General features: G+C 44.1%; 1 protein-coding gene across 1 annotated transcript; it reads left to right on the top strand.

Annotated features, from left to right (window-relative positions):
- The first annotated feature begins 30464 nt into the window (after nt 1-30464).
- BICD2 (BICD cargo adaptor 2) lies at nt 30465-126583 on the top strand. Its single transcript, XM_086619333.1, has 7 exons — nt 30465-30704; nt 82155-82367; nt 106823-106975; nt 109414-109866; nt 111154-112173; nt 113251-113402; nt 126277-126583. Exons 1-7 carry the CDS (start codon nt 30465-30467, stop codon nt 126581-126583), a joined length of 2538 nt encoding a protein of 845 aa, XP_086475459.1.
- The last annotated feature ends 17233 nt before the right edge of the window (nt 126584-143816 follow it).

Raw genomic sequence — 143816 nt, 5'->3', positions numbered from 1 at the left:
GGGAGTCTCCGCTCCACTGTTGTGGTTTTTGGACTGAGGGTTGAGACAAGAACCGAGAGGGAGCACCCACCAACCATGGTCCCGGGCAAAACATGACTCAGGCTTTCTTCATAAAACAAAACAATTTATTAACAGTTACTGAACAAGAGACACAAGGGAACGAAACCGGTTACTTGAGAGGAGAAAGAGAAAACAAGGCCAGATCTTAAAACAACACCTCCCCACCCCGTTTCCTTTCGTTCCTGGCTCTGCCTCCCCCCCGGTGGCGCAGGGGGACAGGGAATGGGGAGTGCAGGTCAGTTCATCCATGTTGTTAACTGCCGCTCCTTTCTCAAAGGAGGAGGAGTCCTTACACCATTTTCCCCTTGCTTCAGTGGATCCCCTACTCACGAGGAAAAATCCCCAAACTTTTCCAGCGTAAGCCCTGCCCGCAGGATTGCCATCCTTCCCCATGGATCGCACCAGTTCGGGCTTTAGCAGTCTCGGCCCCTTAGGGAGCTGCTGCCACTCGCGTCGGCGTGGGGTGTCCCACGGACTCCAGATGCCTCCATGACCCCGTCGTGCATCCCATGCCCATTATTAACAGCACCTGGTCGCGCATCCCCTGCTCCACGACCTCTCCTGGGCTCAGGCATCTCTTCCCCGACGTGGGTTTCTCCACGGACCGCGAGTGGGTCTCTGCCCCGCCGAGTGCACCCTGGCTGCAGGGGGGCCGCCTGCCATCTCACACCGATTGCAAGGGAAACCTCAGCTCCAGTACACCTCCTCCTGCTCCATCCTGACTGACCCGGTCGCTGTGGTTGTTTTCTCTTAGATATTAATCCTCTCCGGGGGAGCTCGGCCCGGCGGGCACCCCGGGAGCGGGGCGCTTCCCGAGCCCCCCACGCGGCTCCCCCGGCGCCATCTTGAGCACATGGCGCCGGCCCGGCCCGAGCGGCCGCCCGGCCGGGAGCCGGGAGCGAGGGCAGCGCCCCCCGCCCCTCTCCTCGCTCCTGGGCAAAAGCCCCTTTCCCGCCCCGTTGTCCCAACTTAAATAGGGCCATTCGCAGAGGCGCCGGTTTGGCTCAACCCCCCGGGGGGGATGGGACTCAGATCTGGTGGCACAGGGAGCAAATCCCCTCCCCTGCCGCCAGAGCACCCCCCCCCGACATCAAACTATCACGTTCCACCAAGACGCACACCCGCCGTGGCAGTTTTTCTTGTATTTATACAAACACACTCATAGCCCTCCTTTTGGGGGGGAGGTGTCAGTCTCTCCCAGGAAATCATTTCCATAGTCCCTGCCTCAGGATCCGCCTCAGGCTCCTCCTTCACACGCCTTCTGGTGGTCGTGGGCAGGGGTCTTCAGGATGAAGGCCGGAGGTCTTCCTCACTGTGCACTTTTCACCTCTTCCCTAAAATTCCTGATTTGGTTGTGTTCGCAGAGCCAAACCGGTCCCAGCCTGGCCTGTCCTTCGGTGGACATCTGGTTGTCTCCTACCTATCACTGTCTGAAGACAAATGTTAGTTCTTGTTAGACCTTATCTTGCCCACATAGGCTAGTTTTTGTCTCCCTTCAGATGTGTGGGTCATGAGTTACAACTTTGCTGGTATTTGCCTTATCTCTCTCACCAGCCTCCTCCTTGGGCAGCCAGCAGGGACTGGCACTTCACAACTTAATAAAGGCAAGCAATGATTCATACAGCAGTTAATGTAGCAGTTAGTATTTAATATTTAAACAATAACTTGTTAGTATTTAATATTTAAACAATAACTAATATATACCCTCTTATGTGATTTCCTATATTCCCTCTATCAATCCCCCTTTTTATTAAATCAAGTAAATTCTTTTACTTGTGTAAGTTTCCTGATGTAACACTTTGTGCATTGAAGATACCCTCTTAAACATGCACCAAACCCATATGTACAGCAGTGTTAGTGGCAATATTAAAGCAGCTGTAGCTATTAACAGTATTATCACAGGATGTTTTAAATGACTGAAAAATCCTGAAATGGAAGGTGACCATCTAAAGAGTGCTTCCCAGCATCTATGCTCTCCATCCTTTTCTACTTTTCACCATTTCCTTTTATCTCGTTTTGCATCGTGATGAACTGTCACCAGAGCTCTCTGCTCTGCAGTGCCAGAGCATCCTGTGTGTCACTCTGGTGGTCGGCAGCATCACGAGGCATTTCGCAGGTTCACGTTTTTGCATTTCCCAGAGATCTTGAACTAAGACAATCACTTATCTTGAATAGGCACACCCTGCTCCTCGCCACCTATTTGTACATCAATTGTCCCATATTGACACGAATCAAATGAACATTTTTCACAATAGGGACTGTCGAAAGCTATTTTTGCTTCACCACAGACTTCAATTTTTTTCAACTGCTATAATGCAAATCAGTGTGACTTAATATAGGAGCCCAAGTAATCTGTATCTTGTTGTTTCCCTAAGTGTCTGATTTCTAGTTACATTTTGTGCACCACTGCATCTTAAGGCTGGAAAAGGTCAAAGTGATCAGATTTCAGCTGAGTCGTGAGAAACACGACACACTCGTGGGGCTGGAGTTGGGTTCTGATGTGCTTCGTCTGCAATAATTTCATACCAAAGACAGAAACCTAAATCAGTATATGCAAGAGCTCACCTCTTATTTGCTGTCATTATTTAAAGGCGGAAAGGCAAGCAAATGATGCAGCGCAGACCCTGCAGTGGAGATCTGCAGCAGAGAAGTAGCTTGTTCTTCACCTCCTTATGCTTCAGGAGAAAAATCCAAGACACGCAAGGGGAAAGAGTAACGTTGTGTGCAGTACATGAGAACTGAAATAAGGGTCACAGTTCAAGTGTGCCATTGGGTAGGCACTAGCCATTTTTCGTCAAAACTGTTTTTGTCAGATAGATGATGCTAGGCATATCTGCTAGATGTTTCAGTTCCTTGCTTACTTGTCCTTGATAAGATGATCTCTCTTAAAATATCAAATCGCTAATAAAACTCCAGGAAATTTAATAGATAGGTATTTTGATGATCCATGAAAGGGGTTAGTCACCCCTGGTGATACCCCTTTAGTATCCACGTTTATGCATGTGTGTCTTTGAACAGAACCTATGGCCACCTAGGTAAAGGTGCATGCCACATGATAATTAAAGAGAGAATCTTCTGCACTATGTAGTTAAATCACTGATGCTTCCCTTAGACCTTAGTTCCTCGATTACTAATCTCAACGAAATTTAGTTAGAACAACACAATAGCTGCAGAATAACCTTGTCAAAGGGCATGTGAGCTTTATAAAGTGCTGTTCCCATTTGTGAGTCACAGACCCTATAAAACTTGCAAATAACCTTGCAAAGGAAGGTGCTTAAAGATCAGCTTTGCATACCCTAAAGAAAAGGAACATTTTATATTATTCATACACAAGCTTTTTTGGCTAATGATTTTAATTTAAACAACAGTTAAGGGCCATTGAGTTAATAATGATGAGTCACCTGCAATTATGATCTTGAATATTCCTGCTTAGAAAGACCTCAAGTCTGCTCAACTTCAGAATAACTAGCTAAACAAAGATGTAATCAAGGCTTGAATTGCTTCACTCTATGCCCTTTTATAGCAGCACATCTTCTCTGTAACTAGTGCTGTGACATTTAGCATTAGTCTAGTCCTTCTCCCATTTACTCCAGCCAGCCGTATGAGCAAATGCAAGTTGTCCTATGTTTCGATGGCTGTGCCTACAGGTAGGTGCTTTGACCACAAACACGGAGCAAGGACTGAATAGGAAGAAAAGAAGGAGTTGCTTACTATTCTTATTTATATTACAATAACACAAGTTCTTTTAATATTATTTGAATGTGCTCAATGAAAAGAAATAAAATAAATAAGCTCCAGAACATGAAAGTTTTTTTCACTTTGAGCAACTGCATTTGCCACAAATAAATTTGATGCTTTGCATATCCTAAATCAAATAAATTTGATTGCCTTAAACATCCTGTCGGTGCAATTTAGGATGTTATATGCAAACTGTGCTCTCTGGAAAGCATGTAGGCTGGCAGGGATGACCAAAATCTTGACATAGTAGACAAGATATAAAGAGACAAAGTATAAAATCTTTTCCTGCCAGGATCCAAGAAATATGTGTTTGCTATGTTAGCTTATGTTCTTAAAACAAATCTATTTCTTGATTATTTTTTTTTTAAGATAGAATGAAATTTGATATCAGGCATTCAAAAAGAGTCAGAACTTGCTGCAATTTTCTACGCTTCGTTGAGTAGTTACAATTTGATTCAGCCCATAAAAACTAAGGCTGGAAAAGTGTCTACTTGAAACAACGGGAATTTTTGATATTTGTTTCACTGGGGCCGGGATGCCTCCCTGAGGAGGAGGGATGGGGACATGTTTTGGTTATTTGTATTGCTGTTTGCCCTTTCCCCTCCTTTCTATTTTTACTTCTAAAGACCTTTAGCAAACAATCAAAATAAAAATGAGAAAACTTTGAAGTTCTATAATATTGAAAATAATGGTGTATTTGGTTTAACAGATTTATGACTGATAATGCAACAATGCTATTTCTGCTCAGCAGCCTCATGGAGAAATGGAGCACAAGCATGAAGGGGTCTGGTTAAGCCTTTAAGGGTTTTAGGACATACACTACTTGTTAAAGGAGACAATACTTAAATGGACATATGCCAAACACTCAGATTATCTGATAACAAAAACTTGTTACCAGCAAAAGATGCTGGTCCCCACCCCCTGAGCACAGCCTGCCCACGCGTGGCCTTATCAGACACTGGGAATTACTCTGCAGAAGACAGTTGTGTTCAACAGCAGTGTTAGTAGCCAGGATATTCTGAATGATTGCGGGTTTTAAACACTTCAAGTCATGTATTTTCGCTAAGTAATCACAAAAGAAATATTTTTCAATGCTGTTGAGCAAGGGAAGAGCTGAAGTGAATAATGATGGAGCAGGATGCTGGATGAATGCACCGCTTGGGCTTAAAGGCCGGACTTGTCTGTACCTCAAGGTTGAAGGTAAATAATGGACAAATACACACTTTGCTAAGGTCTGGAGCTATTTAAAACTCGATCGATTATTTCTACTGGGGGAAAAAAAAAATAAATTTAGGGTATTTGCTTTTGATGTGATCCATTATCATCTCTCAAGCAACTACTGCTTCTGATCAAGCAGAAACTGTCAAGTTTCTTACCCCCGGTTCATGACTTTTTACTGGTTCAGGGCTCCACTGTACAGTGTGGATGGCAGTGTCCAATAGTGGCCTTGCCTGTGGGGAGGGCAAGGTTAAACACTTCTGAAAGAAAATTCTGAAAGACAAAATAGAAGATAAAGGGCAAAGGAATAAAAATATATATATATTTTGATTAAAAACAAAACAAAACAAAAAAACACAAAAAACCCCACGAAAAATTGCCTGACTCAAAGCAATTGAGGGACATAAAGTAGTCAAGTAAAAAAGCAATTTCAGGTCGTTTCTGGAGAGTCCTGCTGGGATCAACTAATCTGGTGTCTCAGTTAATGCAGCAGGCGATTGTCACCCAGTGGGGGTGAAGAGGAGAAAAATGTAACAAAAGGCTCAAGGGTGAGATAAGGACAGGGAGGGATCACTCACCAATTATGATCATGGGCAAAACAGACTCTACTTGGGGAAAAACGAAATTTAATTTGTTAGCAACCACATCAGAGAAGATAATGAGAAACAAAGACAGATCTTAAAAACACCTTCCCTCTGCCTCTCCGTTCTTCCCGGCTCTACCGCCTCCCCTCCAGCAGCACAGGGGGATGGGGAATGGCGGTTGCGGTCAGTTTGTCACGTGTTGTTTCTACTTCTCTTTCCTCTTCAGAGGACTCCTTACGCTCTTCCCCTGCTCCAACTTGGGGCCCCTTCCTACAGGAGAACTTATCCACAAACTTCTCTGACGTGAATCCTTCCTGAAGGATGCAATCTTTACCCATCAGGTTGCTCCAGCGCAGGTTTTCCCATGGAGTTATGGCTTCTTCAGGTGCAGCTCTGGTGCGGGGTTCTCCACGGACTGCAGATGCATCTACGCTCCACTGTTAATCTCCAGCAGTGTCAGGTCCTTTCCCACAGGAGACGGGTCTCCACGAACCCCTTTGGGTGCAGCCTCTTGCTCCAGGGTGGGGTCCTCCATGGGCTGCAGGTGGGTCTCTGCTTCCATGTTTCTCTCACGGTGGCAGGGGGCCCACCTGCCAGCTCACCACGGGCTGCAGGGGAATCTCAGTTCCAGCACATCTCCTCCTGCTCCATCTTCACTGATCTGGTGTCCGCGTAGCCATGTCCTCTCTCTGCTGCAGCTGCGCCAGGCCTGACCAGCCCAATGAAGTTTGGAGGTCCCAGCAGGACAAATTCAGCCCAGCAGGCGCCCAGGAGCCGGGTGCCCAGAAGCTCTCCAAGCCATGCCACCATGGTTGCTATCAGCTGGGAGGTGGCGGCCCAGCACAGGCAGCTGCCCGCGCAGGGGGCCAGAAGACAGACCTCCCCCCGCTGCCTTCCCACTCTCTTAGCTGTAGGTCCCACATGACATGGGTTTCTTTGTCCCTTCTTAAATATGTCATTCACAGAGGCACTGATTGGCTTGGCCTTGGCCAGAGATGGGTCCAGTGGAGCTGAGGAAGCTTCTTGCAGCTCCTTACAGGGGCTATACCTATAGCCCCTCCCCACCACCAAGCGCCCACCCCCCCTCCACGCATACCCAGCACAGCCACGAACAGGGGCAGCTGAAAAGGCAGAGCGTGTTCCTTCCAGCTAATTCTGTTACAGAAAGCGGAACAAGAGGCCTAATCTCCAGCGGGACAGGAAGGGCAGCTGAGGGAACCCACCTGCCCCCATAAGTGCCTCCTGAACTTTTTTGGGGAACACTAATGAAGCGGAGGAGCTCAGGACCAGAGGGAAACACCAGCAGCTTTGTACCACACATGTATGCCAGAGCAGAGGTCCTCTGAAACAGGTCAGTCAAGAACTGAGGACGGAGACACAAAATGACATAAATCTGAGATTAGTTAAGAATGGAAGAGATACAGAGCTATATTAATTGGCACTTGGTGGCAGATGACTTCCATCTGGTGAATAGTTCTTAGTGTAGGTTAGAAGGACAATACTGACACGCACATGTAAGGAGTTTCTATGCCAACAGGCACATGGGGAAAGACCTAGGTCTCAGCTTACATAGCCCCATGAAACCTTTTGCTTCCTGCTGCTAAACGTATAGAAGACTTCCAGAGATGGAGAGGCAAAATGATTTATAGGTGGGCTTAGAAATACATGCATGAAAGAAAGAAGTAACACTAACTTCAGAGAGGAATTGGTGGAATTTTGTTTTCCTTGACTCAGCTTTCAAGATAAGACAAGGAAACAGGAAGAAAATGTTTGTAATTATCAAGCCTGTTTGAAAACACAGAGCCAAGCTGAATCACCTGTCGTGGGAAGTCGAGCAACCTGATAACATAATCCAACCATTTTGTAAAGTACGGAATGATCGGACTTCTGTGGACCTCATCATCATCATCACGTCATTTCTCTCTTCCTCTCTCTTTCTCTATGCATACATGTATGTGTAGCTATATAAAGTGTGTATATTAAAAATATTGAAAAGGTAAAACCTTCCAATTTCATACCAAAGCAAGGAAGTCTCCCCATTTGGGTGGATTGCCCTGCAATTGTCATTATTTTTGTGAAACATCTCTTGCTGGCGGGTCCAGCAGACAGAGCTCTGAGACACCATGGCACTGGTGCGTTTGGGGACTGCCACCAGCAAAATAGCTGCTTATGAGCTCGAGGGAAAACTCTTTATTACAAAACAAATTAACTGATGGATATTATAAACTGAAAAGCTTAAAATGTACCTGACCTGTGAACTTTTTACCCCTTGTGCAAACAGTGGTTTCTGAGTGCTTTCAGAACCTCACCAGCACCAGTTCATCAGCAGCTGGCTGCAAGCCGCAGAGCCAGGCACAAACCCTCGGGGGTCGGTGGGGCCTTTGAATAGGCATTTGGACTCTGATCCAGCCATACCCTGCAGCAGTACTAATGACTTTGAGAAAGAACAAGCCCTAAACACTAATAATCAGGGTTTCCTAGGCCTTGGGTTTTTCCCAGATGGTCATTAATCCCCAGAAAACGTGTGCTGTGCCTCAGTTGTTAATGCCTAATTAACCCCATAAAGGCAGCACCTCTGCCATAGCTACAGGCTCTCTGTTCCCCCTTAAATGTATAGAAGACCCTGATAATTCTCCATCAAGGCATATGCTTTCCAAGAGGCACAACACGCTGTAGCCTATCAATTACATTCCAGTTACTGGGAAAAAAGATCCCTGAGGAGTATAGATATGTCTGATGACACTTTGTATAGCTGCAGGAAATGCATTAGCCATTAAAAACCTGCTGATCCCAGGACTGTATATGCATTCCAGATCCCTGTATACAATGTTCCCTTGGAAGTTATAATGCAGAGGAGAGCTGTCAGCTTTAGTAATTTCAGCTGTTGCACATCATGTGACTTTCCAGGATTCCTGAGAATGGTGGCTGTCATTGAACCAATCCGAGCAGCAATGAGCAACCATGACTAAGGAGGTAATAATTTATTAGCTCTTCACTAGCAGTGGGTGACTCAAGCCCTACCTCTTGCATCCACGACAAATTGAGAATTACCAAATCCTGGCTACACAAAATCTTATTTTTGGCCCTGTGGAGGCAGGGGATATTTTGACCCCTATGTTGGAGAGAAGGAGCTAAAGCGAAGAGGGAGATTTTAATCCTCCTTCATTTTGAATGCCCAGGTCAAATAATCTCTGACCAGATTTTTCAGAACACGTGATAGGATGTAGGTGACACTGGCACGGCTCCTCAAGGGAGACACCCCATGCACCTCTGCCAGCAAAGTGTTAAGTTTTTCACCTGATGCCAGCTCCTACAAATCCTCTTGTTAAACTTTTCTGTCTTAGACAATTCTTCCAGCATCTCTTCAGCAATGCCTGCCTTATTTCTGGTCTGCAAAAACGAGTCATCACCTTCCCTCCCATGCCTACCGTGGTTGTTCATCAGAGTGGGAAGTGCTGTTTGCCACCACAGTTTATGACAGAGACACATAAATTGTGTATCTCCAACCTACTTTCTGTTTGGAGCAAACATATTTAGAGAAGGAGGGAGAGTTATCTTCACGTCATTTGATTCCTGCAAATCACCTGAACTTGGTTAGTCCTGGCCTGGATTTTGGAAGCTCATCCATGCTGGCCAAATGACACATCTCTTTATTGCCTTCTCTATTTCATTATTTTCATAGTTCTCTTGAAATCTCTCTGAGAGAGCTGCCGAGCTGATGCTCCTTGCTTGCATGGGCTGTCTGCAGCGCAGTCCGGGAGCTGAAGGGCTGGGGAAAGATGGAGGAGCTGTTTCAATCATGCTTTAAAATGACTTGTTCCACATTTTTTGCTTTTGTAAACTGCCTTCAAATTTTAGTAATCAACTCAGAATTTGATAAGAGACAATTTCTCTCTTAAAGATAGAGATGTGCTAAATACACACTGTCTCTAATTCTCTCACCAGGATAGAAATTGGGGTAAACATGCTGAAAACAGCTAGTGAGTTACTCCAGCCAGCATGGTCCCCAGTTGTCCTCTCAAGCTTTCCTGGCTTATTTTGAAAGTAGAATAAGAAGCTCACAAACTCTGTGTTCAAGCCCACGCAACTTCCAGGACAATCTTGATACATACCAGAGAAAGAAGGGTCAGGAATCCATGTGGAACCTGTTAATCCTTTGCCATCGCTATTTACCTCAGTTTAACCCTTTTTTGTTTTAATGCCCAGATGGTACCAGCCCACCAGCCTGAAACACTGTTATGTTTATTTTAGCTTGTACCAGTCTGGCAGCTGGAATCACTCAGCCCCATGCACCACATCACCTGCCACCAGCTCAGACCCACAAAAACAGCTCGCTCAGGACGTTTCCCTGTTTACAGGTTATTTCAGCTTCACCTTTGCTGCCCACTCACCACTGCCCTTACTAGCACTGCAGTTCCTGTGCTTTTGCAAGTGGGGGGTGTGTGCTATTTAAAGGTTTGCTTCCCCAGGCCTAAAGGTAGCATTGTGTGGACCATGTGGAACAACAGCACAAGGCAGAGCAATGGAAGGTGGAAGCTCTGCTGTGGGAGCCTGGCACAGAGGTCTCTTTTCACTGGAGGTGGCAGCTTCCCACCTGGAAGTTGCTTTTCCTTTGCCCTAGCACTTTCTGGCTTTCACATACTGCTGGAAAGAGCAATGGTTGCCTGTAAAGGAAAGAGCAGCATTGAAAATGGCAGTGGTCAAAACGAAACCCCCCTCTAGCACCTGTGATTTTGAGGGCTACACAGATGGATTGGAGTAATGGAGTAAAGCTGAAATCTGAAGAGAGATATCTCTCTCTCCCCCTTCAAGCCAGAGTAATTTAAGCATTTGTGCTAATTAATCAGGTGATTCAGCTCTTTGTTTGGGAATCTTTCCTTGCAGATGATGGAGGTCACCTTAAGTCACCTGTCAGATTCAGGCTGATAAAAGGCTGTTTGGAAAGCAGAAGACAGAGATGTTAGCTCTCTTCAGGGACTGGGGTATTTTTTCTTTTCTGCTTCTTTTGAAACAGAAGAGGACTTCAAAAATACATATTGTACCTAACAATAGCATGTTAATTTTTAATCCTCACAGCTGTGATAAACAGGGAAAGCGCATCCAACTCAGCCTTGCAATCTGCATTAAGTGTGTTAATGGTGACGCACTGTTTCTCTGGGATTTACTGTGGTTGTTGTATAGGAGAGATGGAAGAAAGTTATCTTCTCCTAAAACCCTCTTTGGGTATTTCCAAGGTGATCAGACAGTTCCTTTTTTCTCCGGAATGACTTTTAACACTTTGAAAAATAGTGTGTTTTTTTCTCTGACATAGGCTATGCATGCTGAATAGCCTAGAAGATTTTAAATTCATTTTTACCTAGCCTGTAGGTCATGAATTTTCCCTAATCTACTTGTTCATTTAAGCTTCGAATTAGGTTTGATGGAACTGGAATTAGCTTTGGAAACAATCTGTCTTAAATTTAAAACCTATTCAAGCCCATCAGCCCTATCTAAACCTCACCTTAGCACTCCTGGATGAAATATCTGTGTTCCAAGGTGACCTACGCTATCAAATCAAGCTTGTTGAATTTGGATACTCAGGTAGAAACCTGAGAGCTTTTCTCCTAGATGAGCTGACCCCACCAGACTGAAGCAGAAGAATTGGATACCACAGTTTTAAGGAACTTTTTATAAAATGGTGAGAAGTTAATGACAGCCTGTGGGCTGGACCTTGGCACAAAATATCATAGAGCTGCCAGACTGTCCACTAGATGGAAGTGTTATCTAGTCCCTGCGTGGGGGATGTACAAGATCACCCCTTGCGAGGTCAGAAACATCACATGGACTTGAGAGGCCACAAAAATCCATCTTGAAGTGCCTTGTTGTCCACCTTCCCCTGCCAACAGCACACTCAGCTCCAGTTTGCACAAAGCGCAGCAAGAGGGACCTGCAACTGTGTTTAAGGAACTCGTTTGCCCACAGCTGGCACGCGGAGGGACATTTTGTCCTGGTATTATATGAGACCTGCACAGAGACTCGTAGTGCTGTGCGAATGGTGAGGGCAGGGAACGACAATAGTGAAAATCAAACAGAAGACAATACAGAAAGTCAACTGTATTCTGAGCTGCATCCAAAGCAGCATGGGCAGCAGGTCAAGGCAGGGGATTCTGCCCCTCTGCTCTCGTGATACCTCCCCTGCAGTGCTGCGTTCAGCTCTGGGGTCCTCAACATCAGAAGGACATGGGCCTGTTGAAGCCTCCAGAGGAGGGCATCGAAGATGATCCGAGGGCTGGAGCACCTCTGCTCTGGAGACAGGCTGAGAGAGTTGGGGCTGTTCAGCCTGGAGAAGAGAAGGCTCCAGGGAGACCTTCTAGCAGCCTTCCAGTACCTAAAGGGGCTACAAGAAAGCTGGAGAGGGGCTTTGGACAAGGGTGTGTAGTGACAGGACACGGGGCAATGGCTTTGAACTGAAAGAGAGCATATTTAGATTAGATCGAAGGAAGAAATTCTTCCCTCTGAGGGTGCTGAGGCACTGGACCAGGTTGCCCAGAGAAGCTGTGGCTGCCCCATCCCTGGAAGTGTTCAAGGCCAGGTTGGATGAGGCTTTGGGCAACCTGGTGTAGTGGAGTTTGTCCCTGCCCAAGGCAGAGGGGTTGGAACTAGATGATCTTTAAAGTCCATTCCAACCCAAACCGTTCTATGATTCTATGAAAAAGAAAGAAAAGGCAACAATTTTTGTGCAAATTTGGTGGCCCAAGAATTTGAGCAGTAGTTAGGAAATCTACAAAATGCAGCAGCTGGTGGTGGGATCTCACCTATTTCCCTTTATAACTAGGCACCTTGCACATGCCTCTATAAGCCTTTTGCTGTCGTTAACATTCTTGCTGTCAGTGCCACAGCTTCTTCGTTTCGCTGTTGTTCCAGCTAAACCCCACTTATCCACTATCCTGCATTTGTTACGGTATCTGTTTGGAGATATGCATAAAGCAAAGGCAGTTCCTGTCTCGCTGACACCAGCCAGCCCCAGCTCCAAGGACATGTCTCCCTCAAGCTGATGGGTAATCCAAAAAAACTACTGGAAGGTGGGAAAGCAAACATCGGAGAGGACAAAGCCTTGTGTTGCACACTCAGAGAGGGAAGCTGCAGCTCCCTGGGGAGACCTGTCGTCACAGAGGGAACACAGGTGAAAAGACAGGGCTTGGCAGAGCAGCATGGAAGTGGGAGGACCTGATCCGTGAGCAACAGCTGTATTGGAACCGAGATGCCTCCACACCTACTTTGCTGAAAGCCAGTAGGTCTTGCATCACTATAAATGGGTTTAATCATATGGCCAAGTGCCAAATGATTCCTCCAAATATTCAGTTATTAAAAAAATATTCAAAGAAAAATATTTGTGGGTGCAAGGTACTTCAGAGCAAAGTCACTGAAGTTAATCCTCACCAACTGTGATGAGGACAAGCCTTTTTTACCAGTACGTTGTGAGCCTTCAAAATGTTTTGCTGACATTTTTGACCTATTGTTTAATGCTCCTCTCTGAGAGTTGCAACTGTCCTGCCAATAAGTAAGGAAATAGTAGCTATTACAAGAAGGCTGTCTTAGATTGATGATGATATCAATTGTACGTGGGTACAACTCTTGATCCTATTTTTTTTTTTTCCAATCATGACACTTAAATTTTATTGTTTCAAGCACAATTTTAGCAGCACACGGTGTTCTTCTGTAGTAAAAAATCCAACACAGCACCATGTAACAAGCAGACATTTTTTTTCCCCTCCTAGAATAAAGACAGCATAAGATTAGAAGGGATTTATCCAGGTTTTGGACAAAAATAAGCTTTATTTGAGAGTGATTTTATAAAGGCAAAAATGTCATGTATTAATTCTTCCCCCTCCCTACAGCATCATTGATTCAATACACATTTGCCTGGCTTTTTAAGAACATTATTAACTGTCATTTCTTCAGGGTAATGAGATTTAATCATCCCTTTCATAATTACACATACTCCCTAGCCTCAGGGTGTTTCCAAGGTAAGCATGATCAGACCTGAGACAAAAGTGCAGGAAAAAGAGGGTGTGGAGACTATTAGTAAGGAGACAAAGGTAACAGCACCTGCTGAGAGAGCCAAGCTTTTCTGGAAGGATTATCAAAAAGGAAAAATTAATTTAAGTATGGGAACACACAATGTGCCAGGAGAGCGCAGAGCAGTTATGACAGAAGGAGCAACTGCGCAGTTCCCAGAGGTGGCTGTAATAATGATGACAACGTTTATACAGTACTTGATCTTTTGAAAGACAAGAAAAAAAGAGGGCAGGAATAAAGAAATAATTGGGGAGAAGATGGCAGAAACTGACAAAAAGGAAAAAAAACCTGTCTTCTTGGTGAAGACTGTGGCAGGAAAGGATAAAAAACAATCATCATAGAATGGTTTGGGTTGTAAGGGACGTTAAAAGTCACCTATTTCCAACCCCCCTGCCATGGGTAGGGACACCCTCCACTACACCAGGTGGAGTAGTGCCATTTGCTTTGCCCAAAGCCCCATCCAACCTCTCCATAGCAGAGGTGCTCCAGCCCTTGAATCATCTTCATGCCCTCCTCTGGACTCGCTACAGCAGCTCCATGTCCTTCTTGTGTTGGGGACTCCAGAGCTGAACGCAGCACTGCAGGGGGGTGTCTCACCAGAGCAGAGCAGAGGGGCAGAATCCCCTCCCTCAACCTGCTGGCCACGCTGCTTTGATGCAGCCCAGGACACGGTTGGCTTTCTGGGCTGCCAGTGCACATTGGCGGCTCATGTTGAGCTTCTCATCCACCAGCACTCCCAAGTCCTTCCCCTCAGGGCTGCTCTCAATCCATTCTCCACCCAGCCTGTACTTGTGCTTGGGATTGCCCTGACCCATGTGCAGGACCTTGCACTTGGCCTTGTTGAACTTCATGAGGTTCTCACAGACCCACCTCTCCAGCCTGTCAGGGTCTCTCTGGATGGCATCCCTTCCCTCCAGCGTGTCCACAACACGACACAGCTTGGTGTCATCTGCAAACTTGCTGAGGGTGCACTCGATCCCACTGTCAGTCGCCAACAAAGATGTTCAACAGCACTGGGCCCAATACTGACCCCTGAGGAACACCACTCGTCACTGACCTCCACTTGGAGACTGAGACATTGAGTGCAGCTCTGAATGCAACCATCCAGTCCAGTTCCTTTTCGACCAACTGTTCCATCCATCAAATTCATGTCTCTCCAGTTTAAAGACAAGGATGTTATGTGGGACAGTGTCTAATGCTCTGGACAAGTCCAGGCAGATGATGTCAGTTACTCTTCCCCTATCCATCAATGCTGTAACCCCATCATAGAAGGCCAACAAATTTGTCAGGCACTATTTGCCCTTAGTGAAGCCATGTTGGCTGTCACCAATCAACACCTTTTTTCCCATGTGCCTTAGCATAGTTTCCAAGAGGATCTGCTCCATGATCTTGCCAGGCACAGAGGTGAGACTGACTGGCCTGTAGTTCCCTGGGTCTTTTTTTTTTCCCTCCTCCATATCTTGGGTAACCAGGTCTCTCATTTCCTTCCGGTGAGAGCCCACATTTTCCCTATTCCTCCTTTTATCTCTGACATACCTGTAGAAGCTTTCTTGTTGCCCATGATGTCCCTGGCCAGATTTAATCCTATCAGGGCTTTAGCTTTCCTAACCTGGTCCCTGGTTGCTTGGACAATTTCTCTGTATTCTTCCCAGACCACCTGTCCTTGTTTCCACCCTCTGTAGGCTTCCTTTTTGTGTTTGAGTTGGTCCAGGAGCTCCTTGTTCATCCATGCAGCCTCCTGGTGTTCCTGCCTGACTTCCTCTTTGTTGGGATGCACCGCTCCTGAGCTTGAAGGAGGTGATCCTTAAATATCAACCAGGTTTCTTGTGCCCCTCTTCCCTTCAGGGCTTCATCCCATTGTACTCTACCAAGGAGATCCCTGAAGAGGCCGAAGTCTGCTCTCCTGAAATCCAGGGTAGTGAGCCTGCTGTGCACCTTCCTTGCTTCCTTAAGTATCTTGAATTCTACCACTTCATGGTCACTGCAGCCAAGGCTGTCCTTCAGCTTCATGTTCCCTACCAGCCCCTCCTTGTTGGGAGAACAAGGTTCAGCAAAGCACCTCTCCTTGCTGGTTCTTCTATCACTTGGAGAAGGAAGTTATCATCCATGCATTCCAGGAACCTCCTGGATTGCCTATGCCCTGCTGTGTTGTCCCTCCAACAGATATCAGAGTGGCTGAAGTCCTCCATGAGGACCAGGGCTGGTGAACGTGAGGCTGCTCCTATCTGTCTGCAGAGGGCCTCATTCTCTCGATCTTCCTGGTCAGGTGGTCTGTAGCAGACCCCCACTGCAGTGTCAGCTGTCCCTGCCCTCCCTTTAATCCTGACCTATAAGCTCTCGGTTGGCTCCTCATCCCTCCAAAGGTGCAGCTCCATGCACTGCAGCTGGTCTTTGACATGGAGAGCAGCACCCTCTCCTCATCTCCCCTGACTGTCCTTCCAAAAGAGCCTGTACCCTTCCATTCCAACACTCCAGTCATAGGATTCATCCCACCATGTCTCCGTGCTGCCAATAAGATCATACCCCCACAGGCACCCCCCCCCTTTCCAACTCCTCGTGCTTATTCCCCACCCCACGTGTGTCTGCCCAGAGGCGTTTCAGATGGGCCCCCGATGAGTCTGACTCCCTGGCTGGAGCCGCTGCAATTCCTCTCTGCTGCTTTTCAGGTGCTCTCAGCTTGTCTTGATGAAGCCTGATATTAACCCCCTCCCCTTTCAAATCTAGTTTACAGCTCTGTCAATGAGCCCCACCAGCTGTTGCGCACAGACCCTCGTTCCCCTTTGAGAAAGGCAAATCCCATCCGGTGCCAGCAAGCCTGGTGCCGTGTGGCCCGTCCCATTGTCAAAAACCCCCAAATTGTGGTGACACCAGCAACAGAACTACATATTACTAGACTGGGTACATCTGTTGCTTCCAGTGCTACTGCTTGCAACTGCAACTTTTCTTTTTTTTCTGTAAGATCAGAGCAATGAGAAAAGGGGAAGGAGAATGGAGTGGGAAATGGCTACCATGTCACATGGAGAGATGATCTAGCTCCCAGGAGCACAGGAGCTTTGAAAACATCGCTTTGTCCACATGCATAAGTCTGAAAGGTCTGACTGCACATAGCACAAGGCAAGAATTGCCCCTGTGCTGCCCAAGCAAAGTGCTGAAGACATATTTCAAAATGTCACCGTGCTGCGCGGCTGCGGTGATCCAGCAGAAAAGCAAGATGGGGCGAGTGAGCAGCTCCTGCTGACCCAGTGACAGGGAGAGAGAAAACCTGCAAAAAATAAGCATGCCCTGAGATATTTGCATAGCCTAGGTATGGCAACAATGCAGGGGCCATGCAGGGAAGTGTTCGAAGTGGGAATATGAGGAACGTAACCATGCAGGAGAAAGAATAATGGCAGGGGTTGAACTAAAGGCTTTGATTACAAAGCTCTAGTAAATAAGGTTGTGCTCAGCTGGACGTATTTAATCTAAAGGTGGGCTTGGGCCTTTTAAAGGTTTACTGGACAGGCAATCAGCATGAGGGAATGGTAGAAAAAATCCTCAATAGAAGAGAAATTCGACCTCAACCAATCTCACTGGAAACATCGTCTATCTGCCAGGAGTGGAGAAGGAGGAAAGGGCAACCTCAGCATCTGTTTCTCAAAACGCTCTGGTTCTACTCATTCTTAGTTTACGTAGAAAGTAAATAGTTCAGTAAGAGTACAGATTCTTGATGTAGGGGAACAAGGAGGCCACGGTATAAAGTCTGATTGAGATGTCTCCAAGGGTCTCTCACAAATCTCAGTTTTCTAATTGACTTTCTTAGTTCTCACTCTCACCTCAGTTCTCAATGGGAAATCGTGCTGTAACTAGAGCCTGCTGCAGAACTAGGCGGAAAAGCTGGGGAAAATCATCCCTTTCTTTTGCTGTTTATTTTCTCAGTATTTGGGGAAATGTGAAAGTTTCAGTTCTGTCCAAGCTGAATCACTGGCGTAGAAAAATCACTAACACAATGTGCAGGCATAGCTGTCTATAGCCAGCACATGTATTCTAGGGAGCTTGGAGCTGACAATGTATTTACTTGTTTACAGAAGCAGCAAAAACAAACAGATTCTTCATTTCGTCCCACGAATGTTTTATTTGCATGAAGAATTTTTGCGCATTTTAAGTGTTTGGACCATGTAACAAATACAGCTTATGTTCCCATTTTAATATTTTATTCTAACCTTACATATAAAAGACATGGGGTATTTTTTTCAGTCAGTTTGTCCCCTACCTCATCCTTCAGTATTTCCTTCAGTGCGATATTGGTTCCCAGGCTGAAGGTGTTCGTGATCCTTCCTACGCTGCCACTTCAGTATTTCCTTTCTATTTGCTTGTGCCACAGCATCAGAATAACAGCTGCGTGAGTAACTCAGTTAGGTGATGGTCTGGCTTTATTCTCCTGGAAAGAATCACAGAATGGTTTGGGTTGGAAGGGACCTTAAAGGTTGTCTAGTTCCAACCTCCCTGCCATGGGCAGGGACACCCTCCACTACACCAGGTTGCCCAAAGCCTCATCCTGCCTGGCCTTGAACACTGCCAGGGATGGGGCAGCCACAGCTTCTCTGGGCAACCTGCTCCAGTGCCTCACCACCCTCAGAGGGAAGAATTTCTTCCTTCGATCTAATCAAAATCTCCCCTCTTTCAGTTTAAAGCCATTGCCCCTTGTCCTATCACTACATGCCCTTGTCCAAAGCCCCTCTCCAGCTTTCTTGTAGCCCCTTTAGGTACTGGAAGGCTGCTAGAAGGTCTCCCCGGAGCCTTCTCTTCTCCAGACTGAACAGCCCCAACTCTCTCAGCCTGTCTCCATAGCAGAGGTGCTCCAGCCCTCAGATCATCTTTGCATCCCTCCTCTGGAGGCTTCACAAAGAAGCTGTGAAGAACAAGATATAGCAATTATATGTGGCAGGCTCAGGATAACGTTCTCTTTGCTCTGTTTACTCTTTCCTGCTAGGTCAACAGGCAGTAGAGTTGGCTGGCAAGAGCCGTTGAAGCAAGACTACTTGTGAGCCTCCAGCCTGACGTGCCCCTTTACTAATGGCCAGAGCTCAGCTGTTGTGCAAGGGGGCAGATTTGCCTTTCTTAGGGGCCACTTTGGGGCAGTGAGGCAGCAGGTTTCTATCCAATGCAAGATGAAGAAATGAAATGTGCTGCCTGAGCGTGCCCAGAGAGGCTGAGAGTAGCTGAACCATGGGAGCTATGGGAGACTTGATCTTCCAGTGGGATGATGGACTGAATTCCCCCAGGTGCATTCTTCTAACCTGCCCTTGCGTCACCCGGGGCTGGGCGCAGGACTTGTGCCCACAAGAGAGGCCGAAGGGGCAGCCTGCACCCCAGAGACCCTCTATCTGTCAAAGTCCTCTATCCCTGGGCCAGTAAGTCTCCTCCAGCCTGTTCAGATATCTTTGTGTACAGCCCTTCGCTGTGAGTGTTTCAGCCAATGTTACTCAGAGAGGAATAGTCCTTCTCCCAGGGCAGAGCATCTGCACTGGTACAGTGTGTACTTTGTACATGGTACAGATGTACTTTGTACATCTCACGTACAAAGCTCTGTGAGAAGCTGTAAAACTGATGTGGTGCCTGGGGAACTGCAGCAGCAGCTAGCCCCTGTAGGTAGTGCCTGTGCTGGCCATTTTCTTCTTTCTTTTGTACTTATGGAAGAGAAGAAAACAAATTTAGTTCCTGCTTCTGCTACTGCAATCCATTAACTGCCTTCCATTTCACAGCTGGTGCTATTTTCCTCAGGGGAAAGTGATGCCATAAGCTTGCTTTGAATAACGAAAGCTCGCCACCCCATTAATGGCTTTTTGAGTTATGCCTTTGAGGAGAGATTTTCAAAGGTACTGCATGAGATCCAATTTCTCTCTCTACTTGAGAAATCTTTCTCTCTTACTGTACAGGATCCAGGGGTGTCTGGGTCACCCGACACAGATAACAGCAGGGTCATGGCTTTGGCCAGGTTCCTCTCAGATAACTGGGCTGCGATGCCCCAGTAGGTGAGGTATTGGTGACCACCACCTTGAGTTACTGATTGACTGTTTACACCAGACCAAAAATGTGGTAGGTAAAAAATCTTTTTGTGTGGGAAATGTGTTGTGATGTAGAGAAGGGAAAGGAGGTATTTCTCCTTCTTCAGAAAGCAGCGTAGTAGTATCCAACTACTAGAGAGGATAGAGGATTTATTATTCGAAGGGTTCAACGAAATTAAATTTTAGTCTTGCCTTTGAAACAAGTTACATTTTTTTAAAAAAATACATTTATTGCTGAGAAGAGTAATCTAGATATTAGAATAGGAAATTGTGATTTTCTTGGATCTCCTCCTAGCTGAGTGTGTTGTGACTACCTGCCAAAAAGCAGTTTCAAAGCACATTCTCTGTACCTGGCTTATGGATGCATGTCCCTACATTCGCTGGATTTATTGTATATCTGCAGCTCCCACTGGCTTTAGCACTACTGAACATCCAGAACTGGAGTGGAAATTCAAAACACCAAAGCACCCAGAATCCAGAGCCACTCCCAGAAATGAATATATGCCTCTATGTGAAAGGTGTTATACTTCGTAGTTGTTACACGGCCGTCCATATAGATATCGAGCTGTATAAATACCAGTTATCTATATCAAACATTCAGATAATCATTATGTAATTTTGTGAACTTTATCTGAAGACTGTCATACAAATGTGAAGCATACCTTTCAGCAGCCCATTTTTCTTCAGGGCTTTTTTACCTGCAGTTTATATTTCATGGGTCTGACTCACCGTTTCCACAAAAGACAAAAAGTACTTACTGACCACTCTCAAACCCAAATTTCCTATATGGTAACAAGGACTCTTTCATGCTCTTAAAGAAAAACAATCCCTTCCCTGTATAGGCACCTTATACGAAAACAGAACGTACAGGGCATGCTGTGCAGAGCATCGTCCAAACAATAAAAAGTCAGTCCTGCAGTGACATTTCAGTTGAGCATGTGATGTCATAAAAGAAAGTACACTGAGTTACACAACTTCCTTTAGGCTGGTTTAGTTTTATGCTAAATTCCATGACACGTGACAAGTTAACGTGCTTTTATCTGGTTATGTCGAACTGGGAGACGGTATCCCCTTCCTCACTGGACTAACAATAGTTAAGGAGCAAAATAAAATACTTCTCCAGCCAAACTGGCTCCTGCATGATCATGTAGATGCTTAGGTAAGGAATTTTACTCATGTCAATAAGATCTTTGAAGTTGTTCAGACACAGAATTGTTTGCAGAAATTGGCCTGTGGTTTGCCTAATCAGTGTTGCAGTTTGAGACAGATACTTCTGGTCAAAACTCTGCTTTCTTTGGTCCTAGCTTGGGCCTCATTTCTGACCTCTCCTTGTTCCTAAATGCATGTTCAAAGCCCAACTTGATGATTCCAGTTGGTTTATTTAATTTTTCTTAATGTTTATTTCTTTGTACTGAATTATACTGTCAAGCACTGGAACAGGCTGCCCAGGGAAGTGGTGGAGTCACCATCCCTGGAGGTATTTAAAAGATGTGTAGACATGCCACTTGGGGACATGGTTTAGTGGCGGACTTGGCAGTGTTATGGTTTATGGTTGAACTCAATGATGTTGAGGCTCTTTTCCAACCTAAATTATTCTACGATTCTACACTTAGAATAAATTGCCATTTTAAAGATGTTACATAGAAGTACATAATCAGCTGGCCAAGTGGAACATTTGGTTTACTCTTCTCTCCATAAGAACGTCTTCAGGAAGCAATATGACATTACTTGCCCATCTGCAAAAGGTCTACAGCATTAGGAGTTTAATATTCAGTGCTAACAGATAATGACAAGGCTGATGGATTTAGAAATGCGGTGAGTGGCACTGCACTGTGCCAGGGACTATGCACCTTTGGGACAAAGAGGAGCTTTCCAGGAGACCAAAACCTGGTCACTTGTGCTGAGCTGAGCAGGGGAAGATGGGAAGCAAGAAGAGCCTGGGAAGATGGGAAAGAAACCAAGTTTGCAAGAGTAAAACATATGGGTGAAATACCGATAAATGCTGTACTCTTAAAAACTAATAAACACAATGACATAAAAAATACAGCTAGTTTCAGTGAAGTGATGAATATGTGGACCATCTTTTTCAAGTGTGTTATGGATCTGGGATATATATGGGATATTTGCATGGAAGGTATGTTTAGATAGAAACAGGAGAATGCTGATTATGTTCTCAGCATCACATGTAATGTGGGTTTTCATTAATGGTAGTGCATTGTCAGTAGACCTCATTGTAATGATGGGCTATAATTACCATATAATTTGCATTCATTACTGCTTATAAGAATTGCAAGTATTCCAGTCAAGAATAGGGTCATTAACATTTATTTCATTTGTGCTACGTGTTGAATGATGCTACCTGTACATTAGTGAGTATTTCTTCACGACAGTGCGGCAGAGGGTAGTGGTTCTCGGATGTGGTTTCACATCAGGCTATCTCTGGCTTCCAAGCTCTTCCCCTCCAATTACAAGTCTTTTTCCAAATACAGTGATGAAAGATGTAGCTTATGCTTTGGCCAGCCTGTAGGAGTTCTTGACAGAAGAAGAAAGCAAAAGTCTCATTCTGTTTTTGCTCGTATTTTTGCCAACAGTTTTCTTTTTTTCTGTGTTATCAACAGCCCATTATTATAGGGGAAGCCCTCATCAGCTACCAAAAGAAAAGGGGCATGTGCTAAGAAGAAAGTGCACCTCTTCCCTTGCACGGATCTAGAGGCCAGTCTGGTGGGCTGACACTATGGATGGAGGCACCTAGTCCCACAGACATTGCTTAGGAAAAGCTGTGGCATGTCTGCTTTTATCTTTCTATGGAATTAATTATGTTTCTAGCAGCAAAGAACTTGACTGCTGGGGACAAGCGTGTGCTTCTTAAGCACTGCACCTCTGGTTTTTTATCAGTGTAAATGTAGGCTCCTTCTTGCTTTTTAAGCAAATCTCTCTGCAGAAGGGACCTGACTCTTGCTGTTCACCAGTAGTATCTCCAGTGAAGGCAGTACAGCCATGTTTGTCTATAACTAGTGCAAATAGGCACCTGCTACACAGCTGGTGAGTGCACCCCCTGCACCAACACACTCCTGCGTCTGCTTTGCAGATATGCAAAAGCGGCTTTGGAAAACAATTCAGACCTACAAAACTGCAGCAGCTACAGAAAGTACCCCATTAAGGTCTGGTTTAACTGCTTATTTAACAAGGTGCAATTAACTTGGCGCTGGCTTTCCTTGTTTTGCTGAACCCTCCCATGAGGGCCCTGAACTGAGCAGTGAGCCATTTTATTATATTGTATTTGTGGATTTTATCCAGTGAAAATGCTGCCCATACCAACACGTTAGAGTTATCCCTTTTCGCACATCTGATTTTTTTTAATTGCCTGGAGTTGCCTTCTGTTGGATTTTGGTTGGGTGGGGTTTTTTTGACAGCAGGTGTTTTTAGTCAGTTCTGGAAAGGCAGCATTATCTGATGGCCAGAGCAGAGGGATAGACATCAAAGGACAAAGACTAAGGTATAAGTCTATTTATTTCTAACCACATGTTAGAATCTTAAATCTGCTACAATCTTAAATCCACACAGTAGTATTTCCAAGCACTAAAGTTGAGCCCTGCCTCAGTTACCAGCTGCTGACATTAACCACAATGATATATGTTGCTTTCATAAAACATTTCCATTAGGAATAACAGGAATTTAATAGGAGTTGACGTTATTAGTAATTAATACAGGAATTATAGCAGATGTCAGTGAAATCTGTGAATTCCCAAAATGTGCAAGTGGAAATAACATTCTCCAAAAACCAGTAATTTTCTGTTTCTGAAGTCACTCATTCAGTGCTAAAAGCACAGAACAACTCAGCTGGGTTCTGGATCACACCCTGTTTCCTTTACAATACTGCTATCAGTGAGCTCCCTGCCTGGCAGCTTTGATCCTGCACCCTGTGACCTCTCCGTGTGCTTCTCCCTCTTTCCAAAATGCAGTAACTTTGCTTTGCTACCAGCCTGTGCAGCTTCACCAGCCTTCTGATTTTTCTGTTTAAACCTGATGCTCTTCTATTTATATTACAGAGGAAAATAACGATGAACTCAGACCTACTGTGAATTATTTAGTTGATTAGCTTTTAAATTAATGAAATGAACACCACAGTTAGGTTTTGGTTTGGTTTTTTTTTTCTTTTTTTTTTTAAAAAAAAAAGTTTTTCCTTAATCTAATCTTGAAAATTGGCACTGAGGAATACTATGTTTAGAACAGGGCAAAGTGAGCAGAGAAGGACTAACAGCCATTTCTCACTTTGCTGAGCTACTTAGCAGTGCAATGGGCATGTGAACACACCAGCGGGAGCTGTAATTTACGGTTTGGCTTCCCTGATGTGGGGGAAATGCTCTATTTTAAACTTATGTGTCATCTATTGAGTGACATTAAGTCATTCAAAATAGATCAAATTCTGGTCCAGCTGTGAGGTGCCACAGAAGTGCATTGCTTGGAAGCAGAAAGAAACTTTTGAAAGTGACTTCTACACCACGAGCCTTGTCGTGAATTGAAAGCCAATCTGATCCTCTTCCCAGAGGCTTGCTTTATATTAGGAAAACTGGCATTGCCAGGAAGATATTCTAGCAGTGAGAAAATCATCTGACTGCAGAAATGCTGCCTCGCTGTTTTTCCCAGATTAGCTCTTCAGCAAAAATGATGGAGGAGGAGGAGGAGGTGTCAGCAGCATCCTGGGCCTCCAACACGTTGCAGGGGCTGCAGAGACACTCTTCAAAGGCACCAAAGCTGCTATGTCCCACTGGTATTAAAAGAGCATCCTCTCCGGGGCTAAAACTCTGACCCACTGATTTTACCCCCGTTACATCAATTGGGAGTAATTCAACTGACTTCAGTGAAATTCCTGCTGTACAGGAACAGTGCAGCAAAAGCAGGCTCTGGCCATGCCTGTCTCACTTCAGAGTTTACGAGAAGAGGGAAAATATACAAACTTCTCGCACTGGTGGAAGTAGAAATGTTTTTCCTTGTGCAGAGGGAAGCAAAATATGTCCTGCCAAAGTACATGCTGCATTTCTGCGTGTCTGCATAACCGTGTTACTCCCGTGAAGGGGACCTTTGGCACCTGGGACCCCTCTGAGTTATAATAGGAAAATGAAGATGGAAAAAAAAAAAGAGAGACAGAGAGACATAAAGGAATAACATTGCAATGATCCGCTTGGTTATATTGGTGCACCCCACTGTGCGGGCTCCTGTTTTGCTTCACTTTAAACATGTGCCTAAATGATTTATCTAAAAGGAAAGAGGCTTGGTTCAAATCCAAACAAAGGTGTGTGTACCTCCTCAAAAGAGAGTGAGTAATGGCAACTCATTTACTGCTCGTCAATCAGATTTGCAAAGATGATTTAAAGGCAAACATTTTCAGCAGCGTGAAGCATAAACATGGTCCTTTACTGCAGCTCAGTCGAGAAGAGGTTGACTCGGGATGACCTGGCCCTTTCTGCAGACCTACAGGAGAGGCTTTCTCAGGTGAATGAGACCATGAAAGAAAAATGCAGAAAAGCAAGAAGGCAGGGCACGGTCTAGAGAAGCTGTCGGTGGCTCCGAGGGAGGTGCCGGGCTTGCAGTGCAGGGGGCAGAAGGAGAAAACAGGGAGATGTTTGAGGAGGGGAAAAATCCTCCCTTCCTCACTGGCTTGTTCTGTCCTGGCAGAGTAAGGAAGTATCCTGAGCATCTGCTCCCTGCTACGCCTAGCAGATGGTGTGCCAGACACGCCGTTATTTGGATCCTCCAGCCATTCCTCCTTCGCCACTCCTGGCAGTGGGCCAAGTGTCCATCAGACTGGGTATCTGACCACTCAGGTCAAAGAACAAACCCTGTGGCTGTTGTGCAGTCCCAAATCCAGCCCAGGCATTCCATCGAATGTCCAAAGTTAAGTCATCTCTTCATCCTGATGCTTAGACATCTTAAGAATTTGGTTTCCTGACAAACATCTCTTAATTCCTCTGCTCATTTCTTGCATGCAGATGTTACCTCCAGCAGCTTTCTGCCAGGAACTCATCAAACTCTTGAAAATAAATATTTTCAAGCCACTCGAGCCTTTCAGGTTCTTCTTTTGAAGCACATTTTGTTTAAGAACAGTCATTGCCATACCTTACCCAAACATATAGCCAGCCCCAAACTGTTCTTACGGCTAAAGTTGTTGTTTTTTTTTTTTCTTAAATAGGAAACAAGAATAGGAATTGGGGACTGCTCACCAGGGTTTTTTAGGACTGTTTCAGGGCCAGTTTAAAGATTTTTTTCTTCTGATGTTTGCTATAGCTGAGCTGTACACAAATGCAGTGGATAAAAGGAGAAAGAAACAATGATGTGCTGTACTACCTTATTTTGGTACACTCGAACTAATCCAAAGTAAGATATGAAAAGAAAGGTGTTTTTAAGGGTTCTTATGTCTGCAGTTATCCCAGTTTCAGGCACAGGTTAGGTTGGCTTTCCACATTCGTTCAGCAGGGATTGTCAGAAAATTCAGCTGTTTGACACAGATCATGCCTACAGATACCTGAACATTTTGCAGCATTGGATCAGAATGCCTACATGCTTTGCGGTTTGGACTCAGGTTAAAGAAAAGTAGCATTGTAGGGCTTTGCCTTTGCTGTGATTTTTTCACTGGGGAGAAAGTCTTCTGTGGGTTAACTCCCACAAGAAGAAACATTATCCAACTTTATTTTAGTATTCAGGATGGTGCCTGTGTGATTCTACCATCTTGTGCTCGGTGGTTAGCTTTAAGATATCAGCAGGAAAAAAAGGCCAACGGTCTACCTTCTCTGCCTATTGTGTAAGGCTTATAGCATCTAAACGCACCACGACACCTTGAATCAGTGGGGTAACAGCTAAGCCTTTGCATTATTGAAGTTTGGGGACAGTGAACAGTGCCCGAAACAGGCAGTGGCCTCTGGCTGTGCGCAGGAGGAAGCGATGGGCCAGGCTCATTACAAGCTTTTATTACGTATCATCATTACCTTGAACAATGATGGAAACCTTAACTTTGACAAGCCACTCCAATTTTCCAAAACTGTGCAGAAATGCTTTTGAAATAGATATTGCTATATTTGTAATTGCTGCTGGATATTTGCCTTTACATCTTGGGCAGTTTATCAAAATAACAAAGTGTGAAACCTAGTAATAGATCTTCATTTTAAGAATGACCTAAAAAAGAAATAATTACTCAGTGAAGTCAATTGCGCTATGATGAGTTGATCAGCTCATCTCTATTAATCCCCAAAACTGGACAAGTCTCACAATTTACTTGTAAGCCCAGCAAGATTCAGGATGTGAACTGAAGCTCTGTGTCCTGAATGCAAGTTACTACATGTAGATTTGGGTTTCGGAAAGGGAGGAGCAGTGAAGGTTAGCTAATTTGTTCGAGTCCAGAGTTGCAGAGAAAAACCTGCGCATAATTAATGCTCAGAAAGTATGAGGTGAAAGAAAAGAAGCCAGTATTTATTATTAAAAATATCTTATTGATGAATCAGTTGTGAATGGGTGGGATTAGCAATGTTACCTAGCAGAGGCAGACAAAAGAAAAACATAGAAGGCAACAGATTTGAGAAGAAATCCTAATACTTAAAAACATAGTGTGGAGAAGTATCTGAGAGACAATGTTTTTATTTTCTTCACTTGGGTTTAAAAAACAATCAGGAGGTTTAAACCCCCTAAAAACATTCTAGGTTGCACAGTCATGGTCATGGTGATATAGCAGCATAAATCCAGTGCAAGAGAGTGAAGATGCCTTTACTTGAGAATTCAGCTTAATGGAAATAGTTCTAAACTTTTATTTTCACATTAATTTCATCTGGAAGTGGTGAGTTGCAACTGCTGCCAATTTAATGTGGGCATTTCTCAGTAAATCCATGGGGGAGGCATTGTTTTGAAGGCCATCAGAGCTTGAGCAGACCAGGAGCAGGAGATGGCTCCGCCAGCTCAACTGAATGTGCCTGGGGCAGGATTTTAGGTCATGAGGTCCAACGGAGGTCCTCTCCCAGGCCACGGCTGCCTCCACATAACCCACTCCCCAGTGAGTTTCAAGGTATTCTAAACTCATGCAAGATTCCCACCACAGACCTGTAGGATGGTTTGATTTGGAAAAAGAAGATTTTGTTAATTTACATCTCATTTACAATATATCTTTCTGCCTTCCTAGCGTGTTGGCTACGGCATTTGAACTCCCAGGGTCACCTGAGTTGAGGGATTGAAAGCAACTCCGAGGAGTTTAAGTGTCCCTTGAGTAACACTCTATCATTTTACTCTGTTCTTCATCAGATGCACCTTCTCCCACTGAGGACACCTGGTAGAGGCACCTCTCAGTATCCAAATCCAAATCCGCACAATTTGTGATGAAGTAACAACCTGGATTTTAACAATCCCTTTGGGGTGTAATACTGGAATTTGCCAACACAACACATTCCTTGAAAAAAAAAAAAAACAACAAACAGCTAAAGTCTCAGGTTTCGGGTAGGAGTTCGAAACGGGAAGGGAAAGCCAACACAGCGACTGTGCTCACCAGGCGTCTGTCTTCTCCGTCAGTCCATGGCTGGGCCAGTGTGAAGCAGAGATGCTCTCCTCTGTGTCCTGAGCTGCTGCCAGCCCACCAGCTCTCTTAGGGGGTAGTGGAGGAGAAGTGTATTTCAACCGTTTCACATGAAATGGAGTTGCCTGGAGGTTTCACAGTCCTGAGGCTGTATGGTCCAGATTTACTGAAGACAGTGGTGTGTTTTGCACCAGTTGAAAATGATGCAGGATGACAGGCAGCCCTAGGTAGTGCCTAAAAGTAACAGATGCAGGTTTTAAATGAACTTGGGCGACACGGCTTCAGAGGAACATAAAAACCTGACACAGTACTGATGCTGACATATTGATTACAGAGCAGGTCTGTGAGTATTTTCTGGCTTAGGCCAAGCAGATATTTTTTTGCCATTAACAAAAGAACTTCCCTGAGGAATTCTGAAAATAGAAAGCTAAAGGAATTTCACATACACACCACAGGCTGAGGGCATCGACTTGCTACTTCTTAGATCCAGGTGACTAAGCGTCACATCAGTGCTCACGGGACAAATACATCCCTACACGTGAGGCACGGGGAGCTCCAGGCAGTGTCAGGGCCCCAAAGAAAAATTGGCAGAGGCAGTTTCATGACTAAGAGGCAATACTCAGCCATTATATAGTTTATTAAAGAGATAAGGGTTTACACGTACCAGCACAGAGCATGATGAACATAGTCAGAAGCTGAAAGTATCTTGAAAAAAACCTGCAGCCGCGAGCAAGTATGTTGCTTTATGTTCTAGACCTTGTGGAGTGCTCAAGCGTGTAATTGTTTTTATTATGTTTGGCATTTGTTTACCAGTTTGTTACCAGTTGGTTTTGACACTGGAGGGAACTCCGAGATGCATTTGCTGCACTAAAGGTGGGTGGAGCTGCAGGGGAGCCAGGCGAGCTCTCCTGCTGTTGGAGGGGCGTCACAGTCATCTCCCCAACTCGGGTGTAAAGCAGGAATATATTCACACCACCTTTATGGAGCTGCTTAGGAATTACCATGGTCCAACGAAAAGAGGTGTTTGGTTCTGTTCAGCTTCTGTTATGTTTTAGAAATTAACTCTACCTGTGGCAGAGAAGTAAGTATTCCAATTTCTGTGCCTTTGCCACCATACTTGCCCAATGGTGTAACTTGTAGCAACAGCTGACGACACTTTCCTACCAGATTGGCAACTCCTTTTTCAAGCCGCATGGTAAAGTTGCCCCAGTATTACCGTCTCACAGCTACTTATGCCAGTTGAACTTGCTGTGAAATTTCCCTCCTTCTGTTGGACGGTCGGGCAGTACCCGAGCATCTTGTCCTGTGGATGTGCTTATCCTCAGGATGGCACTGGGGAATGCCGGTTTTGTTCCCTCTCGGTGAACGGAGAACTACTTCAAGCAGGAACCGCGCTGTAGCTGTGCAGCACCGGAAACAAACGAGATCCTCCCAGCTCTTCGGTGCGGCCGGGGCTGACAGCAGCACTCCGTGTGTTAACCTTTTGTTCTCCCCATGCGGATACAGCCTGCGACACCCTCCATTCTGGCAACGGGAACCGTCCCGCCATATCCGCGGTTCCGTCCTTGCACGGGAGTCATCTTTTTGTACTCGACGGCTTCTGACACCGCTTGCCTCCCACCCGTCCGGAAAGCGCTCGTTAGGCGGGCGCGAGCCGCCGGGATGCGAGCGCGGGGCTTCATTCCCTGCTGCACTCCCGCTTGGCCGGCGTTAGGGTTAATTTTCGACGCGCGGCTGGCAGGCCGGGCTGTTAAACCTCGCACCGCGCCCTTCACAGCGGGATGGCTCCCGCCGCCGCCCCGCGCGCACGGCCGCCGCCCGGCAGGGGGCGCGCTCCCCCCCGCCGCCGCCACCGCCCCTCGCGGTGCATGCTGGGAGTCGCAGTCCGCCGGGCGGAGCGCCCCGCGGGGCGGCGGCGGGCGCGAACTACCGGCCCCGGCGTGCCGCGCGGCGCCGGCCCGGCCGTTCCTTTTGAATGATTTCACCGCAGTCGGCGCTCGGGGGGAGTCTCGCAGCAGCAGCGGCGGCGGCGCGGGAGGGTACGCGGCGCAGCGCAGCGGGCGCCGCGCCCGGTGGTGGCAGCCCGAGCGGGCTCTGCCATGGCCGCCCGCGGGCCGCGGCGCTGTTAGGAGCGGCAGACGGGCTGCGCGTTCGCCCTTTCTTCCTCCCGCCCGCCTCGGCGGCTGGGAGCCGGCGGCCGCCCCCGCCGACATGTCGCTGGCCATGGAGGAGGAGGAGTACGCCAGGCTGGTGATGGAGTCGGAGCCCGAGTGGCTGCGGAGCGAGATCAAGCGGCTCTTCCAGGAGCTGGGCGAGACCACGCGGGAGAAGATCCAGGCGGCGGAGTACGGGCTGGCCGTGCTGGAGGAGAAGCAGCAGCTGAAGCAGCAGTACGAGGAGCTGGAGCTGGAGTACGAGACCATCCGCACCGAGATGGAGCAGCTGAAGGAGGTAAGGCGGCGGCAGGTGCCGGCGCTGCGGGGCGCTCGGGCCCGGCCGCTGCGAGCTGGGGGGCGGAGGCGGTTCGGGGCGGTGGAAGCGGCGCAGACGCCGCCTGCAGACCCGGGGGTGGCGGTCGGAGGGTCAGCGCGCCCCCCGGCAGAATTTGGAGGGGGCGGCCGGGGCCTGTCTGCTCCAGGCTGCGCCCTTCGCCCCTTCCTGCTCCAAGATGACAGCTCTCGGCGCTGTCCTTGCCTGTGCCTTTCCGACCAGGAAAGGGAGAAAAAAAAAAAAGGCTTTTCTGTCCCTTAGCCCCCGTGTGCCACGGGGACGTGGGAGGGAAGCGGGTGGCTGGTTTTCCTCGTCTTCCCGGGCCCCGGGGCCCGGCACGGAGCGGGGCCGCGGTCACCGCGAGCCCGGGCGGGCGGCGCGGCGGAGGCGCGGGCCGGGCCGGGGGCGCAGGGGGCGGCTGTCACAGGCCCGGTGTGTGCGGAGGGAGAAAGCTTTGGTTGGTGCGAATGACTCCCTAAACGCGGACCACCACGACAATGACGTCGCGGGCTTTAGTTCACGCAGCTTTGTTTTGGCGCAGTTGCCTGTTATTGGCGCTTTTTTAAAAAAAAAAAAAAAAAAAAAAAAAAGAGGAAACTTCAGCTCTAATCTGTCCGGCACAGGAAGGTTTATCAGAAGAAATGCTGTTTTCTTAGGTCAACCAGCACATGAGTTTTTCTCGTACAAGATCTTCTCTAGATGTAGACCACAGGAAAAGTGCTGGCTCAGGAAGAGCCGGTGCAGAGAGTGGCACTGACGTGCCAGAATGGGTAGACACATGGTTAGCTCTCCTTATGGGAGCAGAGCTGGTTCCGTGCCAGTCTACTACACGCTGTGTCCCACGGGAGCTTGTTTGTCTGCCTGTACCCTTGGTCATTTCCGTGACTGTTTCCGTGCAGGCAAACCCTGTGCTGCTTTTCGACTGATCGAGGACTTACCTTGATTGCAAAAGATCTAATACAGCCTAAGAAGTGAATATATGTGGATTTATGTGACCAGTGCAGACTGTATCCCATGGGTCTTTGGTTTAGCTCGTTTGGTTGGAAACGAATTTAAAGTAACATCAAAATAAGCCATTTCAAAGGGAAAGTAGATACTTGTAAATGGACTGGTACAAGATCAGCGGAATCTGTGAACGCCCTCACTTCCTGCATCCTCTATATCTTTTAGTCTTGTAAACAAAGCTTTGTTCTGCTTTTATGATGTTAAACAAGCATAAGCAAAAGAGGTTAATTACTTTGAATTACATGGCTGTAAATTTGTTAGCTAAATCTGCAAGCTGAATTGATGTACCGTTATAGCTAAAGCCACTTGAGACCAACCTGGTTACAGCAGCAGAGGTGCTACATGAAAGTCGAGGGTGGAGGCAGTCTTGAAAGGAAGGTGAGAGCAATAGAGTTGTGCTAAAGGGAAAGAAAAGCCAGTAAACCCGTTTGGTAGGTGGGATGGGAAACATGGCATCGAGAGGTGAAGGGACTGGCCCAGCGGGTGGAAGCCAGGTCACCTCCGTCACAGGTCGCACTTTATTCTCTGGGCTGTGCTCTGTGCGCTTGGGCACTGCATGTTTTGACTTTCAGAGAGAAAAAGGCTTGGAGACAACTTCTTTTCATTCTTTTAGGGCTGCTGCTGCAGAAGCTTGTAAAAAGAGATTTTTTTAAAAATATGAAAATGGCAGGATCAGCAATGATTCACTCCTTTTTGCTTTTAACATTCTGATAGATTTGCTTTGTGTGTGCATGTCCCGTTGTAATTAAGTCAAAACCTGGGAGGCAAACAATTCTGGGAACAGCTTCAAGACTGTGCTAGTTAGCCTAAACAGGGAAAAAGCATTGCTCTTCTGGCTTTCTTGTGATGCTGTGGAGGAATCTGGTCTGCATTAGGTCTTTTAAACCTTTAGCAGATGCATGAAGCATGCTCTCAGAGGAGGAGTTTATCTTCTTTGCTGTTTATGAAACTTCTTGCTTTTCCCAGGCACATAGACGATTTGCTACATGTTAATCTCCAACCTAAAGGAGCTCCACCTTGGGTTACCTGAGGTTGTTCTTGGGGAAGGCAGAGGATTGATGGTGACCAGAACAGGAGTGCTTTCCATCTCTTGCTTTTTAACTGTGACTTCATGCAGCCTTGTAAAATACAGCAATTCTAGTCTCTACAAATCTTATTTTATTCTTCTTTACTACACCTGGAGACCTTAGGAGCAGAAGCTGTGGTCTTACTCTGGCCAGCAACTCAGCCCCACCTAGCCGCTTGCTCCTTCGCCCTGGGTGGGATGGGGGAGAGAATCAGAAGAGTAAAAGTGAGAAAACTCGTGGGTTGAGATGAAGACAGTTTAATAAGTAAAGCAAAAGCTGCACGTGCAACCAGAGCAAAAGCTGCATGTGCAAACAAAGCAAAACAAGGCATTCATTCGCTACTTCTCATCATCAGGCAGGGGTTCAGCCACGTCCAGGAAAGCAGGGATTCATCACATGGAACGGGTACACAGAAAGACAAATGCCATCACTCCAAACGTCCCTGCCTTCCTTCTTCCTCACCCAGCTTTATATGCTGAGCATGACATCATATGGTGTGGAATATCCCTTTGGTCAGCTGGGGTCAGCTGTCCTGGCTGTGTCCACTCCCAACTCCTTGTGCATTCCCAGCCTGCTCAGTGGTGTGGTGGTGTGAGAAGCAGAAAAAGTCTTGACTGTGCAAGCACTCCTCAGTGGTAACTAAAACATCCCTGTGTTATCAACACTATTTTCAGCACAAATCTGAAACATAGCCCCATACTAGCTGTGAAGAAAATTAACTCTACCTTAGCCAAAGCCAGCGCACCATGTTACGCTGAGTGCTGTGCAGGCACACAGCAAAGTTTCCTGTCTTGCCAGGTGGTGTAGATTTGGATGCACTTTAATTTGCTTAATGTTATGAAGCACCCCATATCATGGCCCTGTTTATACCGTAGGTAAATGAGATCCAAGCGTGGGAACTCGGTAATAAAGTTTGTTGAAAGTACAGGCTTTTCTGCTGCAGTCGTCAGATCTTCCATAGCTTTCTGGCCAGGTTCTCCTACCTGCCCCTCATTCCTCATTGTGACAGAATTTCATAGCCTTAACCTCCACAGTTTTATCCCTTGGGTAAGTGCAGTATTTGCAATTCAAGTCCTCCTGGTGAAGCTGGGGAGCTGTTCTGTCCTTGCTTTGAGGCTTCACACCAACCTGTCCTTAGTCAGGGTCCTTGATAAATTGTCGATTCTTCCCTGAATTTGTCCTTTTACCTGCTTGGGTGCTGACTTGATCTCATATCTTTTATGGTAATTTGTCTGCATTGCTTCTCTCATTTTTGTTTGGGAGAACTAAATTTAAATACAAACTGTCTCCCCAGTAAACTCATTGGTTATCTTGAGTTCCACCTTTGCTTTTTTAAAAGGGAATTGATTTCAAACTTTTGTGAAATATTATAGATAAATAACATGGGTTTCCCTAGTTTGGAGAAATAAGATATTGGCCTTCTTGTGGTGAAATACTACATCACACTGTATGTAATTTTTATTGTTTTTTTCCGTTCTAAGAGAGAGTAATAAAGAGTTGATTCTGTAGGCTGTGTTCAACTAGTAAGTCCTCCTGCAAGCCTTTGTCTGCGATGATGCTAATTGTGTAAATTATAGGGCTGCCTGAGCTGGGATTTCTGTACTTGCCGGGAAGATACGTAGGACCAGCTCTTTGTGCGCTTCAGCTCACAAAAGTGATTGTCTGGGGATTCAGTTATGGGTGTCCCTGATGATTTTAAGGGAATGCGGTGTGGCCGGTTGGCTTGGAGAAGGGGTTATCTGCTTTGCTCAGTACCTTCGAGTTGCTTTTGAGACGTCAGGTAGATTTATAACTAACTATTAGCTCAGTTATGAAACTGGCTGGTGTCCAAAGCTCCTTTCTGATTAGGTGGTTATGTTGTATTGGTGGTGGTAGACTTGTGTTTAAGTCCCTCAGAAAACATGGGCATTATATTATGAATTATTTAATTCTATAATAATGTGAAAATATGCAAGTAGACTGTTGGCTGTCCTTGAAGTCTAAAAGCATGTGTCAGTACATCACAGTTAATGTGATGTATATGTTCGTATATGGTTTTTAAGGGGGAGCGGGGAAAAAGATAAAGCTTACAGGAAGAATGTCAGTGAGTCTTCATTTCTTTGCAGGGTGGCAGTGGCTCTTGTTTCTGTTTTTTGCTTTTAAGGATCGCGTATTGACTTTATGCCACGACATGAGTTCTCTGTAGAGGATTCCTGGGTAGACTTGGAAGCTGTCTTTGAAGAAAAAAAACCAATGTTCAAATAGCATCTTGCTTCTTCATTTCCCAGTAAGCTTAAGAGGGGTGTATGATGCAACTGAGGTGCTACGTCCCAGGTGGTAATATTTGTGCTGTTTATTTGAATGTGCTGCTCAATTAGAGTGTACAGTATCCGTGATCACTGAAGGAAGTTTTGCTTTGCTTAATTCACTTATGTACGGAACAGTTAATTGGATGTGGGATACTTCATCCAGACTGGTTTAGCTGTGCGCCTTCAAAAATGAAGGAGAAATTGTTCCCTTTCCTGTACGCCTTATATAATGCTGTATACCTTATAGACAGACATATAAGCTGGTTACTGAAGTAGCAGCAATTTTCCTCGCTGGATTTATCTACTTTCAAAGCATTTTACCAGTTGTGCTGCTGTACTGCTGCGCGTGTTTTGTGTGCAGGAGCATAAGGGCAAAGAGGGAAGAAGTGGCTGGGGTAAAGCCACCTAACAAGCCAGTGGCAGACTGAGATTAAATCCTCTGTGCTCGTAGTTCAGTGCTGGATTGACCAGGTCTTTCCATTTAATGATGGTAAATAACAATGTTCAGTAGTAGTACCTCTAAGGCCTCGGGTACACCTCTGCAGCCTCCTCCTGACAAATGTTCCAGCGTAGTACTGATTTCTGCTGAAAGGGAAGGACCTTGGTGATGTTTGAGTTTAACAGTGCTGGAAGGTTAGAGGTAAAATCGAAGGGTTTAGTGTATGAAATAAAGGAAACGTTTTTTAAATAGACTAGCTTAGGTGAAATTCAATTCTGGTTATACATACGTAAATCTAGAATATGAAAAGTACAACTACAAATTGATGTTGGGGAACTGGTACCAGTTTTACACATACTAAGGGAAAATAGTTATACTTCTGTGAACTTGTGGTGATGGTTGCTTGGACTCCATCACCTACCACACTTGAAATGTAAGAAGAGAAAAGATTTGCTGTCTCTACTGTGAAATCAGACTGAAAACCCTGGGTGGGGTGAACAAAATATTCCTGTGTAAACTAAGCTTCTTGCATTTTGATAAGTCATAGTTGGGTTATGTTAAGAGTAGAGCCATCTGTAATTTTACTCTGATCTCTGCAGTGGTATAGACACTTAGTCCTGTGTTTTGGAAAAGCTACTTTTCTTGCACATCCTTATTTTGGAAAAAGCAAAGCCTGAGAAGTTAAACATTCCAGTTTTTCCTGCTGTACTAGAAATAGTAACCTGTAGAGCTTCATGTTGCTAACTTAATTTTCTTTGTCAGTGTTCCTTGTACTGCCTTTCTTAAGAATCAGAAATAATAATGTTCTTAAAGTGATGATTTCGGATTATTTTCTTGTGAAATTGCCAAATTTGCTTCTTGGGCTTTTTCTGATAAAATTCACTATACTTTATGTAGTAGAACAACCATAAATACGTGGGTGAACAGTAAGGACCTTTGAGTGGAATTAAATTACAAAAACCACTTGGTGTTTCCAGAGGAGTGGTTTTCCCAAGGCTGCTGTAGTCTCAGCTGAAAGCTGAGTCTTTGCGAAACGTGATTTTTATTTTTGTTTTGTAATAATTGTCTGTGCCTTGGCCTAGAGTGAGGGCTGTCCCTGACCCTCTAGCAAACACTAGATAATTTGTTTCTAATTTTCTACATTAATTAAACCCGAGGTTTCGTGAAACAAAAGTTTGGCAGCAGTAGTGCCATTGACTATGTGTTTTTTTCCTGGAAGTGCGGCAGTGCTGGGTGTTTGCTGTCCTGGTGGAGGAGATACAGTCAACTGCACTGTGGAACTAAGCCAAATTCTCCTTTTTATTGTTTTTTTCTCTCTCTTTTTTTTTTTTTTTTTTTTGTTAGCAAATGCACAGCGTGTGCGGGCCTGTCCTGTCTGCCTGCTGGGAATTGCAGTCTGGGGGATGCTGCAGTGGCAGCAGCATTGTTGTCAGGCTGGCGGGTATGGACAGGGTCTGTACTGGGACGCAGTCTCTGTTGCAAACACTTTTTGTCTTTGCCCAGATACACTGTTCCCATTAGAAACTCCCATTTGGCATCCCTCCTTCAGCGCGCAGTCCCGGGTGAGGGCACCTGGGAGCTGAGGCTCCGCGTTTGGGCCGGAGGGCTGCCTGGTGCTCGGAGCACAGCGACGGGATCAGCAGCCGCCGTCTCAGCAGGAGAAACACCGAATCGGCTGCTGCGCGCTGGCAGCCTCTCTGCAGGTGCTGCAGGGGGGGATTCCTTCAAAGCCATGTTGCCGAGGGCTTGGGAGAACCTGGGGGCTTCTGATGGGCGCTGCTGTGTGGGTGGCGGCGGTGTGTTCCTAGTCCCTGAAGCAGAAGTTTGTGCAGCCCCTGGTGTGACACAGATCCTGCCTGGAAACGGGAAGTCTCAAACCTACAGTCATCGATGTTTTGTCGCATGGGGTTTTCGAGCAGCTCTGCTATGGTGATACTCATGGTTTACTCGTTTCAAATCACAATTCTTGCTTGCCATTTCGATATCTGCTGGAACAAATCAGGTGTGGCAATACCTAATTTATCCTGTTGAATTTAGGACTGTTTTTCTTCTAATTCGAAAGAAAATTGGAATGATTTGGAAAATTGCCTGGTTTCCCTAGGAGAGGGGCGAGTGGGTGGGAATAGCAGTTTGCAGGTCTGTGTGCCGCCCTGGAGTTAAGGGATTCACCATTTCCTCTTTTGCTCTTCTGTATGTGCGGTTGTGACTAATCTGTAGCAGTGTGGGGCCATAAGATGACTTCCAGAGGGTGATGCATCCTCCAGGCATTCATTTTCTTGCTTTCTCTGCTTTTGGCAGACTGCAGAGAATTGTTTGTTCAGATCTGGTAACCCAGCAACAGAGGAATATAATGGGGGTTTGAAATATGATCCACAAAACCTTAGCAGAGGGAAGTGACATAAATAAACTTTGCTATCCAAATGAACACAGGAGCCTCCATTTCAGAGAACAGCTGAAGTTTTAAGTGTAATAGCTGCAGAACTGTGACTTTTTTCTTATTTTCCCCTTCCTCCAGCTTGTCTTCCTTCTTTCCACCTCCTGCTTTCCTTCTCCACATCTCTCACCAGCTGTTTTCCCTACTCTGGCTGAAATACACACCAGGCAGTGGAATCACAGAATCACGGAATGGTTTGGGTTGGAAGGGACCTCACAGATCATCCAGTTCCAACCCCCCTGCCATGGGCAGGGACACCCTCCACTAAACCAGGTTGCTCAAAGCTTCATCCAACCTGGCCTTGAACACTTCCAGGGATGGGGCAGCCACAGCTTCTCTGGGCAACCTGTTCCAGTGCCTCAACACCCTGAGAGGGAAGAATTTCTTCCTTATATCTAAACTAAATCTCCTCTCCTTCAGTTTAAATCCATTGCCCCTTGTCTTATCACTACACACCCTTGTAAAAAGTCCCTCTCCAGCTTTCCTGTAGGTCCCCTTTAAGTACTGGCAGGCTGCAATAAGATCACCCCGGAGCCTTCTCTTCTTCAGGCTGAACAGCCCCAACTCTCTCAGCCTGTCTCCATAGGAGAGATGGGTTTGCCACCTGGACTCTGGGCAAGCAAGGATCCATGTGGTGTCCAGAGGGTCCTTTACATAGAAGACTGCTTGGCTCTGGGGTCCATCTGCCTGGAATGTTTGGCACAAACATGGCTGAAGCACTGTGTGGGAATGGATGTGATTTCTCTGCAGTCCTGTGGCTGCGTTGGGCGCTTGGGTCGGGGAGCAGCTGTGCCATATGAGGACCTACACAGCTCTCCTGAAACGAATGGCGTGTCTGGTGGTGTGCTGCACTCCTGCTGTACAGCCCCGGCCTCTGCCCTGTGTCGCAGTCCTTTATCTCCTTAAATCTTTTGTTTTCACCCCTTGATTGCTGCCAACGTGCAGTCTGGCTCGTAGCACCGTTGCGGCGTGGTGCTGAGCGCTGTGCTGTAGGACACCAGGCAGTAATACGGTGAATTTGTTAGGAAGTCTGTCCGCATGTCCTGTCTGTCAGTGCTGGACAGAACTGGTCCCGTAGCTGAGCTCTGGCTCCGAGGCAGAGAAGAATACACTTCCTAAAGGATGGATAAAGTTATTTCTTCGGTATCACTACAAACTAAACAGATGTTTGAACTGCCACCTAACCTGCCAAAACGAAACACGTTTCATTTCTTCCTGTGCACAGTTTGTTACATCTGATTTTAGTCTCTTTCCAGGGTCAGAATCCTTTTTGTTTTCAAATGATCAATGGATGATGTTTGTTTGGAGCTTGTTCTGTTGCATGAACAGATGAATCTAAAGTAGAAGGGATTTTCTTGCACTCCCTGCACACGAGGCTGTGTGTGTTTCAAGGGGGATTTGGTTGTGATGCCCAGTGGGGCTGAGCATCACGACATGTCTGTAGTCCAGCCCTTGCCGGAGCTCGGCGGTGGGTCCCTGCTAGTGGCTGTGAAGGAAACTTTTTGACAGTAAGATGTTAGGAAGGAAACAGAGAGAATGCATTTTCAAGCAGTCAGTATATAATTATGTTGTGGGTTTCTCTGATGTCATATGGAGGGGGCATTCCGCCTTTGAAATGGGAATCGGCTGTTGTGGGATGAATGCGACTGTCCCCAAGAGGCAATGAGCAGAAAAAAGCAGCGTGTGTAGCGTGTGCCCTCAGCTTTGGTACATGCTATCAAAAGAAGAAAGTATTTTGCCAAAACATACTTCCCTAAATAAATTTTGGTCTCTGATTTATCTGGAATCATTTGGCAGTGGTCCTGATTTAAACTTTTCTCTGGCACAGTTTAATCCAGTGGCTTTCTGAGACTTGTATCAATGTGCATAAAGGCTCCAGTCTGACTTGTATCTTTGTTCACTGTGTTCAGCAGCTGTGCAAGCAATTCCACTTGGCTCCCTTTTGGTGATGCTTTCATAAAGTGTTTTTAACCACTTCTTGGTTAAAAACAAATATTCTCAGCTGTTAAAATCAGATAATTGTTTTTCACATAAATAATGTCTCTTGAAGTGGGGACCAGGGATTGATCTATTCATTTCCAGCTCAAATTTTCTTCTGTCCCCTTCAAATTTTATGTAAATGTACATAATTTTGTGACTTCAATCTCTGCCATTTCTCATTGCAAAAGTCCATTTTACACGTTTGTTAATGGTTTTCATTCTGTCACTCAGCAGTACTGGGATGTTCTCCCACATCTTACAGCTGTGGTGGTAGGCAGAGGATTTTAAAGAAGCATTTGCATTTTGAATACATCAACATATTTAGTGTGACAAAACGTATAAGAAAATGCAAACCTTTGTGCACCCTCTGAAGCGTCAGTACCCTTAAGAAGGCTTTGTCTTGGCCTTGTCGTCTAGAAAAACACGTGGATTTTCTTTTCTTCCAGTTATAATGGAACGATAAGCTTTGTGATCTTAAATAAATCCAACTGCTCTAGCTTTTGTCAGCCAGCTTTCTGGTCTTTCATAACAGTATGATGCTTGTTTTTAAATTTGAATGGCTGGATGGTTTTTGAGATGAATGAGATGTTGTTGTGTAAAAAGCTGTCTTATGTGTACACACACAAGTGAGTCTAATGTAAAAGTGGGATTTTTAGCATACTGTATGGCTACATGAAATCTGCATTTAAATAGTGTGAATGAGTCAAATTCAAGTGGATGAAAACCAGAACGTTTTGTTAAGTTGAAAATCCTCTTGCTATGGCAGGTTTATTGGGCATTGCTTGTGTGTGTGGAGGTCTGCCTTTCCTGGTGGAAGGAAGAGATGCGTACAGTAGATTGCAATTTCAAGTATTACGCTGGCCTTAGTCTTGCCTCACAATTTCTTTCGTTGTGTATCTTTAATAAGAATTCTACTTTTAATCCAAACTCCTTTCCTTTTTTTGTGTCATTGGTTTTGGCAAACGTTTTTGAATTTTTTTGGTTTGCTCATGATAGGATATAATGGTCTTTTTGTCCTGGCATTTTTGTGATCGAAACCATTTCAGGTGGGCAGGAAGGCACTTCCTTGTGCAGCAAACCTGTTCAGAGGAGACAAATGTCTGCCCCTCTAGCCTCAAATGCAGTTTTTCGTAGACAAAATCTTGGCTTTGTGCACTGCCTATTTATTGGCAGTGTTGCCAGTCTTAAATGCCAAGATAGCAGGAATCGTGCCTCTTAAAAAAAAAAAAAAAAAAAAAAAAAAAAAAAGTAAATCATGCCTACAGTTTTTTGAAGTGAGGATAGAGGAAGGAGGAATCGAGAGTTATGTTGACTTCTTTCTTTTGTGTTCCCACAGAGGCTAGGAAGTACCTGAACTGCCCTTGCATTTTCCTCTCCTCTCCTGAAGAGGACAAATTCCATGACTCCCCAGTAGTTGTGTTTTAAATATCAAATATTTTGAGACCTCTGATACTCATGAGACGGTTTTGTATTTGCAGATCTCTAGTGTTACCTGAGCATCTAACCTTGTACAGATGTTTGGGCTCCTAAACCCCTAATGTAAACAACTGCATGCACAAAATCATGCCCTTAACTCTGTAGCTGATTGGGGTTTAATATGAGTTCAGGCTTGCACGCTCAGAGAGCTTTTGTTGCAACTTTTCTAAAAACAGCAGAAGAGCAGCCTCTGTTGTGCTCTAATGACTTATAAAATGGGAGATTTAATAGGAATGCAGATGGACCTGGAAACTTAATGACCAGGATTGCAATGACCTTTCTTCCCTGACAACAGGAAAATTATGTGCTAGCATTTCCTTGGAGCTCTTCCCCAGCATTTGGTGGGACAGCAGGCGTGCTGCAGCATGGATGTTCAGTGAGACACTCTCGTAAATACTTGGATTTTGTTCTGCAGTTACAGCACCAGATTTTTGTCTTGTTTTTCTCTCCCCTTTATTTTAAATGGATTGGGAATGTTTTATGGGCAGGAAATGGGAATGGCTGTTTTGTGAGCACAGCTGTTTTAAATAAACTTAAACCAGTGGAAGGGTGTTGAACTCTCTCCTTTAGGAAATGGCCAAAAACCTCATGGAATTGGAATAGCTCATTTGCTTTTTGAAACAGCAGTCTTAGTTTTCAAACTGTCCCTTCGCATCCTTAGTTTACAGCATCACAAGTTTCCTTACTGAGGCTGTTAAGGATGTTTCCCTCATTAAATTTGTGAGACAGTAAATTGAAGGAAAGGGATTTTGGATTTTACACTTTACTACTGGAGGTTAATCTTAAATCAACATTCATTCCTCCTTTAATTATGTTTGAGGTTTGAATTTCTAATTCTTGTTACCCTTGTTGAGAAAGGAAATACATCCTGAAATTCGAAAAATCTGTTTTCAAGGAACGCTTAAGGTACTTAAGCAATTCTTGATAAAACTCCCTTAAATACAGTCCATGAGATTAGCGCTTTCTCTCACATTTGCACTAGAGTACAGGCATTTAAATACTGAATGGATGGACTTGGCTGATTTATTGTGACTTTGGTGCACTGCATTAGGAAATCTCTGAACACATCAAACCTAATTGTGAACACAAATTTTGCCATGACACGCAACTAACACAATGTAGATTTCTGTATTACATTGGAAGTTAATAAAGCATAGATGTGTATTGAATATCTTGCAGCAGGACACAGCTACTTGTGTTTTTATTCCTTACTTTCCGTGTGTACATATGCACGTCTGGCAAATTCTAGCGTTACGAGAAGACTGAAAAAGCTCAAGTCTGTCTTTTTTTCATACAGTGGCTAAATGCAAGAAGAAAAGACCTTCAGTCTGCTGCTTTTTTTAAGCATGTGTTTTGAAAGATGTTTATGATCATTCACTTTTTAATATATATAAGGAAAGGATGTGTAAATCATTCTGTTATGTAGATCTTGGCAGCTGCCAGTTGAGTGGGGGAAGGGGCAAGGAGAGCAACAACGAGATAGGAGCTACTGACTGAGCTGGTACCTTTAAATCCTTCTTTATGCTGAGCATTATCAAAACATTCCCCATGACTGCCCAAGGTTCAACACAAACCTCCTTTGGATGTGCAGCCTTGTTTGATACCTTTCACTGCTTCACCCCCCCACCTCCTTTTTTCCTTTTTTTTTTTCTTTTCTGGTCTTCTACAGTTTTGAAAAGGGTCTTATGTCAGCTTTCCAAATAAACTTTGCTGGAGAGTTTCGTTGGATCTGTGAAAGGATTTTTCAAGGCATCCTTCCCAAAAGTGAATTGGGTAGTTTCTTGTTTTCTGGCTGCTAGTCATTCCATGCTTGCCATTGCATGAAAGTTTTGTTCACATCCCTTCTGGTTGCAGTTGGCTGAATTCAATCTCCTAATTTAATATGTGTCTTTTTGGCAATCTGGTTTGGTTTTAAAATTCCTTTGTGTTCAGGAGATAAAAGGGAATACGTGGACAAGACAACAAATCTCTTTTTGTAGTTGTTTTTTTTCGAAGGGTGCTGTTTCTCTCGCCCTCCTGCCTGTCGCCGTATGTGTTGTGCACTCAAGAGCCGCAGTCTTCGTGGATCGAAAGGGAATCTCTGAGGCTCGGGGTGACCGAAGCCGGACAGGCTGCACGGGGAGGGGGGTGGCAGGGAGGTCTGTCTGAGCTCCCCGCTCCCCACGAGAACAAGGAGAAACCCCAGTTGCTCGGTTGGACAGACATCAGCCAGCTCCAGCCTCTGTCCTGCCCTCCGTCATGTGTTCCTCTGCAAACCCACAGGGCTTGGGGTTTGTGTGTTACTGCTGCTGTTGTGAAAGCCCCGCAGCTGGAGGCAGAGTGCTTTGCATAACCTTTACAGGGCTTCTCCTTTTTCTGTTCATGAAGGGTTTTTACCAAAAGGCCTTCAAAAGTGAAAGCTTAGAGTAAAATAAGAAATATTAGTTTTACTTGAAATGTAACATTACTTATCTGTTACAAGCCTGTCATATTTTTCTTAAAATGTTAGCAGTTACTGTGTGTAGCTGTTGCTTTCAGTTGTAGGTGTGCTGTGTTTTGCCTTGCATGGGTTTATTTATATAATAAAAGTTGCATTGGGAATTTCTGTATTCCATATATGAGTTTTATAGCAATGCCAGGTGTATGAGCATATGCACAATTGACTTAAAAATAAACTGGTAAGCCTTGGCCCAGTCTGCTTTGTCTAAAGCATAGTTAGCAGGAAGGAATGTTGTTCTGCCTCTGGACAAGCAATGTCCAGACAATGGAGCTGTCTTACTCTTTGGGACTATTTCTAAATACTGGCCAACTTCAAATGAGAGTTTGTCTTTGCAGGACAGGTGAGTTTGTCAGTGGTGGAGAGCTGTTGATGGTCTTGTAGCGTGTTAATAGCTTGTGTGTCCCTTCTTGATCAAGGGGTGGTTTATCTGGGGGAGCATGCTGGGTGCCATGGTGGTGAGCAGTGCCAGAGGGGATGTTCCACTGGGAAGGTGCCACCCAACAGCACGTAGCCGACTCATCAACTGCGATGAGAGACTGTGCTTTCGGTGTGAGAATAAGTGAGATTCACCTTGCGATGGTTTGGGGCTGGGATGGATGGGAAGAGCTCAGGACATGCTGATTAGCACACTGGGCTCCTCTGGCTCCAGGGTAGGATTTGAAGGTTTGAATATAACATCTGCTAGATGCCTCCGGCAGCGCCTTCATTCCAGCCGTGTGTGACTCGGATGCAATAGGTGAAATATAAGGCAGCTATTTTTGTAAGTTTCTTCTTTTAGGGGCAATTAGTACTTTTTTTTTTCTGCATGAGTGCAGCCCATGTTTTCTACTGTGAGTCCCATTTGGGAAGCTATTTAAAGGTGGGCTGAAGCCAAAATATCCAAACTAATCCCTGGAAAATGAGACCGACTGCACTTAACTGGCTAAATCAGAGCAGTGTTTGGGGACTAGGGGTGTTTTAAAACATTTCCCCCCTCCCCCACTGGTTACAATGGAGTCTTGTTCTCAGATTCTTCAGTAATCGTAAAAATATTTTAAGAGCACATTTGAGTCACTTGGAACAAATCCAGCTGTGGAGTTGTTTAGCTCCAGCTTCGAGTGTATTTGTGTTGCTACTGAATAGTTCACAAAAACTGAAGACTGAACCATAGCACATACATAATTAGCCACAAACATCATGTGTCATATTTAACTTATTTTCCCCTTTTCTATTTTTTACCCATAGGTTATGGAGCCTCCATCTTTGGAGGCTTTCAAAACCCAACTGGACCATGTCCTGAGCAACCTGCTGTAGGTGGCCCTGCATTAAGCAGGGGAGTTGGACTAGGTGATCTCCAGAGGTCCCTTCCAGTCTCAACTCTTCTGTGATTCTGTTATCCTGCTGCTTATATGTGTGTGTTTTTTACAGACTGTTCTGTATAATATGCCCCATAGTTTGGGATACAGTCCTAAAGTTTGAACTCGTTTTTATGATTCCCCCCCAGCTATATTTAGGCAGTGAATACTCGCTGAATGATTGAGTAGCTGAATCTAGATTTTTAGCAAGTGGAGCATGTGAGGCATGTTAGTTGTTTGACTGGATTTCGGGAGGGCCGAAGGAGTGCTGGCTGCTGGGACACTTGCAGCATTACCTCTTGGGAAAGGAATGTGGAGAAGGGTCGTCTTCTGTCAGTGTCAGGCCTTTCACAGGCTTTATAGCTTTGTTCCTGCATTTAGGTTTTTGCAGTGATCCCACTCATCGCTCTCATGTTGACGAGTTTTGAAGCCCTTCTCTCATCCCTGCATGTATTCTGCATCATTCTACCCTCTGTCTTGCAAACTGCTGTTTAACTCCTAGAATGGTGTGCTTGAATTATGGTCACCTTTAATTTCAGTGAGGTTCTGGGGTGGGAAGAATCCTATATTCTAGGATTAATTTTGACTCAAGTGAGCCATGATTGATTATACTTTCCTGTCCTCCTGGGTCCCCAGTGGAGGTAAGCACAGTGGTGAATTGGAGGGAAACTGTACCTAGCTCTGTCCATGGCTAGTAGAATCAGACTTGAAGTATGTATCTTAGCTTGTGACTCCTCCTTTCTGAATTTTGGGAGGTTTTTAGGAAGGTGTGTTTGTTTTTTTTTTTTTAGGTTTTTTCCCCACTGAGGGCTGGGATGTAGGTTTTGTGTCAGGGCTGCTGGGACTGCAGACTTGAACATCGGGCTGGCCTGGAAGTTTGGAGGAAAACTTTCCCATTGTAAGGCTCTGTAATTCAGTCTTTCGTGCATATGTGCTAGGGTAGGGTGAGCATATCTTCTCTGGCAGTTTCATGTTTGAGACACTCCCCCACCCAAGGATTTACTAATAAATCAGCTTGACCTTATCCTCTCCGTGGAAGGAGAGAAGGAAGAGAAATGTCTCTAAAGATTCCTTGTTGCCTACTTGTTTGACTTGGGAAACAAGCAGACAGCAGGAGTACAGTAAGAAATGTGGTGACAGAGCTGCCAATATCTGCAGGTACATCTGCATGGAATGAAAGCTGCGTGGACTTACATTAGCTGCTATACTGGTTTGTAGCTGGTGGTTCTACTCTAGCCTATGTGGCCAAGCACCCTAAAACATAAATGAGTTATTGGGACTGAAGCAAATGGACCCTTTTAACGTGACACAAAGCCCGTTAACATCAAATTTGGTCTGGTGTTCCCTCTGACCTCCTCATTGTTAGGGTTTGCGGGGAGCGTAGTAGGGCATTCATTCCTTTCATGCTCCTCAGCGTGTGAGACTGCAGCTGGGGAACGTCTCTTGGAATTTGGCTCATCCGGGGAGGCTTTCAGGGCTGGCAAAGCCCCTGCAAGACGTCTGCTCACTTTAAGGTTCTTGGCTCTGGGAATTGTGAGAACCGGCCTTAAAGAGCGTTTATCGACCCCGTGATCTACCCTGCCTCTTCTTGATCAGCGTGGTTGTGTATGCCCTTATTTTCATGACAGACCTGTCCTGTACTCCCTCACAATAGACCTGCAATAGCATTAAGGTTGACACTGTATGTCTATGTGTGCTTCACAAGGAGTGTATTTTCTCGTCTTATTATCATTGTACTCTGTGGCAGGGTCATCTCCATAGAAAGTGATTAATTTGATGAAAGTATTTCTCTTGCCCTGGGCTCCTCTTTTTGCTGCCTAGTACCATGCTGTGTTAGTCATGTGTTAGCTTTGTCCTACTGCACATAATGTTCGGCTTTGTATGAAGAATGTGGCCTTAATCTTCAGTGGGCATCGCTGTACAAGGCAGTGGAGCCTCCACGAGATGTGAAGTTTATGCAGCTCTGAGTTTTGTTTTATTCCTCTTGGTTCAGTGAGGCTCTAAAGCTAGGTTTTATTTGTAAAAGATTGACAGAGCTATGAAGAACAGCCCAGTACTTGGTGTCTGTGTGCACATGAATGCTCTCCAATGCACAGGCTTGGATTGTTTAAGTCTTCCTCTTGTGTTTTAAGATAAGTTTTAATGCTGCCTTTGGAACTGGTGTTGCAGCAGAGCATAGAGTGTTTCTTAGTGTCTTGAAATTTCAGGACTGTAGATAATGTGTATATTTCTATTTCTCTTTCTTCTCGGAGTGCAGAAAACCACTGTAATAGTGGAGAAATTACATTCGAGGAATTTGAATAACATCTGTGAGGACAGCTAGAACTCCTCTTACTCCATTTCTTTAGTTTTTCTTTAACTTTGAGGCCTTCATGTACCTGAAAACAGTGTTTGTTTATAATGCAACAAATCAGCTTGCTCAAATTCCAGCTCTAAATGTGAAATGAGCTCTTAGAGAGACAGAGGATTCTTCCTTGTAGTCTTAAAAAATAAAATTCATCTGCTTCAGAATGTCACTGAGTGCAAAGTGGGTCTCTGTGCTTCTCTCAGTTCTGCATCGGGATCGTAGTTTGGTTTTGAGTTAATCATGCTTTAGACGTTAGTCCTGTATAGACGTACCTGATGTTTCTTTGGAGAAGGAACAGCAAGGGCACCAGTGACAGTGAATGCATGAAGTGTAATAATATCCAAGGCAATGGAAAGGTGGGTAGCATGCTGTTAAGCGTGCCCTTAAGAACAGCCATATGTTTGATTCTAAAAGGCTGAAGAATGTAGCTTTAAAACTTACTTCAGTCCTGGCTTTGCTCTTTACTACAGTCTTACACTTGCACTTCTAAACCCGGGAAAATGTGCTTTCGATCACAGCTCTTGGTGATTAGGGCAAACACGAGTGGAGATGTGCTACAGCAGCTCGTGAAGCGGAGCACAGAGGTGTAGCTTAACGCATTCCGTGGCACTGTAACCATCCCAGTTTATCTGCTGCATCCCTGCTGTGTGGCTGCAGTGAATACGTATTGCGCATCTGGGGTCTGGTTTCTTGCCAGGCCCAGCCTCTGTCTACAGGTAATGCATGTCTCTTAGCACATGACATCTTAAATGTAGTTGGATGCTTTCAGTCGTCTGTTGGCGGATATCTTCAGCGTCCGTGCAATTGCATCGGAGCATGCGGAATTGATACACACTTGATCCTGGGGAGAGTGGCAGAACAATGAACTTCTTTTATCAGCATGCCAAGAACATGGTACTTTGCAGTGGTTTGTTCAGGTAGGTAATATTACACAAGCACTCTGAATATTTAACTGCAAAAACTTATTCATCATTAAAAACCAAAACCAAGCAAGTCGAAATCCCGCTACTGTTTGTTCCTCTAAAGTGGCTTCCAAGGCATTTTTGAGTGCAATACCAGGCTACTTGATGTTGAAGGGAACTTAAATGTTTTGAGAAGATTGCCCTGGGCAAATGACACCGTTGTTCAAGTCAGGTATTTTCTCAAATAATGTGCAGTATTTCAAACCAGTGTGTGCTTACTTGCCAAAACTGAAGTTTGGTCATCTGCTTGCTTGTCTGCTTGCATGTGTGAAAACTAAACAAAAAGTGTAGTTCTCTCATACTGGTAAGTTTAAACCAGCACTGTTCCTTGCCCAGGCTAGGGTGATTTCCCTGTCCTACGTGAAGACTTAGCGGGAAATGACGTCTTGCGTAGACTTGTGTCTCTGACGGTTACTGGTTAGCTGGATTTGGTTAAGGTGGGATGTTTCTAAGGACTCTTACACAGCTCTGTAGGAGGCCATGCTTTTTGATCTTTACTTTGGAGACCAGCATGGGAGGCAAACTTTGGCCTTCGGCTGAGGTGTCGGAAGCAGTTACTGCACAAAGGGAATGGGGGCAGTTGGCTGCCCATTCACATCTGAACAGCAATGTGGTCCAGCAGCCAGAGGCTTGCAACTGATATTCCCACTCCTACTTTCTCCTGCCCTTGATTTTGTTCCTCTTCCTCAGTTTTCTCCTGAACTCCATTGCAGTCTCTGCCGTGCAGGTTCCTGTGAGGCTGTCAGAAATACCAGGCACTGCCAAGCATGAGTAAGAAGTGGAGGGGGAGGAGGTTTCACCCTAGCCTTGACTATGTGTAGAAATTACTGCTTTTCATTGAACTTTTAAAAATAAAGCTGGCTCGAGTTAAATTGTGCAGTAGGCTCCAGGATGTTCTATGGCAGCCTAAACTGGGATTATTCCAGTTTATTTTTCAAGCACAGATGTAAGACAGGTGTTACTACTGCATCAAAATCAGTTTGAACAGGAATTAAATTTTCCTGCGCTCGCTTCTGGAACAGCTTTAAGATTGCTCCAAAAGACATTTGTAGTGGACTCCTGAGTGGCTATGAGCTGCTGGATCTTGGCAGGGATCTGGAACCCTACACCTGAGGCATGTCACACATCTGCTCCGGCAGAGCTCTTGCTGCCAAAAATAGCTCCCGATGCCTCTCTCGCCGGCACCAGGAATGGCAGAGTGGCACAGTGAGCCACAGTCTGTGCAGAGGTGCCTCTGCTGACCCGGCCAGGCTGACACCGGAACAGAAGGAATTGGCATCTCCTCTGAGACAGGATCTGTGCCTGAACTAGGCGGGCCCCGAGCTGAGCCAGTCTGGGCTCTGTGATTTCCTTCCCTTTCTGAGGAAAGGGAAAGCTGCCGGGCACCTCCTGCCTGCCCTCCTCTCCCTCGCCCCGCTGGGTGCTGGTGGCCAGGGCAGCCGTTCTGCCCAGCCCCGTGCCTGGCCAGTGACAGCCCGGGATGGCTCTCTGCTCCTGGCCGTGGAGCTGCTGCCGGCTAGTTGGAAGCTTTGCAGGATAAAGGCTTTTCATTGCTGCCCATGTCTGCCAACTCCTATTGCAATTAAAGGGTAATCTTTTCTAAATGGTGCTAAATTAAGGGTAAATCCCTCCCTCATGCCACATAAGAGGATGAATCCCTGGTTTTCTAAAAACAGCTTATTGTTTGGGCCACTGTCCAACCGACCCATACAACAATGGTCTGGATAATTTGATTGTTGAGAGGGCTCAAACTTTTTGCTCTGTTTGTGTAGATCCTACTTGAAAGTTCCCTATGGAGGATATGGAGAAGTAGAGGAGTTATTTACCACTTCCTTATGTTGTGTTCAGTCTGAAACCTGGGCGAAGTTTTTGCTGGCTGAACCCCTTCCCCTGGCTGCCGCGGTGTTGGGGAGGTGACTTTCCCCGTGACCGTGTGTGCCGGGTCCGTGCTGGCAGCGCGGCAGCCGCTGGCCCTGCGTGGCGTGAGCCTTGCGTAGAGGGAAATGGTCCTGGCAGCGTGCGTCGGTTTGTTTTAATCAGGGCAACTGTGTGCATGAAAGTGTTTATTTGCTTATAAATATGTGGTTTTGTTTTTAAAAGGGTTCTTAAATAAATGCAGTTGAGGAGTAGGGAGGGAAGGGGCAAGAACAGGAACACAAATTGGTGCCAAACTCATCAGTGAATGTGCTATTGTAAAACGTATCTAGAAGCTTGTGTTTATTCCATGTTTTAACACAAGTTCCCTGGGGGAGAATAATCATTTGGGGAATTTCAGTGGCATGATTCCAGCAATAGGATCTGAAATCCTGTGATATTATAAAGTCGTATTATATAAAATCCTCTATTGTTATATAAGTTTTTTTTTCCTTCTCATTCACTTATGACCAGATATATAAATGTCTGTAACGTTCCTACAAAGATCAGACCTGGTTTTGGTTTTCTTAAAGGGTATGCAGGCTCCAGGACTAGATGACTTCTGAAATGGTCTGGCATCACCAAAGTGTAAGAGTCGGTGGTTTTTGCTGGGATGCTGGCAGGTGGGTTCAAATGCATAACCTCCTTGGGCAGCTGAATCTTCATAGAGGTGTTTGGATTATAATTAATGGCAACAAAACCTGCATTATGTTCATACCAAATGTGAGTTCAGAACTTGAGTCAAGATGAGTTTACTTGGTTAAAGATGGATTTTCAATTAGCAGCTACCATCTGTAGCAAGTGTTCAGAAAGCAGCTGCACCCATGTGAAGGGCCTCTGGCTGGAGATATGGTAAAAATCTTTAAAAGACATCCCCTGTCTTGGAAGACAAAACCAAGCAAAATTCAAGAGCTGGCCCAACAGCTGCGCTGATGGGAAGTGGCCTTTGAATTAGTCCTTGCAGCAGTTAAAAAGTGAAGTTCCCTCACACGTCCAAAATCCTAAGTGAAGTTTCCTGTATGCCTTTTTTTTTTTTGAAGTTGATTGACATTTGTTTCTTTTTAGTGGGTATGGAAGTCAGTGAGAACACTGCTGAGGAATGTAAGCATTCCTCTCTGCTTCCTGCTGCTCTGCTGCAGTCTCCTGCCCTGCCGGGATGTGATGAACTTGTGAGCACAAGAAGATAAAATTAGATCCATTCAGAGGAGAAAGAACACATCATTTTTATTTTTAAGCACTACCATGCCATCGCTTCATTAGCACTATTTAAAAAGAGACAGTCTGAGCTTGGCCCTTACCTATTTTGATTATGTTTCTGTGTATGTGGTTCTGTCTCGTGGTGTTTGTCACACGGCTGCGTGTGCCGTCTGCCGTGCAAACCAGAGCTCTGCACACCTTTGCGTAGTGGCTGTACCATCGTACCGGTTCTGCATCAGCAGCTCTTCGTACCTAAGTTTGCAGTTGGAAACAATTACCCATGGAGCAAGGCCGTGAAAATGAGATTCTTGTCTCCTGAAATCATGAAGCACGTGTCAATATTTTTAAATTTGTCTGGAGGAGGGGAGAAAATCAGTTCGCTAGATGTATGTGCGAAGTCTCAGTCATCTTGGTCGGAAATTAATTCTTTGAGATACAAGATGCGTTTATGTCTTGACTTAGCTATAAACAGCTGTATTCCACCAGCTATTTTAGGAGCCCTAACCTAACTCTGATCTGCTTTCAAAGACTCCAGAATTCACGGACTTAATTTACTGCCTTTTATTTCTGCATGTCCGGGGCTTTGGAATAAAGTAACAATGTAGATTTTTCAGGTTTCTTGTCTTTGATAATTTTGAGCAGATTGCTAAAGCTTGATCCACTCCTTTCCTTTGTAATGTTTTTTTTTGCAGTTTCTCCCTGCGTGTAAATCCATCATGCTGTTTGAACATCTTTATTGCTCTTCATTGGATCCTCTGTAGCACTAGTGTCATTTCAGGCTTCAGACCTTGGCTTTGGACTCCAAAGACAGAGATTTTCAAGATAGTCTTCTGGAACTTGTTGTAGCGATCTATATTTTTGTTGATTTCTAACTGTAGTTAAACCACTTTTCTGCGTGCTCTGCTGAGCAATCCTCTGAAGAGTTTGGTAATGCTGTCTTTTCTGTATTGAATCTTGAAAGTTTTGATGCATCATTTCACTTTGAAGAATTTTTGGGGTTTTTTCATGGTTTCCTTTTCTGTTGAGATGCTTTACAGTTAAAAATCTACATGAGTTTTCTTTTCTTCATAGTCTTAATTAACAAAAAAAAAATCCTTTGGCATTACCGAAAGTAATCAGCCTCTTGTCCTGTTGTAATTCAGTCATTTATTTTACCTAATTCTAGTCTGTCTCTGAAGACAACATTTTTCCTTACTCTTTCCTATTGCTCGCTTGCTGCTGCATTGCTGACAAGGACAGGCTGCTGACTGTTGGGTTGGTTTTGCTGTTTTTTTGTTTTTGTTTTTTTTTTTTCTGAAGACCTATTTTATTTTCTGGTGTGACTTTTATTTTTTTTTAAATGACAATTCCTCTGAAATTTTTTGAAGTTGGGAGTAGACCACTTTCACCCATTTTTGGGTTTCTCAGATTACATCTGATTTGGAGAATTCTGACTTTATGCTGATTTTTGGACACTGGGCCTTCGTGTGATAAGGTAGCTAGACAAGGAGTCTCCTGTTGCACTTAGCAGCTCGATCTTTGCAAGTGATGAGACTCATTCCCTTCCTCTCCTCCCCTAGGCAAAGCTTAAGCTTGTCGTGGTGAAACTGAGAAGCTTCTGTATGAGAAAAAGTCTTGTGTTTTAAATTGCTCTTTTTGAAAATCTTGAAATACATGACAGGCTTTCAATTTTCTTAAGAGCTGTAGTTTCTCTCGGGTAGAAGCTTAGACCGTGCCTCACTTGTTATAAAAGTAAATTACCATTTGGTCCTTTTCCTGTCCTTCCATAATCTGCTTGAGACCTGGCTGTGGTTCGGGGCATCCACAAATGTGCATGTGAACATGTAGGTCCTTGTCAGTGTCTGTCCTTAAATCACATTCTCCTAGTTAGCCATGGCAATGGAAGTGACACTGTTGTGAGAGGAGAGGAAGCTGCAATGTCCTCATTGTGAATCCCAATGGCATGTGTTTGCCGTAGGAGGCCATCAGATGAAAGGTGTGCACTCGCTTACTCTACAAAAAAGATGTGTCTTGCTGTACAAAAAAGATGTGGACAGGGTCCAGAGAAGACACAAAGATGATGAAAGGACTGGGAAGGCTGTCATATGAGGAAAGGCTGAGAGAACTGAGTTTGTTCAGCCTTGAGCAAAGAAGGCTTAGGGGAGACCTTATCACCACGTCCTAGTGTTTAAAAGGTGGCTACGAAGACGGAGACTTCCTTTTTACAAGGAGTCCTTTTTACATGGGAAAGATGAGGGGTAATGGGTACAGCTTACTGCTGGGAAGATTCTGATTGGGCACAAGAGGAAAATTTTGCACCATGAGAACAGTCGGCAGTGGAATAAGCTCCCCAGGGAAGTGGTGGATTCCCTGACATTGGGCACTTTTAAGACTCGGCTAGATAGGATGCTGGGCCATCTTGTCTAGACTGTGCTCTTGCCAAGAAAGGCTGGACCAGGTTATCCTTGAGATCCCTTCCAGCCTGGTATTCTATGATGGTCTGGCATTTACTTGCATGAGGGCAAATCTGCAATGTGTCTGGTGTGATAAGTGGAGTCATCCATATAAACGATCTGTGTGGAGTAAACTCTGGAACTTGAACTTTCAATGCAGGGATCGTGCTGACTGGTCTGTCTTTTATTTTTAAAAATAAATAAATAAAGGGAATTTGGAAAGCTTTTGAGAACATGGATTTTTTTCCACTGACATCTTTTGGTGAAAGGAGGAAGTATCTAAATGAATTAATTCTGCCACGCAACCCATGTGGACACACTGTAATTCCTATTTGACTCAGAAATGTGCCAGTTTTGAGGAAGGATATCTGCTTTTTTTCTCATCGGTTTCAGTTGTGGTGTTTAGTGCAATTTGAGCAAAGACCGTTATTGCCAGCTAAAGTGGCAGACGTCACTTCTGCTGTTTGCTGGTTTTATTTATGGGGCTGAACTTCAGGAAGACCTGCCCTGCTTTGTGTACATGGGGAAGAGCAGCTCTGAGAAGTAGCTGCCAGGTGTAATCATAGCTCTAGGGACCTTTGTGCTGACATGCACTGTTTAATTCCTCCTGAAATCGAGACTGTGTGGCCTCTTTCATGGAATTTCTATGAGTCTGTTGATTTTAATTTACCTTCTCCTTGTTTCCATGCTAACTTGTCTGTCACCATTTTTCCTTCTTGCTTAACAGGGGCTTAAGACTGCGGGATGTTGAAGGGCTTTGTGCTTTTGATGATTGCCAACTGATTGCTGTCATACAAGGTTATTCCTGGTGTAGCTGTATTTCATAAATAGAAATCCAATACCTACTACTAAACTTTACTGTTTCGTGCACCCTGCACCTGGCTGCATGTTTTGTTTCTAGCTTGTAGCTTCTGTGGCTGTTCGCCTGTATTCTTCTTACTCTAACCCGTTTGCTGCACTTCAGGCAGGATACATAAAGTCACATAATGTCTTACTGCAATCCAGTTGGATCAAAGCCGTTCTGCTGGGCTCTCAGGGAGGAGGACCTACAACAGTAGCCTCTGGGCTGTGTTTGGCTGCTGATGTCGGTGCGGTCCGCGTGGACGCCGGTCACAGGCATCCTGTGTGCAGAGCACAAGCTGGACGTTGCCTGTAGTGGGTGACTTCGCATCGCTTCAGCTTTGCTTTCGTGGCAGCTCTGTGCTGGTGAAGATGCCCCTGTTAACAATGGCAATTTTTTTGTGTGTGAGCGTGTTAGACTAAAGCCTGGTGAGGAGAGCTCTATGCTTTAGGGGGATGGATAAATTGAAATTTGTAAGACTGTCTGTGTTAAATTTAAATCTAATTGAAGAAAAATTAATTGGCCAAAGGGGCTGCAAGATTCTATAAAGCAAGATGGTTTCAGTCCTTTGGAGAGTCCTAAGTTAAGGAATGTGCAAGGTTTTAAACACAAGGGCTTGGGTAGTTGGAAGAGTGCAGGCACTAAGGGATGGATGCTTTTAACGGGGATTTCTAATTCATAGCAGCAGGAGCTCTGCATTCACAGCCTGGGAGTGGTGATTTTTTTGTAATTCTAAACAACACATGATCCTTATTAAAATCATTAAGAGCTGAAGAATGAAGACTTTGTTTTAGTAAATTTGTTTTTAGCACAGACAGTGGAAAAAATTAGCATCTGCATTGAATGAGGCTTCCTGGGTGTGTTTAAGTTGTCTCACTAAAACCAGCGATGGTACAAAAAAGTGGGGAGAAATCACAACCAGAACGGCATATTTGCAAATCTGCAAAAGATTTCAAGTATTCTGTGTGCTTTTTTCTTTCTGTGATACAAACAGAACCTAACTGTGTAGCGTGGATGAAGACTTAGTTATCTCTTCTGATGTGGTCTATTTTCTGTACTTGTTTTTATCAGTCTAAATCTTTACTAATCTTCCGCTTACATTCCTGCAAACGAAAGCAGAAACTTCAGCACCGGGTGTAAAATTTAGGGGAAGGTAGTGGAAGCAGGAAAGACTTTGTTCTAAAGCTTCGTCTTTGAGCCAGCAATTATTGCTGGGAATGGCAAGAATGGTATTTGTCAATAGTTAACTACAAAGGTCCTTAAATTGTTCCTGTGAGCTTTGGGGTTTGTAGGCAGAGGAAAAATGCCTTTCTCTCATATGGTGGCACGTCTAGTTAATGTGTGGCTCTGACATCCATTAGGAATTCACAAAGTGTGAAAGCTTTAAAGAAAGACCGTAGGTTTTGTTTGGGAATGTCAAAGTGGTTGATGTTATGGATGCCTTTTGTTCTGGCTTTGGGTGGAATTTTGTGGCTCGTATTGATGCTGCTACAGGTCAAGGTGCTGAAGCCTTCATGTCCAGGCAATAAAAGAATGGGCTTGTATTAATGTTGATTTCATCAATGTATTTAAGCATCTCGATATTCCTAAACAATTCTTTAAAATTCTACAGAATTGCAGTTGTTATTCGTAATTGAAGAACTCAACGTTAGTGAGCAAAGCCCAGTGCCGGAAGGTTGGATTCTTTGTGGTTGCCTGTGGGATAACAGGAATTAAGCCACCTCTCGTTATTTGGTGCCAGATGAGAACATCTTTATTGTTCAGGTGAAGTCTTTGATAAAGTCTGAGATCTGTACACAGGGTAGGTGGGTACCTGATTATCACTCCTCAGGTAGTTGGTAAATGAGTATCTGGAAATACAGTGATCACATATCTACAAAACAGATGAAAATGAATGTGAAACTGATATAATGATTTTTTTTTTTTGATTTATGGTATAGAATAAGTATTTAGCTTCTAGCTATTCCAAAGAATGGCCCAGAGGCATAAAAAGCAAGCAGGAATCTTTGTTGATAGTAATTGCTGATGTTGTCTAATTATTAAAACAATATGGTACTCTATGGAAGAGGTGCTGAAGCAGCCTGTGGTATTGTCAGGTGTGGGCTCTGGAGGCTGTGGGTTTGCTCATAAGTTGGAAAACAAAACCAAAAATAAATCATGAGAAGTATGAGAAATATTTAAATGTTTAGAGAGAAAGAGGCGCTTGCTTTGCTGCTGGTGTGGTGTCACGAGAATTTGGCGATTAAGGACCCCTCAGATGGCCACAGAGCAGTAGCACATCCCAGGATAACTGGGCCTGGGTGCAGTCTCTTTGGGTACCGTGGATGTTGCTTAGAGTGGGCTCGAACAAAGGAGTAGGATCCATAATTGCTTCAGCACGTATGTGGTTGTGTGCGGGTCCGTCTCTTGTGCTGTCCGTTTTGGCAAAACCTCTTGCTCTTTCCATCTGCCCATGAGAACAGTCATACATCGTTTTGGCAGGCATTCTGCTCCAAAACAAGCAGCAACTGCTGTAACCCTGACAGGGCTGTGTGAAAACAGCTACCAGCGTGTTTGGGCTGCCTTGGGATGGGGCTGTGTCGTGCTCACCTGCGTGATACGCTGGTGGGACCGGTGGGGAGGGACGTGATGTGGAGGAAGCCTTCGCTTCCTGCGCGCCAGTCTTTAGCTACTGCACCAGAACTTCGTTTTCTCCTGTATTTGGTAGTTCTCTCTTCCCTAATCCTTCCCTTTCCTCCAGAAAGTGTCTCGTGGAGTTGTGTAGACTGAAATGCATTTGTCCTTTTTTTTTTTAATGGAAAGAGCCTGTCCTTGAATCGTTTCTGACCGTGATGTCCCTAGCAGCCAGACATCTGAGCGTGACGACGGGTACCCCAGCTGCACGGAGCATCGATTCAGCTCTGTGCTCTGCATTCAGTGGTGCACACCAGTGACTTGGCCATCTGTGCTAGCGCAGCCGGCAGTTTCTCTCTGCTCTCTGGTTGTAAAAGCCGTGTTCTGAGGAGAAGGCTGAGGTTTTTTTCACTCTCCCTACTTGCTTTTGAACTCAAACCTTATAATAAAGGCCCGGCTGTGTCTGTGTCTAATGTTTATTTTTTAAACAATATAAAATCATAGTGGGCAATGGTAAGTAACTACAATGCTGTAGTTCAGTGCGAAACCTGGCTGTAGACTGCAAGCAAAAAATGTGAGATGGAATCGAGACTCATCTAGAGTTTGCTGTAAATACTGTCCTAGCTGGACAAAATGATGATGCAGTTGTAGTTGGAATAAATTCTCTGGGCCTTTGCCTGGGTTCAAAGTGGAAAATAAATTTGCTATGCAAGTGTAAGGATTTTTTTAATGAAGAAGCTGTTAAGATAACAAAAAAAGTCTGCTTTGCAGTGCAGAAATCACTACTAATGGTACATTTGACCACACACCTTGTGCAGCCTTGTGTGTGTGTGTCAGAGTGATTGAAGACCACGAAGACCAAAAGCCTGACTAGTAGGTTTGGTTTTTGTCAAGCTCCCTGTGGACGAGGTGAATGAGCAGCTGAGCCCACGTGAGCACAGGAATCATAGAATCATAGAATGGTTAGGGCTGGAAGGGACCTTCAAAGGTCATCTAGTCCAACCCCCCTGCAAGGAACAGGGATATCTCCAACTAGATCAGGTTGCTCAGGGCCTCGTCCAACCTGGCCTTGAACGTCTCCAGGGATGGAGCATCCACCACCTCTCTGGGCAACCTGTTCCAGTGTTCTACAACTCTCATGGTAAAAAATTTTTTCCTAATATCCAACCTGAATCTACCTCCCTCTATTTTAAAACCATTACCCCTTGTCCTATCACAACAGGCCCTCCTGAACAGCCTCTCCCCATCTTTCCTGTAGGCCCCCTTGAGGTACTGGAAGACCGCTATAAGGTCACCCCGGAGCCTCCTCTTCTCCAGGCTGAACAGCCCCAACTCTTTCAGCCTGTCCTCATAGGAAAGGTGCTCCAGCCCTCTTATCATCTTCGTGGCCCTCCTCTGGACCCTCTCCAACTGGTCCATGTCCTTCTTATGTTGGGGACTCCAGAACTGGACGCAGTACTCCAGGTGAGGTCTCACAAGGGCAGAGTAGAGGGGGAGAATCACCTCTCTCGACCTGCTGGCCACGCTCCTCTTGATGCAGCCCAGGACGCGGTTGGCCTTCTGGGCCGCAAGAGCACATTGCCGGCTCATATTGAGCTTCTCGTCCACCAGTACTCCCAAGTCCTTCTCCTCAGGGCTGCTCATGATCCATTCTCCGCCCAGTCTGTATTTGTGCCTGGGATTGCCATGACCCAGATGTAGGACCTTGCACTTGGCCTGGTTAAAATTCATCAGGTTGGTACGGGCCCACCTCTCCAGCCTGTCGAGGTCCCTCTGGATGGCATCCCTCCCTTCCAGCGTGTCGACAGCACCACACAGCTTGGTGTCATCGGCGAACTTGCTGAGGGTGCACTCCATGCCACTGTCCACGTCACCGACAAAGATGTTGAAGAGGGCCGGGCCCAACACGGACCCCTGAGGGACGCCACTTGTGACCGGTCTCCATTTGGACATTGAGCCGTTGACCACTACTCTCTGAGTGCGGCCATTGAGCCAATTCCTTATCCACCAAGTGGTCCATCCATCAAACCCATGCCTCTCTAGTTTAGAGAGAAGAATGTCGTGCGGGACAGTGTCAAAAGCTTTGCACAAGTCCAGGTAGATGATATCCGTTGGTCGACCCTTGTCCACCGATGCTGTCACCCCATCATAAAAGGCCACCAAGTTGGTCAGGCACGATCTGCCTTTGGTGAAGCCATGTTGGCTGTCACCCACCACCTCCTTGCTCTCCATGTGCCTTAGCATGGTTCCCAGGAGAATCTGCTCCATGACCTTGCCAGGCACAGAGGTGAGGCTGACCGGCCTGTAGTTGCCCGGGTCCTCCTTGTTCCCCTTTTTAAAAATGGGGGTTATGTTCCCTCTCTTCCAGTCATCGGGGACCTCGCCAGACCGCCACGACTTCTCAAATACAATGGCCAGTGGCTTGGCAACTTCATCCGCCAGTTCCTTCAGGACCCGCGGATGGATCTCATCAGGTCCCATGGACTTGTGCACCTTCAAGTTCCTCAGATGTTCTCGAACCTGCTCTTCAAGTACAGTGGGCGGTGGTTCATCCTCACAGTCCCTGCTAGTTCTTTCCGTAGCTTGGGTGGTAATCTTTTTTTGGTGGAAACTTTAACATCTGCAGTAAGTGACTCCACAGTTATCGCTCAGTCGTATTTACTACTTCGGTGATTAAAAGTGTGCTCAGGTATATTAAATAGTCTGAGATGTTTGGGTTTGGTTTGGTGGTTTTTTTTAGTTCCTTTTCTTTTCCTCTAAAGTGCCTCGTGTCTTGGTTCGTTCTGGCACTAACGACTCACAGGTATTTCCATGTGCTGACTGTGTTTACACCGCCGTACTTGTTGTGGACCAGGGTTTGTTCACAAAAACCACTCTTGTTGCCACACCAGAGGAAGCCACTATCCTGTTCAACAAGCAGCAGGGTAATGTGCTTCATGATGAATATGTTTTGCAGAATGCCACTTACTTCCTCTCGTCGTTTCGTGAGCGGGTGTGCCCACTCAGCAGGCAAGCCTTCTTCTTAGTCAGGAGGATTCCTCATGCAAGGAGATGCTAATGTCCATTAACTATTGTATTAAAAAAAAAAAAAAAATTTACTGAGTTTCATGCAGAATTTCATGCTCACTGTTAGCTGTATAGATAACAGATCATTTGTTGGGGTGTAAAACCTTCCACTGTGCACTAAGTCTCAGTACTGAAGAGAACGGAACAAGGCTTCTGACGCTGTGCTCCGTGCCTGTGGGTGGTCCTTTGGTTACCAGTAATTAAAGAGTTGAGTGGAAGCTGCGTCTTCTCATCCGTAAGTGCTCAGACTTGCTCCCAGTTAAAACAATAGTCCTCTCAGTTCTCCAGTTGCAAATGCTGGGTTGCGGCAGAAAAGGTGAGGGAGAGGTTAAGTCTAATTTCTTGGGACTGGGTGCTGAGGCGGGGAGCAGTTCCCCCAGTGTCGACTGAAATTCTTGGTCGACCTTGTAGAGGTTTGCAATTACACACTGGTTGCGTAAGCGGGTTGTGTTCATATTTAATAAGTAATCTTTCTTCTGTGAGAATGAGGTATTATATCTTGTGGTTTATTTTATGCTAACTCTATAGAAAAGTAGTTCATAATGTTGCAGCAACATCTCTCAATTTTTAAGTTAACCTGTCACATTGAAGGACGTTCAGCAGGCTTTTAGAGGAGTAGATGAGGAGCCTGATACCCCAAATTTCTGCAATGTCATTTTATCTCCTCACAATTACAGTCTGTTGTTTAACAGGCACCTAATGATAAGTGAGCTCTGCCGCAGGGTTGTGCTGCAGTGATGCTCCGGAAGGATTAATCCTGCTCCAACTCAAACCACAACATTTTGTAGAAAGGCAATCTAGAATTATTTTATATGTTAATTGGGCTTTCACCAAAGAAAGTGTAAACCATTATTTTAACAAAAATTGAAGCCAGATCAAGAGCTGGAGCATTCACAAATCCTCACCCTTGTGTCACCTCTTGGAAAATGAGTTGTGTGGGGTGGGCTGGCATGATAGGAAGTGATGCGTTGTTTTGAAAAGCCTCATTACTTCCCTGTAGGAACCAGATCGATGGTGAGCTGGTGTTTGTGAATCTACTCCTGCTGCTTACTAAGGTTTGCTTTTGGCCCTGGGGGATATTTGAGTATGGGAGAAAGAGACGGCTCCCAAACTGTTGGAAATGTGAGAGCCTTCGCAACAGCGAGGAGCGACTGAGGAGCTGAGGTCAATGTGGTTGTACTGACACCTCCATGGTGGTGGCCACAGCCTGAGTGTGGGCTGGGGCTCTGGAGGAAACTGGTGTTGGTGCTGGGTTGGGGATCAGAGGCTGCCACTGGAGGCCTCAACCACGGCTACCCATGTTCTCCAGACTGCAGTCAAACTCTTTGCAGATGTTCAAATATAAACAAGACTTTTCTTAAGGAGGTGTGTGGGGGCAATTGCACTGTTTCCATTTGGTCTAATGTGAAGAACATGATGCATCTGCTTGCTTTGTCAGCTAAGGATAACTCCTCCTGACTTTATACGGTCACCTGTGTGTTCAGAGGACCAACATCTCATTCGATTTTTCTTTCTTGCTGAAGTCTAGTGGTAAAAGTTCAGCTGACTCTGTGGGAATAGCATCATAGTACGATACAGAAAGCTAAATGTAAAAGAAAAGATGGCACATGCATTGTGGGGGGAAATGCTGGCACTACTGGTGTTAAACATTAGTTAATACTTATCTCACTGTCAAGTTATGTTCTAGGTTGAAGGTAAAGATGAGAAGGAATGCCATACTGTCAGCAGAAGTACCCCCATGATGCGTTTGCTCGGTTTCCAGTGACTTACTGGTCAGGCACTTACTGAACACCAGTGGGTATCTTTGTGTTTAGTAGCATGTGATGAAAACTCTCTTCTGTGAATTTTTATAACCAAGGCAATGTGGGGCATGTGCTTAAGATAATCCTACGTTGTCCTTTATGAAGTGTGTAATTTCAATATGATCTTGTTGACTTTTAAGTAAAGTTCTAACATTTTAAGAAGGAATGGGCTTTTTCTAATGTTTCTAGTGTCCATTACACTCTTTAAAGATTTGTCATGTATCTTCTCAGGACTATTGGTGGGCTTTAGTTACTTATGCTTTGTGGTCAGCAGCCAGAGATCTAGTTAATATTTAGAGATCACTAATGCTGGTTTTCAATTTTAAAAAATAATTTCATTGTAGGTAATACCCACATCAAATTTTTGCACTATTGATTTTTTTATCCTAGTCCTGACCGTTGCTCAGCGCGAGTGCCTGCAGGAGAGCGACAGTCTAACTGGCCACTTCTGTTCCGAATCTGGATTCGTACCTGGGAAGATGACAACCCCGTGGCCTGCTCAACAGGATCACACTGATGTTGTGAACTGGCCTGTACAAATAAAGCATTCCATCACATTTAGCAGAAAAGTTTAAAAGTCAGCAATTAATGATGAAAATTTCTGCAATCTGATTTTGGAAAGAGAGAGTTGTAGCTGTGCTTTGATAGCCCAGGGAGCAGTGAAGGGCACCCCTGGGACTCAGAGTAGAAGTCTATAGTCTCTGCTGCTGTCAAACGACGAAATAGTGCTGATGTTCAGTGGCATGAACTCATGTGCAGCAGCATCTTTCTTTTCTTTGAGGCCTGGTCTTGAGTTGTGCAGATATCCGCTTGCAACAGACAAGACCATTAGTTCATTGATCTGTTGTGATGCAGAGGAGAGAAAGATGCCTCAGGATAGCTTTTTTATTTATTTTTTTTTCCTTCACCCATCAGGCTTGAAATTACCCTGAAAGGAGGACTTTTCTGTGTTGACTTCTGTGTTGCTCCCCTTCACTTTCCTGCCCCCACATGGTCTCCTTTTCTTTATTTGTAAGAAAGCACAAACGTCTGCACACCAGAACCTGCATTCCTCTCTAATTTAAGCTCAACAAAATGCATTTGGGGCCTTCTAATTTTCCTTTCCTGCTCCAGTTACAGTAATTTTTCTTAAAAAGAAAGAAAACCCAAGCCTTGGATGAATGCCCATTCCAGTCACTGAGAACAACTGGAGCAGCTGCTGGTTAGCCACTTAGTGGCAGGTGGGCTTTGAAGCCGGCTGCTGACTGGGTGGCTTTCCCGGGAAGATGACTAATGGAGGAGGCAGCAGCATGTTCTGATGTGGTCATGAGGGCACCATCCTGCTAATTGTCCCCAGGGCAGGACGATGGGGGCTGAGGAAATGCTCCACACTGTCAATAAATGTATTCCTGATGTCAGTAGTCGCATGTGCGTGTGAGTGACAGAGAACACATTTTGGGAAGATACAAATGCTGATTCATAGCACGAGCTGTGAAATAAAACCAGCGTTTGCGTCTTCAGGGGGATACCTGCCCTCCCTCATGGCAGGAGGGAACCGTAATGAATGAAGTACCTTATGACTAATGTCCTTTGGCTTTTAGCTCCAGTCCCTCCCCTGGGAAGTTAGAGGGGACAGTAAGCAGTGGTGGTGGGGCTGGCTTTGCCTAGCGTACCCTGAGCACGTTTCGGTGCCGGTGGTCAAAGGAGGGTAGGGTGTGTGGTGTTCTCTGCTGATTGATACAAAGCCTCCTGAAGCGAAAAAAAACGTTGAATCTCTTTGAGTTGCTGTAAAAACAACTGAAGGAAAATACCTTGTTTGGTTGGTTTTTTTTTTTTGATGGCCTCCTAAAAGGGACAGTTTCTGCAAATCCCACTTGATTTTCAGCAGAGAAGCAGCTGAAATGCGTCTACTAGAGTGCTCGCACCCTGCGAACAAACACCGCTGTGGTGTGTTGAGTGGCGATACGGGGTGCACGTACACACATGGGCACTGCTGGGCTCTTCAGACTTCATTGAGAAAGGCGAGGGATTATTTTCAGGCAAGCTCTCTTCTTTCACCTTTCTCCTGTATCTATGCTGGCTTTTCTATTCCACAAGTGTGAAACTAATTCCTCTTCTTGACATGCCTCTTGGAGGAACGCATTGTGCATGTTCCAGTCTGCTTGTTGTGCTGCATCGTGCATGGTAATGTGACTGCGATAACAAGGTCCAGCCTTCTCTGGGTGAGTAACAGCAAGGGTTAATGCCTCATGTTGGCTCATCTGTAGAGCACAATTAGCTTCACTTTAGCAGTGTTTCACTTCGGAGGAAAGGGCAGCGTGGCGTTTATTAAAGACTGCCCCTTGCTGCTTGACATTTCAGCACCACGTGCGGCTGTATCCACAGCCCGGAAACGGGGAGGAACGCACTTCTTGGCCGGGTTAACGCTGCTGGGGTGTCGCTCACCAGAAGAAGGCTTCAGGCTGCGGCTCCAAAGCAGGTTGTTGGTTCTCCTGCAGCCAGGAGGAAATGGCCTGCCTTTTGTAGGAAGGGCCTTAACTTCAAGGTAATTGATTAATTGATTCAGCAAATTCCACAATTCCCAGCAGCCACAATTTCTAGCAGCTGGATCCACACCGGGGGACATGCACAGGCAACATAGGTGTCACTTGGGCAGAAATGAGCATGAGAGGTGCTGGTGTCCTGTTTTCCCATGCGATTCCTTTGTGTAAAGGTTAAAGGAGAAGAATATGCACACCTGGGTGTGTAGGCTGTGGGCAGCCAGTGATGCCCTGTGTCTCACTTCCAACTGGCAGTGCTTCATTACAGCCTGCTGTAATGAGGCTTCTGACTCCAGGGCGTTTGCAGTTGCCTAGTTTGCTGCCAGCATACTTTATGGTGTTGCATCGACCCTGTTTTCATTATGTTTTTCAAACCCCTCTTATACTTTTGAAGATTACCTTTTACTCTCAGAAATTTTTTTTATTGCAGTAATGGTCTGAGGAATTAGGGAGGCTGGTGAATAGCAGAAACACGTTGGTTTTCATGAGCATTGTACTGCTGTTTGCAAGACAGAAGATCAAATTGGAACGAAAAAATATTCTCTTTTATAATCACCTTCCATTCTGTCATCTGATTCTGGATGTAATAATATAAATGTGCTCCTTCTGTAAATTATAGAATCATAGAATGTTTTGGGTTGGAAGGGACCTCAAAGATCATCTGGCTCCAACCCCCCTGCCATGGGCAGGGACACCCTCCATGCACCAGGTTGCCCAAAGCCATTATGCTTCTGAAGAGATGGCCCTTGGCCAGTGGTGTGACCATATGGAAGTATGTAGGAAGCACTGGTCATGACTCAGGAGTGAGCAGAAGCTTCTCACATTCGTCATGAGGTCCGCAAGTAAGTGCTCTTCCTGACAAATTGAGTTTGTAACAAAGTTATACGAAGAAAACTCACTAATGCAAGGATTGCCTTTGAAAACTGCTACAAAGCACAGAAGTGCTGGGGTGTTATCACAGTTGCAGTTTGTCCTTCCTCCTGTATTGGCTGTAGGAATCTTTTCCTGAGTTAAGTACATTTTTGGAGTAGTGCTTAGGTTGGTTTCACCTGCTTCTTCATATAATGGCAGAGTGCAGTAGATCAAGTATAAAACTGGAACTTGTTTATCGTGTTCCTGCCCCCCCTTTTTTGTAGATTTACGACTATCCAGTACTTCACAGGGCACTGGGACTGGTGGTTCCCTGCTGTAGGTCAGGAGACTGAAGCAGAAGGTGATGAAATGGCTGTGCAAACAGTCATGCCAGAAAGTTACCGAAGAGCTGGGAATAAAACCAGTCTCCGGGAGATTTATAGCTGTTAATACTTAACTTGCCTACTTAACTAAGACTGTCTGAAGGGAAGCAGTTGCAAAAATTAGAGTCCACATTTAATATTAGAAAGCAGTTTTATGAGCAAGGGTGGTTGGGGTTTTTGTTTGGGTTTGTTGTTTTTGGTTGGGCTTTTTTGGTGTTTTTTGTTTGTTGTTTTGGTGTGTTTTTTTTTTTCCCTGAGGCATGTTTCCTTTAATCTTTGGGAGGGATAGAATGGAGATGAGGACAGGAAAATTCTGATTTTAGGCAGGACAGATGAAGCTTGTGGGTTTCCCCTGTGCCTGCGACTGACCAGGTTGGGAAAAGGCAGTGCCTGAGCACAGCATGACCAGCGTAGAAGGATTTTTCTCTCCATTCTTTTTGGCCCACTCTTTTCTCTTCTAGTGTAGAACTAGATTTGGATTAGACTTGTATTAGTGATCTTGTTTTATGCAACTTGGTGTTGTCAAGTTATCAACCAGTCTTTTGGCCTCTGAAGTGAAATCATACTTCTGGCATCATTCTCTAATTTGTTCTCTATTCTTCAGCATAAGATTCGATGAACAAGGATGACAAAAACCAAGACCACAAAAGCAAATAATAAAATAGAACTGAACTAGGTCGCACCGTATGTGTAGGAAGAAATATTTTTTTCTTTTCATGGAACTCTATCAAGCTATTTTGGAAAGGGCTTTTTTTGGTTTGTGTCCAAATTTGGATTGCCACGTACGTTGCACGTTACTAGTTTTGTTGCGAGATCCTGTGACTCCTTCCCCCCATCTTTCTGCTGAGAGTTTTTTGGTTTGGTGTGGGTTTTTTTTTTGGTTTTTTTTTTTTGTCTATTGATTTAATTTTGAAAAAACCTGTTTGATACTTCCTCACAGATGCCTTGATATATCACCTTTTCTGCATGTTACATGCTCTTTGTTTAATGTTGTGGTGACCAGACATGGGCAGGATAGCTGTGCTAGCAGGAATAAATTCTCGGTGTAGGTATATTTGCTTGTAGGGAGGCAGAGTAATGAAGTTGAAGGTTATCTGGTCAGGAGACTCTGCAGGCTTTGGGTTTATTCCTTCTCTCATGTTGATTGATGTTTAACCTTGGATAAGGCCTTTAACTCTTTGTCTCAGTTTCCCTCATGAAAAATGGACTATAACGCTTATACGTTTCAGTGAGAGCTGAATTTCAGGATGAGAAAGAGAGTGAAAATGTTACAAGTAATGTACAAAGCCTTGGTAAATTACTTGTTGCTTCACTTGTTCCAGCATCCTCTGAGAGCAGCAGAAATCCAAGGTGTGTGTGTAACTCCTTCCCTAGCGTTATGTGTGTGTATTGCAGTAAATGGAGACCCTTCTGGAGTTTAATGCAAGCATTGACCACGTAGGTCATCTCTTAGAAAATAGACCTGCAGGATGAATTTGTTGACTTGAGCTGTCATTTTCTTTCTTCCCTGTGCCATCTCAGAGATGCTTAACACTCCTGAAGGCTCTTACCTTGCATGAAATCCAAAAGCCTTTTATAGAATCATAGAATGGTTTGGGTTGAAAGGGACCTCAAAGATCATCCAGTTCCAACCCCCCTGCCATGGGCAGGGACACCCTCCACTACACCAGGTTGCCCAAAGCCCCATCCAGCCTGGCCTTGAACACTTTCAGGGTTGGGGCAGCCACAGCTTCTCTGGGCAACCTGTTCCAGTGCCTCACCACCCTCACAGTGAAGAATTTCTTCCTTAGATCTCATTGAAATCTCCCCTCTTTCAGTTTTTGCCACACTGCACTGTAGCATTACACCTAATATAATCCCTTGCAGCCTGTGTATGGGTAAAGGTGTTGCAAGTGGAACGGCACAGTGTGACAAAGCAGTGCCTGGCTTAATCCGAACAAATGATGAGGAAGCTCCTATGAATTATGCAGGATGGCCTGACCCATGTGCAGGCCAGTCTGTTTGTGATGCAGAGCAGGTCATGTGTGGTCTGTGGGATTGACTTGGCCATCAGGGCTGATGGCTGCTCCCAGGGTTGGTCCTGCATACTTCACCTTACTGACCTGCCTTCTGTGTTCCCCTGCCAGGGAACGGTGGGGAAAGGTCTTAACAGGTTTTCGGATTGCGTAGTCCCTGCTGGTGTGAAGGTACAGTTTCAGTAGGACATGATCCGAGGGCTGGAGCACCTCTCCTATGAAGACAAGCTGAGAGGGTTGGGGTTGTTCAGCCTGGAGAAGAGAAGGCTCCAGGGTGATCTTATTGCAGCCTTCCAGTACTTAAAGGGGCTACAGGAAAGGTGGAGAGGGGCTTTGGAGAAGTGATAGGACAAGGGGTAATGGATTTCAATTGAAAGAAGGGAGACTTAGATTACATCTGGTGAAGAAATTTGTCACTGTGAGGGTGGTGAGGCACTGGAACAGGTTGCCCAGAGAAGCTGTGGCTGCCCCATCCCTGGAAGTGTTCAAGGCCAGGTTGGATGAGGCTTTGGGCAACCTGGTGTAGTGGAGAGTGTCCCTGCCTATGGCAGGGGGTTGGAACTGGATGATCTTTGAGGTCCCTTCCAACCCAAACCATTCTATGCCATGTTGTGAATTTAAGGGTGGTTTAAAATGCTGATGCTTATTTTTCTCCTTGTGTTTTAGCAAAAGTGTTACGCTGTCCCTGTGATGCTAGCGAGGCCGTTCTGTGGGATGTCATGTTAAGTAGAAGTTTTTTAAATGACGGAAAGCAACATTTTCTCCTCCTTAGCATGTTTTATCTGTATACCATGAAGAGGATAGGAGCTGCCTCAAATTTTAACTTGACAAGGGGATAACGGGATGGGATAGCCCAAAAAATTTCAGCTTGGGTTAAAAGCATCCAGAAATCATTTCTACTTCATACCTGGTGTGTGGCCTTTATGAAACAAAGGGATGATTTTGGTGTGGGCAGGTGTCCATATCATGAAAACTTCAAAATTAAGAAAGCAGTTTGAATGTCTGAGATGAGTGGGAAATCAGTGCCAAAGGAGCACAGCTACAGGTGTCCAAAGACATTTCTAGTTTATTTTGTTAGAAAAAAAAAATCTCAAAATTGCACTTTTTTAGTCCTGAAATATCTAGCTATTGTTCTTTTTGCGTAAAACCCACAGATAAAATACGACTGCGTTGTTTTGTAGTGCAATCTTCACACTGTTGGTTTTGCTATAATTTTTGTGTTATGGGTTTGGGTTTTATATTTTATTTTTTCTCCAAACAGCTGTTGGCTTTAACTTCTGTACCTGGGGATGAATGTTTTAAGAAAAGACTCAACCTTCACTGCTGCTGCCAGCAGTTGCTTGGCTCATGCTGTCTCATTTGCCTGTGCTTATTAAGGTGGTCCTGGTTCTAACATGTTACTTGCTAACGAGTCCAAGCTTTATCGTGGAATGAGGGAGCAGAAGGGCAAGAATTGGAATGGCTCAGAATAATTTCCAGATTGACTCGCTGGTGGGGCTGCTTGCCAGGGCAGGTAAGGGAGGGCAGTGGAGGGTGTTGGGAGAAGCTGGTGCTGTTGGTGCTCCTCATGCTGGATCTTGCGTGCGATTCTAAATCATCTGACTCAGAGCTACCACGTTAACACCTTTTCACATGAATTCACTTCGGAAGCAAACTGATTCTTGGCTGCTTCAGCAGTTTCCACACCTGAAGCCAAACTCAGTTCTGGTAATCCCTTTGGGGTCTCTAGACCTCTTGGTTCATGCCTGTAAGAGGATCCTACGGACCAAATCACAAAAGCAATGGAAATGGAGCACTCAGACCTGTGAACAAAAGAAGTCAAGTGCAGGTGATTTTAAGTAGAGTGTCTTCTGCATTGCTCTGAGCCATTTCCACTGCCTGTTTTATCCCTCAGTTGTTTGTTTTGTTTTGTTTGGGGTTTTTTTTGTTTGGTTTTTTTTTTTTTAGTGGGTCATATCAAAGGAGTATTTGTTGGGGAAGGAGAGGAGGCTACAGCCCCTTCCCAGTGGTGTCCAATACGGCCAACATCTGGCCACTAGCTCTTGTAAAAATCCGTGGAGTTGCTGCTGAAGCTATTGATTTAGGCACGATAGCATTTAGCCCTCCAGACTGCGCAAGTTAATGCAGTTTAAGTGGCTGACTAAGCTGACAGGCTAAATTAGACTTTACCGTCAAATCTTTTCCTCCCAGCTGCAGTGCACTGAAGCAATGTATTCTAAATATAGGCTCCAGTGTGTTTTACCATTAAAAAAAAAAAAAAATCTCTCTAAATCATCTGTGGAATGTCCCTCTAATCTGAGAGAGAACGTTGTGATCTTATAAGGCATTTGCATTTCTTCCTGCTGAACCTGAAAGCCTGTTAAATCTTGTGTCAGTGCGATGATCGCGCTGGCTCAGCTGGAATGGAAGCAAAGGAGTTGCCAGAGCTTGGGCTGTGCTGCTGCCAGCCTGGCCCTCCTGCCGTGTTCTTCTCTGGCATTGCCATCTGGTCGGCTGGGGCAAGGAAACGGTACGGCTGACTTCTCCTCTGCCTTGCTGCCCTTGGATCTCTGAGAACACATAGGAGCCTGCGTGGGAATAATTCATGCAACACAAGACCCAGAAATCATCTGAACCTTGTATTATGTATCAAAACCTCATGTTTCGTTTTGAGAGGTTGTGTTTCCCTTTTTCTTCTCAAATTTCGATCTCTTAAAAACATCAACTCCTGTAGTGTACTTTATTCTAGTGATATAATGGCACAAAAATGCCTGTTCTGTTTATCCCCAGTGCTGCTGAGGGTTTAACAGCAGTGAGGTCTGTGAGGTGAAGCAAGGCTCCAGTTCAAGATTTAGAAGGAATGTGAAGGAGCTCAGTGGGGCAGCTGAGCTGCTGTTACTGGAAGGAGGGGTGAGCATCTTCTGGCCCTGGTTTGTGCACCTCCATCCATCCATCCTCTCCATTGTGCCGATGCTGCCGTCAGCCCTGGTCACTCAGCTGAAGGAGCTGGGAGCTGAGAGGGACTGAGTCCCTGGGAGCACAGGATTAGGTCATGCTCAAAGGATTATGACACTTATGGGCGAGCACATGAAAACGCTTGTATCACCACAGCTTTAGGCTTCTGTGAGTTCCGCCAAGAAGCTGTTAGTCACAAGGGGTTAGTTAGTTAACTGAAGGATGCACCAGTGGCCACTCTACAAGGAAATTTAAAATGAAAATATACAAATGCATGCACAAGGAGAATATAATATCTCCTTTTATTAAATTCCTTGCTCCCTGTAAAGAGGCGTCAGTTTCTTCAGAACAGTGTTTTTGCGTTTTGCTGTTGCTGACAATGGAGAAACACGAACAAAAATTCAACTGGCTTTTAGTGCTAGTTACTCTTCTGATGCATATTAACGTATCCTGATTAGTTTAATGTTGATGAGACATATTGATAATTAAAATGAAGTTGCTAGGAGCAAAATATGAAAATGTGGGATTTTCACGTAGGGCAGGGAGAATACCAGTATTGCATGGTACCATTTGAAACCTGCTTGCAAAGGTAATTGTAGCTTGTCTGGTACCTGGCCAGCTCTCCTGATGAGGAATGCTTTTCAGAATCAGGTGCAGAGGCATATTTAAACTCAAATTGTTAAGTTGTTGTTACATGCATCTCTTCAGCAAAGCTACAGTCTGCACTTCTGAAGGTAAAACTGCCCTGTACAGGTTAAACTCCCCCCATCACAAAATGGGGGGGAGAGGTGGGGACAGAGCCGTCAGCTCCTCGCACAGCCAGTGCCCTTCGGTGGCTGTTGTCACCACGGGCCTGGTTGCAGGATGGGTGGCTTGGTTAAAGCATTTCTCCTCTCATGTTCTCTTGTGCCTGTTTTTGGGTGGTTGTTGGGCTTTTTTGCATGACACTGGGGTATGAGATTTTTACGAGCAGCGGGTCACTGACAAAAAAAAGCCAAGGTTGCTGTTGAGAGTGGGAGGGAGTGAGTAGGAATAAATTGCCATGTACAATCAGATCTGTCATCTCTTCAGTCCAGCATGTTTCCACCAGTGACCAGCAGCTGACAAAAGCCACTGGGAAGATGCAGAATTATGCTACCAGCACAAGGTAGCAATTCCTAACAGTTAGAGACCATCTCAGCCCCCCAGTGCCTGAACTTTTAATGAGTTTTCCAAAATGTCTTGACCTTTGCTTTTACACTCACATGTTACTACTGTGTTTTATGTGCAAAAATGGCCAATGTCTTGCTGGTACTTTCATCGCAGTGATCTGATTCAGTGTCCTGTAGCAATGCACTATGGTTTATTCTTTGTATTTTTATTGAAATACTTGTTTCTTCCTTTTTTTTTAATCTGTTGGGCATTTGATAAAAGCAAATCTGTAGTCACTTCAGAAATCCACATAACTCTCATTCCAAGCTGGGTATAAAATGTTAATTGCTTTACCGCAAATACATTACTGACATCTTCACTGTCCTTCAGGTGAAGGATTTGTGGTTAGACATTGACTTGAAGCTAGCATTTCTTTTTCTTTTCTGTTGCAGTGACAGTTCTATTTTCCCTGATTCATTTTCAGTTACAGATAAGTGGCAGGATTGCGAAATTGATCTTTGATCTTTTTTTAAAAGAAAATCTCTTTTTTTAAAAAAAAAAAATCTCTTTGTTTTTTTGTTATCATATCAAGTTTGTGGAAGAAGCGGAGAAATGTCCTCAAAATTCAGTATTGATAGCAAGAAATGTGAGCAAGAGACTTTAAATTTTTATGTGCTGTTGATCTTATCCAGAGCTTGTATGCCAAGCTTTAATGCTGGCTGGGAATCTGTGACAAGGAGAGAGCATATAACTCTATCTGCTTTCCTAGCTCCGTATTTACGTGAATAAAGCAATCTGACCCCTCAAGATAGCAAAAGCAGTTTAGGGGACAAAGGAAGGTTGGGCACCTCTGAGTTCAGGCTCTCTGTAGTGGGGAAAATTCAGTCTTGGCCTCTAAAGTACGTAATTTAGAGAACTGCAGTACTAGAGTTTTGTCACGTCTAAAGCAAGCTGGAGCCTGTAGGTGCTGGATGGTTTGTAATCTGGATGCTGTTTGTAATGCATATCCGTGAAGGTTTCTTGAAAAACCAGGACTGCTGGAGGTGGCACCAGACCTGTCAGTGGGGGATGCTGGGGCCAGGCATCGTTAGCGTCATGCATTACAAAAGAAGGGAAATACTAACTTTTATTAGTATCGAAGGCATCCAGTTACCCAACGTTTTGAAAAACTGTATGAATCCTAAAAGGACAGTGGTGTTTATGTCCCCAGCAGTTTCAGGTGATTTCATTTGTGTGGCTCCTTCAGAGTCCCTGATCCTGATCAGTATGTAAAGGCTTGGAGTTAGATGTTTGGGTTTTTTTCCTAGCTAACTTGGGGACAATGCTAGCAATCTTTGGCACAGTCTTGTTTTCCTTTTGATTGCTTCTCTGTTGTTTCTGTCCACCTTGGAGCATTGCAGCTGTAAAGCTGGTGTCTGTCCTCTGCTCCCAGCGTTATGCTCAGAATCTTGTTTCCTGCTTCTTCCCTATGTCTACAGATACATCAGCAGCTGCAACCAGTGACACCTTTTACATCCAGTGTTTGTAGTCAGTATTAGCGAACCCTTTGGCCCAGGCAGCTGTAGTTCTGGACTGGCAATGCCACAGGCATATTGCTTTGGGCAGAAAATTGTTAAGAGGACGCAAAGTGGCACGTACATGCCTCTTCCCTTTATCCCATGTGGAAGGTGGGCTGTGCACCCTCAGTTCTGATCAGGTCTGTGGCTGATTGATGAACAGGTCGAAGACTAGCTGGGGTGGCCATCATTTCCCATCTGCAACTGCTTCGTGTTTGCTCTCTGTGTTGTGATGCTGTGACATGCAACATCATCTTTCCTTGGAAGGATTTTTGTAGCTAAATCCCACTGAAGCATGCATTTGTAAACCAATGAAGGTTTTTGAAGTGCAAGGTTTTGCATGGGTTTCTCATTTTTAGTGTCGTTACCATATGATCCACCTCTGTCACTGGGGTGCAGGGTCACTTGCTTGCACATAGCTCTATCCTGGGAGGTCGTGTTTGGAGGCTGTAGGTGTGTCTGCTGCCAGAGCCCAAGACTCAGACCTCTCTGCTGAGTTCAATTCGCTCTGTCCACCCATTAACAACATTAAGCTCAAATATTGCCACTGTTGGTTCTTTCTCATGTTCTTCTTGATTCAAAAGTTAATTGATATTTTCTGTGTTGGTATTTTTCAAGCTTTCTTTGTCCTTGGTTGGAAACAGCAGTTTAATTTTTAGGTCTGTGAAGCATCAGGAGCAAAACCACATTGTGTTTTAGTCATTTTTTCCCTTGCTGTCCTTTGGTGGATGTGTACAGCTTGGTTGCCAGGAGCGTCCTGCTTCTCAACAGTGAACATGTGCTCTATATAGTGCCTCGTGTATGTGGTTGTGCAACACCTAAGGATTTTGTAAATTCTGTAATGCAGAAAACCCCCCAAGACCCAAAAAAAGTAGCATTGTTTAGACTCTGCTCAATGTCTGTTTTCACCAACTCATAAATCTATGTGCTTCAAGGACTGCAAGCAAGCAGGAGCTGTGTGCAGGGAAAAATTTGGTGATTTGCATGAATTTTACCTTATCCCCCTTTTTATTTGCCCTTGAACCAGAAGGAAACAGAACTGGTGCACAGTGTGAAAATTTGACAGCCTAAGTGTCGTTCACTGGGAGATGTGCTACTGTCCCTGTTCCCCAAGGCATCTGTCCTCTCTACCTGCAGATGGAGAGGAAAATTTTAGAAACACTCCACAGTTGTGTTTATTGAAGAAAGGTTTGGCGTTCTTGACGTGCTGAGGAAGAGAGGTGTGATGTGTGATGACCTCCCTGAAAGTTGCACAGAAGGAGGGTGTGTTAATACAGAGAGCTTCATCTTGCAAGCTCCAGCCTTAACCTGCCCAGCAGATGCTGGGGTAATGCGTGGGGGTCCCCAGCTCTCTGTTGTCAGGTGATGCAACTTGAGCGCAGTGTTAAAGGCACTTAAAGGCTGAAAACGTCCTTGGCTAGCATTCATTTAAAAGCATTACAAGCCAGTTATTGCCATATGTGGGGTTTCTTAGGTGCCCTTGTTAGGACTTTTGCAGACGAAAGCATTTCAATTTGCAATGTTTTCACTTCATGAGTAAATGAAAATTTTAAGCAATTACAGAGTAGACGTTAAAATCACTAATATTTTAATGCTTTTTCCTCCTCCTACTGCTGAGATGGCTGTTTAGTAACTCCTGACCGACTGGGGTGCGCGATCAGTATCCCAGAGTTTTATTTTTTTCAAAGAATAAGCTGTGTACTTACTTCAGTGTAGTTATGAACCAGCAGACAGCTTGTTTCAAAAAGGTCTAAGGGATCCTTTATTGCCCTGTGTGGGAAGAGGCATTAGTGAGCTGAGACGGGTTGTCTCAGAATGGTGACCAGTGCCCAGTACTTGGCTCTGGGCTATGTACAAACTGGTTAAACAAGTACCTGCATCTCTGAAAATGTGACCCTGCTTTCTGATGCATGTTTTAGAGTATGTTGAGTTTTTCTTGTGTTAATTCTCGACTGTTTCTATCTAGCAACCAAAGAATGTGAGATAAGCTGACAAAAGGAAAAAAAAAGTGCATTTTCTTTAAAAAGGTCATTTTGGCTTGTGTTCAGGCTGAAAAATTACAATAGCAAAACATTTTTGTGCAAAAACTTTTTATATTTTTTTTTTATTTTTTCATGTTTGTTCCAAGCCGAAGTACTATTTTTTTTTTTCAATCTGAAGGAATCAAATTTTGCATGTTACTAGGATGACACATACTGTCCAGAAGTTGATTTGTATTGTGGAGCCCTGAGCCCCTTCAAGATTTTCCTCCCTCTTTCATAATCCTTCAGATCTTGTGTAAGCAGTTGCCTTTCCCTGCCCCTCTGATTCTTCAAATGGAGAACGTTTTAGTTCTGTTTTAGATGACAAATGTATTTGTAAGCAACTTATCTTATGAAACTCCTTCACTGAAACATTTTTGTTGTTTTCTGTTTTCTTGGGTGTGTTTTTTCATGGCACAGGAACCGTCCCATCATTTTGACCAAGTAAGAGGGAGATCTTATTTCTGCTGTTTGTTCCTCCGTAACATTGCAGTTGTGACTCCTTCCTTTTCGTCGTGTCTGCTGTAAGCAGCTCTGAGGCTTTTTCTTTGCCTTTCCATTTGTTCTCTGCTTCAGTGTGTGCTTTGCACACTAGGTAAGGAGACAGGTACAGAGGGAAGCGTAGTGCCCGGGGCAGCCTCCCAAGGCTCTTGTAGAATCATAGAATGGTTTGGGTTGGAAGGGACCTCAAAGATCATCTAGTTCCAACCCCCCTGCCATGGGCAGGGACACCCTCCACTACACCAGGTTGCTCAAAGCCCCATCCAACCTGGCCTTGAACGCTTCCAGGGATGGAGCAACCACAGCTTCTCTGGGCAACTTATTCCAGTGCCTCACCACAGAATCACAGAATGTCAGGGATTGGAAGGGACCTCAAAGGACCATCTAGTCCAATCCCCCTGCTGGAGCAGGACCACCTAGATCAGATCACACAAGAACGCGTCCAGGTGGGTTTTGAACATCTCTGGAGAAGGAGACTCCACGACCTCTCTGGGCAGCCTGTTCCAGTGTTCTGTTCCCCTTACTGGGAAGAAGTTCTTCCTCATGTTTAAGCGGAACCTCCACCCTCATTGTAAAAAAATTTCTTCCTTATATCTAATCGAAATCTACTCCCTTTCAGTTGAAAGCCATTGCCCCCTTGTCCTATCACTACATGTGCTTGTCAAAAGTCCCTGCGCAGCTCATAGACTAGTGCCAGATCTTCGCAGACCTTTAAGGACACTAGCTCTTTGCAGGAGTTGGTAGAGGATTTGAGATTGTACTGGTTTTCCTCTAGCTCAGAAAGAGTTCTCCACAGCATCACTTTTGTTTTTTGATAGTTGCATCCTGGTATTTTGTGCTAAACTGTCCGGGCTCCAAGTATTCCATGAACCTCTTGTTTTCAGCAGTCTAGTTCAGGATGTCCCAAAAAACATGGAAGCACAACCAGCATACATTAGGGTGAATTTCATGATTTTTAGGACCTGCTTCTGGCTAAGTGGAGGACTGGAGTGCCAGATCAAAGAAAGAGGCAAACAAAGCAGCACTGTTCTGAATTTCCACAAGATCTGGAGTCTTGCTTTTGAACGTGACTGAGATGAATTTTTGCATCTCTTGTATCACAGCAGCTATTCCGAGAGAAGCACAGCATTTGAAACTCTCCAAGAAGTGTGTTTCGGAGATTCTTCACATTTCATGTGATCAATGAACGTCTGCACATGATGGAACTTTTTGAAAAAGGTTAGGTTTAAAATCTTAACAATTTTGTTAAGAAGTACTTGATACCTTAACGAGTATGCTAATCGTCAAGTAATCAGGAATACTTTCTTCTCAAAGCTTGGAGTTTTAGATGAAAGTCTCTTTCAGCGTGATGAGTTTCCTGCTAAAACTATCTGCTCATCTATTATACGATTGAGATCAGCTTCCTCCTGCAAAATACATAGGTGAGTCTGTGTATCCATCAAACCTAGGGGAAACTTCACCTTTTACTGAGTCTGTCTTTTGGAAGTTGGAACTTTACACCTGATTTAAATGCAGTTTGATCTGGGGCTTCATTTGACGTGAGCTGGTTTTGACCATTTTATGTAACATCTTAGTTTTTGGGTGAGTCTACCTCACCCGTTTGTCCATATTCCTTTTCCCATCCTTAATTATGGTGGAGAGTTTTGAATTATTGAGATTTAAGACATCATTGATGGAAGATTAAATCTGTAGAAATCTCCTTGATTTTTAGCAGTTAGATTTTCTAGGCTAATTAATAACATGTGTTTTCTAATGGCTCTGAGTCTGCTGATGTAAGTAATGCTGCAGACATTAAAGTGGATTTAACAGCGTTTTGGTTGATGATTCTTGTTTTGGTAAATCTTCATCAGCTCGTTATAGTAAATTTCCCATTGGCTTCAGGGGTGCCATAATTAGCCTTTGAGCAGCATTCTCTGGTGTATTTGGGGGAGGAGGGCTGAAGGACCATGTGTACTGGTATGGCTGGTAGGGGGTGGCAGCTTGACAAGAGAAAACTTGTCAGGGTTTCAGTTGAGTCGCAGCTTCGCAGCAGCTTTGGCAGCAGGTTATTAGCAATAACCAATAATTTGGTTAGTTTCAGATAATGTTAAAACCAAAGGAGGGCTTTGCATCTGTCTGTCACGCAGCTTTCTGAAGAGAGAGATGGAAGCTGATTGTACCGTTGTCCAGCAGTGTCAAGTGTTTTCCAATGTACGGAGGAGCGCTATAGCTGAGCAAATAGCAAGGTAGCATTTTGGTTCATGAAGTCTTTGATTTTGCTTTTGACTTGACCTTGGGAAATCTGGCAGAAGGGAACTTTGATAGTCCCTTAATATTAGCATCTTGTTGCAATTCCTTGAGGTACCTATTCAGCAGAATGTGATGCTTTGCAGCCTCTGCATCCAGCAAGGTGTGTGCAAATGAGTCGTCAGAAACTCATTTATTTTATGAAGTTATGCTCCAAAGAGTATAGTTCTGATATAACTGTGAACAGTTTTCTCCCCTATTATGGTACCTTGGTAGGTAGAAATAGAGGTTTTGGAAGAGAAGGAAGAGCAGAGTTAACTTTGACTGTTTTATATAATGTTCAGCATCTACCCATCTACTTTTGCTTTAACTCTTCTGTGAAGGTTTATAGGTTTCATGCATATCAGTAAAAAATCAGTTTTCCTTTTAATAGCTTAATTTAAAACAGGCCTGGGCTGTAGCCGTGGAAGGTAATTGCATTGCCCTGTAATTTTGCACAATTTTGTTCAAGTTAAATTTCCTGTTCCACACAGACCATTGCAATTATGAAAATGGCTTGTAATGTGAATGTACGAGGTCGTTTCCAAGTACGTACAAGAGAGATAATGAAGCTTGGTTAGAATGGAGGTGCTTTTTCCATGTTCCCTTATAAATCCACCCAGATGGAATTATTCCAGGCTGCCTGTGCTGATGACCATGTCTGTTAAGAAGGTTTCTTGTGTTCTGTGTAGTGTAGGAGTCCATATACTCACGGTTCTATACCCATCTTCCTGACCCTGGACAGTACCTCTGTTAAGCTAATGGCAGGGTTTCTGCTGAAACTTCATCAGCTTGCTGGTTGAGAGCAAATAACAGCCTTACTGTGCAGAAATAACTGGGGCCCACAAAGAATAGCAGCAGCTTTGGAAGGGCATGAGCTCACAGTTGGTCTATGTGAGCTGAACATCTGCAGTTCCCGTTTGGTTGGGTTAGTCTTGCTGTAATAAAAGGCAGTTTCTAAAAAGGCAGTCTGACTGTCTTAGGGCATGGAAAAAGACCTCTCAGACGTAAAAGTGATGATAACTTGCTAAACTTCACCTTGCCTTCACCAAGGAATAGAAAGGTGTGACAGAAGTCTCTAAAAACAGTGAATGATTGACAGAGAATCATGGAACAACAACACATCTTCAAGCCTCTGAACAAAAGTATGTTCTCCTTTACAAAAATGTGGGGAAACCTGTAAACTGACAAAACCCTGCCATGTAAGAGTATGATTTAAAATACAGAATTTATTGCTGTAGGATTTTACTGAGGCCAAAAATGCATAAACCCATGAGAAACAAAGGCGCCTTTTACATAGATAACTAAATATTAATAGCTCTTGCAAATTTACATGATGCTTTCTGCTTCAAGGCTTAAGACAATCCCCAACTCTGGGAGATTATGGGGTTTCTTGCACCTTTCTCTGAAGCATCTGACATTAGCCTCTGTAGAAGACAGGATATTGGATGAAAAAAAAGCCCAGTCTCATCTGCTGTGCCAGTTTCGGTGTTCAAATACTCCCTGTCAATGGTGGCTTCTGCAGAACGATGACATTCTCTTTTCAGTTGTTAAAGAAACCCAAGACCTAGCATCTGCACCAAAAGTCTTCGGAGCAAATTAGTCATGATTCTCAAAAATTTCTCCCTTAGTGGTATTACTGAGTTCCTCAGTTAAATCATGCTTAGACTCTGCTGTCTGGCTGATCAGATGTGGCTTTGAGTATCCTGAGCTTCAGCGTGCTCCGCGTTGGCATCCCACTACCAAGAAACTGGTGCCACTTCACTGGGCAACTGGATACCCAGAGTCTCTTTCTCTGTGCCGGGGATTTGTAGTAAATGCAGGGTTATAAAAGGTGGATTTTAATTCTTTGTGGGAAAAAGTGTGTTTAAGAAGCTTGCATGGTTTTTTACTATCCCTTTAACATTTATGGAGATCTTGGGTATTAGGCTTTTAAGCTGCTTTGTTGAAACTCATTTGACAAGGACGTGCACAGATGGTGCTTTACTTTCTGTCTGAAATGTGACGCTTTTTAATTTCCCTTGGGTCATCTCAGTGAATCTGGCTAGAATTTCTTCAATGGATATTTGTCTCCTGTATCTCTGACTTGCTTACCTGGAGTAAAATTTAATCTGATAGGAGCAATATGTGGGTGTCTATAACTGTAGGCAGAGCTAGCACATTCAATCATCCATTTCAGCCCTAGTATGTTCAATAATTACTGTACTATTAATGCACCTAGTCTAATGTAGGTAAGTAATAAAATACTGAAATTTACTTCTCTTCAAAGCAGATTTTCCTGCACCGACAATGTATTTCTGAAGAGCTAGCAAAAGATGATTAATTGAAAATGTAATGCATGCCTAGACAAGTAGTTTTATGAGATGCTGATCTGTCCTTGACCTGGCTTAACGCCTGGTATTAATGTTGGCTATGGAAACCTGCCTTATGGACACTGGCATCCAAAAAGATGCTGTGACACCTGAAAGCTCCAAATACATCTTGGGTTGGATTGTGGTGCACACACAGTTTAACTGCTGTGGTGCAGCAGTTGAAAGCTAGCGTTCGTAAATGTCATTGACTTTGGTCCATCTGCTGGGCCGTATGGCACAATCTTTACCTACTCAAAATGTTAAACTCTTTGCTTTGTAACATCTATTAGTGAAAGTCGCTGATGAGTTTCTCAAATGCAGCAGCCGAGCGGCTGGGGTGTGTGTGTGGGCTGCTTGCCCACGTGTTGGAGAACGCTGCTGCTGGGAGCATCGCCCAGTGGAGCGTGAAGCAGAATGAAAAAGAAGCAGGAGGAGGTAAAAAAGTGAGAATATCAGGTCTAAACAGAGGCATCCTGTTCTGAAGAGGTTAGATCTCTGTGACGTGCCTCTAAGTCTCTTCGCTGGTGCGCTGCTGGAGATGACGTCTCCAAGAGCAGGCAGCAGAGCTGGCTGGGCAGCGTCTGCTGACCTACTTCAGCCAGAGTGGCCCACATTAGCTTAACTTGGCTACGTGGAGCCCTGCTGACCTCCTCGCCATGGCTGCAGTGGGTTAGCGGGTTTGAGAGGGCAGTAATCCCCAGCAATTAGCAGCCGAGGGTGGTGATGTGTTTCTTTGGTGTAGCTGGATCAGGAGGAGTAAGTGTGCTCCCAGCCTATGAAATGGAGCAGACTGCTAGTACTAAATGTGTTGTCAGTGATTCAGGTTTTGCAGAAGTCTGACCCAGCTATAGAGAATGCACGCGTGCAGAAGGGTCTGCTCATCTTGCAGTCGTCTTGTTGAAACCAAAGTCTTGCTTTAACAGCAGGCTCAATTCAGTGCATTGTTGTTCCCTCCTGGAAAGGTTTATCTGAGGTACTAGGTAAGTATCCCATACATCCCAAAACATCGCTTGGATGCCATATGCTACTGTCAAAAGCACTTGATAGCATTTAAAGGTCTGATCTCAGAAAAGGAAGGTGTAGGAAAGGTTGCATTGTTTTGCATCAAAGAAATATGAGGGTAAATAGTTTCAGCTAGTTAAAATGGAAGTTACTTATGCAAAATTCTGTGTTCACTAATAAAACGTTTGTTTTCTGGCCATCCTAGGCTTTTGGGCAGGCCCATACCAACCACAAGAAGGTAGCAGCAGATGGAGAGAGCAGAGAGGAGACCTTGATTCAGGAATCGGCTACCAAGGAAGAGTACTACATGAAGAAGGTTATGGAGTTGCAGACAGAACTCAAGCAGCTCAGAAACGTCCTTGCCAACACTCAGTCTGAAAACGAACGCCTTAATTCTGTTGCACAGGAGCTGAAAGAGGTGAGTGAAGGTGTGCAGTGCGCACCACAGCTGCTATTGTGGTTATGTTTTCTTGTGCAGTGTAACCAACATAAGGAAGATTCTTGAGCTGATTGGTATCTGCTTAATACTGGCAGCTGCTGAGCTGTCTCTCCGAGGCGTCAGCAAGGTGTTACATCCAGCCGAAGCTGTAATTCAGCAGAACAGTGAATCTAGCTTCCTGGTTCCATCATTGAACCAGCCACTTGTGGCTACAAAGGTTCTGACCCAGTACAAATTCACTCTGCCCTGTTCAAATACCTACTGGTTGTGCAGTAACCACTGTGTTGTGTCCTGGCTCGTTTGACAGACACATGGCTGCGTGTCCTGGCCACGCTGGTGGTGTGGGTACTGCACATCAGTACTCTCAGTCTGAGAACTGCTGCCTTGAAAAGCAGAGGAATCTGTTTAGTCCAAGCACAGAGATGCTTTGGATGTACTTTTTCTGCCTCACTCCCAATACAGGTTTTCTTGCTGCAAAATATTTGGGGCATCATTTCCCCTTTTATCAGTTTTTCTACCCTAACTTCAAAGAATGTGGGAGCATAACAAAACACCGAATTGCACAAAGGGAGTAACGTGTAAGTTTAGTTTTGTGCTTCCTCTCATGAAAGTGCTGGCTTTTACTTTTTCATAGGTTGCTTAACTTACTACCTGAAAGTACCTTTCGCCTTTTACTGTTTTAGCATTGAAACTGCCTATTTCTGAGGGGAAATAATCGCTGAGAAATTGACTTTAAAAGTTTAATTACTTAAGAAATCTGTAGGTCAGCAGGAGTCTCTGTGGCACTGATACAGAAAAGATTGTTTTTGTGAGTTCAAACCATTGCTTAAATTTAGATTGGGTTAAAGTTAGAGACTGAAAACCAGAGATGGATGTGGTAAACAATCAACAATTATTACTCATGAGATTTAGTGCACCTTCCTTTGAAGTGTCAGGTACTAGTCTCATCTAGCCCTGAGATAATTGACTGGCCTCCCCTGCCCACATCTGAATCTCAGTGTACCCTGCATGACCACGGCTGAAAATCAGAAGTGTCTCGTTTAATTTCTTTAGGACATAGTAACAAATATGTGGATAATATTTGGTGGTAAAATTCATGAGGAAATGTGAGTCACTTCAGTGGAGATGGGGGGGTTCAACAGATCCTCTCTTTGGGGTATGACAGAGAGGGAGTCTGGTGGGACGAACTGTCACAGGGGATCATACAGGCCAGTCAAGCTCTCCATTAATTTCATTGGTCCTGGCAGTGGGATAGCAGAGCTGGAATCGGTCCATGTGCTCTGCTTAGGTGAGGAACCAATCCCTGCAAGCACATACACAACTCGTTTTTGTTTCCTGACCTTTAAGAACAGCTTAAAAGAAAAGCTCCCCACCCCAGAGGCAGCATCGTGTCCGTAAGGATTCCAAGCGCTGCTCCAAAGCGTGCCAATCGGCAGATTTCATAGATTTCATAGATTTCTAGGTTGGAAAAGACCTTAGAGATCATCCAGTCCAACCGTCCTTAATCTCCCATTAAACCATATCCCTAAGTAGTTCATCCACCCTATTCTTAAACACATCCAGGGATGGGGACTCAACCACCTCCCTGGGCAGCCTATTCCAGTGGCTGACAACCCTTTCAGAGAAGAAATACTTCCTAACATCCAACCTGAATCTCCCCTGACTAAGCTTACACCCATTTCCTCTTGTTCTATCACCCATCACTAAAGTAAAGAGCCCTTCCCCCACCTCCCCACCATCCCTTCTCAAGTATTTGTAGGCTGTAATCAGGTCTCCCCTCAGCCTCCTCTTCTCCAGGCTAAACAGCCCCAACTCCCTCAGCCGCTCCCCATAAGTTTTATTTTCCAGCCCCTTGACCAGTTTAGTCGCCCTTCTCTGGACTCGCTCCAGGAGCTCAACATCTCTCTTAAAGCGAGGGGCCCAAAACTGGACACAATATTCCAGGTGCGGCCTCACCAGTGCCGAGTACAGGGGCAGGATCACTTCCCTGCTCCTGCTGGTCACACTATTCTTGATACACGCCAGTATCCCATTGGCCTTTTTGGCCACCTGGGCACACTGCTGGCTCATATCAAGCCGGTAGTCAACCAACACCCCCAGGTCCTTCTCCGCCAGGCAGCTCTCCAGCCACTCCTCCCCGAGCCTATAGCGATGCTTGGGGTTTTTATACCCCAAGTGAAGGACTCTGCACTTGGCCTTATTAAAGCTCATGCCATTGGCCTCAGCCCAACAATCCAGTCTGTTCAAATCCCTCTGAAGGGCCTCCCTACCCTCGAGCAGATCGACACAGCCTCCCAGCTTGGTGTCGTCCGCGAATTTACTGAGGGTACATTCAATCCCCTCATCCAGGTCATTGATAAAGATGTTAAACAGAACCGGACCCAGCACTGAGCCCTGGGGAACCCCACTGGTGACCGGCCTCCAGCCGGATTTAGCCCCATTTACCACCACTCTTTGGGCCCGGCCATCCAGCCAGTTTTTAACCCAAAGGAGGGTGTACCTATCCAGGCCAGCAGTTACCAGTTTCTCAACCAGAACACTATGAGAGACTGTATCGAAGGCTTTACTGAGGTCCAGGAAAACTACATCCACAGCCCTTCCCTCGTCAACCAGGCGGGTCACCCTGTCATAGAAGGTGATCAGGTTTGATTGGCAAGACCTGCCTTTCATAAACCCATGTTGACTGGGCCTGATCACCCGGTTAACCTGTATGTGCTCATTAATAGCACTCAAGATAACCTGTTCCATGACTTTGCCCGTCACCGAGGTCAGACTGACAGGCCTGTAGTTCCCCGGATCCTCCTTCCGCCCTTTTTTGTAAATGGGGGTAACACCCGCCAGCCTCCAGTCCAGCGGAACTTCCCCAGTGAGCCAAGGCTGCCCAAAGATAATGGACAGGGGTTTGGCAATGACATCCGCCAGCTCTCTCAGGACTCTCGGGTGGATACCATCAGGCCCCATAGACTTGTGGGCATCCAGCCGAAGGAGCAGATCCTTGACCCGTTCCTCTTGGATCACAGGAGCTTCTATTTGCTCTCCCTCCCCGCACTCAGACACCGAAGGCCAGCTCACCTGGGAACTGCTGACCTTATTATTAAAGACTGAGGCAAAGAAGGCATTAAGGACCTCAGCCTTGTCCTCATCCCTAGTGACTAACGTACCCCCTGTGTCCAGCAGGGGCTGGAGGTGATCTTTAGCCCTCCTTTTGTTATTAATGTATTTATAGAAGGGCTTTTTGTTGTCCCTTACAGAGCAGGCTAGTCTAAGTTCCAATTGGGCTTTTGCCCCCCTGATTATCTCCCTACATGCCCTAACTTCCTCCCTGTATTCCTCCCTGGATGCCTGCCCATTCTTCCAAGACTTATAGACATCCCTTTTTCTTTTGACATGTTCCCAAATCTCCTTAGTCATCCGAGCTGGTTTTCTACCCCGGCGGCTCGACTTCCGGCACACAGGGACAGCTCGCTCCTGTGCCTCCAGAATTTCCTTTTTGAGTAGTAACCATCCCTCCTGCGCCCCCTTACCCTTGAGAGCTGTCTCCCATTGGACTTTGTTAACCAGACTTCTAAACAGCCCAAAGTCAGCTCTCCCAAAGTCCAGCTTCGCTGTTTTAGTGCTCTCCCTCCTAACTTCCCCTAGAATTGAGAATTCTATTATCTCGTGGTCACTATGCCCCAGGTGTCCTCTAACCATCACATCTCCCACAAGACCTTCTCTGTTCACAAACAGCAGGTCTAGGGGAGCACCTTCTCTACTCGATTTCAATCCAGCTCTCTGCGTCACGGCAGCTGAAGGTGATTTTTCCTTCTCGATGCCACCACGTCTCAGCTACCTTTTGCTTGGAGCTGCGTTTTGCTTCACACAACCCTCGGATAAGCTGTCGCTTTGCAGGGTTTTAGGGTGGGTTTTTTCTTGTGCTTGGTCCTTCCACTTCACCCACGCTCCCTTTTACACAGACACGCTCATGTGAGATGGACCCCAGCGAGAACTGGAGAGTATGGGAAGAGAAGTGGATGATGTCAGGCTTTTTGTGAAGATTAAATTTAAAAATGCTGAACAGGGGGAGAAAGACTTAGTTTCTTGATGAAAAATAAAGGCTGACAGTGGTTTTAAACTTTGAATGGAAACTGACCTCAGTTAAAGAAAAATAAAAAACAAAACCTGATGTGATAAATAACTCGAACCTTACAGTTAAAGGTTTCTCTGTTGCTTTGTGTCATCTCAGTGCGTGCGTTCTTCTTTCCTTGCCTTTTTTTAGCCTAGCTGTTTCTTCTGCTGCTGGAAAATTGTGGTGGGGTGAAGAGGTGAGGAGGAGAAGAAGAAATGGCATGAAAGCTTTAGTGTTAAAATTCAGAACATCTGGGCCAATTGACCATGTGTGGTTTGAGATTTTCCTCTTAAGATGCCTATTTGTGTATTGCATTTTGATTTGAATTGCTTTATAATTACTGGTAGAAAACAATGAGGCAGAGTGTATGAGCAGAGATACTGGCCTTCTCTTGGCCCACAAAAATGCCAAGTCAACACGACCACTGAGCAACCTGATCTAGTTGGAGATATCCCTGTTCCTTGCAGGGGGGTTGGACTAGATGACCTTTGAAGGTCCCTTCCAGCCCTAACCATTCTATGATTCTATGACCATCTTGAGAGACTTGGCTTTTCTCTTGTTCATCAGAAAGTGGCAGAAGTTGAAATAGTTGCTATATCACTGTTGTTGTCCAAGTAAGTGGAAGCAGGAGGATATGCACAGGCCTCCTGTGATGATTTGTAGATCCAACAGTAAATTTAATTGGAAAGTGTTGTGTGAGAGAAATCAAGGAGAACATGTTGTGGCCCGTGTAGTCAGTGAGCAAGACGAGCAGTGTGGTTTTCCCCGGTCCCGGTTGCCGTGCTTGGCTTTAGCCTGCCTCGTGGTGAAAGTTTTATGTTGACGTTAGTCCAAGGAGACAGTGCTGAGAAGAATGCTGCTGTAGTCTGAAAGTGTTGGGGATAAAGGTGGAATATGATCTACTGTTTTATACTGCAGAGACATGGTGGAAATTCCTTCCTTCATTTTTTATGGCTGCTGACGAAAGAAAAACTGCTGTGGCTCTTCTCCATCTTATTGTAGAGAATGTTTGTAGGCAGATCTAGTCTTTATAGTGTGTATTTTGGAAGTCCTGTTACTGGCTATTGAGAGAACTGACTTGCAAGATGTCTAGGGGAACAGGAAACTTTACTTTCATTGCAACTGTTCTGGATTTGATCCAGATAAGAGGAAGGATGTGGAAAATGCTTGATTGTGTGTCCTCTGGCAAGGCAGAGGCTGCCTCCTGTCAAAACCAAAAGGAAGTTTAAAAGAAAAAAAAAAAGTCAGGAAATCAACTGAGGCTGAATCTCTGCTTTATTTTTAAGGGAGATTTGCTTGTTAGTGCTGGCTGCAAAAGTTTTTATCCGCTGTTTTGTAGTGATCTGATGGGATACAGATCGTTGAGACCTTTTTGAAAAAATCTGTACAGTCCTTAATAATGGCATGAGGAAGATGTGTGAGTGCACCTGGCAGCAGCTTCTTGTGAGACACTGCTGGCAGTAGTGGTGGTGGTGGGTTGAAACCAGGTGCTGACCCGCGTCGGTTGGAAGGACGTTCAAGACTGTGCATTCAAGGTGCCGTCCCTCCTTTCTTGTCTTCTCAGGACACTCACCCAGAAGCGATGAGTTGGTTTTGGAAGGAGAAGAGTTAACGTTGGGTACACCTGGAGTTGCTGTAGTAGACACGAGTGGTTTTGATGCTTTCTGTTGCGTTACCTAACTTTGGCCTGTTGAGACAGGCTGGCAGGGTGGTTACAGGCTGTGAGTTTTGCTGCTGTCATTAGCCAGCTCAGCAGCTCCTGTGTCCTGGAAGAGTCATTGGAAGGAGTAATTGCTCCTGAGTAATTGCTAATTGCCATTTCTTTTTAATCTTCTTTCATCTCTCCTGTGTTTTTGTGCCACCAAAACAGATTTCATAAGGTGATTTGGCTGTGAATTCATGAGGCAGCCATGCCTAGTAGAGAGAAGCTGAAAAATAAGTGAGCGATTCTTTCCCAGGAAAGTAAAAGGTGTTCTGATTATATAAACTAAAGAGGGAAATCTGTTATAATGTGTGTGTTTTTATACGTTAGTTAAGAAAAATAGCTGACATGGTGCAATGAAATAGGTACTAAATAACTTGTGGGGTTTTTAAAACATACAATCAGCAATGCATGAGTAGTTTCATTCCGCCAAGGCTGTATAATGAAAACTGTTTTTCTGAGGTTTGTTCTGAAGAAACTTTCTTGTTCTGCATTATTGACTGATGGGCTTTATCAAGAAAGCGTGTGTCAATCTAAAGGATAACAAACGCCATGCCGTTACCTGGCCCTGCTATGGGCAGGGGACTCCCTGTTTTTTTTCCGTCGATAATGCTGGGGTTCTCAGGTCTATGTCAAACACACACACAGTTGTTTATCCTGGGATTTTCGTTGGTTGTTTATAACCCTAGAGAACAGGAATACCAAACACGTAGAGCTCTATAAAGATCCATCAGTTTTATTCCTCCATCTTGTTCCCGTGCCTCACATCGCAGGAATGGTCATGAGTTGGTTGTCCCAGAGTCTCAGGTGACTCTAAAAACCCTCATGCTCTAGTCAAATCCTGTAGATAACTTCCTTAACTAAGTTTATAGCTTATGAAGTTCACCTGTACTCTCTAATCCACTAGCCCTGACGTCTTTATTCTTTAGTGAAGCCCTAGACCTTGGTCTCTGGTTGTGGACAGCGGGACGCTTCCTTGCAGGACGCAGGGAAGTTGCCGGCACTCTGATTAGAACAACTTCACGTGGAAGCTGATTTTCAGTGGCTGGAAACATAAGACGCACCGCGTTGGATTGGGCCACTTTCACCATGATGCCTTCCATGTGCAACGACGTCATCGCGTGTGGTCATCTCCCCATGGCCTTGGACACAGCAATGTCACAGATGCTCGGATCAGCTTTCTGTGCCTTGCTGTTAAAACATGTGAGCAGAGGTGGAAGAGGTGTTGCTGAGAAGCCCAGGACACAGTCTGTTCCCAATATTTGACTGCTTTAAATGCTAGCGAGTGTTTGTTTTTCAGAGCCAGTGTTTTCACCATGATAGGCCATTAAGTTGATTGTTAGACATGACCTTATCTGCTCAGAGTGATGATGGCTGACAATTCTTCTGTAACCTGATTGCTGAAGTTCTCCAGGTTTCCTTAACATCATCAGTGAAGGAAGAGTCTTCCTGAAGTTATGATTACACTTCTCTTTCCCACTAGGATTTGTATCTAAGATGGTGAATAGTGCTATGTGGTTTTTTTTTCTCTTTCTCCCTCTTGAATGCACTGGTAACCTGTACAGGAATATGCACAACAAGTGCTTTCCAGCCAAACAAGGAAAGCCTCCATGTTCTGTTTTTCCTAAGAGCCATGCTTAAAGAAGGCATGGGTTTTATTATAGCAGAGAATAAGTGAAAACAGCATTTTTTTTGTGCTCTAAATGACAGGCTGTGCACTACTGGTAAGTGGCCAAAAGTGTGTTCAAGTAGTTTCTTACAATGTATTCTAGATTTGAAGCCCTGTGGTTCATGTAGTCTGACCTGTATTTCTGTATCAAATGAAGAGGGCTCGTTCTTCCCTTTTTAAATAAATGGAGGAAGTGGGATACGTTTCTAATGCAACAAAATCATGTGAAATTCTCAACGTTGTTGTCTTAATATTTCTGGATATATTGCAAAGGTCAAAAAACTTGAAGTAATGTTAATCGTATAGCAAAAATCTGCTCGTAGAACACATCATCTGTGCACGCTTGCATGGTGTAGAGTAAACCACCTTCCTTGTTCTGAATAGTGTCTAAGCTATAATGCTGCATATATAGGTGAACAGCTTAGAGAAGGGAAAGTGCGGAAAGGTATATTGTCATTCATGATAAAAATCTTGGAAAAGAAGGGAAGAAAAAATTTCTTCATCTCTAGAGGAGTTATTTCCAAGCAGAAAGGACAGTAGCTGAAGAGGATTTGCAGCTTGTGGAAACAGAAGTGTGAACAATGGAAAAAGAGGTCAGAGATGTGAATGACCTTATAATGGTGTTAAATGTAGAAGGTGAGGGAAAGGCACATTTTCCATGGAGAATATGACTTGGAGCAAAGGGAAGGAAGATGACTTTAGGGGTAATATTTGGATTAATTTAAGTGAAGGAGGCTGAAAAGCTCTGAAAGTTGATGGTAGAATTGGTTGCTGTGGAGAACAGAGCTTGGAGTTTTGGCAGTGTCAAAGTTTTGATTGCACTGAAGGAAGGAGTAAAGAAGGGCTTTTCTAGGAACCTTGCCTCGAAGGTACGGAGAGTTGAAAACCCTGTGGAGGCAGAACGAGTTGAGAGAGAAACTCGTGGTCACTAAAGAAACGGAGGCAAGGTTGTTGATGTAGAGAAAGAAGCAAGAGGAAGACCGAGGGTTGGGGTGGAATGCTGAGAAAGAGCAAGGAGTGAGCTCCTTTTGTTTAAGGAGCTAAACCAAAAAGTCATCTCTTCGTTGCAGAACATGATGAGCTTTGCTATAAAGCCTCTGTGGCAGGGCTTTGTGGGTGGCTTTATGCTTCTGCCTTGTGTAGCAAATGAAGCTGCCTGAGTGCTGGTAAAGCTACCCGTGCAAGCCAGAGGTAACCAGAGTAGGAGTGGTGGACCCAGAGGCAGGTGGACCAGTTACACAGTTAAGTTGCTGAAAAAAAAAAAAACAAAACCCAAAAACAACCCAAAAAACCCCCACCCAAAACATAATAAAAGAAGCGTGGCCAGCAGGTCAAGGGAGGTGATTCTGCCCCTCTACTCAGCTCTTATGAGACCCCACCTGGAATACTGTGTTCAGCTCTGGAGTCCCCAACACAAGAAGGACATGGAGCTGCTGGAGCGGGTCCAGAGGAGGCCAGAAAGATGATCCGAGGGCTGGAGCACCTCTGCTATGGAGACAGGCTGAGAGAGTTGGGGCTGTTCAGCCTGGAGAAGAGAAGGCTCCGGGGTGATCTTATTGCAGCCTTCCAGTACTTAAAGGGGCTACAGGAAAGGTGGAGAGGGGCTTTTTCCAAGGGTGTGTAGTGATAGGACAAGGGGCAATGGCTTTAAATTGAAAGAGGGGAGATTTAAATTAGATAGATGAAAGAAATTTTTCACTCTGAGGGTGGTGAGGCAGTGGAACAGGTTGCCCAGAGAAGTTGTGGCTGCCCCATCCCTGGCAGTGTTCCAGGCCAGGTTGGATGAGGCTTTGGGCAACCTGGTGTAGTGGAGGGTGTCGCTGCCCATGGCAGGGGGTTGGAACTGGATGATCTCTGAGGTCCCTTCCAACCCAAACCGTTCTATGACTCCATAATTGTGTAAGAGAGCTGGATGCTTTGCATAAACATTCATAAAACCAGATTGCAGGCTGGTGAGTCATGGGGAAAATGATATTTTATAAAAAAAAAAGGTAAAAAGCACAGTTTCCCCTGCTCTGCCTGGTGGGTTGCAAAGTGTGACCTTCTGAGGGTGGTTCTGCTGGTGTGAGCGTCCTGTCCACAGCAGTGGCTCCGGGGTTGGTATCCCACATCAGCTACTGCCATTCCCATGTGTTGAATGGGGAAGGCTGCAGGATGTAGGTGCGTTTGCATGTTGTCTTTTTGCCCTGAAAGCTGGTAGAAATTGGTGTGTTTGAATTTGGAGCACTGAATTTGGGAGTAAGGCAGCCATGTGACACGGCTTTTGGTGTGATGCTTTGCGAAGAGGTAGTTCTTCACCATTTCTCCTTGTTCCAGGATCCTGTGGCAACCCTCAGCTTCTAAGGGAAAAGGCTTTTGCAGAGCTGATAACCTGCGGATGTTTAGTGGCGGATGGAAGATATTCCTTGGCTCGTTGCTGGGTTTTTGAGCTGTGCATGCAGAAGCACATTTACATAACGCTGCAATGCCCCGAAAGAGTTACCTCTGAAGTGAGCAGTGTGGCTGGAAACCAGCTGCTAGACGTGCTCCAAATGCCAGAGTGGCTCCTTGCAGGCGGGTACAGCTCCGCTTCTGAAAGCAAAGCAGGGACAAGCCTGTGTCTCGAAGGTACCGAGCCCATCGAATTTAGTAGGACTGGATTTCTTGTCCTCTAATGTGTTGAAAGAGATAGAAGGGTCACAGTGTAAATAGTATTGTTTTATTTTTGTAAAAAACCCTTGTCTTTTGTCCCGTGTAGGAAGTTCAAAGGCAGTGGTAACAGTACGATAGAGGTGCGTTGCTGCGCGCTGCTCAGCACATTACAGATGGCTGCAGATGGCAGCTGTTTCCTTCCCGCCTTATTATTTTCATTGAAGTTGATTTTTATACTGACAGCTTCCTTTTTTTTTCTTTTTTTTTTTTTATAAGAATGATGAGAGCTGAGTATTTTTACAGAAAGGAAGTAGTGTGTAGTGTTTGTATCCATTTGAAACATAACAAAAATCCATTCCAAAGAGGATGAATTGTCGTGGAAATTCAGTTGATGTGCTTTGCACGTATTCAAGGAGGCATCTGCTCATGATTTCTCTATTGTTGTGCACTGATATATTCAGAGGAAAGATGTTAACAGCAGCGTTTCTCTTGCTGTAATGGCTGCTGCCTGGAGACTCTGTGTCCAAAAGTGGATTAATACTGAAAATTTTGAACGCTGTGTGTTTTCAGATTTCAAAGAAATATTAAAATAAATTCTTGTTCTTCTGACACTGTAAAACTCTAAATACGACTCTCAAAGTTTCAATTAGCAATTAAGATTCCATGATACGCTGCTGTGTGGGAATTAACCTGGTAGCACGCTTGTCGGGGGGTCTCGTCGTTGTTGGGTTTCAGTTAAGTTGCTGGGTGCTGGTGGGTGCTGCAGCAGTAGCAGGATGAGCTCCTCGCGACCTTCATGACGACCTTCATTCTGCCTGGGTTTCTGACCAGCACGGGCAGTGGAAGGAGAAGGTCTCTTGTATGAAGCTGTAATCTTTTAATAGATGTGAAATCAATACGCGATTGGAAGAGTAGCTAGAAACGCTCTAATCAGTGAAACAATGGCTTGAAGTTACTGTGCAAACTGTTAATTAAAGATTTTTTTTTTTCGTGCTGAGTGAAAGCTTCCGCTTTGCCTGTGGTGTGATTTTTAAGATGCGGAAGCAGGAGAGTGCTTTGTTTGCCTGTGCTCGGCAGTGCTGCCATGGAAGTAGGTGGTCCTTGGCAATCTATCCCAGAAAGATTGCTTGCATCAGATTGGCTCTTTTTTTTTTTTTTTTTTTGATAGGAAAGAGCCTGTACTACAGTATGCCTCAAAGCAGTACTGTAATACGCTTGGAAAAAAATTCCTTTGTTTCACCTAGTAATTCTGTACTGATAAACTGACTCAGAACTGCACCCTGAGATTTATTTTCAAGTCACGTGTGGTATGTTTTAGGAATGTGGCTTGTGACAAACCGTCGCTTGGGCAGAAGCACAAAGAGCCAGCTCGGGGATGTGCCTGTAATACCAGAAATAACATTGCTGTGCTGTTGCTGCTCTTGCAATTGTATTAAAATCCTTGTGGTTTTTTTTTTTTTTCACTATGTTTTCATTTTCGAATTTGTGTGGATGTACTTTACTGATACTCCTCTTTATCTTGGTTTTTTTTCAGGTGACATAAATTTGGGGCAGTAATGTGTTGACCTGATTTAGTGGAGGGTATCCCTGCCCATGGTAGGGGGATTGGAACTAGATGATCTTTAAGGTCTTCCAAGCCAAACCGTCGTATGATTCTATGATCCAGTGGGCATTTATGGGGAGCTGGGGAGGGAGACTTAATACATTACCACCCCATCTGCAGATGAAGGAGGAGGTCCAGATTTTAAGTGACATGGATTAGTATTTTCTCTCTTTATTTCATTAGTGAGCGTAGCGAACTCATTAACCCCTGCTGCCTTTTAGCATCTGACTGCCCAAAGGGAGGTGTCTGCTGCTCTGAAAGTTGAGCAGATGAGGGAAGCCCAGGGTAGTGGGCTTTCCCTGAGCCCAGGCTACCTGTCCTCTTTGTGTCGGACTGGCACTGGTATGAGCTGTTCCTGACGCACAGGGCTAAAGGGGAAATACTGAAGAGAATAACCAGGTATTGAGTAATCACATGTGAGGAAATCCAAGCTGCTTCTGCCTGGGGTAGCTTAGATCTGGGAGCCAGGAAGGTATCCTTGGTTCTTCTCATCTGGGTTATCCTGACCCTCCATTGCTGTGGAGACTGAAAAGACTACTGATTTCACCCTGATCAATAAATGGTTTGGATCTGTTTTTCGAGAATAGCTAAGGAAGTTCATGGTGTTACAGTTGTGTGGCCAATGTGAAAATGTCGCCCTAGGAGCGGTATTTGTTGGGACAGCTTATGGCAGACCAGCAGTACCGATGCTTGTGACCGCACGGGTGCTGACAACCGCTGCCAAAAAGGGGATGCCACCACTTCCACTGTTGTGGTATTTCACCCTAAAATGGAGAATCTAGAATGGAGACTTGCCTGGTTTGTGTCATAATGATGGCAGCATATGTTCTGATGGTTATTTGAATGTAGCTGTTTGATCTGCACGATGTCTCAGCCATTTGAGTTCGGAGGAACTTAGACAAAAGCTCTTGTGACAGGAAAAACTAGCGTGAGGTCAACGAACATAGCTTTTTTTCATGACGAGAACTCTTCTGTTTCACTGCTGCCAGTTTTGCCTACACGTTGATTGTTATAAAGTGTTATTTTAGTGCGATTTATCAAAACAGTTGTTAGGAAAATAATCTTTTTTTTATAGAAAGAGGGCAGTGTGTTACTCTCATATGGCCAAAGACCGATTCCCCCCACGCCCCTTGCTTTATGGAAATAGAAGTCAGTGGCCTTATAACAGGCACAGGGCGTGCTCTTTGAGTGCACAAAGAGTGGCTGTGAACAAAGCAGTATCTTGCTAATTACTGTTATACAGCTTCAGTGTACCGTATTCTGTGTGCAGCACTTGGTGCTCCATCCAAAGCGTGTCCTGCAAGAAGAGGACTGCTGTGGCATAAATACATTCAGAACAACTTACCCAGCGGTGGTTTTGGCTTTTCAAAGCCTCTTGTAGCTGTAAGATAACAGTTGAGAGGCAAAGGAAACATCTGGAGATAGCATTTAGTCATTATTTGACGAAGATCCAATTGCTGTGTCCCCACATCTGTCTATTTCTGCAGTACAAGCTAGATGTAACACACTGTCTGAAGTACAGCTGTGAAAAGGGCAGGAGACTTCATGGTTTAGTCATCGTATGTATGAAATAATTGTATTAAGTCATCAGAAGGTCATTAAAATCTGTCCTGCTAACTGGTAAACAAGGCTTCTGAAAGAAAATATGAGCTGCCTGGGTCCCACTCCTGTTGTAACCTACAGTTTGGCTGTTGGAAAAGGGAAATGCAGGTTGGGATATGGCAGCAGATGGGGGCTGTGCCCATACTGATCTCCCTCTACTTTGTTCTTGCTTTCCATCCCTGCTCACTTGATCTTTTCTCTCACCAGAAGTTCTGCCTCTAGTTCAACATGACAACTTCATTAAGAAAAGTTACACATGGTGACTTCATTATGAAAGTTTGCACTAGAGACACTTGTGATTCATGCAGTCTGTGTGCAAGTTGGTATGTTGTATGTGAAGCGTCACTAGAAAATGTTGCTGGTAGATTAGAAAACAACTTTGAACTGGGATTGCTGTGTGATCCTGGCTTGGCAGCATGAACTGTGCTAGAGCCTGACTATGCCAGTGTTAGAAGCTGTTCCTGCAGCCAAACAGATGAAGACCCTGGCTGAAGCTGACTGTGTGAGTGAAGACTGGTAGGACTACGCCATTACGTGTGGGTTTTGGCTGGGGTAGAGTTCATTCTTTTTCATGGTAGCTGGTATGGGGCCGTGTTTCAGATTTGTGCTGGTAACAGTGTTGATAACACAGGGATGTCTTCATTACTGCTGAGCAGTGCTCACACAGAGTCATGGCCTTTTCTGCCTCTCCCACCACCCCACCAGTGAGCAGGCTGGGAATGCACAAGGAGTTGGAATGGGAACACAGCTGGGACAGCTGACCCCAACTGACCAAATGGATATTCCACACCATATGTTGTCATGCTCAGCATATAAAGCTGGAGGAAGAAGAAAGGGGAGGGACATTTGGAGTGATGGTGTTTTTCTTCCCAAGTAACCATTATGCTTGATGGAGCCCGGCTTTCCTGGAGATGGCTGAACAGCTGCCTGCTGATGGGAATCAGTGAATGAATTCCTTGTTTTGCTTTGCTTGAGTGCATGGCTTTTGCTTTGTTTATTAAACTGTCTTTATCTCTGCCCACGAGTTTTCTCAGTTTTCTGATTCTCTCCCTCATGCCACCGAGGGGCGAGGGAGCCAGCGGCAGTGTGGGGCTGATTTGCGGCTGGGGTTAAACTGTGACAAGTTAGCAGATCCTGCTCAGGAAGAATAAGAGTTAAGATTTCTTTTTAATCCAGAATCACAGTACAAAGCTTACTGTGTCCATCAGTTGTGTAGTTTCTTACAGCTGATGAGCGCTCAAGTGTTTCTGACTGCCCCAGGCAGCAGAGGGAAGGCTTTCACGATGCTTCCAAACACAAGGGTAGACCTGGAAGCCATTCCTGTGAGTTGGACTGGGGACGGATGTCACTCCGTGATTGGTACCATGTGTCTCTGGTCCTTGGAGCTGCCAGGCATCTGCTTTACCTCTGCTGTACTCCAGGAGTACTATGCCTGTAAAGGGAAAGCACCTATTTTTTTTTTTAATCTGTCCTCATTAAGGCTCCCATATGATATTGTTTAATATTACAGGATTTTCCTTTGTTCCGTGGCATTTTCTGTGAAGTACCACTTCCATGATCTAAATGTATGCAACATCTTTCCTATACCTCTGCTACTTACAAAGTGGTATCATAGGTATCTTTAATTCAGATATATAACTCCTTTGGGATTTAGTTCATTAAAATTGTTTGAAGTAATGGCAGAGCTCTAAGCCAGTGGCTTTGAGGTGATCCTATCTCGGTAGGATTGTGTAGTGTAAACTAAGCACTTTCCACATCCAGGAGGTGTGGCACCGTGTGAAAATAGGCCACTAATGCTGGGAGTATAAATTTAACCGCAGCTTTCATCTCGTGCTTTACATATAAATTAGTTATGGCCAAATTAAGTAAGCAGGAGACCTCTAATCCTTGATAGCTGTACTAACTTCACCATTTTGTCAATGTTATTTTAATTGTAAATTCTTCTAAGCCTGATGGATTTGTGGTATCTGGTGCTGAAGTCCCATAAACTTGCTCCTGGCCTGCCGCAGCGCTACGTTAGTGTTAAACGTGCCTGAGAAAGACCGTCACTGCTGGAAATGGCTGATGGAAACTTTAAAATAGGCCTTTAATATTAGAGTAAGAAATATGAGTAAGAAAAGAAATGATCCTCCAACAGACCTTGTAACAGAGGAGGGCAGGCTTTAATTAACAAGAGAACCTTGTACTTAAGATTATTGAAAATATGTGGTTTGTGGACATTTCTGATGAGGCAAACTTAGCATGGATTTGCAAAGGGACATAACAGCAGAGTAAAACTGCAGGTTTGGGCTGCGGGCAAGAGGCACAGAGCACAGCGTATGGTAATGCTTCTCTAATATTGAAGTGAGAGATTTTTGGTTAATAATTATTACTGATTAACAGAAGGATGTTAAAATTTAAAAAATAAAAAAAAAGGAAAAAAAAAATAAGAACCGAAAACCAACTTGACCAGGGAAAAAGCATTTAGAAGTTATCAGCGAGCTAGAAAAGGTGCTTTGTGGAAATGCTAAAACATTAGACTTGTTTTACCTCGGTTAGGGACAATCAAGATTATTCAGGACGTTGATTGCCATGTTGACAAGGAAAAGTCTGATGGCATTGGAAGGGATTCCCGGCCGCGTCCCCACCAGAGTCGCCGGCTCACCACTGCTGCTCTCCTGAGCGCGGATCCTGCTGGTCGGTACCTGGGAGCGTCGGCAGCAGCTGCTCTGCCAGACTTCCCAGCTCGGCAGGAGCTGGAGCGCGGGGTGTGCGGGGCAGCACGCTGCAGCTCACCCCTGGCCCCTTCGGCGCCTGTTTGGGTCCAGAGTTGGGTTGGCTCTCTGGGAGAATCCCAGCATGCGGGTGAATTGGCACCTCACCAAAAAAGTCGGTGTTCTGAGGAGGGCTGTTGTGGATACGTTGTGAGCCATGTTCCAGCAGCGTGGCTGCGCTTGGGAGGAGCTGAGATGAAACCAGAGATGTTGGCCAGTCTCTAGATAGAGAAGTTAGTCTGCGTTGAGTTTGCTGCCAGATTACTGCAGTGGGCTGCGTGTGTCTGACTCTCCTAAGACACCTGGTGCATTGGAGGAGTCCAGATTGTATCTTTAAGTTGAGAAATGAAACCCTGAGATCTATCGAGGGTCTGAAATGAGTTTCAGCAAATCACTATTTCGAAGTTTGCTTTGTGGTCTCTTGTTCTGTAACCCCTTGGAGCTACCACAGCTTCTCCAGGCAGAGGAATATCTCACTTGCAGATTTTAGTACAGTTTTCTGTTAACGAGTGCAGATACAGGGGATGACTGATTTTGTTTATTAGCTTTTTATAAGCAGTCTGAAGCTGAAATATAAAAAACTATGTTTGATGTCACAGTATACTTTTTCTTCTAATTAAAAGTGACTTAGAGCTACTAATTGAAATAAATCTTTGGTGCTACATTATTCCCCTAAGTGTGGGCTGTAGATGAAGGTGCAGAAGAGGCACTAAAGGCTCTTCATGCTTCTTATGGGAGCCTGGCTGGTTTATTGTTTGTTTTGTTTTCCTGGAAGTGTGCTTCATCTTTCCAGTCCCTTGCTAGTTTGCATCCAAAGGGAGAACTACTGCAGTTGGAGCTTGAGTTGAGATATTCCTGAGGTACATCCGAGCTCAGCTATTCCCCAACGGACGACATCCCTTTGTCCTCCCAAAGCTGGGGGAATGACGGGCAAGCTGTTGCATGCCGAGGGCTGTTGTCTCCGTTACTGAGCTCTTTTCTTCCTTCTCCTTTCAGCTTGAGGGAGGTTTGTTGAAACAAACTCAAACTTGTTTCATTAGCATCTGCAAATACAAACACAGCACACAGAAGACCCTCCAAAACCTGCTAGCTGAGGCTCGGGCAGCTTTCCCTGGGAGCTGCAGTGAGCGAGGCTGCTGGTGAGCATCACCCATCTCTGCAGGCGGTCGCCTGGGGACGCTTTGGGTGGCAGGGACCCTTGGTAGAGCAGGGCTTGGCTCTACCAGCTCTTCTGGAGGTGAAAGATGACAGCTACCCAGAAGTTTATTGGCAGGCCTTGGAAGGGTTAAATGTTTTCCTTGTGGCAGTGAAGGACTTGGAAGGATGCCAAGCGTTTAGATTTGAGATTTGAAAAGCAGCTGGAGTTTAACTGCTCTTAGCAAGCAATTCAGTGCAGGAAGGGGGAGACTGTAATAATAACGTTACACAGTGCCTCTCGTAACGCTGTCCTTGGGTTTGTGTCAGCATTTTCCATCCAGACTCCCACGCTCAGCTGGAGCTGAGGTGCAGAGCCCAGGGCCACCCGCTGCCCCGGCACTGCAGGGCAAGCCCAGGGCTCCGAAGAAGTGCGACTGGGAACGCACAGAGGGAGTGACGTCCCCTCTTCTGCTCCTGGAGCTCAAAAATGGCTCAGTTTTATAGGTGATGAGGTCATTGTTTGAAAATGAGACCATTAACAGTAACTGACTTATTCCAGTTTTAAAATGGGATATTTCGGATGGATTTTAAAAAGCTGTCCTCTGATATCAGAGCCTTACCAGTGCCCCCAGCTTTTGATGACAAGGCTCATTCCAGTCCTCCCAGCTTCTCCTGCACCATTGATCTGTGTGGTTCTGTGAAGACATCTCACCAGTGCCAGACACCTCGTGTTTAGTGCCCGGTGGACTACTGGGCAATGACCACCAATTTGGGGGGGCAGCTAAAGCCTGTGGGTTGAGGGGAGGTGTGTTTATCCCTGCCTGGGTTCTCAGCGTGCAGTCGGAGAGCATCACGAGAGCAGGGCTGGGTTCTTACACAAAGAACTTCAGAGTAAATGGCATAGTGCTTGTCCCAGCCATACGTGCGCAGGTGTCAGCCCTCGCCGTGACAGAGGAGGGGTTTGGAGGATGTGCTTTGGCTTTGACTCTGGGTTGGATCAAACGTGTGAACAGGTAGTTAGCAAACAACATACTAAGTAATAGGACATACGTATTGTAGCAAGACCTACTGCTGACTAAGTAGCTGTAAGAAATTTAAATGGCTCCAAGACATGCTGTAGTAACTGAGTCTCAGCTCAGGTCTCTCTACTGTTGTGCAGAAAAGTAATCCATGACAGTGCATTTCTTTGTTCTCCGGTGTTGCAATAAGCCCATCCTTAATGTCACAGCTTCACAAAGCTTTTTATTTAATGGTTTGCAAAAACATCAATAAATGTTGAGCTGAGTACATTAGCAGGGTGGTACCCCAGCATTAATCACAGACATACGCATCCATAGTAAGATGCTTTGTCATGGGGTAGGCGTTTATGACAGGACAGGTTAAAGAAAAAAAAAAAAAAACCAACACAAAATAAATGAACAAAAATTGTGGTAATGACAGGACAGGTTAATGAAAAAAACAAAACCACAAAATAAATGAACAAAAATCATGATAATGACAGGACAGGTTAAAGGGAAAAAACACCACAAAATAAATGAACATAAAACCAGGCAATTGTGCATATTTCCTACCAAAGCTTCAGGGTAGCTATGTGTCTTCCAATGTTTCAGAGCTCTTGGGAGTGTTATGTAGAAGTTATGATAAATAGCTAGTATGCTTTTTTCCCCACTTTTCTGTGAGTTGCACATATTCCACCTCTTCTTCCCTGCCATCTCTGGATTTTTTTTTTTGTTCCTTGCAGGATACTTGTCATGGAGTTCAACCTGACTGTGCTTGGGAACACTGGGCATGTCTCATGCGAGTTAGAGCTCTTCAGATCTTGTCTCCTAGTCCAAAAAATAAAAAGTGAGACTGCAGCTTCTGCTAGGAAAAACAAATAAGGTCAGATTCACTCAGGGGCTTCAAATGCATGGAATGGGTATACGCCTGGCCCAGGTGTAGGAAAACCTTGAAAGGGGAGAGGTGAGGAGCTTTTTCAGTAAGTTCTTTTAGCATTAGCTGCAGAACAGCACAGGTGCAGTGTTTGGGAGGCTCTTTAATTTATTTTGTTTGTTTGTTCCCTGCCTCTCCACCTCACTGTTCCCAGCGTGAAATAATATTTCAGAGAGGCACCTGGGGAGGGAGACTTTGGCTGGGATCTGAGTCATCTCTCTCTTGGTTTTTGGTTGGTTTGGTGGGGTTTTTTTTTTGGCTTGGTAATTTTTTTCTGTATGAAATGTGATTAAAGCTTGACTTTTGAAAACACATAAACAAAACACTGTTTTTTCTAAGTGACTCAGTGCTCCACCTTCCTCTTTCTTTCCCTGTCAGTATCTACTTTTCGTAGAATCATAGACACAATAATTTTGCTATAATTTCTGGAAAATGCAGTCCAACTAATGCAGACAGTGACTTTCTCTACTGGTTGTGTGGCTGTCTTTTGCAATATTTCTTTTGAACATGTTTGTGTTGTAAAACACTGCTGAGAGCACGCTAATTTTTCTGTTGCTTATAAGAAGTAATTTCTTAGTAATTTCACATGCAACATTTAGAGAAGAGAACACAGGTGCTGGGTACAGTTAGAAAAACCAAAGATTTGTATCCAAAGGATGGTCCATTTCTGCTGTACAGGGCCGGAGATGGATATCTGCGGCTCATAAACTGAATTAAAGAATAGAAGCTGTGATAGTTGAGTCACTCAGTGACTGTCGTATGTCAGTAAGAATAGTTGAATGCTGCACAAATGTCATAAACCAATTTTGGGTGGTAGTTGTTGTATGTTTTTATAGCTAGAGAAAACAGCTATAGGTAGAGCTGTGCCTGGCTGTCAGTCTCCACCAGACTTATTTTCATTTCCTGGCACTCCATGCGTGGGATACGCGTGCGGATTGTGATATAGCTGGAATTTTATGCAGCCAGCCTTGTAACACAGCTGATCGTCCTTGCAGTGGTGAAAGCCCAGGTTTCCAAACCTTTTGTGCATATACAGTGCACAGTTGGATCTAATGGAACTTTTAATCTTTTTTCCCCTGCCAAATATTAGTGCTTTGTTGTATATCTATAATAGAAAAAAAAATATTTAAGAGCCTATAACTTGAGAACTAGGGAAGATTATTTTCAGTTTCTTACACGATCAGTTTGTCTCTGTTCTAGGAGTATTTTGTATCCCGGCCCTTACTTACACTGTTATGGGATACTTTGCTGCAGGACCCCAGCCCTCATACGCGCAAAGGAAATGCAATTAAAGTCAGATGGGCAGATGTGAATTGTGAATTTCACATATGACTTGCAGCTACTGGTCTTTGTAGCCTAAATAATGAACCTTGTTAGTTGTACTAATGTCTAGTGATTGACTTGATTTTTTTTTTTTTTCTTGTGCACAGAAAAGCTTTATGCTCTATATTTTGAGTTCTTGATTTCCCCAGTGATACCTGGAGTAGATGATTTATCTTTGAGCTTGGCTCTTCTGGAGTGACAGCTGTGAGTATGAAGGCAGTGTTCAGAAAAACATTGGCTGAAGTGCTTGCTTCAAAAAAGTGCTGAACAAGGCGCTGAGTTATGTATCTGAGGATTAGTCTTCCCAATTTTCATGCCAATATTTAATTAAATGTCTAAGAGATGATGTTTTATTGATTATTTTGGTGGACTTGGTAGTGTCAGGTTAACGATTGGACTTGCTGATCTTAAGAGTCTTTTCCAACCTAAATGATTTTATGATTCCATGAGTTTCTTCTCCCCACAGAAACAGTATATATGAGTTGCCATCCTTTCTGACTGCACTGTATTGCTTTTGAAGAGTCTGCATCCTTTTTTTTGCGAATCCTTCCCGTGAAGAACACGAGAAGGAATGATCATATCGAGAAGTGTTTATTGCACGAACCGTTTAGTCTAATCCTAGAATTAGTAATAAACTTGGGCAAACTATGTTTTGGCTCTTGATGATGATAATAATGACAGGTAAAATTAGGTGTGAGCATGTTTTACTACAGCGGAGAACTCGAACTGACCTGTCATGTCATGAGCTGGTGGGGTTCAAGAGAACAGAAGCTGTGCTGAGGACACAGCTTCCCTGGCAAGATCAGCCTCTGGCCAGGGACCTGGAGGTGGAACTCCGCTTGCGCTGGGCAGTGCTCAAAACAAAGGAGGGAATCGGCTACCTGAGACTTTTTTTTTTTTCCTCAATTGTTTCAATTCTCAGGGTCAAATTATATGTAACTTTGTTTGCTAGAACAGCAGGTGCTAAGGAGGAGGCTCTGGCAGTGCAGAAGGGCAGTGGTTGTGGTTTTGGTACACAGACAAGGGTGGATTCAAAGTGGTCCTGAGGAAATCCTGGCTATTTTGAGCACCGGTGCTGCTTGGAGGGGCCCCTCACAGAAGTCTTTGAAGCAAAGCTGAGAACATAAAAATGCTGAAGAGAAGCTCTCTAGGAGGAAGAACAGAGTGATCTGTGGCTGTTAGATCAGGCAAGATCACTTTCAGATCATAGTCTTCTCCCCAGGCAGGATGGATGGGAGGCTTCTGCGTAGCGGGAACGTTCTCTGGGTTGAGAAGCTGAGAGGTTTTGTCAGGTAGATGAACGCTCAAGAGGATTTTCTGGTACTGATATTTTGTCAGTGCTGTGTGATTCGCTCTGGGTGGAGGTGTGACTGTATAGCTGAGCGCCTGGCTGGGCATGCCTGGTGTTCCAGCTGACCTTCTCCCCTGGGCTCAGGGCAGAGGAGGGAGGAAGAAGCCACTAAGCCACCGAAGCGACGAGTCACAGAAAGGTTCACGCTCATCCGTAGGTCAGCTCACTTCTCCTGTGCCCTTGAGGAGCTGTAAAACACCACCTGTGAGAACATGTGCGATGTGTGTGTGTGTCTGCCTTCAAATACATGAACACCACTTTCTCTGTGGGTAGTACAAAAATCTGGTCAAGGAGGGATGCAGTAGCCTATTCCTGCCATGTGGTCAGTTATATGAGATAACTTGGCACCCAGTTTAACCTTGCAGCTTGCAAGCATGCTCATTTATTTGACAAGAAAATGCTAAGAGCAAACTGAATGTACAGCTTGCTAAACAGCCCGTAAATCTAGGTTATATCTTCCTTCCCTGGTCAGGAAACAAGGGAGCTATTTTTAAACCTGGCCTTCCTGTACACGTTGGAATAGAATGATTTTTTTTCTTGTGCCAGACTGAGCACGACAATACTTTCACATTAAATAATGAACTCTTACTGTTACTCTGAATTAAACAGGCAGGATTGGACAGAAACCATTGTTTCTCCAGAAAAGACCGGCTGTGATGATTTCTCCAGGCATTGACCTCAGCAAAGATTAGATCATCCAGGGAGGAAGAGAAGCAAAGCAACCTATAATAGTGGGGAGAGAAGCTCGCCAGTATTTTTGTGGGAGGTCTTCATTGCACTTCACTTAACTCGGGAATGGGGGAAATTACAGATAAGATCTCCTAATTTGTATGAAACTCAGTCTGATGCAAGAGCCTTTTGCAATCCCAGCTGTTAAACAGTTTGGAGTATCTGGCTGGAGGCTTTCTGCCAAAGGCAAGAGGTCTTCATTGCAGTTGTTAAGGAGAAGTTAAGATGTGACTGTCTCAGCCCGTAGCCTTAAGTTACCTGCTGGGAATCTTTCCCTGTGGCCCCGGGTTTGTGCAGAGGTTAGAGCCAACGCTTGCTCAGGCATAGAGTTTGGGAGGTGGCAACTTTTCCTTGGCATTGTTGTTCTGCAGTGTCTGGTTTCAGCAATTAATGTTTGTTTTAGCTTCTCAGCGTGCTGGGAAGTTGTGCTTTTCTCTTCAATACTAAAAATAAGCAGACCAGTTTATGTAGTCTAATCTCTACCTGACATGTGAGGGAGCTATAACTTAAATTTATTGGTTTTAGCAGTTGCTGGTGATCCGGGGTTTGTGTTCAGAACATGCCAGATTCAAGCCTTGGCATATGCTCCCGCCGCAAACATTCCCTTTATCTGTGAGCTGTCTGCAGGTGCCAGTTGATACCTGTTGTGGTGCTGCTGTGTGTTCCTGCTGCATGCTTACAAGAGGACTGAGACCGTATTTTACTCATTGCTGACATCCTTATTTCTAACCAGAAGTGGAGAACACTAGGGAGCCTGAGGTTGTATACCAGCTGTCTTGGCCAGGCTGCTGGACAGATGAAAACATTGCTCTGAGATACCGTAACCCAACCAGCTGAATTGATAGGCTGCTGCTTTCATGAGCTCACCTTTGTTTTGAGCCGATTCAGAATCTTCTTGAAAACCATCCTGTCATTTCACAGGTACAGCTGCTAAAATATCTGGATACTATTTTTATAGGCAACTATACTGATACTTGAAAAATTGTTGGGTAACAATATTGCCTGTTTGCCCATCTCTGAAGGTGTTTCTGCTAATGTTTTAGAACATATTTTTCACTTTGTTTTAATTAAGTATTTAAAGATGTGGCTTGAAGGAAAGTAACGTTGAGAGCAAGTAGAGCAAAGTACAGTGAGCCATTCACATAGCTGGATATGTGCTAGCCCAATTTCTTTGTCTGTGTATATACACAAAAGATCTAAAGATCGTACTACTCCAATATATTGATTTTTACTTCTTATCTATCCCAAAAAAATAATGGTGGCATTGGGTTTTTTGAAAGTTTTTCTTTAAGGTCTTGCATGAGTCTTAGGGCTGAGGGGAGGGAATATTTTATAAGTCAACCACAGTTGCTATTTCTTTCTACCTGGGATCTTGGATGTCATTTGAGCTTTAACTCAGTGTCTCTCTCCAAAAGGATTTACTGGACTGTATTTCCAAATTACTGCACTGGGCACAAAGATAAGGTCTGTTGAAAAGCAGCGGCAAATACATGTCCACATAAGAACGTCTGGAGCCATCTGAATCTGTCTTTCTCTTGTGAAAAGGCCCTTCTTGTTTAAGTGTTAACAGATACAGATGTTGACTTCTGATCTGAAAAACTTTCTTCTGTTGTTTGCAGCCAGTGAGACAACATCCATGTGAATGCTGCTTTCCCTGCTTGCTTATTAACTTTTCTTTGAGTCAAGGGTGAGAATTTGTAAGAGAAGCAAGAAAACAAAATGTAGTTATTGCAAAAATGGCTTGGTTTTCTGTAATTTCAGTTCCGGTGGGAGGGGAAGAGTTTCTGTTTAAATAGAATCTCATTTATTAGTGCACGTAAGGAAAGATAAAATTTTGAAATTTAATTGTAGCTGACCAAATCGCCATCATTTGGGGGTTTGTTTGTTTTTCCAGGTCAACCAGAATGTGGAGCTCCAAAGGGCCCGTCTGCGAGATGATATTAAGGAATATAAATTCCGAGAAGCACGTTTGCTGCAAGACTACACTGAGCTCGAAGAGGAAAACATCTGTCTCCAGAAACAAGTGTCTGTCCTAAAGCAAAATCAGGCAAGTTTTTTCAAAACAGTGGGCATCACTTTGGCAGCACCAGTTAATTCCTGCGTTACGGCATGGTTCTGTCTTGTTTGAACATCCAACCACTTCTTTTCCATGTTTGTACTGCTTTTGAGATTGTGAGCTCTCTCTTTTAGTACCAAGAGTAGTCCTAAAGTGTTTAAGTCCTTTCTGGCTCTGTTTATACACAGTCATAAGTCTTTATTGCTTCTACTTTGACCTCCAAGTCCTTCCATTGCCTTCTCTTTCCTTGGAAGTGAAGTCTCTACCACTCTGCTTTGTTACTGCTTTAGTCTTTTTGCTACACCAGTTTTTCAGTGTCTCTTTGGGATACTCTCTATCCATCCATCCATCCATCCGTCCATCCTCTTCTGCAGTATCTGTAACTGGGTGTGTTTCTGAACATAGGTTTTTATTGCTACTTAGTGTTTACATTCTCTCTCCAGTTCTGTGCTCCTTGTTTCTTCTCACTACTTTCATTAAATGCAGACTGCTGCTGTGGTAGCTCTGTACTGTCAGACCTGAGTGACTGCTCATCTAAAAAGCCACATTTCATTGCACGGTTCCAGCTATTACCAGAATTTTAGAAAACTGTATTTTCGAAACAAGAATTTCCCTATCGTTTGTGGAGATAATTAGATTAGAAATGTGTTAATTTATTTTCATCTATCAGTTGGGGACTTGCTATTTTTATTCTTCAGATATCTATCAGTCCCACTGTAGAACTAAAAACTCAGGGTTCAATTGAGAAAATGGTGTAATATTCCTGAAATGAAAGCTCTTGAAGGAAACAGTAGTGTTAATAGCATCTGTTGTAGGAACCACATAGCAAAAGCTTATGAAGATTTCCTTCAGATCTCCTCCGGCGTTCAGAATGAAAGCTGCCCTACCACGTGAGGTATTTGGGATACTGAATGTATTTAATGTATCTCCAGGTGAAACTCCATGTCAGTGTTTATCACTGTGGCCCCACCGATGTGCCCAAAAGGGGGTGCCAGCTTGGACCTGTTCTCACCCGAGTACGTTTGGTCTAATCCCACGGTTTTGGGTGCCCTGACATCATGCGGTAGGGATGACAGGGCTATTACGTTTTAGATGCAGACTGGAAGAGATAGTGATCTGGTAAAATCCAACCTATGTAGTTGATTACTTTTGGGTTTTACCTTTTTTTTTTTTTTGTCTCATTCATTGTATTTGGAGGAGCAAGCGAAAGTTCCATGTTCACATTCTAAAATAACAATATGGAAGAATGCTGTCATTCTGGGCTGAGCCAAGTTTGCCCTCAGATGCTATCTTATCAGTTGCTAGTAATTGCTGGCTACAGTGTTAGTATTCTGGAAACTTTGAAGATAGACTGCAATCTTAAATATGTGAGCTTAGTGGCCATATGTAGAACCAAGAGCTAATTCTTTTCGTGGCAATGGATTATTTTGTTTTCTACCTTGTCCTAATCCTAATTGATGAATTTTATGAAGTTTTAATTATCCCACTGACGTAACTAAAAGAAGCCATCAAGTTTTCCTAGGCTTAACTTAGAAAACTTGATTAACATGATTGGTTCGTGGTTTTTAAATTGAATAAGGTTCAGCACTACCAGACTGGTGTATCTTGACGTCTAAAATTCCTTGAACAGTTGGCAGAAATAAATAAGGTCATATATCATGTGGTATGTTTTCCTTTCTTTCAAGGTAAGGAACAGGTATTATTATTTTCTTTTTCTTCTTCCCCGAAGGAATGCAAAATTTTACACTAATGATTGGTGTTCGTAATTTCAGTGCAAGAGAGATTTAGAAAAAAATGCAATTTTACAGGTAAAAAAGTATAGTATGCCATCAGTTTTCATGTAGCAGTACTGTGAATCTGAAGTGTAGAGTCTGAATTGTGGAGCACTCAAGATGTGCTGAAATGATGACGACAGAAGTGATAAAACATTTTATTTTGAATGTGTAACAGCAGAGTTTGATTGCTCGGTGCATCCCAACAGCTTTAAGCCCAGTAGCACAATCTAACAGTAGTGCAGCAGTGTCAGAAGCACAGCTTTGCCATGCTGGGTTTTGGAAATGTTGAGCTTGAATTTGTGGGAAGGTTGGCCAGGTAATTAGTTCATCAGAGGAAGAGTTTGCATAATGTGCTAGGAAAGCCTGTTCTGCGATGCCTCTGGATCCCACGCTGCATCTCCCACATGTTTTAATTAAGCTGGAATAGATGAGTTCATTTGACAGTTTGCTTAGAAATTTTATTCAGTCGTCTCTGTGAGGTAAATTATGTAAGAAGTGTTTGCAGTCACAGTGCCAAAACCAGACCCCAGAACTGAAAAAATTATTCTGTTCTCACCATATTTAGTGAAATCAAACGTTCAAAAGTAAAATTACTTGGTGCCTTGCAAGCAGACGTTTTCATTAGGGATTTTTTTCCCCTCTGTTTGTCTCCAGGTGGAGTTCGAAGGCCTGAAACATGAAATCAAAAGACTCGAAGAGGAAACTGAATTTCTCAACAGCCAGCTGGAAGATGCCATACGGCTGAAGGAGATCTCGGAACGGCAGCTTGAGGAGGCCTTAGAGACGCTGAAGACGGAGCGGGAGCAGAAGAACAACCTTCGTAAGGAGCTCTCTCACTACATGAACATCAATGACTCCATGTACAACAGCCACCTGAACATCTCTTTGGACGGACTGAAGTTCAGCGATGAAGCCACAGAGCCCAATAACGATGAGATCATGAATGGATTCGAACAAAACTGCCTCAGCAAACTCAGCAATGGCAAGAATAGTACATCAACGCCGAAGAAAAATGAGAGCTTCCCCCCAGCCCCAAGTCTGGTTTCAGATCTTCTGAGTGAATTAAACATTTCTGAAATCCAGAAGCTGAAACAACAGCTTGTACAGGTGAGTGAGTTTCCTGAACAACTGTGTACTTCCAAATAGCTGCTAGAGTTTGTTTGGAGTGTGATTTCAGCCTTTTCAATGTCTCACATGGCCACCATACGGTATAAACTATATTTGTAAAGGCTCTGATTGATTTAGAATTTGAGGATGTTACATGTTTGTCAGTGGAAAACCACAGCTTCTTTCTTTCTTTTTTTCTTTCTTTTTTTTTTTTTTAATGCAAAGCTAGCGTTCATGTCCTATGTTTGGAAGAAAGTTGTAATGCATTTTCTGTGCAGTCCATGCTGTGTCTACTTCATTATGTCATAGAATCACCGAACGGGTTTTGGTTGGAAGGAACCTTAAAGGTCACCTATTTCCAACCCCCCTGCCATGGGCAGGGACACCCTCCACTACACCAGGTTGCCCAAAGCCCCATCCAACCTGGCCTTGAACACTGCCAGGGATGGGGCAGCCACAGCTTCTCTGGGCAACCTGTGCCAGTGCCTCACCGCCCTCTGAGTGAAGAATTTCTTCCTTAGATCTAATCTAAATCTCCCCTCTTTCAGTTGAAATCCACTAGCAAGATGTGACATAAATGTCACTAGCGAGAAAGATAGTATTTTGTTCAAAAATTGATAGTTACTCTAGTAATCTCCATGAAAAGGGAGCTTTGTACGCCGTAACTATTTTCTAGAATTAGTTTGAAGAACATGAAGTTTTAATCAGTACCAAGCATTTCTGTGTTATTTTTGTGCTATTGGAAAATTGGAGAGTTTGAAACAACATACATATTTATGTTGCCTAGAAATGTTTTAAAGTTATTTTGTCAAGCATTTTTTTAAGTGTTCTATAAGAAAAAGCCTTTTTGGAAAAAAATTGCTGGAATGTTTCAAAATGAGAACTTTTGGAGGAGAAACTTGAAAAGTTTCGATACTCCTGAGTTTTTCATGAAGCTCCAAGCTTCTACCATAGATTAGCTGTGTGCTTTCTAATATTTACTTGATCATTTGCAAAGATAACAGTAAATTTTAGCTTATCTTCAGCCGTAAGGATGTTTTCACAATGAGACTATCAGCAATGGAAGAAGTGTGTAAAAACATGCATTTTGGAGTGGAAATAAGAAAGAATTGGCAAGGAACACTGTGCTTGAGATGGTTTTAGAAGAGATTAAATAGCCTTTTCTATAATGTGCAAGTGATCGCGTTTCTGTGACCATATGGACCTTGACTAAGTTGCCATCTCTTGTAATAAAACCATTGAAGTGACAGTTCCCTATACGTAGATGTCTGTGTTCGTGCCTTTCAGATGGAAAGAGAAAAGGTGAACTTGTTAACAACGCTACAGGAATCTCAGAAGCAGCTGGAAAACACACGAGGGGCCCTCTCAGAGCAGCATGAGAAAGTCGGCAGGCTGACAGAAAACCTGAATGCGATGAAGAAGCTCCACGTCAGCAAGGAACGTCAGTCTGCCCTGGACAATGAGAAGGACCGAGACAGCCATGAAGATGGAGACTATTACGAAGTTGACATCAATGGGCCAGAGATCCTGGAGTGCAAGTACAAAGTCGCTGTGGCAGAGATTACTGACCTGAAAGAAGAGCTTAAAAATCTGAAGACCAAATACAAAGAATGCGAGTCTAAGTATGAGGAAGAGAAGAGTAGATATGAGACTGAGAGCCAGGCTTTCACTGAAAAGATCACCTCACTAGAAAAATCCAGTAGGCATGATAGAGAACAGGTGGCCAGACTGGAGAAGGAGCTGAAGAAAGTCAGTGATGTTGCTGGAGAAACACAGGGCAGCCTCAGTGTGGCCCAAGATGAACTAGTCACCTTCAGTGAAGAACTGGCCAATTTATACCACCATGTCTGCATGTGCAACAATGAAACTCCAAACAGAGTGATGCTGGATTACTACAAGGAAGGTAAAGGTGGACGCAGTAGTCCAGAGACCAAGGGAAGAAGGTCTCCTGTTCTTCTTTCTAAAGGGTTGTTAACAATAGAGCTTGGAAAGACAGAGAACGGAAGCGGTGACAGCAGCCCATCTCCAGTGTCATCTCTGCCATCTCCTGTGTCGGATCCTCAGAAGGAACCAATGAACATTTACAACTTGATCGCTATAATCCGGGATCAGATCAAACACCTGCAAGCTGCTGTGGACAGAACAACTGAGTTGTCCAGGCAGCGTGTTGCCACTCAAGAACTTGGGCCAGTGGTGGACAAAGACAAAGAAGCTCTCATGGAAGAAATCCTGAAGTTGAAGTCCCTGCTGAGCACCAAGAGAGAGCAGATAGCAACGCTGAGAACTGTGCTGAAGGCCAACAAACAGGTAGCCAGGTCTTACAGAGGCAGAGGTTATAGAGTCAGGGACTTAGGTCATAAAACCAAGGGAATTTGTCTTTGAGGTCGTACTACCATACTCTCAACTCAGCAGGGCTTTTATTGCTGGTACCTGCTATAGCAGGTTGTTTCGTTAGAGGCACACAGCTGTCCCACTGCACAGCTGAGCACTGGGGCTTTAACTGGCTTCTGCTCGTCACATACTCCTGAGACTTTTTGTTAAGCTTAGGGTAGCTTCAGTCTACTGCCTGTCTGAATTATATCAGATCGTATTTAATGTATGACACCTACAATGAAGAAGTAATTCTTACTTTCTACTTGAAAGAATTCTAGTAGTTACCCTTAAAAGAGTTCTTAAACTTCAGTACTCTTCTCTCTCAAATTGCAAAATAAAAGAAAGCCTTCCAAGATGAGGATGTGATATAAGAACAAGGTCAAAATAACGGGGGTGAAAGGTAAAATTAGTCTTTAGGGATTGGGCTGTGCCATTTGATGCACATTGGCAGTGCAGTAGATGAAAATAACTGCCATTAAGACACCATGTGACATGCTTCATTGTCTCCTCTGAAGTTAAAGCAGAGCAAATTGAAGTTGTCTTCAGAAAAAAACCACCAGTGTAGTGTTGTTTAAGAAATAGATATGTTCAGTTTTCGTTTGTGTGTTTCAATAAAGGTGTCCCAAAATGTAAGACAGGCAAAAGGCTGTAAGGGTTAGAGAACTGTGCAAGTGATTGACTGAATGTGTTTAAATATAGAGATACTAAGTAGTATCTATTTATAGTATCTATTTAGTAGTTGGAGATAGATGTCACTAAATATATATTCTGTAACTTCCTAGCTGCTACTGCGTGGTTAATGGGAGTAGAAGACCCATGTGTCCGATCTGTTTCCAGTGTTCAAAAATGATGTTTTATTTAATTTGTACAAGAAAAGTTGACCAGAAGTTTAACATTCTGGTACAAAGTAAATGTTTCATCATGTGAATAGTGATTAGACATCTCTTAGCCAGCCACTTTGCGAAGAGTTTTATTAACTGATGTGTTTCTGTTCTTCTTGGTGAACAATAGACTGCAGAGGTAGCCCTTGCCAACTTAAAAAGCAAGTATGAAAATGAGAAAGCCATGGTCACGGAGACAATGATGAAGCTGCGAAATGAGCTGAAGGCTTTGAAAGAAGATGCTGCTACCTTCTCTTCCCTGAGAGCGATGTTTGCTACAAGGTAAAGAACATATGAACTCTGCAGAGTGTGGTTCCTTGCTTGTGTGAGGGAAGAGCTGACCATCCTGCCCACCTAGCCATGCAGAGTGCCGGGGTGGGATGCCCTTTCCCGAGTTTGTTGCTTACTATGTTTGTCTGCGATGAGGTCCAGTTGATGGGGAAAATGCCAGGGATATAGTATGTTTCTACAAAACAAGAAGTAGTTGTGGTGGTATTTGTTTAATTTGGGTGCAAGTTTATCCTTGGTTCTTGAAGCCGTTAACTCTGAGGAGGAGTGACATTTAACAATGCAAAACGAGCATTTGTTAGGAAATGCGGATGTGACTCTACTTGACCTTTAATGATCCAGAAAAAAGTAAAGATGTTGCATACATCTTATTACATCTTATTGTTCTTAGGTTGTCCATCCTGCAGTTGGCATCTGTCGTTTCGCTTACCTGTGTTAGCCGATTTGAGTTGCATATGCCTTTGGAACTTGCTTCTGCTTCTCAGTTGTGCTTCGTGGTGTTAACAGACAGAAAACATCTGCTGACACATCATGTGCTGCAGAAGTGATAAATGCTGTTTTGATCTGCATGTTGCTTACTGCCACTGTCATTGATTCCTTCTTTGAGTCTATGTGTTTCTTTTGGGGCATGTCGAAGCAACAACATCCTGTTACAAAATCCAGATCTGCTTCACAGTTCAGGTGGCTCCTGTATGGAGATGATCCTGGAAACTCGGAAAAGAAAAAAGTTTTATCTAAAAGTTGTCAGTCCCAGCTTGGTGGGATTCACAGGGACACCCCTTGCAAAGTTCATTTGCCTGCGTATTCCATGCATTGCTTAAAGAAGATGGAGAAGACAGACTGTAAAGGATGCTCTTTAACGTGACCTAGACGCTTCCTTTTAAGCTCACCCAAGGGGATGGGAGAGTCTGGGTGTGCTACATGCTGCTTCGTTCTCTGCCGTCTCTGGGCACTTCAAACCAACACAAAACTTTCAGAAAAGATTTTCTTTCTGTCATCTGAGAAGTACCGTAGTAAGGAATTACGAGGATTCCTGAGGCTTTTCTGTATGGCCTTTCGTAGGGGTGGTTCTGCAGCAGCTCTCGTGTTCCATGAGTCATCTGAGGCTTCCTGGTGATTCAGCCTTTCTCAGCAGTATCTGTGCGTGGAAAGGAGAAATGGATACCAAGGAATGCTAAGGTTTGAACTGTGGCAGCACATTGTGCTAGGGAAAGGAATGCCGTGTGCAGTCTGGATTTGTCCTCCTTCCTTTCCCTTCTCTCTCTTTCTTTTTCTGGAGTGTAATTAATATGCAGAAATTGCAGTCTCTGGCTGATGTAGATGAGCTTGAAGCTGAGAGGAAAGAGAAAAACCATACTGTTAACTTTCAGTTATTTTTCCTGGATATGGAGAGCTAGCTGTCTAAACTACTTGTAACTGCAGTATGTTTTCTGTACGTTTTGATTTTCCTGCCTCTGTGTGGAAGCGAGTGACTGTGAACTGGTTTGGAGAGGAAGAATTCTCGGAGAAATGCCAGAGGGGTAATCCTCTCTGTCTTGCTCTTGGTGTATCGTCTAGAGATCAATCTTGTCCTTTTATTGGGAAGACAATAACAAGGATTCCTTGGCAGGAGGAAATTGGAGGCAGAATAAAAGTTTTTCTGAAAGCAACAGGCTGAAGAGCTCTGTCCTGGAGCTCTTGTGGGGAGCTGTGGTTGATTAGAGGCAGGAGCGAGCTCTGCTGGGGGTGCACGAGACTCCCCTGCCTAAGTGAACAATTGTAACTTCTGAACTTAGGCTTCACTTAGTAACTATAGTAAAAAAATTAAGGGGCCAAGAGCAAAGGAGGACTCAGAGCTGAGGATGGAGTGAGTGGAGAGGCGGTCTGCTGAGCCGTGAGTCTTGTGAGCGCTTGCTTTCCTGATCGATGCATGGCCGACAGGCAGCTGGGCATTGTGGTTTGCATCTGACCTGAGACAGTGGCAGTCGCATAGAGCAGGAGGAATTGCTTCTTTGTCCCAGTGTTTCAGATGCCACAGTAGCCATCAAGACCTACTGCTGCAGGTGGGGTACTGTCACCTCTTCCCTCCCTGCTCTCTGCTCAGGGTTGGTAGGTTGGTGCTTGGCTGAGTGTGTTCCTCGGTCAGTGGTTGTTTCATCTAAGTCTTCATCTCAGGTAAGGTGGGTTTCAAAGGTGCTTTGGTGAAGATAACCTCAAAAACTCTTTTGGAGTCTAATTTTCAGGTGTGTTTCTAATGTCAGAAGTATGTAGCAGCCCAATTTGTCTTCACCATTGCAAACGACCTGCTAATGGAGCACGTCTTAATGGTCTACAGTAAGTCACGTTTCTTCTCTGGCCACGAGGTTTGTATCAGCAGAGACTAATAAGAAGCGACGGGACTTTGACCGCACCGTGTTTGTGTTGTGCGCGAGTGTGGGATGAAGCAGACTGCTGCACGTGGATCTGTATTTTCCACAGGAAACCACCCATTTTGTAGGATGCAGGAGAGCTGTAACAACACATGAGAGTGGAAGGCTGGGCATGAACATAGTAACTGACCTAATTTCCTTTTTAAAGTAGGTTAATCCTACTAATTTGACAATACTACCAGCTATTTTTAATAGGTAATGAAAATACAATAAGACCTCAGCCTGGAGACAAAGGAAGGCTTGCAAAACACAGATTAACAGCTTCCAGCACTGAGGGGCTGCTGCAGCACTGTAGGCAACACTGTGCTCCTCAAATTAAGCTGTCGTACAAAGGAATAAATCAAGATACGCATAATGTACTATAGCCGTCCTGTTTAAACTCCAGATTTTCTTAACAGATGTATGTGCAAAAGCTTGTACATTAAGTCCAGACTTTCATAATCGACACATACATCCCTGTTGGATGTACAAATTGACTGAAAGCACTGGAAGCCAAATTAAAATCTGCCCTGTAGAGCTGAAAATGGAATTTATCTGCTTAATTAGACTGTGTAGGTATTTACGTATCACTGTATTACAGTCAAACGTTTTGATGTTTCGTTAGTAAACCCTCTCTTCACCACAAAAAAAAAGGTGCAATGACTTCTCCATTTAAAATCCAAAGAGAAACTGAACATCATCTTTGTTTTTACTTTGTCAAGTAGGTTTGCATTTAATAACAGGCAGCTCGGGTGCTGCAAAATGTAAATAAACAGGATCTGAGGATGATGCAGCAAATGTTCATTAGGGTGCAGCCTTCAGCTTTAATACATGATGTGAAGTGGTGCTTCATTCTCTTTATGGACACCATCTGGCTCCTGAACTTTACTTGGTATCTGGAGCAGCTGTTTGAAAGAATATTCCCCGAAATAATCTTTCTCAAAATTCATCGTACAAAATGCACTACTGTGGTTACTGTTTTGAACATGTTTTGATTATGAATATATTTGCTTGGGAGTTTAAAACAGAATAGCTTGTGTTCACATGATGAGACTGAACACCATAAAGAAAGCAGTCACTTTTACAGTACACTTGTAGTATTGAATGACAATAATATCTGGGGTTGGTATGTTCTGTATTTTAAAGAATAAATCCTTGCAAATTGGCAAGAGAAAATATCGCTTCACACAAACCACTCATGTTAGTTTTCACAGTATAAACGAATAACTGGTTTGTTTTCAAATAAAATATTCAATGGACATCTCCAAAATGCAGAATAAGTCTTTAAAATGCAATGTTTCCTCTCGGTTTGAACTGTCTCTGAGTTTTAACTGCATCTCTGTAACAAAAAAAGTATAAAGAGCTCATATTTGCAGTTCCCTCATTTCACTCAAGACTTTGTTCACATGTGTATGAATCAAGGGACTAGTTTCAAAGTGGTGTTGGGTATTTATTGAGTTTAGTGTGACCAACGCCCTGCTAACAGCACCAAGTGAGGAAAAAGCAGTGAGTGAGAGCAGGAGTTCCCAGGCTAGAGGTAGGTACTGCTTGTGGTGTTCAGGGCACTGCAAAGTGGTGCATAGGGAGCACAGAGCCAGGAGCTGCTGCTGTTTCTTCCTGGCAGAAGTATTTAACCTCCAAAAAATATTTTATAAAGGTTTTGTGGTTTTTCGTTGTTTGGTTTTTTTTTTTCATAAAAAATGATATGAATCCCTACTTAAGCGTGAGGAGGAGGGGTTAGTAGCAAATTTCAGATAAATGAATTCATCTTCCTCTAAAATATTTTCAGAAGAAAGACTGATTCCTCTCTTTGTTAGACAAAGAGCTTCTCCCAAGTTCTTTGAGGGAACTTGAAGTGGGTATGTCCTGTTTTCTAATGATTTGGGGTGGGATTGAAGCACAGTTGCCTTGTCTTGTAGGTCAAGATATGTTTCTAGATTGCCTGTAAGAAATTTGTCATTCAAACTTGCAAGTGCAATAGAGCTCAGGTTTCTTAAAATTGATTATGGGGGGAAAAAATACTATATCAAAACAGAAGAGAAAAGTCCAGCTTGGTATTTAAGCTTGAGACTTGTTTAGCTTAACTTTTCATTAAGAAAGGAAGGAGTAAGAAGACTGTAGGTTTCTTCTACTTGTTCAGAGAACACCTCTGAATCTGCAGTTTTCAGAGTACACTGCAAGTGACAATGAAGCACAGGCACACGGATTCATCAACTAGGAATTCAAGTTAAAGTCCTTAAAGGATCGTTAGACGAAGAGCAGGAGGCCAGTATGGCCATCACGTCATGGCCAAGAAAAGAACGTACTGAGAAAAGCTTGTCATGGATTGGACAGGAAGAGAGTTTAAACACAATTTTTGCATTTTAAAAAGCAAATGTTATTTTATTTTGTTATGCTAGTCTTTTTCTTGAGTTTGATTTGCTGGAATTTGAGTAAGCATCCTTCCAAAAATTGTACTAAATAGAGAAAATGGCAGAAACCATACACAATGGAACTACAACATGGTTTTTCACCTTTCTCTTCCTGGTGTTATTTTTCTGCCATTTTTCTGTCTTTTGATATAGCCTGCCAGTTTCTCGTCTCTTTAACTTGCATGTTAAGTACTACATGCACTCGTGGAAGGACACCGTAATCTCTTCTCTCTAGAATTACCTGCTGGGTGACAGGTTGCAGCCAAACTCTTGCAGTGGATGGAGGAAATCAGGCTAAAAACAGCCAAGCTGGCTCCGAGCTGGCTATTTTGCTCAGGGTCAGGCAACACAACCAAACAATTACATGATGTTTCATTTGTCCTAATAAACCCTGACAGACTTAAACTGGCTCCGAGAAGTGACTTAGGATGCATCTTCACTCCTCTGATTAAATACACAGGTTTCTCAACTTTGCTGCTTATGTAGTTTTGGTTTCATTTCCGAGCCTGAGAACAAGCAAGGGTAGTGAGAGAACAGACATTTCTCATCCTTCTAAAATAAGATAGAACAGTAATTAAGAAACACGGTAGAAGGCTTTGAAAAGCAGAGAACAAATATGCCTAGATGTAAATAATGGCTATTCCCATGTTCCAGTGTATAATAAACTAAACAGCAATAAATTCATAAACTAAATAAAAGGAGAGACAAACTCTGCAACGAGTCTGCAAGGGGCCAAGTGGTGGGTGTTAGAACATGCTGGAAAGACTGGCAGCATGTAACGTGAGATTAGAAACTTGTGATAAAGAAGCAGAACTGTGGTCACACACAAGAAACTAGCAGCTAGCTGTTATTCACCAATGAAGAAAAGGTGTTTCAAGTGAGTATTTGTGTCAGCTCAGGATCGTACAAGCTCTGTCAGTTTTCCAAGTATCCAAAGCATCTGGGAAAATATTCTTGTGTTCATGGACGTCTAAGGCCTGCAGAGTATAAAGGAGTTTAAATTCATGCAGAGAACATTGCAGTCCTTACAGGATTGAGAACTCTAGCCAAAGGGTCTTCAGACTGGACTCCACACAGTAGAAGTATTCAGCTTCTCTAAAAATATCCCATAGGATAAGTGCCCAGAGGAGCCAGACATAGAAAATGTGACTTTGAAAATTTCCAGAATGGGATTCCCAGACGCGAGTAACAGCATTTGCTTCCTATTCCTGGTGCTAGAACTAGAGGTGATGAATGATGTCTGGAGAGAAAAGTGTCTGGGCTGCCAGCACCCACGTGAAAGCGGGGAGACATGCAGGCAGGACAAAGGCATTTGAGTGTCTCAGAAACGTGCTCCAAGAAGACACCAGTGATGTCTTGCGCATAGTCGTGTTGGTAACACTGATGTGCCTGGCCATTAAAATGCCTACTGCCAGTGATGCTGGATATGTTGAGGCTCAGCCTTGGTGAAGGTGCCCTCTGTAGACAGACCTTGGACCTGGGTTGAGACAATGAGTTCGTGCTCTTCTTCCAGGTATTTTTCGGAGAAGCTGTGTCCACACCAATTCCTGTGCACCTTGGTGCTTTGTTTGAGTTCCTCTCCTGCTGTTAAGGAGAGGAACACACCGGAGGTGTTCCTGTGATATAATAGCGGGGCCGTAGACATATTTGAAGACAATACCAGCTCCTGCTATGTAGCTTGTCCGCCCTTTTGGTTTTAACACACGTTATGTAGGAGACGGCTGCAGCAGCAGTTACTGGTATGTACGGTCTTTAGATAGGCAAGTCTTGAGTTCATCTCACAATTAATAGGAAGTGTCAGTGCTCATAGTCTGGAAAAAAAAAAACACAACAACAAAAAAAACAACCACCAAAAACCAACAACAACAGGATAAAAAAAAACCAAACAAAGCATGTGCTCAGCTTCAGTGGTACAGAGTAGAGAGGATGGTGAGTTCAGGATTAAATCCTCCACCCCTTGCTACTCCTTTCAGTGAAGAACTGGAAAAAATGTCCTGCCTGTGTGATAGCTTTAAAATTACTTCTGGTGACGTAGGATTGTTAATTTCAGCCTTTAAATATAAAAAAAGAGTTTTCTTTTAAATTCCAAGAGGAGGGAATTTGCCATAAAAGTTTATGATCTCTCCTTGAGAGTTTTTATTGGTGGAAATTTAGAAGAGCTGTAGTGCCCAGCAATATGGGGCTGATTGTTCCCTCTCAGTGCAGGAGATAATTCTTCCCATATGTTTCAAACTACAAGAGAGATTTGTGTTCTGATTACTTTCTTTATTAGCTCTTACTAATGGGCGCTGATTACACATGGCTGATGATAAACATTCTGGAAAACTGTAGCTGGTTATAAACTGCTCTCTATTCCTAGTGAAAATCACAATGATTTATACAGATAAAGGCCACAGCATTTATTCCTTTCAAATGTACAACTCGGACAAATTTTCAGTGCAAGGTATTGAGGAAGTAAATACAAATTAGCAATTGGCTAAGGTTTCCCTACGTATTCCCTCAAATTTATTCATCTGTAATCCTAAACTGCCTAAATCTGAGGTGTTCTTTCTTCTCCCTCCTTCGGGATTTGTGCTTTAATTTGATCTTCAGGGATTCTCCCACTTAAAAATGCAAATCCTGTACAGGCTGGCTCTCAGTCCGACCCTTGGTGCTGCGGAGCACGGCTCTGCGGTGCTTTACAGCGTTCGCCGGCGTGTGCGGGGTGGAAGGCCACCTTCCAAAGGGGCATCCAGGAGCTTCATTACTGCCATCATCTTCTTCCCTCTGTTCCTTCTTTGGTCCGACAAAATTGTCGCTTTCTCTGCAGAGGAGCTGGTTTTCATCAGGGGTTGGGGTAAGGAGGAGGTGGGGGTAAGGCGCTATTATTATGTTAATTTCTAATATAAAGATTCGGTTTGGAGTAGCAGGTGGCCAGTAGCCCTTATAGCTGAGCGCAGTCACTGCTCGTTTACACGTCATTTTAAGTGCTTCGCTGCTAATATGTTTCCCAGTTCTTAAAAAAGCCGGAAAATTGTGATTTTCATCCTCCATGTTTTAGTTTCTTCTGGAGGTTGACGATTTAATCTCTGGAGGTAGAAGCTAAAGTAGTTGATGTTTCTCTCCAGAGGCCTCCTTCAGTCACATCCGTCTTACTTTCTTGGAAGTTGTCATATGGTCCTCATTGACTGCAGAGCAGGGGGGAAAAGTGTAAATGTACCCAGGTGCGTTTGGTTATGTCCCTTTTTTTTTTCCCAGAACACACCTTGATTCAGTAATTAATTTAGCTATAAGCCTTATCAAATATGGTACACACTAAAGCTTAAATAAAATGTTACGTGGAAATAAGGGTTAACTGGCATTTGTGGGAAGCAGCAGTATGCAGCTTTTCAAAATGAGACAACCCATTGTTGTATTTTTCAGCAATTTGGCTTCAGATGGTGTTTTAGAGGATTTAGTTTTTATTTCTCATCATTATATTTAACATTCAGGATAATTGTTTCCTCTGTGTAGGTGCTTGGTTTAGCTGGTGTTGTTTTTAAAAACCTATTTGATGCTTCCTTAAGCTCCTTTTTTGTTGTTGTTAATTACTACTTGTAAGAAAACAGGCAACATCAAAGCCTTCTGTTCACTATCTGCTTAAAACTGCGAATGTGTAAATGTACAAGAGGCTTATGCTAATTTCATATTCTTCTTTAAAGCATAAAAGCTCAATTATTTTCTTTCAAAGGTGTTTTAAAAACAAAGACGTTTTCTGTTCTGACCTTCTAATGATTTTTGCTTTGAATATACAGCTGGGAAGTAGCTCAGCACATGGCAAATGAAATTGTAAAAGGGAAGGAAGGATCTTTTATTGTTGTATCTGCAAAGCAGGGGAAATACAGATACACATACCACAAAAATATGCTGCCATAGCTGCTACTATTAGCTTTGCATTATGCTGAAGTAGTGCTGGAGGCTGTGTCATCTTACCATGCTTAGGGAGGCTATTTTTTTTGTCAGTGAACAGCAGGAAGGGAAAAAGTACTATTAATTAATAGGGCAGATCCTAATCCACCTGCGTGCGCAACGTCCGCAGCCACTTCTAGCAAACTTCTCAACCCTCAGCTGTTCTGTTGGAGATCACAATTGCTGTGTTTTGCAGAGCGTGGTCTTCCTCTGACCCCGGACAGCCGCGCTTGCTCCAGGAGAAGGTTTGAGTTTGAGACTCTATAATTTCATTTGACTTAAAGATCAGGAAACCAGGTTCAGGGTGCATGACTTGACACTCCTGCCTCTCCCCAGCCCTCTCCTATGTAGGAGAGAACAGATATTCAGGTACAGTAAAAACAGCAGCTGCATGTACGCTACTGATAACACTTCCTTTTCCTTGGAAAGGAAGGAAAAACTCCCCGCATAGGGTTTTATGGGGGAAAAAAAAGCTAATTTAGATATTTGAAATAGTGAATGCCTTGTAATTTCTAGGAACAGTCATTTAATCATAGAATAGACTCACAGAATGGTTTGGGTTGGAAGGGACCTCAAGGGACCTCACAGATCATCCAGTTCCAACCCCCCTGCCATGGGCAGGGACACCCTCCACTACACCAGGTTGCCCAAAGCCTCATCCAGCCTGGCCTTGAACACTGCCAGAGATGGGGCAGCCACAGCTTCTCTGGGCAACCCGTTCCAGTGCCTCACCACCCTCAGAGCAAAAAATTTCTTCCTTATATCCAACCTAAATCTGCCCTCTTTCAGTTTAAATTCATTGCCCCGTGTCCTATCACTACACAACCTTGGAAAAAGCCCCTCTCCAGCTTTCCTGTAGCCCCTTTAGGTACTGGAAAGCTGCAATAAGATCCCCCCGGAGCCTTCTCTTCTCCAGGCTGAACAGCCCCAGCTCTCTCAGCCTGTCTCCATAGCAGAGGGGCTCCAGCCCTCGGATCATCTCCGTGGCCTCCTCTGGACCCGCTCCAGCAGCTCCATGTCCTTCTTGTGCTGGGGACCCCAGAGCTGAATGTGGCACTGCAGGGGGGTCTCAGGAGAGCAGAGCAGAGGGGCAGAATCCCCTCCCTCGCCCTGCTGCCCACGCTGCTCTGGATGCAGCCCAGGACACGGTTGGCTTTCTGGGCTGCCAGTGCACATTGCCAGCTCATGTTGAGCTTTTCACCCACCAGCATCCCAAGTCCTTCTCCTCAGGGCTGCTCTCGATCCATTCTCTGCCCAGCCCGTACTTGTGCTTGGGATTGCCCCGACCCGCGTGCAGGACCTTGCACTTGGCCTTGTTGAACGTTTTAAACCTTTGTGCTAACAGAAAGCTTGATGAGATAAAGATTTGTTACAATAACCTGTTGGAGTCAAAATCATGGCTCTAATTATAGCTGGGCTCAGGTGCAGATGCCTTTACTGCCATCTGGACTCTGACAAGTGTTTGTCTGTGTTACCAGGTGACTATCAGGTTTGGCACAACTGACTGGGTTCAATCAAGAGGCATTTGAGTAATACCAAAAACGTTTTTAGAGGATTTAATGGACATGAGCAAGACCATGTGGCAAGTCTCTACTCTGCTTTACTGCAATGAGTTTGTTTTCTTTTCATCTCTTTTTTAAACAGGGCAGTGGAGAGAAGAAATCTGCCCCTCTTGCCTTGGCTGGCTTGGATTAGCTCTTCTTTGGTGGAAGTCAAATGAGTAGCCAGACTGCAGCAATCTTGACACAGCTTCACTGAGCTGAGAATTTTGGGGTTAAATTAACTTCCTGTTCCATACAAAAAAAAAAGCGGATACATTTTGTTTCACTCTCAGACAGGCTGGAGAAGAGAAGGCTCCGGGGTGATCTTATTGCAGCCTGCCAGTACCTAAAGGGGCTACAGGAAAGCTGGAGAGGGGCTTTTTACAAGGGTGTGTAGTGATAGGACACGGGGCAATGAATTTAAACTGAAAGAGGGCAGATTTAGGTTGGATATAAGCAAGAAATTTTTCACTCAGAGGGTGGTGAGGCACTGGCACAGGTTGCCCAGAGAAGCTGTGGCTGCCCCATCCCTGGCAGTGTTCAAGGCCAGGCTGGATGAGGCTTTGGGCAACCTGGTGTAGTGGAGGGTGTCCCTGCCCATGGCAGGGGGGTTGGAACTAGATGATCTTTGAGGTCCCTTCCAACCCAAAACATTCTGTGATTCTATGAAGAAAGGAGCTAGGGAATGGGGGGAAAAACCTCCCCATAATTTCACCTTGCCCAAATTTCTTGGCAGGTTAATACTGAGAATGAAACAAGAGTAGTGGGGACAGATCACTGTAGTGCCAGATCATATTTTGTTGGAGCACTTGCGTTACATTCCTCCAGGAATGGGCAGCGCTTTCTGGATGTTCCCCTGTCTTGCAGTGGTGGAGCTTTGAAGGAGTCGGGTTTGAGGCGTGGGTAGAAAAGAAAGCAGAAAGGTAACTCGTAACGTAACCAGAGTTGTGCTTTTCTCCTCGCTTGTCACGAGCATGTTTAAAAACTGGAGGGAAGCCCCACGGCCCTCAGGGGTCGTTGCAGGAATGGTGCATCTGGGCCATGCTCCCACCCCGAGTGGGGAGAACCCATCTCTTGGGTGCGATCCAGCCCCGTTCACTGGGGTGTCTGGATTCCTTTTGCCTTGTGAGGTCCCTCCAGCTTTGATGAGGAAAGGGCAGGTGCTGCACTTGGGGCAAGGTTAAGGTTCCTGGTTTTCTTTTTTAAGAAGAGGAACCCCTCACACACCAGGTTTCCAGTCTGCTTCATAGTAGGAGAGAGACTGTGAGGGACTCGAGAGTGGGTCGGACGGCTTTGAGTGGATGGATTCCCGCTCAGATGGTGGCCCTAAGCTCAAAACCTTCTGGTATGCCAAGCCGCACTGCAGTTGTAGTTAATGCAGGTTTTGTATGAATATTTCTGGGCTATTGTTTAATCTCCATATGTATTCAAAAATAAAATTGTAATTTTTCCTTTCCCTTTTTCCCTTCCCAAGCAAATATAATTAGGAGTGTAGGCCTAATCCTGCTCTTTGAAGCTGGGCAGAGCAAAATTCGGGACTTGATCGTGTAAGCACAGCTGATGAATCTGCATGTGAACGCAGTTTTGTTCTGTGGTGTTTTTTTCCCCAGTCTGCTTTATATTACTTAATGATGATAAATGTCCCTTAAAGTCAAGGGCTTTTCTATTTTGATTTTTAAAAGGAACTTCTCTGCTGATATTTTACAGATGTGGCCATTGTTAAGTTCCAGCTGGTGCCTATTTGTTTTTCTACCGATACACTTAATCTGTCTTCTGTGTGCAGTAAATATGCATCTACATGTAAAGACATTGATTTTTTTAAATTGTTCAAGATGCCCTGTGCAAGTTAAGTAGCTTCCCAGCTTAGGGAAAATGGCTGTAGATGAAACAGCTTGCAGGCATTCATACACCTTCCCCTGCAGGGTTCCCAGTAACACTCAGTTTAATTGTTTTAAAATTAATTTCGATGGTGAAAACAATTATATAAAGGCCACTTGCTATAGAAAAAACAGTAATAAAACACCATAGAATTTTTAGATCAGGAATAGGTTAAAGTAGAATTATGAAAGATGCTTATTTTTAACAGTGCTGCTCGGTCATTACTGGAAATTTGTTTTTTGGACTCCGTGTTGAAAGTAACAAACTACGAAGTTCAGTGAAATGGTATTAATAGTCATTGTAGTAATGGTCCTTCTGTTTTCCTCAGACTCTCTTTCCAGCCCAAAGCTTAGAACCGTTGTGGCCTTTGTGTAAGTACAGACGAGTAATTTGACTGCATTCTGTCTGCTCACTGTGGAAGGACGTATTGGTCATGTTTCGACATGAGTACTTTGATGTCAGACTCCGTACTTGCATTATCTAAGGATGCTGTTAATGGTACTACATCTTGAAAGGTGTGAACGTAGGTGCCGAGTGTGGGATTGTAAGAACCCCAGTGAAAAGTTAATTGTGATTTTTCTACATGTTTGGTTGAAGTTCCTATGTAAAAGAGTGTGTATGCAAGCACCTGCAAAGCTGTCACTGCTAGTATCGGCCAGACACAAGGGATTCATGGTTTATAGCTGGAAACAGGATTGCTAAAGATTGATATATTTCATTGCAGATGTGACGAGTACGTCACACAGCTGGATGAAATGCAGCGGCAGCTCGCAGCAGCTGAGGATGAGAAGAAGACTCTGAACTCCTTGCTTCGGATGGCTATCCAGCAGAAACTGGCACTGACCCAGCGCCTGGAACACTTGGAGCTGGACCATGAGCAGTCCAAAAGGGTGCGCACAAAATCTGCTTCCAAAGCCAAGAGCAGTAACCCTAGTGTAAGTCATATCCGGTCCTGCGGAGACAGATCTGAAGGATCTGCCCTTAACAACCAGGTCTTTTGTAGTGAGAAATATAAAATCTGTTGTGACTAGGGCAGGTGTGTAGAAAAATCATATTATGCATCTTATTTTATGCTGTGTCAGCGTAAATCCCCACTATCTAATCCAGTGAGTTGACTTGTACTAGTATGTTGTTGAACCAGGTAATACAAATTGTATTATGGTGGTCTTAACTGTAACTAATTCATAAGTATGGGGATGCTATTAACGAGTTAATAGTGGAAGGGAATTAGCTTTTTCCACAATTAACATGTATGAGTTTTGCTGTTTATGGTAAGTGTTGAAGGAGTACACCCGATAGAGTATATCTGGTGCTACTAATTGTAGTTTGTATAGCACAAATGTGATCCTTTCTCCAGGGTTACAGCATACTTCAGTAAATGCTTTCACAGGCAGAAACAAAGAGAAAACCTTCCTTGTTATTGTGGCTTAAGAAGTGGTGAAAAGCAAATGTTAGAATTAGAGGTATGTCTTGAAAATGCAGAGCATTTTGAAACAGGAGCCAAAATTAATTTGCCTATTGTGGCATATATGAGGAACTTGCTGTCGTATCACCACTGACCAAAGTCCTAAAGCTTTTATACGCTATAAAAGGTAGAAAAAAGCTCAGTAGGGTACATTATTTACACTCGGCTTCCCTCTCTTCAGAGGGTTAACCAGAAGACTCTTGCACATTTATATGAAAAATATGCAATATTTACCCCATCGGATACAAAAGTCAAAATTTTAAGAATTGGGATCCTACCTGGTAGACAGTTCCACTTTAAGAAGTTATGCTGTGGAAAAGTGTCGTGTCCTGGAAGGATCTTTGTGGTCTTGTGTTGCCCCTTGCAAGCATAATGCTTTGGAAAGAATCTGTTTTATATATTACTGTAGCCACACAACATATATGTGTAGGATTAATGTGACTATGGTTTAGTATTGTCAGTCACAAACCAGTTTTTCTCAGCTTTCAGTATTAATCTAAATAGGATAGTATTTCAGAGCTCTGACCATTTTTTTTTGAAATACACAAAAGATTTTGCATTCCTTATGCAAACACATGTTTCCCAGGGCTCTACATTATAGGCACAGGAAATCGAATCAGATTGTCCTGCTAATAATTATTTATGAAGTAGCTTAGTATACTTATGAATCTTTAAAAACAAATAAACCTTCATCTGCTATTGAACTTTGAAGGGGCCTTTTTAGCCACTGAATTACAATATGTTTGATAATATAGAAGTGTACTTCATAATTGGTGCCTATATAAGAGAAAAAGACTGAAAACGTTGTTTCGAAAACGGTGGAAAATTGGTGGAGCACAACAAGGTACACTTTTTTCTTTAAACCAGAGTTTTAAAGTGCCTAGCCTCACACTTTATTTTAATGTAAAGCCCTGTTCATTTTGTATTCTTTCAAATAATTTTGTATGCCTATAGTATTACTACAAGCAATGCGAGACCGCACAGCTGTCTGCTTGATAGTGATGTTTCCGAAAGCCATGGTGACGTTGCTGGTGTGGTACAGCCTCATCTCACGACCATTTCTTGTAGATGATCAGCAGTTGCTTCCTGTGCGTTGCCGCTCTGCCTATAAGTAGTCAGGAGATATCACAGTGCTCATGTAAGGTAATAAGGAGCACAGCTTGTTTTCCCAGGCTGGGGAAACCACGTGGGATTTTGGCTTCCAAAATGTTAGAAGGAGGTAAAAAAACCCCAAGCAACCAACAACAACAACAACCAAAAAACCCCAATTTCTAAATTCATACAATGAGACTTTAAATAAATGAGATTGTGGAAACCTTGCTGCAAAGCTGGGAAACATGAGAAAGCCACGGTCCAATGCCAGAATTGCATTTACCAATATTGAAAGGAGGAAAAAAAAACCCGAAACCCAAGTGATTTAAGCCTAATATGTTGCTCAAACATCACTACTTGAAGTTTAAACCAACAGCAATTCTGGCTTTAGAAACTAGGCCCTGTGCATCTGTTATTACTTTTTTTTTTAGAAAACACTGAATTCTCCTGAATTTGAGCTTTAATATTGCTAAATAGCAGGTTTGATATTTTAGAAGTGAGACATCTTTAACAATTTTCAATCCTGCTTTCTCTTCTTTGCTGCACAATCTTTCAAAAGGCCTTTATTCTTCTCATACCTGTAATAAGTGTAATTTAAAAATACTTTGTAAAAGCGAGCATTTGAGTGCTAATTCTCTTTACTCCAACAGAAACAGTTACAATTTTGCTTCCGCTACAGTAGGGAGCTTCAATACAGTGTTCACTGCTTCCATGTCTCTAATGGCAGCATTTTTGCAAAATTCTGATGGCAAAAAGGTAAATTGGAGAAACTAGTTGAATGAATTGTTAGGGTTTTTTTTCAAATTAACTGGAACTTTCTATAAAGATTTCAATGTTACCAGAAGGTGACTCTTACTATCAGTCTGGGCGCACGCTTTCAGTTCCAAGTGTGAACGATTTTGCTATTAGCCTGACAGTCTTAGCAGTCGTTTCCATCTTCATTCATTTCTGTGGATCTTGAAAAAACAAAAAAGCCAAGAAACCTGGCTGCTGTTTGAGCTCGTCAAGGTTTAACTTCTTTTAGCACCTGTTAGAAAAAGAAATGAGGAATGGTGGTAAGGTGACTTGATCCTACTGTTTGTATTTTTAGATAATATTTCAAATTGAGTCTTGTAATACTTGATTAACACTTTCTTGAAACGTTTGCTGTAAGTCTTTCATATCACTGTCAACGGGCTGGGATAAAGCATGGAAAATTCCTTAAGCCATCACCTACCTCTGCAAGCAGGCTCTTCTTCTGAATGGTATTCTCTGCATTGGCCTGCATGATGTACTGACCTGCATGTTTCTGGAGAACCTAAAGCTTCACTGAAAGTGTTTCTTGCACATTCATTGCTGTTGACTTGTGCTCAAACAGCAAAGCTTTATTCAGTACTTGTAAGAAACCTTCTTTCTGCAATGCTACTGCTTCCAGGCTAAACCCGTGGAGCATCGTTCCAGCGCCTTGGAAAGCACCTGTGAGCTAAAGTGGCTGCTTCTACCCCAGTAAGCTAACAGACACGCTCAACCAACTAACCTGCTTCTGCAGCACATTGTTTTAAGTTTTCAAGTTTTCAGTTCTTTAATTGAGGGATAAACACTGATACTTATTTTTTCCTAATGCTATTTTATTTTTCCATTTTTCAGCTGTAGAGTAGTCCCTGGAGAAGCCTTTCCAACAGCTCAACGGCATTTCTTAGCCTCTTTCATTGTGGTTAAAAGTGGTAGCCCATTGCACAAAGAATGGAAACCACTGACTCGATCCTAACTTTTGAAAACACCTTTTCCTATATACTACCTGAAACCTTCCCTTTATGTCCGAAGCTATAAAACAAACAAGCTTTACCTATAAGTGCTGCTGCAGTAAGAAAACTTACAAGTGCTGAAGAAACCTACTTCAAATGTAATGATCACCATATTAGTTTATGATCTACTAGAAATGTTCGGATAGAGGAATTTCTTATTTCATTGCAGATGCTCATTTTTTATCTGATTGTTAAACCTGTGCACTTTTGATATTTTGATATTTTTCTTTAGCATCTTTAATTCCTTATGTAGAAGAGTTTATATAAATGCAGTGGTTTGTGCTCATAGACTCTCTCCAATTTGGGCTTGCGATTTTTTGAATTCTACGTCAGCATGTGGCAGAGATTTTGGGGAGGGCTCTAGATTGTGATAAGAAAAGAGTTTCAACAAAAAACAGGAGCTCTGCTAAACTGTGTGCTGTGCTTCAGCAGCTTTTTTATTATTATAAAATGTTAAGCTTTATATGTTTAAATTACTGATTTTTTTTTTTTAACTGCCATGTTCATTAAGAAATCCAGGGTATTCAAATTCTGAGGTTTTTTTCATATTGTATTATTATTCTTAGGAATAGTTCAATGTAACAAGAAGAAAACTTGACTTTGCTCTGGTTAAAACAGTAATAGGCACTTGAAAAATATGAAATAAGTAGTATTACCTATAAATTCCAGAATTCCTGGGTTTTAGGAAGTTGAAGTATTATTGATTAACAGAATTTTATACAACTATACCAGTTAAATTCCAAATTGGAATTGTTTTGTTACTTTTTCATTTTATTGTGCCAAATTATGGTACATTTAGAAAGAAAAATTCTAAAGTTGTCAATGATGGGGTGTTATATATCAGCGCCTTTCTGTCATTAATTATTGCCAGTAGTGCCTTTAATCATTTTAAGGGAGACTCTTAGAATAGCTTAGTCTAAGTCCTGTAACTTAGGAGAAACGAAATGGCTGGTTTGGAATTTAGTAAAGACGTGGAGCAATAAGTGCAAAGTGAACTCCCCTTTCGCACGTTTTTAATGGGTGGTCTTACTATAGAGATTATATATTCAAGGAATTGTAAAAAATTCTGTTAGTCAATGATATTTCATCACGCAAATCCTCGCAAATTCAGGGGTACAGAGAAAAAAAAAAGAGAACAAACCTAAACAAACCCGAATACACTTTGGGAACCAAATGGACTCGTGTTGGACAGATGAGCAGGGTGCATTCACACGTTCGTGGTGACAGTACCGAGGGCGATCAGGAATATCGATGTGACGTAGCTTTGTATGGTGGCGGATGCAGGTAACCGTAGTGTTGTTTGCAAATGTGAACAACAAAACCTTGATATCTTCTCTTGCATGTTGTATCTAACCGTTGTAATTTCAGGAAACAGAAACGGAGAAGCGCGTCAACAAGCTGTACCTGTCTCTCTACTGCTTGTTGAGGCTCACGTGAACGATTAAATTGGTACTGGTTGAGGAGGAGCCTTCCCACTCCTCAAAAAAAAAAGTACAAATTGAAATAATATTGACAGTGGGAAAAGATTTCTGTTTGCTGGAAAAAAAAGCATTATTATTCCTAGATGTGGGGACTTGTATTTCCATCTTCTGTTACAGTATTGATCCGTAAGAAATATTGTTGCATTTAAAATTACTGCATTTGTATGTGGGTATTTATTTGAAATGATGTCCAAGTACTGTATTATGTTTTATGTGCATTACCTTTTAGTGGTGGATTGGTCTCCATTTAATGTCACGTGCATGTATTCTTGCCAAGTAACCTTTACACAGATCTGGGGCGGGGGGGAATGTTAAAGAGAAAACGTGGAAACTTCTTAAAAGTGTAACTGTGTTAATTGGATAACCTTAGGAGGCCTAGAGGGCCAAACGTTACTTCCAAATTAACAAAATTAAGTGTTTAATGTAGGAAAGCAATCTGCCTGCGTAAAGGTAGTCACATTGGCAGTACCAATAAAAGAGAAAAGGAATTGCGTGTTCCGCTTGTTGTTTCCATGTTTCGGAAAGGCGCCGGGTTAATGAGTCTTCCCGAGCTATTGGAAGTGTGGGGCTAAAGAAATATTAATTTCTGTCGGAGACAAACAGAAAACTTAGAAGTAAGTTTGCTGCAGAACTAGAAAATTATTTGTGCTCACGTTTGGGGAGCGCCATCGTCTGTGCTGCGCCATGAGATTCTCCTGGATTAGTTTGAGCCGTGATCAGACTGGTTGAACCTGTTTCCCCAAGCAGCCGTGCAAACACTTGTACCAGTACAGGGAACGGGAGGGTAGGACTAATGCTTTTGGTGGCAGTGGTGACAAGTCTTCCTGAAATTACATCTAAATTTCTCTTATACTCTCCAAAATGCATTAAGGTGATGTTTTTCTGGTAGGATTAACAAGTTTACAGGAAAAAAAAAACAACCCTGATGGAGTGTGAAAGTCTGAGGGTGAGGCTGAGGTTTGCCCCATCAATACAAGGATATTCCTGAATTGATGAATCAATAATGTCCCCCAGAAATATTAAATAGGGTTTTATACTATGGTTTAACAACTCCTGTGTCCCGAGGTAGGATTCCTAGAACTATTCTGCTTATCGTTTATATCCCTGGGAGCAGTCAGTTGCATTACACCAGCCAATCAATTTACATTACAACTGGAGAGCAATATGACCATTTTTACTTAACTACCAGAGCATATTTGCTAGGACACCTGTCCTGATTTGTATAGTTTTGCATTTGCTGTAACAGGAGCTTTATCTGCAGGGAGAAGCGTTGTATAACTATATTTGCATGCAAGTGGCAGAAGAACAAGAACAGTCCTGTTGAAACAGTAAAACGGTGTGATGCACAAATGCTTCAGTAAGAAAATTAACAAAGCAAGAGGAGGAGAATATTTAGCTTAAAAGCTTGTCTGGTGAATGGCTATTAATTGAAACATCGATTTCTTTGGCTCTTTTCTGTGTAGGAAATACACAGTGCCTGGAGGGAACGTCGCCTGTGCTGAGCTGGGAGGGTGGGTCACCAGCTCCGTTCCAGCCTCCAGATGTTGCTGTATTTCGTGTCCCTGAAAGGAATCTGCCAGCTCGTGTAACACCCCTGCTGCCATGGGTTCAGTAATTCAGTAGTGATCAGTTTTGATTTTGCAAGTAAGGCTTGAAAACGAGCTACTAACTTTCCAGAGGAGGAACAGGGCAGATTTTTAGATGTACTTTGCCTAAAGATAAAGAGAGGATGACCTGAAAGTCCCCATGTACCTGGCTTTGTGGAATGAAGGTGAAGGAAGTTAAGACATAATAGGATTTGGAGATCCCAGTGGATAGGAAGGTAAAATTCAGCTACGCAAATATTTACGGAAGTTACAGTTTCAAAAATATATTCACATTCTTGTGGTTTTTAAAGGCTGATGATATCGATTGACCTCCAGGTCCAGGAAAAGGTGTTTTTCCACACAAGGACTTGGCAAAACAAGTGAAAAACTATAAAGATGGTTTCTGTGAGCTCAAAAACAAGCAAAGCAGCCAGTTAATACGATTATTTTGAGTTACAATTATTTCGGGTAGTGTATTGAATGTTTATAAATAAAAGCTTTGAGCAAACATTCCTTAGTGGCTGTGGGGAAAAACACTCATGTACAAACTACTCAAAAGATGACTTCATCCTATTCATTTCTTTTCTTCCAAGAGAGTTGATGTCCTTTCCCAGGAAAGGAATGGGCTTGCTGCTTCTCAGTGCAAAGGCAAATTTCCACAAGAAGGAGCTATCACATCTGCAGAGTGAACTTTTTTCCCCTTGTATGCTGAGCCGTGGTATCTCCGAGGTAATCTTAGACCTGATCTCATACACTGGGTCTGCATCAACCAGCCTTACCTTATCCCACCCTGTGACCAGTTAAGTCATCAGCTTTGGTAATCATCAAGTGAGGTGCTTGTAAAATGTCTTAGATCCAGTAACTGTGTTTTAAAAAAAAAAAAAAAAAAGCCAACAAACAAAAAAGCTCCATCTGGTTGTAGCTATTAAAGTCGACTATTTGTGAGGTAAAGATAGTATACCAAGTGGGAGCAGTGTAATGAAAGCTGTTTCTTGTGATTGTGCTGGAGAAAACCTGAGAGAAATTGTAAAATTTACTTAAAACCTAATTTATACTTGTATTTAACTAGGACAATACATGTAATGTACTACTTGCTGATTAAGGCTACGTGCATAAGCAAAGCTTGAGTTAGCTACATACAGAAGAAGTGACTTAAAGCCAGGTGAGTGAGTAAAGCTAGGTGAGTGCTGAGTATGCACACCCAGATTTCCGCCAGCTTAGTAAGAGCCAAAGTTGGTTAACTAAGCTGCAAATGATTTTACAGGCAGAACCCACAAATACTGAGGCTTTTTGCTGAATCGGTTGGGTTAGAAAGACACTTTGCGAAGGCAAAAAGCCTACCTGCCCAATCCTCTTTATGTTGCAAGAATTTTGAACAACTTCATATTTTTAAAATATCTCTGTGATTTTACTTTTAAATGTCAGCAAGTGGACATCTGAGCTGTGACTGTCCTGTGCAAAAATACTGTAACATTCTTAGCAGGCAGGAGAAACTTTAAAACTGATGATTTAGTATGTAGTTTTAAAGGAATCATAGGTATTAAAAGAGCAGAATTCAAAAAAATAACTTCTTGCTGGTGCTTGCATAATCTATTATACTCCATAACATTTTTTATCTTTTTTGAAACAGATTGGTTATTTCTGCTTTTCAAACAGTAATGTATTTGAATTGTAAAATCACTTATAAATTATATATCTCCATATTTAAAATTGTAGATCTCCATATTTAAGGAGAGAAGGAAAAACAACTGTTCATTTCAGTACACACAGCTTCGTATTGCTTGACTTTGAAAAGATACTTTCTCCTTTGTCTTCTCCTTGAAACTTTGCTCCCTATTTTTTACCCAGAAATTTCAGGTTAAAACAGTATCCCAGTATTCAGGTGCATGCTAACTCAAGGCTAAGAAAAACATTCAATTTGGCAATTTCATGATCACAAATATTTTCCCCTTAATTTCTGATGATGAGACTGTTCCTAACTAGAACAGTTTGTATCCTTATTCCAAATGATATTGAGTAAACATTCAGGCAGCCTCTACTAATCTCAGATGTTATTTAGTTTATTTTTCTGTGTGGCTTCTACCCTGGAATTCACATTCATGCAGCTCAAGGTTTTATCAAGGGATAAAGAGTAAAGTATTTGATTCAGTAGAACATGAGCTTCCCGTTATGGCCAAATGAACAACGAGCCTTTATTAAGCCAATTATCAAAGTCTCGGAGGCCGAGCAGTAACGTCTCCGTTCGGAAGCCCGACGTCTCCGTCAGGGAGAACGAGCCTATGCAACAACTCGGGGAGGAGTTTTTCAGGTGTGATCTTCCCTGGATCTAAAGAACAGCTTGAACTTGTGCCTTGTTAGGATGAGGCAAGTATTAATTTTTTTAGCTGGTAGTCATGTGGTTATTTAGTAACAGCTCTTAGAAATAAGGTTTTGTAAAAGCAAGTTCCGTAGGGTTTTCTGTTTCTCCAGAGGGACAGGATCCCTAGCTATCAGCTATCACCAGTACGCACATGCTTGTCATGCCTAGGGTGACACGTGGCTTTTGGTTAGTGTGAATGCTTGAGTGAAACAGCAGAAAGCTCAAGTATGACGGGAACAACCAGTGCCTGGGAACCTGCTGCCCGTGAGCCACCTGCACGGTTTGAGCTGCAGGTGCTGCTGCTGGTTAGCTTAGCGTGGCTAGTTGCCACCACAGCCTGACGTGCCAGAGGCTTTGCTGTGCTCGGATCTGTGGGCAAAAAGCTGGTGTTTGCTCTTCCCTGGCTCCAGATGCTTTAGCCTGGGTAACGAAGGAGAGAACTGGTTGGATTCAGAGCAGCGTGCGGTTCTGTCAGCGTATCTGAAGATGCTGTCGTGTCGCGGGATGAAGCAGCTGCCCAGGTGAGCTGGAGGTGGAGCGGTGCATCTGACCAGGCTCCAAGAGCCGGGTCAAAAGGAAACTCTGCCACTGCTGTTAAGTATCAGACCAGCTTCCTGTCTTCCATCTGTTCTCCCTGCCACGGTAGTCTTCAGCCTTCGGATCTCGCTGCGAACGTGAGCGCTGTTTTTCTCTTGCAGGTTCTTGTCCTGCTGTGGGTTTGTGCAAGCTGCTGAGCCGCCGTTAGGCATCAGTTTTGGTCTTTGCTGACATTACATTAGGAACCAGCTGGAACAAGAATTAATCCAGTTTTCAGGCACCATGCAATTTGTTTTTTTGTTGCAGAAACAAAGCTGTCTTACTCTGCAAGATCTGCTGGCAGTTTTACTGGGCAGTTCACTGTGGCTGGCACCTTCTGTTATGCTGCTGGCAATTCATCATAGATGGTGGCACCTTCTAAATGTCTCTGAATTGCACCTTCCTAGAGGCTGCCAATGAAACTACATGCCTGACTTTGCATTGCTGATAGTAGTTTTTAGAGTTTATGGGTTTCTTACCACTTTTAGGTACAATACTAGAGTGGTAGGGGAAGAGAACAATTTTGCATCTTTGACTTTTACCTTTTTCCCTTTGTGCCATATGGATGAAAGCCTGGGCATATTTTTCTTCTTTAAATAACATAGGAATATATGTATCTTTTCCAATTGAGTGTTTACTTTCTGAAAAAAAATGTTTCCTAAAAGCTTGTTCAGCCTTTAATGGAACAAAAAGGGTGTGGAACAGCTGAGAACACTTCTGAGAGCTCAGCTATGCAGAAGCTAAAGTATGTTTCCTGAACAGTATGTTAAAGTATGTTTATGTAGCTAAAGTATGTTTCCTAAAGTATGTTTCCTGAACAGCCTAACGCAGTTAGGCACTTGGTGATGTCCACAACCCCCCTAAGTTCTCAACAGTCCACAGCTGGAATTGCAGCCAGAGAAGGGCTGAGAGCTAAGGATGATGTTTGTGTTCTGCCTTTCTAATCTGGTTGCAGAAGCTGGTTGGGCAGTGGAAGGGCTGGTAAGAATACATGCTTTTTCCTCCTCCCCTTTGTTTCTTGTTGCCCTTAGAGTCATTGTTGTCATGAGCTTTCCCAATTCCCTTTCTGACTTGGGTTAGACTCTTCGTTCTCGCCTGGAAGCCTCTTCCCAGAGGTGTGAAGTGAGACCCTCGCTTTTGCTGCCTCATCATATCTACAGAGCTCAGGGCTCTTCCGAGAAACCTGACAGAAGATCTGCTGGCAAAGGGGCAACAAATACATCTTCTTCCATCTTTGTGTTGTTTGTAGGAGGCAAAATTGTCATTGCTGCTTCTCTCGTTGCTCTGAAGGCCAGTTTTCACCAGGGTCCTGTTTCAGAAAGCACGTTACTTTCACGGAGGCAGAAAAACACTAGTCCAATCCCAAATACCTGTTCATGGATAAACGGATGTGTTTCTGTGAGGGTGAGAAGGGGAAGTGGCAGAAGGAGAAATGAGAAAGTGGGGAAAAGGGTTGTCACATTATGACACAAGGTCACGTCAACAGAGGACAGGGAGGGGGGACTACCTCGAGCCCTTTCCAATTTGACCAGTCTACCAGCTTCCCAAGAAAGACAAGACCCTTGATTCCGACCTGCCTGCCCGCCCTGGGTAGCCCGCTAAGTTGGAGGGTGTTTGCCCGACCTGTTCAGGGACCCCACGGGCAGCGCAATGGGCCAAATCCCTTATATTCTTTCTATCAATTATGAAGTTTCCAGAAACTTATATAAATTTTGTTACATATGCTTGTGACAGAATACAGATTCGAAAACAGCCGGTGATAGCGACTGACTGCGAAAACAGATTTGATTTGGAATAATATAAAACCAGAAGTGATCAGTGATAACACTAAATAGCTGCAAGATATTAGTAAGTAAATGCACAGAACACAGAGCTCTGACCCAACAGGCGTCCCCGTGGGGGGGAGAAGAGAGGTCCAGCCCATCGACTGATCCCAGATGTTCTGATGGAGGGCTTCCCCAACACCCCCCTTCCCTTAAGCCATTTTTATACTTTTAGATGAGGCTTGAGTGACTCTAATCAAGCATATTTTTGTCAGGATTGGAGTAAATTTTCCTCACTTTGATTTAAAGGTATAGACAAGGAGAAATTCAGGACACACGCTCAGTGAGGGGTGGTTGCAGCCCGGATGCAGGTAGCTTTTGGGATGGAGGTGTGTTTTGGTATTATAATGATGTTATAATGAGCAAAGTTCACCCCAAAGGCCAGCCATTTGGCAATTTGTTGAATATTGACATGCCCAAATGGCCCGGGTGAATGACTATCCATCACCATTGTTGAGGCCAGGGCCGCGATCCGTCTTCCTTGCCAGCCGTGCGGTTCCCTTTGCCAGCCATTCTGTTATCCCTGGGAACAGGGACGAGCCGTGGTACCTTCGTACCACTCTGCTCCCCGTTTCAAGGACATTGCACGTTCTGTTTGGCCAGGGCAGGCCTCGTTCATGCCAGCCTCATTGTGTTCCTGGGAGCAGCAGCAGCCGCTTGCCTCAGAGCTACCGTTAATGTTACAGCTTTTGAGCTGAACTTGGCAAAGCCGTGTTTCTCCATTTCCCCAATTTCCGTTATTTTCCCACAAGGGTGTAAGCATTCGACAGATTTTAAAAACACTGAAAAAAAAAAAAAAAAAGAGAGCTAGGTATGCAAGAATATGAAGGAGGCAGCAAGGAAAAAATGGCAGCAACAGGTTAGGATGGACTGCTGAGCAACTTGGAGCAGCTGGATCTGCTGTGGGCAGGGATCATTTGGCATAAAGCCAAGGAACAACTCAATTCCAAAAAAGCACCTGGCAACTTAGTGTAGTCTGGTAGTACCGACTGCATAGTGTGCGTTTCTCCATCTTAAAGGGATCAGCTAGCACGTTTATTAGCCAGCAGGGGCTAAGAAGAGGCACGTGAGGCTACTGAAAGAAGGAACAGTGCAAGAAAAGGAGAATGTGTGGGAGAGTGCCAGGTTTAACCCCGGCCGGCGACTCAGCCCCACGCTGCCGCTCGCTCACTCGCCCCAGTGGGATGGTGGGGAGAATCGGAAGAGTAAAACTGAGAAAACTCGCGGGTTGAGATAAAGACAGTTTAATAAGCAAAGCAAAAGCTGCACACTCAAGCAAAGCAAAACAAGGAATTCATTCACTGCTTCCCGTGGGCAGGCAGGGGTTCAGCCACCTCCAGGAAAGCCGGGATTCATCCTGTGTAACAATGACTTGGGAAGACAAACGCCATCACTCTGAATGTCCTCGCTCTTTCTTCTTCTTTCTCCAGCTTTATGTGTTGAGCATGATGTCATATGGTCTGGAACATCCCTTTGGACAGCTGGGGTCAGCTGTCCCAGCTGTGTCCCCTCCCAGCTCCTTGTGCATTCCCAGCCTGCTTGCTGGTGGGGTGGGGTGAGGAGCCGAAGAGGCCGTGTCTCTCTGTGGGCACTGCTCGGCAGTATGAGAACCTCTGTTATCAACACTGTTTCCAGCACAAATCCCAAACACAGCCCCGTAGGAGCTATGAAGAAAATTAACTCTATCCCAGCTAAACGCAGCACAGAGAGGAATATGTTCCCTGGCATATCTGAATGCTTTTGTGTGTGGTTTCAGAATGTCTCCTGCAAGTCTCCTGGGTTGCAGCAATCCTCTTTCTTTAAGCTTCAGTTCATAGAACAATTTCCTATCAAAGTATATCAAGATATTTCTTCTAATGAATGCCTCAGTCAATCTCAATACAGCTCTACTTACCCAAATGTCAATATCAAGTGCAAGCAGATACATTTGACTGGCCTCAGGCTGCCTTTAAACATGGTTTCAACTAAACCAGTTTCGATCTTGTTTTATTAGGAGAACTAAGTTTGCTGCCCACGCTGCCCCTACTGCCCAAGCCAAGTCAAGTGTTTGTGGCAGTACCAGCTTCCAAAGCTAAAATAGCTGAAACACTGATACCTTATCCTAGTGATGGACACGCTCCTGGAGGGGCTGGGGGAACCTTCTGGAAATCGTGCAGAAGGTCATGGATAGAGAAACAGAATGGCAAATAGGCAGAGGCAAGAAAGCTGGGCAGTGCAGGACAGATCCACAGAGAGGGAGCCATGAGATGGGGATGGGTAATGTGGCAGGTGGTCCTTGAGTGTTTTAGCACTTAATACTCACAGCTGGGATAACCACGCAGTGCCCGGGTCTACCTTATTTGTTTAGAGCCTGCATCTCTGCAGCATCCTCACTGGAAGTCCCTCCTTTAGCCCATGTGCAGTGCACGCAGCCAAAACCTGTAAGTGCAGACGCTGTTGGAGGTCTGCTGCGGTGGCACGTTTACAAAAAAAGGTTGCAGGGTTTGTGTGATGACAGACTGCTAGGACTCCACGGCAGGGGGGTTGGAACTAGGTGATCTTTGAGGTCCCTTCCAGCCCAAACCGTTCTGTGATTCTGTAACTCTTGACACAAAATACAACTATTCTGATGTGTAGGCAGTTTACACTGGGCAGTGTAAAACTAGTTTAAGAAGCATGAAAAAAAAATTTCCAAGTGAGCTCCAAGGGACGAGAGGGGAGGCAAGAGTGCAAGTCCTTCCTAAGGACACCTGCCCCTTGAAGACTTGATGGGAATGCTCGTTCCTCAACCCTTGCTGGCTGCGTTTTTTATTCTTTGTGCCCAGCAAATCGAGGCATACCTTTGAACAGACGAGTTCAAATTTGCACTAGCAGATCAGTTTATGCAGCATAGCTGGAGGATCCGGCCAACACAGAGGTGCCTATTAAATCATATTCTTTAAAAGTCTGACCAAAGATCTGAACTGTTTTTTCTTCTACGTGGCATTTGTGCTGAAAGTGCCAAATTTTCAGTTCAGTCCCCTCATGCTCTGTTAACTACAGAACTGTTCAATGTCAGGAACAGCTCACTCTGTAGTCTCAGCTCTGTGAAGTAAGATTGACTATGATCTAAGAGAAGGGAGGAGAATCTAGAATGGGAGATAAATCTTGATCCCATCTTTCCAAGAACTCTTTTCCAGATATCAGCATACAGAAAACAAAATAAAACAAATCCCAAACCTATAGAAGCCCGAATGCCAAGGCTTAAATTTAGTGCTAATGACTGGTTTGAGGTCTTGCTTATAGAAGATTGAAATATTTTAAAAGACAAAGCATGAATAAGTTCACTGAAGTTTGCTGGGAAAAAACTGGGTGCCCTGATAATTTCCTTCTCTCTGCCTTTCTGCAGTCTTGTAAAGGGTTGTTTCATCCTTGTTAACTCTTTAATTCCAAGTTAAGGGCACGTTCCTGCAACGAGCACTTCAAAAGCTTTGTATCCAGTTCCTAGCTCTATGTGACATACTTCCATTCATAACTAAATGGTAAAGAACGTTAAAGGGATACGCTCATTATGCTGGAACATGCAGTGTCATTGCTCCGGTGTATTGGAAGTGGTTCTGCGTGGCACACAGGAGCCGGCGGCGCAATCCCGAGGGGCTGCCCAGCGCGGGCTGGGGGGCTGCGGAGAGCATCTGAGCTGAGAGCAAAGCAAAAATGGTCACGTTTCTTCCACGCAAAAAGATTTGACTTTTGTCTCAAGAATTCTCCCCCCACAGCTTCTTCCTCTGTTTATCTTTGCCAGTGTTCCCCACGGCTTTTCACAGTTCATCTTGAACGTATTTCTTGCTCTTTCGACAAGTTGCTGGCTCGGCAGGTTTAGAACATCAAGCTTTGTGAACGGTTGCCATTGCTGCAGCTGATTACCCTTAGAATCACGTGACGGACAATAAATGGAAGCACAAGTGCGATTAATTTTTCTACTCTTTTTTTTTGATCCCTCTGGTAACTCAGCTGGGTTCCTGAGTGTGTGCCATTTGGCAGTCTGCCACATAATCAACTGGTTTGGGCTTGCGCTGGACCTACCGTGACCAGGGACCTGCCTTGCCTGCTGATTTTAATGCCTAGTAGGAATGGGTGGTGGGCCAGCAAACGCTATGTTCCCAGCTGCACGGTAGGTCAACAGGCTCAATAGAGTGGTTGTCAACCAGCAAGAGCTCAGCCCATACCTTCCACTTTGCCCGTCCTTAATCCAGAGTTTGAGAGCACTGTTTCGAAACAGCGTGGCCAAGATTTCATCACGGGTGAGGCCAGCAGGCTGTGGCCAGTGCTGGGGGAGGCGGTTGCAAATAGTTGAGCGCTTCTACGTGTTTTTCAGCTCCCCACTTACTGGTGTTACCACTTTGCACAGGGTCTTTGTGAAAGGTAAGAAGCTAGGCAAGCACTGCAGAGGGTCTTGCAGTAGATGCCAAGTCCTGTTGTACAGAGAGGAACAAAGCTAAAACTATTGAAATAAATCATAAATCTCATTACCTAATGGGTAGCATGGCTACACATGCATGGCAGATAGAAGAAAATTAAATATGGAATTTTATAGAAGCTGTCGTGCTTTGGCTTTCTTCCCTGTCATGCCATCACTGTTTGGGATCTCACACTATTTTTAGGAGTCAGAGAACCAGGAACCTGCTCTTGCTTTGCAACTGATCAGGAAAAAATTTAGAACCAGCGGGAGACATATATTGGGCTTCCTGCCACCTCCGAGCTACTTTCCGTTAAGGAGCAATGGTGAATTCCTGCATCTCTGGTCTCCCCCTTGGTTGCTTCTTGCTGTTTCTGTTCTAGCTTGCTTCAACATACCTTTTAGGCAAGGTATACCTGTCAGCTCAGGGCTCTGCCGTGCACTGCATCGTTCAGCGATGGGATAGCTTTGCCTGTGTAATATTCTGTGCTTTGGACTTGGCTGTAGGTCCTACTCATTGTGCCTTCAACAGCAATTTCCTTACTTACGTATCTTTTTTCCACCTCTTTCAATGGCTGCAGGAAAATCCAGTGTCTGATCACAACATGATCAACTGATCTGAAAAGTTATGAAGAAAGATGTGTGTAGGTGATTGTTCTCTTCTGCACTGGACCTGAACTCATGGTGTACCTTTTTGGTTGCTATCACTCTTCACGTAAGAGAAATAACATGATAGATGCTTTTACCATTTTGTAAAAATCGACCCGCAGTGCCAAAGAGCCTGTCACCGTGAGAAAACCGAACGAAAACCTTGGCGTCGGGGGGAGCACTAACGTGTGAAGGCAAGAAAAAGAGGATGGAACTTTTCTACAGAATCATGGTAAGATGTGGATGTCCATAGAGATTTGGGCAAAAATTGGCCCAAGAATGTTTCAAGGGAATTTGAGAAATACACAGAAAGGACCTAAATTTAATGGTTTGCACTAACTCTGTCACCTTTTCCTTTTTTTATGGTTCAGTCTTCACAGATGTGGAGCCTTCCTCTCTTTTGCAGAAAGGATTTGCGCACAGACGTGTTTTGTTCTTTTCTGGATGCTGGTGGAGAAAAGTCTGAGAAAGGTTACTCAGTTATTAATAATAATGGGAAGAAAAACAAAGTTGAGCAGACTGAGGTCTAGGTGACCGAATTCTAAGTACCAAACTAATAAGCCTAGTTTCACTGGTTTCTGAGTTTTTGCTGCCTACTGCTAATGGAGAAACTACGGTAATTAATTCCAGTGGCATACCTGCTCAAATTGGTGTAATTTCTCAACAGGAGATGGACCTAATACACCAAAAGTAGTAAATAATTCTATTATTTAATCAACAATTAAAGGCTAATAACGCTCCAGGAAAGACTTGATTTCTCTCAGAGATTTAAAGAAACTCTACCAGAAAGTCCACTCTTGGGTCTGTAGTTCAATTGTATTTTTTCCCTCACGAGTGAAGTCATACGTAGAACAGTTGGTGTATTTAAGCCTCACGCATGGATCCCTAGTTAAGACCGTGCTACTTCAAGCCTGCCTTTTCTCAATACAGTGATATCGAAGAAAATATAAAGAAAAACAGATAGTCTAACATCTCTTGTCTGTTAAGTGTATCCAAAATGTATGCACAAGGTAAAAATTACATCTACTATATAGTT

Source organism: Tauraco erythrolophus, chromosome 12, assembly GCF_009769465.1.
Source record: "Tauraco erythrolophus isolate bTauEry1 chromosome 12, bTauEry1.pri, whole genome shotgun sequence".
Taxonomy (NCBI): domain Eukaryota; kingdom Metazoa; phylum Chordata; class Aves; order Musophagiformes; family Musophagidae; genus Tauraco; species Tauraco erythrolophus.
This window is presented reverse-complemented; position numbering and strand designations above follow the sequence as displayed.

Bases quoted from the DNA above. Each gene is read 5' to 3' on its own strand.
- BICD2 (XM_086619333.1), top strand. From the start codon at position 30,465: ATGTCGCTGGCCATGGAGGAGGAGGAGTACGCCAGGCTGGTGATGGAG. The intron at 82,368-106,822 runs GTGAGTGAAGGT...TTGTTTTTCCAG, and splicing joins TTGCACAGGAGCTGAAAGAG to GTCAACCAGAATGTGGAGCT. The intron at 109,867-111,153 runs GTGAGTGAGTTT...CGTGCCTTTCAG, and splicing joins TGAAACAACAGCTTGTACAG to ATGGAAAGAGAAAAGGTGAA.